General features: G+C 38.0%; 5 protein-coding genes and 1 long non-coding RNA gene across 6 annotated transcripts in view; all 6 read right to left on the reverse strand.

Moving 5' to 3' along the window:
• Nucleotides 1-565: 565 nt before the first annotated feature.
• Nucleotides 566-91,114, reverse strand: LOC137039719 (carcinoembryonic antigen-related cell adhesion molecule 1-like). Its single transcript, XM_067414994.1, has 4 exons — nucleotides 91,016-91,114; nucleotides 86,770-87,096; nucleotides 802-1,152; nucleotides 566-720 (listed from the first exon to the last, which is right to left on the reverse strand). Exons 1-4 carry the CDS (start codon nucleotides 91,059-91,061, stop codon nucleotides 566-568), a joined length of 879 nt encoding a protein of 292 aa, XP_067271095.1. The 5' UTR covers nucleotides 91,062-91,114.
• Nucleotides 70,444-72,968, reverse strand: LOC137040729 (SLAM family member 5-like). The gene is made up of 6 exons (XM_067416502.1): nucleotides 72,921-72,968; nucleotides 72,371-72,688; nucleotides 71,994-72,281; nucleotides 71,769-71,891; nucleotides 71,069-71,139; nucleotides 70,444-70,494 (listed from the first exon to the last, which is right to left on the reverse strand). Exons 1-6 carry the CDS (start codon nucleotides 72,958-72,960, stop codon nucleotides 70,444-70,446), a joined length of 891 nt encoding a protein of 296 aa, XP_067272603.1. The 5' UTR covers nucleotides 72,961-72,968.
• LOC137040730 (carcinoembryonic antigen-related cell adhesion molecule 1-like) lies at nucleotides 77,623-86,313 on the reverse strand. The gene is made up of 8 exons (XM_067416503.1): nucleotides 86,308-86,313; nucleotides 86,145-86,151; nucleotides 86,007-86,013; nucleotides 85,938-85,944; nucleotides 85,869-85,875; nucleotides 79,641-79,991; nucleotides 79,375-79,499; nucleotides 77,623-77,640 (listed from the first exon to the last, which is right to left on the reverse strand). Exons 1-8 carry the CDS (start codon nucleotides 86,311-86,313, stop codon nucleotides 77,623-77,625), a joined length of 528 nt encoding a protein of 175 aa, XP_067272604.1.
• Nucleotides 91,115-111,896: 20,782 nt separating the features above from the next.
• Nucleotides 111,897-120,165, reverse strand: LOC137040078 (uncharacterized). Its single transcript, XM_067415493.1, has 5 exons — nucleotides 120,066-120,165; nucleotides 114,347-114,673; nucleotides 113,553-113,903; nucleotides 113,341-113,474; nucleotides 111,897-112,607 (listed from the first exon to the last, which is right to left on the reverse strand). Exons 1-5 carry the CDS (start codon nucleotides 120,109-120,111, stop codon nucleotides 112,590-112,592), a joined length of 876 nt encoding a protein of 291 aa, XP_067271594.1. The 5' UTR covers nucleotides 120,112-120,165; the 3' UTR covers nucleotides 111,897-112,589.
• Nucleotides 120,166-127,119: 6,954 nt separating this feature from the next.
• On the reverse strand, nucleotides 127,120-130,810 carry LOC137039720 (SLAM family member 9-like). Its single transcript, XM_067414995.1, has 5 exons — nucleotides 130,513-130,810; nucleotides 130,130-130,423; nucleotides 129,905-130,027; nucleotides 128,753-128,823; nucleotides 127,120-127,170 (listed from the first exon to the last, which is right to left on the reverse strand). Exons 1-5 carry the CDS (start codon nucleotides 130,808-130,810, stop codon nucleotides 127,120-127,122), a joined length of 837 nt encoding a protein of 278 aa, XP_067271096.1.
• A 12,642-nt stretch (nucleotides 130,811-143,452) lies between these two features.
• LOC137040086 (uncharacterized) overlaps nucleotides 143,453-144,179 on the reverse strand; it is a 3,256-nt gene continuing 2,529 nt past the window's right edge. Inside the window, exons 4-5 of the long non-coding RNA XR_010897833.1 lie at nucleotides 144,002-144,142; nucleotides 143,453-143,559 (exon numbers count right to left, since the gene is read on the reverse strand). This is a non-coding gene — a long non-coding RNA (uncharacterized lncRNA). The remainder of the gene's footprint in view (nucleotides 143,560-144,001; nucleotides 144,143-144,179) is intronic.

Consider the following 144,179-nt stretch of genomic DNA (forward strand, 5'->3'; position numbering starts at 1 on the left):
CAGTTACACAAACACAAAAATACATGCCACAGTGTTACATAATGATTTAAATATCACAAACTACTCAGTGAGAATTTTTTTTTGTTGTTGTTGTGAGAATTTTGTTTTAAAACGGCTGAAAAAAATAAAACTGCATCATGTCTTTTTTACACTGCTATTTACATTTTAAAACTTTGCAGCTGCATTCTCATCCTGTGAAATCTACATTCATTTTCCTTTAAAAGAAAACATGCACATGTAAAATGCTTTGCAAACCACACTAATAAACTTCCAAATAACATCAACTCTCAAATTAAAGCTGCACTTTTTTGTTTTTACATTGGATAGTTCACCCAAAAATGAAAATGCTTCTGAAATACGAAAATCTGAAAATACGATCTGACTCTGTGATAAAAACATTTGTTTAATGGACAAAAAAAAGTTTACATGTGTTACATTCCGATCCTAGAACTGGGTCATAAAACAATACATAAAATAAATAAAAATTAATTATATTTTACAAATTTATCCATACCACTGAACATTTAAAGATTCACTTTGCACAAATCTCATATTTCTTGTTAAATCAGCTGTATGTAATACTCACATCCTGTGGTACGGCTGTACGTCTCCTGTGGTGATGATAGTAAATCACAGCAGCAGTTAGAGCAGCAAACACCAGAAGAACACCAACAACTATTCCTGCTACAGCAGCTGAAGACAGACCTGAACCTGGAACAGCTGAAGACAGACAGACAATATATTAGATTTACAAATACACTGAATATGAATTGTTTTTTAAATTTTAGAAATTATACTCACCATCACCAGTTACAGTAACACTGAATCTCCTAATTCTCCTGATGCTGAGGCTGCGACGGATGCTGTGGCTGCTGATCTCTAGTTTATAATCTCCAGAGTCTGATGTTCTGGTGTGTGTGATGTTCAGAGATCCAGTCTGATGATCCAGCTTCAGTCTGTCTCTGAATCTCTCTTTACACTGATCATCTGCACAGATCTGACTCTGATCTTCAGTGATTTCAGTGATGAGAACGTCATTATGATACCACGCCATCACATCATTTGTGTTTTTCATTACAGCGGGATCTAAAGTGACAGATCCTCCCTCCTTCACTGACTTTCTCTTCACTTCATCTCGATCAGCAGAAACACCTGAAACACAAACCAACAGATGATGAAGATCTTTTTCATGAGAGAATTGTGAACATGAAAGTGACTGCACAAACCCTTTCTCTCAAACTTTAGGGTTTAAAAAGCAAATGTATATTATGTGTTGTGCTTCACATATTTCACAATTCACATACGTATTGTACATCAAATCCACATTTAAACAGATAAAAGGATGTGAAAAGAGGTCATCAGGTAATCTCTGAGCTGTTTATAAACTGAGATCATTCTACATATTCCACGTTCACAGCTAAATATATTATCTACATACTTTATGTGAATTAAAATGGAGGAACAGAGAAAAAAAAATCTTAACATCAGTGCACAAAAAACACAATAATAATGTGATTAAAACATAAATAATCTGCTTTTAACTGACTCACCATGGACAGTAATATTAAGGATCTTTTCTCTGATGCTGTTGCTGATGATCTGTAGTTTATAATCTCCAGAGTCTTCAGTCCTGATGTTCATGATGGTCAGAGATCCAGTCTGATGATCCAGCTTCAGTCTGTCTCTGAATCTCTCAGTTTCTTCATTACACTGAACATCTGTACACATCTTATTGAGATCTCCAATGATTTGAGCGATGCGGATGTTATTATAATACCATTTAATATCGTCTTGTTGGTTTGTTTTAGAATCAGTGTTTAGAGAGACTGAATCTCCCTCCATCACTGACACTGACACTTCATCTGCTCCAGACACACCTGGAGAAGAAATCAACAGATAACTATAAGACAAATTTATACAACAGGAAAGTGCAGCAAATGTTTTTTTTAATTAAATATCATAAAGATTGTAGGTTGAGAAATCTGTCAGGATTCATAATGTAACACGCAAACAAACAGCAGAAGATCACTGATTTACACACTCATCAGACAAACACATATGAGTCTTATGGAAGATCAACTTAATGAACATCATACGTTTTATAGACCCATAATAAAAATTACCCAGTATTAAAATTACATACAATTTTTGATTTTCACCACATTAAAACTAATGTAGCATCATGTTTTTCTTCAAAATATTGTTTTTATATGTAGTCCCTAAATATATTTGTATTATATTATATGATTGTTATCATATTTTTGTTATAAATATGATGTTACCTCTAAGATGGACACCCAACTTAAGATATGTCAACAAATGGAAGTCAGTCAGCTGTTTATTATCATGTTAAATATGCCTTTTATCCCAAATACCATACTTTTACATATTCTGTTATTTTAAAAAAAAACTGTTGCGTATGATTTACATAAATTATAAACAAGACCCTTGTCTCAAAATATATTCAATAATTTTAGTGATTCTACTTAAATCTCCAATTAAAAATAAAAGTAGAAAAGAGATCAAATTAGCCCAGAATCAACTTTTTGGAAAAATATTTAGAACAACATGAATTTGATTAGCACTAAAGCCAAACAATTGTATTTACAGTATGATTGTAAAACGTTTGTTATTCAGGGTATATGCAGGAATCCTGAAGAGTTTTTAAAGACCGTCTCAAAATATTTTAAGACCTCATCGCACTTCAAATTCTGACCGGCAACAAACCTTTAACTTAAACAGTTGTAGTAGAATGTAGAATTAAAATCTCTATCGTAGGCCAATTTTGTATTGTTTATATTGCATATCTATTTCGCGACGTTTGCGACACATTACCAAACTGCGCATTTCACAAAATGCGCGATGTCACCCGTAGACGGCGCGCGCCAGGGATGGAAATTAACTATTTTCAAAATCTACCACTCAATGTTTTTACCAGCCACTTTTTTGTTTTTAACCAACAATGTGTAACTGCATGTGAAAATTAATACTACAAGCTCTACAATACTTAAGCAGTTTATTTAATCTCAAGTCTCAATGAAATACTGACATTTTCGCTTTCTCTCTTATACACACACAAAACATGAACTGATATTACATTTCATTAAATAAGTAGGGCTCTGTGCGCTCTTTTTTACCTGGACGTGGCATTTGGATGCCTAGTGGTCTTTTATGGCTTCCAGTTTTATGGTTTTTAGTCCCAACAATGAAACTATTCGTTTTGGCATCTTCTGAAGCGTGTTGACAACACACCAGGAAGAACATTGTCATGGAATTGGAAGCACTGTGAAATCAAAATTGTTGGCCGAAACCAAAAAAGAAGAAACCAAGGCCGAAAACCGAAAACCAAAAGAAATTACGACAGTTCTAAGTACCATTGCATTTATGGATAATGCTATGACTGTGTAACTTTACTAAAAATCAAGGCTGATACTGTCATATTTTGTGCATAATTGTGTTCATTGTCTTTTGGAAATGTTGGAGGTGGAGATTGTGCACGTGTAATTGCACATGTTAAATAACTGGGTTTTCTTAAAGGGACAGTTCTCCCAAAAATAAGCCTGTGATGTTTATCTGCTTACCCCCAGTGCATCCAACCAGTGTGTTTGTTTCTTCAGTAGAACACAAATGAAGATTTTTAACACCAACCGTTGCTGTGTGTAAGTCATATAATTATGTGAATGGGTAACAATTCTATGAGAGCAAAAAAAAATAAAAAATTCTTAGACAACATGCACAAAGAGCCCTGTGGCTCATGACGACACATTGATATCTTAAGACACAAAATGATCAGTTTGTGTTAAAAATGGAGCCTTATTTATATATATTTTTTTTTACCTCGAATACAACGCTATATCCAACAGCGTTTAGGCGTTTCACTTCCGGTAAGGAAGGTCAATAATACACACTATGGTGTCATGTACGAGTGTCACTTCTGGCGTTGGCGTAAACTATGCCAGATCGTGTATACCAAAAAGTGATGTCTTTACACGTACACAACGCAAGATCATGTATATTGGCCTTACTGGAAGTGAAGCATGTTTCAGGCTATTGGATATAGCGTTGTATTTGAGGTTAAAAAAGGATATAAATACGGCTCAGTTTCTCACAGAAACTGATCATTTTGTGTCTCAAGATATCAGAGTGTCGTCATGAGCCTCAGGGCTCTTTGTGCATGTTGTCTAAGCATGTTTTTATTTTGCTCTCATAGAATTGTTACCTATTCACATATGACCTACACAAGGTTGAGTTAAAAATCTTCAATTGTGTTCTACTGAAGAAACAAACACACCTACATGTTTGATGTACTAGATAAAGTTTGTCAAAAACTACATGTTTGATGTACTAGATGATGTACTCTGATAGACAACTACTCTGTAAGTGTTTGTAACTTTTCTCATTTGATTGTTTGTTCATTTGTTGTTGGATAAGTGTGTCTGTGTAGTGCTGAGGTGTGTATTATTAGTTTTGGTATATTCTCTGGGTGTGTGTGGGAGTTAGCATTTGTTGAGTTAGCATTTGTTTGGTCATTGCCACGTTGGAAGCGAGTTTGTTGGGGGCGTGGCCAGCGAGGTATTAAAAGCCTTGTGTGTTTGAAACATTTTGGCTAGAGAGAAGCAATTCAATTGACTGATAGACAACTACTCTGTAAGTGTTTGTAACTTTTCTCATTTGATTGTTTGTTCATTTGTTGTTGGATAAGTGTGTCTGTGTAGTGCTGAGGTGTGTATTATTAGTTTTGGTATATTCTCTGGGTGTGTGTGGGAGTTAGCATTTGTTGAGTTAGCATTTGTTTGGTCATTGCCACGTTGGAAGCGAGTTTGTTGGGGGCGTGGCCAGCGAGGTATTAAAAGCCTTGTGTGTTTGAAACATTTTGGCTAGAGAGAAGCAATTCAATTGACTGATAGACAACTACTCTGTAAGTGTTTGTAACTTTTCTCATTTGATTGTTTGTTCATTTGTTGTTGGATAAGTGTGTCTGTGTAGTGCTGAGGTGTGTATTATTAGTTTTGGTATATTCTCTGGGTGTGTGTGGGAGTTAGCATTTGTTGAGTTAGCATTTGTTTGGTCATTGCCACATTGGAAGCGAGTTTGTTGGGGGCGTGGCCAGCGAGGTATTAAAAGCCTTGTGTGTTTGAAACATTTTGGCTAGAGAGAAGCAATTCAATTGACTGATAGACAACTACTCTGTAAGTGTTTGTAACTTTTCTCATTTGATTGTTTGTTCATTTGTTGTTGGATAAGTGTGTCTGTGTAGTGCTGAGGTGTGTATTATTAGTTTTGGTATATTCTCTGGGTGTGTGTGGGAGTTAGCATTTGTTGAGTTAGCATTTGTTTGGTCATTGCCACGTTGGAAGCGAGTTTGTTGGGGGCGTTCCCAGCTGCTTTCAATAACGATACTCAAGTGAGTATAAATAGCGTGATAGTCCGCGGCAGCGGAAGCGGCAGTGTGAAGCCCTCCTTGTGTGAAGACCGACGAGTGTAAAGACTTCAACTCTTCCCAGTGCAAGACCGACGAGTGTAAAGACTTCAACTCTTCCCAGTGCAAGACCGACGAGTGTAAAGACTTCAACTCTTCCCAGTGCAACTCCTCCCGAGCAAGGACCCCGGCAAGGCACTTGAGTATCATCTTCCTTTTCATTATTTGTGTTCGGCTCTAATTCCTATCTGGCCTTTTCACCATGTGCTTTCAAATCTCAACTATAACTAATAGCACTCGTAAATCACGCTCCGTACGCACGAGACGCCGTAATCCTAATAATTTGTGCTATATCCTAACATCCTCTGCTACTTTACTCTTTATTCCAATTGGTCTCTGGAATTGCCAGTCGGCTGTAAACAAAGCAGACTTTATTTCATCTATTGGGACTCATTCTCAGCTTAGCCTCATGGCCCTAACTGAGACCTGGATCAAACCAGAGGACACTGCCACTCCTGCAGCACTCTCAAGCAATTATACTTTTTCACACACTCCTCTGCCTATTGGGAGGGGTGGGGGTACTGGTTTGCTTATCTCAAATGATTGGAAATTTGATCCATTACCGTCTCTACCGGCCAATTCATTTGAATCGCACTCAATCACTATTACTCACCCTGTTAAAATCCATGTGGTAGTGGTCTATCGTCCTCCAGGTCACCTCGGTAACTTTGTGGAGGAGTTGGATGTGTTACTTTCTAGCTTCCCTGAGGATGGCACTCCACTGATTCTGCTTGGCGACTTCAACATCCATCTTGATAAACACCTAGCTGCAGACTTCAGCACTCTACTGACTTCATTTGACCTTAAGTTAGTATCTACTACGGCTACTCACAGATCAGGTAACCAATTAGACCTGGTCTACACACGCAACTGCTCCACAGACAACACTTTAGTTACTCCATTACACACCTCAGACCACTTTCTCATCACTCTTAACCTCATACTGACTCCTGATACAAAACATACTCCTACACAGATTACCTTTCGGCGTAATCTACGCTCACTCTCTCCCTCTCGCCTATCCACTATGGTTTCATCTTCACTCCCTCCACCTGCTCAGTTCTCAGCACTGGACACTAACAGTGCTACTGACACTCTTTGCTCCACTCTAACATCCTCCTTAGACAGTTTTTGCCCCCTTTCATCCAGACCAGCCCGCCCCACCCCATCTGCCCCCTGGCTGTCTGAAGTTCTCCGTGAACATCGCTCTGGACTCAGGGCGGCAGAGAGGAAATGGCATAAATCTAAAAACAATACTGACCTTGCCTTTTATCAGTCTCTTCTCTCTTCTTTCTCTACAAATGTCTCCACTGCTAAAACAACATACTACCACAACAAAATCAACAATTGCTCTGACTCTCGCCAACTCTTTAAAACATTCTCCTCTCTCCTTTGTCCACCTCCTCCCCCTCCTTCATCAACTCTTACAGCTGATGACTTTGCATCATTTTTCACCAACAAAACAGCTCTCATTAGCAAACAGTTCTCCTCATCACTAACTGACACGCACATCTCAACAACTAACACGAACACGCTTCCATCCTTCTCTCCACTCTCCGAGGCAGATATTTCTAAACTCATCCTTTCCAATCACCCTACTACCTGTCCACTTGATCCTATTCCCACTCACCTCCTTCAGGCTATTTCTTCTTCAATCACTCCTGCACTCACTCACATTGTCAACACTTCTCTTCACACGGGAACCTTTCCCACAGCATTTAAGCAGGCTCGGGTAACCCCACTGCTTAAGAAACCCTCTCTGAATCCAGCACTTTTAGAAAACTACCGACCGGTATCCCTTCTGCCTTTCATTGCAAAGACCCTTGAGCGAGTTGTGTTCAATCAACTCTCTATGTTTCTTGAACAGGACAACCTCCTAGACAACAACCAATCCGGCTTCAAAAGCGGCCATTCGACTGAGACGGCCTTGCTCTCGGTAACTGAGGCACTGAGACTGGCAAAAGCAGCTTCCAAATCCTCAGTGCTCATTCTGCTGGATCTGTCTGCTGCTTTTGACACAGTTAACCACCAGATCCTCCTGTCAACACTTAAGAGGACGGGGATCTCAGGATCTGCTCTCCAGTGGTTCAGGTCTTACCTCTCTGGTAGGTCCTACAGGGTGTCATGGAGAGGTGAAGTGTCTAAGTCTTATAATCTAGCTACTGGGGTTCCCCAGGGCTCAGTCCTTGGACCACTTCTCTTCTCCATCTACATGTCATCATTAGGTTCTGTCATTCAGAAACACGGCTTCTCCTATCACTGCTATGCGGATGACACTCAACTCTACTTCTCATTTCAACCAGATGATCCTACAGTCAGTGTTCGTATCGCTGCCTGTCTGACAGACATTTCTGACTGGATGAAAGAGCATCATCTTAAACTCAATCTTGCAAAGACAGAATTACTTGTTTTCTCAACCAACCCAGCACTTCATCAAAATTTCTCCATTCAGCTTGGTTCATCGACCATAACTCCATCAAGGACAGCAAGAAACCTTGGAGTTGTGATTGATGACCAGTTAAACTTCGCTGACCACATTACTGCAACAGCCCGGTCCTGCAGATTTGCTTTATACAACATTAGAAAGATTAGACCCTTCCTATCAGAACAGGCTGCACAACTCCTGGTTCAAGCTCTTGTTCTCTCCAGACTGGATTATTGTAATGCTCTTCTGGCTGGGCTTCCAGCATGCACTATCAAACCCTTGCAGCTGATCCAGAATGCAGCGGCGAGAGTGGTCTTTAATGAGCCGAAGAGAGCGCATGTTACGCCTCTCTTCATCAAACTGCACTGGTTGCCAATGGCTGCTCGCATCAAATTCAAGGCACTAGTTATCGCCTACAAAACAACCTCTGGCTCGGCACCAATATACCTAAATTCACTTGCTCAGACTTACACACCCTCCAGAAGCTTGCGTTCTGCGAACGAGCGGCGCCTCGTGGTTCCATCCCAAAGAGGCATGAAATCGCTCTCACGGACATTTTCCTGGACCGTTCCTACCTGGTGGAATGACCTGCCGATCTCAATTCGTGCTGCCGAGTCTGTAGCCATTCTTAAAAAACATCTTAAGACACATCTTTTCCATTTGCACTTGACCAATACAGAATAGCACTTACTGATCACCACAGCAACGACCAAAAGCGTACACTCCGGGATCATATCTACGTCTCTCATTCGGATTTGCGCCTTCAGGCGGGTATGTTACATAGTAATCATAACTATCAGAATCCAGTGTTCTGTATATTGCGTACGTGAGTTTTTGTTGTAGATGGCTATTGCTGCGCGTTTAGCTAGAATACAAAACCAACCCATTGGGCCACTGAATCTGCATTAACGACAACAGCTGGGGCAACAGCCTTAGTCCTAATGGGTTGTAGCTATCTTAGCTATCAGAATACAGTGTTCGGCACTGTGCGGACGTGAGTTTTTGTTGTAGATGTCTGTCTTTTTAAAAAAAAAAAAAAAAAAAAAATGGTGTATTGTGCTAATTAATTGAGATTTCTTACAGCTCTTACAGGTTTTTGGCCTTGTCTGTTCCGTTGCTTCTATTACTCTCCCCTTTTTTGTAAGTCGCTTTGGATAAAAGCGTCTGCTAAATGATTAAATGTAAATGTAAATGTAGATAAACATCACATTTTAAACATCACAGTGCTCGAAGGGGGTCTCGGGTCAGGGTATATTCTAGCAAACCACTTGCCAATCACGTCTAGCAATAGGCAAAGCAAACAGTTGTACACCCCGTGAACGAACACGTGATGGATAACTCGGCAAGCAAATAACTTGTTTACTTTTTCTCAGCGTGATTATTGATAAAGGAAGTAAGTATAAAAGAATGAAGCAGCAAGAGGCGGGGTCAACAGTTAACAATTTCAAAGTTAAAGTTCGGAACTCAGCACTATATCATCATTCCACCTGAGCATGTGCAGCTGTAGCAAAGTATTATTGAAATTATTAATTAAAATAAATAAATAATAATGAAGAACTATTCTGTTTTATTCATACTCCATTTATGACCATTTTTAAATGCCCATACTTTAATTGAAGGCATGTAATAACAGCAACGCTATAAATTCAAACTGAATTATTTTACTCAAGTAACCTAGAGGTTTTGATGAATATGCCCTTACGAAAGGAAAATATATTTACCAATATATTTTCTTGAAATATATTTTAATATATGGAATAATATATTGATGGTATTATAAAATATTATATGTTCATGCAATATATTGCAAAATATACAAATGATTGCCGCTTTCAATATATTGCAATATATTGGAAAATATAAATATTAAATCGCATATATGTGAATATATTGCATGATGTATATGCCGAAATGTCTGAATGAAGAACAAGGACTCTCTGAGAAAATAAGGAAATTAACATCTGAACTGTCCCTCACACACCACTGGAGACGCAAGTCTCACCTCACTATCAGCTAATCTACATCTTTCCCTTTTGACCCACTCTCCCCCAATTCATTCCCTCTCTCATGCTGAGATCACTGAAAATACACACAGAATCTCTACATTACAATGTCAATCCACACGATACAGTATTATATGTGTTTGATATCGTTTGAAATGTCTCATTGTGACTGGTACAAAGATCTCATTCTCACAGAAGTTAACCAAAAGATAATCAATGTTTTAAGAGTTTAGAGATATCTTGTCTTAGTTTGGTGGGTGTGGCTTTCAGCCATTTGGCCTTTACATCAATACAAGTCTTGATCAATGCAAATTCCCATTGTGAACTCGTGTTTACATTTGAAAGAGTTTCTACATTTGTTTCTGGGTATTTAGGGGAATGTTACAAAGAGCTCAGGGCTTGACACTTTAAACCGGTCAGCCCGTAATGTTGGATGTCTCAAGATAGCCAGCATTATGTAATTTTCAGAAGTCAGGTATACATTTCATTCTTTACTTCAGAGTATTTGATGTTATATATGGATTACTTTTGAATTGATTATGTAATTGGCTTTATACATTTACCTGACTGTTAAATAAATTGTTACACTTTGATTGATTCTGACTTGCTCTGGAATTATTCAGGTTGGGTATAATTTCAACAAAGGGTTAAACGGAATAATTAAATGTGTACTTAAACTATTAAAAATGAATGACCAAATAACCCAATGGCATTCTAACCTAAATTCTAAATTATAATTAAATGGAGTCAGATAACGAGGAATTGGAATAAAATCCCCTTTGCCCCGCTGAAAAGACGAACGCGCAGCGAACTTCTCCCGCCGATCGTTAGCCTCCATTGGGACGATTTGGTCAAGGGCCTTACAATATATTGCAATATATTTTTGTTTCGTTAGGGTGTAACTATCTATCTATAAAAATACGATATTTGTTATGTACTACTTTCTTATTTAATTATTGAAATATAACCCCATGAACTACAACAGAGTGCAACAGTTTGTTCCGGAAGTAAAAACTATTTTTCTCCATAGGGAAATATATTTTTAATAATATCTTTTAAGCCTTTAAACACAGGTCTGTTTTTGTATTTGCTCCTGCCGAAGCAATCAGCTTACATTACAACAGAGAGGTGAAGCATTGATTGACTGATAGACAACTACTCTGTAAGTGTTTGTAACTTTTCTCATTTGATTGTTTGTTCATTTGTTGTTGGATAAGTGTGTCTGTGTAGTGCAGTGGTGTGTATTATTAGTTTTGGTGTATTCTCGCGGTGTGTGTGTGGAGGAGTTAGCATTTGTTTAGTCATTGCCACGTTGTGAGTGAGCGTTTGTTGGGGGCGTCCCCAGCTGCTTTCAATAACGATACTCAGGTGAGTATAAATAGCGTGATAATCCGCGGCAGCGGAAGTGGCAGTGTGAAGCCCTCCTTGTATGAAGACCAACGAGTGTAAAGACTTCAACTCTTCCCTGTGCAAGACCGACGAGTGTAAAGACTTCAACTCTTCCCTGTGCAAGACCGACGAGTGTAAAGACTTCAACTCTTCCCTGTGTAAGACCGACGAGTGTAAAGACTTCAACTCTTCCCTGTGCAAGACCGACGAGTGTAAAGACTTCAACTCTTCCCTGTGCAAGACCGACGAGTGTAAAGACTTCAACTCTTCCCTGTGCAACTCCTCGCAAGCAAGGACCCCTGCAAGGCACTTGAGTATTATTTTCCTTTTCATTATTTGTGTTCGGTTTTCTATCTGGGCTTTTCTCTGATCTGTATTCACCATGTGCTTTCAAATCTCAACTATTACTACTAGCACTCGTAAATCACGCTCTGTACGCACGAGATGCCGCAATCCTAATAATTTGCGCTATATCCTAACATCCTCTGCTGCTTTACTCTCTATTCCAATTGGTCTCTGGAATTGCCAGTCTGCTGTAAACAAAGCAGACTTTATTTCATCTATTGGGACTCATTCTCAGCTCAGCCTCATGGCCCCAACTGAGACCTGGATCAAATCAGAGGACACTGCCACTCCTGCAGCACTCTCAACCAATTTAACTTTTCCACACACCTCTCGGCCTATTGGGAGGGGTGGGGGTACTGGTTTGCTTATCTCAAATGATTGGAAATTTGATCTCTTACCATCTCTATCAGCCAGTTCATTTGAATCACACTCAATCACTATTACTCACCCTGTTAAAATCCATGTGGTAGTGGTCTATCGTCCTCCAGGTCACCTCGGTAACTTTGTGGAGGAGTTGGATGTGTTACTTTCTAGCTTCCCTGAGGATGGCACTCCACTGATTCTGCTTGGTGACTTCAACATCCATCTTGATAAACACCTAGCCGCAGACTTCAGCACTCTACTGACTTCATTTGACCTTAAGTTAGTATCTACTATGGCTACTCACAGATCAGGTAACCAATTAGACCTCGTCTACACACGCAACTGCTCCACGGACAACACTTTAGTTACTCCATTACACACCTCAGACCACTTTCTCATCACTCTTAACCTCATACTGACTCCTGATACAACACGTACTCCTACACAGATTACCCTTCGGCGTAATCTACGCTCACTCTCTCCCTCTCGCCTATCCACTATGGTTTAATCTTCACTCCCTCAACCTGCTCAGTTCTCAGCATTGGACACTAACAGTGCTACTGACACTCTTTGCTCCACTCTAACATCCTCCTTAGACAGTTTTTGCCCCCTTTCATCCAGACCAGCTCGCCCCTGCCCATCTGCCCCCTGGCTGTCTGATGTTCTCCGTGAACATCGCTGTGGACTCAGGGCGGCAGAGAGGAAATGGCGGAAATCTAAAAACTATACTGACCTTACCTTGTATCATTCTCTTCTCTCTTCTTTCTCTACAAATGTCTCCACTGCTAAAACAACATACTACCACAACAAAATCAACAATTGCTCTGACTCTCACACACTCTTTAAAACATTCTACTCTCTCCTTTGTCCTCCTCCTCCCCCTCCTTCATCAACTCTTACAGCTGATGACTTTGCATCATTTTTCACAAACAAAACATCTCTCATCTGCAACCAGTTCTCCTCACCACAAACTGACCCGCACATCTCAACAACAAACACGAACACGCTTCCATCCTTCTCTCCGCTCTCCGAGGCAGATATTTCTAAACTCATCCTTTCCAATCACCCTACTACCTGTCCACTTGATCCTATACCCACTCACCTCCTTCAGGCTATTTCTTCTTCAATCACTCCTGCACTCACTCACATTGTCAACACTTCTCTTCACACGGGAACCTTTCCCACAGCATTTAAGCAGGCTCGGGTAACCCCACTGCTTAAGAAACCCTCTCTGAATCCACCACTTTTAGAAAACTACCGACCAGTATCCCTTCTGCCTTTCATTGCAAAGACCCTTGAGCGAGTTGTGTTCAATCAACTCTCTATGTTTCTTGAACGGGACAACCTCCTAGACAACAACCAATCCGGCTTCAACGTGTTCACTAGCGCTACCCAATGGGCAGCGCGGCGCGAACCATAAATGCACTCAAATATAGGCTACAATAAAGAAACCCCTCATTCCTTACAAACATTGGTTCTCTGCTGAAGTTTAATTGTTTTTCCCTACAGTAGACAAATGAAATCGGGGATGAAATGCATTTTCTTTTGTTTATTATCTTGAAAAGTCAAGTCAGCAGTGTTTTGTGTCGATACTGAACTGCACGCTATACGGAAATATCTGTAAAGCAGAAACGTTAATGATTTGCAATATCATATTCCTCTTGAGAAGCGCCAACCTCCTGGTAATTATATCATAGTTTATATGTTCAGGTAATTAATCTTATTAGCCTATTGTATGAAGTTTTGCATTCAGCTATTATTTGTAGACTGTAATACTTAAGCTTTTTATATCTGAATTCCATAATTATACAGGGAGTGCAGAATTATTAGGCAGATGAGTATTTTGACCACATCATCCTCGTTATGCATGTTGTCTTACTCCAAGCTGTATAGGCTGGAAAGCCTACTACCAATTAAGCATATTAGGTGATGTGCATCTCTGTAATGAGAAGGGGTGTGGTCTAATGACATCAACACCCTATATCAGGTGTGCATAATTATTAGGCAACTTCCTTTCCTTTGGCAAAATGGGTCAAAAGAAGGACTTGACAGGCTCAGAAAAGTCAAAAATAGTGAGATATATTGCAGAGGGATGCAGCAGTCTTAAAATAGCCAAGCTTCTGAAGCGTGATCATCGAACAATCAAGCGTTTCATTCAAAATAGTCAACAGGGTCGCAAGAAGCGCGTGGAAAAACCAAGGCGCAAAATAACTGCCCGTGAACTGAGAAAAGTCAAGCGTGCAGCTGCCAAGATGCCACTTGCCACCAGTTTGGCCATATTTCAGAGCTGCAACATCACTGGAGTGCCCAACAGCACAAGGTGTGCAATACTCAGAGACGTGGCCAAGGTAAGAAAGGCAGAAAGTCGACCACCACTGCACAAGACACACAAGCTGAAACGTCAAGACTGGGCCAAGAAATATCTCAAGACTGATTTTTCTAAGGTTTTATGGACTGATGAAATGAGAGTGAGTCTTGATGGGCCACATGGATGGGCACGTGGCTGGATTGGTAAAGGGCAGAGAGCTCCAGTCCGACTCAGACGCCAGCAAGGTGGAGGTGGAGTACTGGTTTGGGCTGGTATCATCAAAGATGAGCTTGTGGGGCCTTTTCGGGTTGAGGATGGAGTCAAGCTCAACTCCCTGTCCTACTGCCAGTTTCTGGAAGACACCTTCTTCAAGCAGTGGTACAGGAAGAAATTTGCATCCTTCAAGAAAAACATGATTTTCATGCAGGACAATGCTCCATCACACGCGTCCAAGTACTCCACAGCGTGGCTGGCAAGAAAGGGTATAAAAGAAGAAAATCTAATGATATGGCCTCCTTGTTCACCTGATCTGAACCCCATTGAGAACCTGTGGTCCATCATCAAATGTGCGATTTACAAGGATGGAAAACAGTACACCTCTCTGAACAGTGTCTGGGAGGCTGTGGTTGCTGCTGCACGCAATGTTGATGGTGAACAGATCAAAACACTGACAGAATCCATGGATGGCAGGCTTTTGAGTGTCCTTTCAAAGAAAGGTGGCTAAATTGGTCACTGATTTGTTTTTGTTTGGTTTTTTAATGTCAGAAATGTATATTTGTGAATGTTGAGATGTTATATTGGTTTCACTGGTAAAAATAAATAATTGAAATGGGTATAAATTTGTTTTTTGTTAAGCTGCCTAATAATTATGCACAGTAATAGTCACCTGCACACACAGATATCCCCCTAAAATAGCTAAAACTAAAAACTAAAACTTCCAAAAATATTCAGCTTTGATATTAATGAGTTTTTTGTGTTCATTGAGAACATGGTTGTTGTTCAATAATAAAATTAATCCTCAAAAATACAACTTGCCTAATAATTCTGCACTCCCTGTAGACAGACAGACAGACAGACAGACAGACAGATAGACAGACAGATAGACAGACAGATAGATAGATAGATAGATAGATAGATAGATAGATAGATAGATAGATAGATAGATAGATAGATAGATAGATAGATAGATAGATAGATAGATAGATAGATAGATAGATAGATAGATAGATAGATAGATAGATAGATAGATACATACATACATACATATTAGGCTAGGCTATATCAATATATTGATAACAAAGTCATTGAAGTTTCTGCTTTGTACAGCTCTTTCCTTGCCTCTATACAAGTTCAGTAGACTATATGCACAACACGTTTGACTTGTAACACTAAAATATAATTTAATTTGTATTCAAGGGAAAAACGCCTAAACTTTTGAATTAATGACTCTGTCACCTAAAGCCTCATCAATTTTGTTTAAAATGTCCGTAGTTAAAATAGTTTCTACAATGTGCCTATAGCCATGCTACCTCACCCATTTACATTAAATAGCTGAGGTTTATGCAGTAGCCGTATTAACATTAAGTGACATGGCATCTGACGCACAGGAGCCAATGGCACATGTCGCGACACACGCAGTGGCACTTCCGGTTCTCATTGGCATATGTCAGTGGATAGTGACATGTGTCGCGACACACGCAGTGGCACTTCCGGTTCTCATTGGCATATGTCAGTGGATAGTGACATGTGTCGCGACACACGCAGTGGCACTTCCGGTTCTCATTGGCATATGTCAGTGGATAGTGACATGTGTCACTGACACTGTCACGAAACGCTGACACTGGCAGTGACACTGAGTCACGGAACATGTCGCTGTATGTGACACTCACTGGCAGATGAGCTAAACAACTATACTCACGTAATTGTGGCACAAAAGCCAAAATAAATATCCTATTTTCGTGACTTTTTTTCCCCTCTTAAATAAATGTTAATCTAACTTGTTAAATTTAGTAATATGTGTTAGTTTGTGACAAACAGTATCTGATCGGCATGTGCCACTGAATGATTTGCAATGCCAATATAATTAGTTGTGAAATATTAAAGCCATGACTGAGTAGGCCTAACGCCGCATTCACACGGGGCGTAGGCGTTAACGCTTCCCATTTACTTTGAATGGGTGACATCATCCGTTGCCGAACTGAATTGTGGGTTCCGTCACGGCGCTTCACTCGCGTTGCAAGCGGCAGAAGTTGAAGAATTCTCAACTTTTCAAGCGCCAGCGCAGGCGTCATCCAATCAGATCGCCGTATGCAAATATCCTACAGCAGACGCTAGCCAATTGCGTTCATTACTGCTCCGTGAACCATTCAGACCATAGACCGTTAAAAATCCAGACGCAGCTCCTGGACCACTACGTGATTTTCTTCCCGCTGTCGGCGCTTTTTCAGGATTTAATGTACTTAACAGCTTCGTGCATCTGTGCAGTGTGCTGACAACAACTACACGGGCAATCGCACTCGCACATACAACCAAAAAAGGCGCTTTTTTGTGTTGTGTTTTGGTCCAAGCGGCAAGTTAATGTAATTGGCTGTTGTCACTATGACGATCGCGTCAGCACCCAGCTTCAGCCACGCCTTCCGTCAAGCGTTAACGCCTACGCCCCATGTAAATGCGGCGTAAGTATGCAAAAAATAAATTTGATAAAGTATTTACAAATTTGTCTTAACATATCAGACTCTGATACTATCAGATACTGTTTTTGCTACCTTCAAACTTGCAAACAAAATGTCAAATACACCACCCGTTGATGTCAAGGGGGTAATCTAGCGCTCGGAAAGCGTTCCACCCCTAGGGGCTGCCATTGCTAACCAAGCCATCACCTGCTGTTAGCATCCCATTGACTCCCATTTATTTTTGAGTCACTTTGACAGTGAATAACTTTACATCTGAGACGTTTAAAGACTCCATTTGTCCATTGTTTATTTCTAAAGAAACACGACAATGCATAACAGGCTCCGTTACCTTGTATCTTACACTATCGCCCCGCAGAAGCTGTTTTTGTAAAAATAGGCTAACGATTGCGTCATAACCAACGCGACTCTGTCGCACAGTTGAGAAATTACCGTATAGACCTGAGGAGACGCTTGCAGGCAATCTTTTACTGTCTATGAGACAGTCGGGGGGACGTGGAGACATAAAGTCTGATAAAGTCAAGGGGGAAGAATGGGGAGAAGCCCATAGTGAGCCAAAAGCAACGGGAGAAAATATTTAAACAACGTGATTCAGCTTTCACTTTCCACATCTACTAGAAGACCTACAGCTGTCCGACAGGAGGCTCACGTCACATCTACGTCGTCAAGCTCAGTCTGAGCCTGCGCAGTTCGCTCAGCCATCAGGAAGTGAGTGCCCCTAGGTTGACTTCATTATTTCGCCGTAGACGTCAATGGGATCACTCTGTCCATTTCTTTTACTGTCTATGGTTGATGTTCCTCAACTGTCTTAAGTTATGGTGTATCTTTACGCTGGTTATACTGACACCTAGAGGAGAGCGTGCAGCATGATGCAAAATTAAAGCTTTACTACAGTGACGGATGCGACTGTTAATGCGATATTTGTAGTGACTTATGATGGTTTGTACGTGTTTTCTAGGACTTGCAGTTTGCGTGATCAACAACATTGGCACCAATATTGGCATTGCATAAATCATTCAGTGGCACATGCCACTCAGATACTGCTTGTCACAAACTAACACATATTACTAAATTTAACAAGTTAGATTAACATTTATTTAAGAGGGGGAAAAAGTCACGAAAATAGGATATTTATTTTGGCTTTTGTGCCACAATTACGTGAGTATAGTTGTTCAGCTCATCTGCCAGTGAGTGTCACATACAGCGACATGTTCCGTGACTCAGTGTCACTGCCAGTGTCAGCGTTTCGTGACAGTGTCAGTGACACATGTCACTATCCACTGACATATGCCAATGAGAACCGGAAGTGCCACTGCGTGCGTCGCGACCAGTGTTGTGCAAGTTACTTCCAAACTGTAATATATTATAGATTACTTATTACTGCTATTTAAAAGTAATTCATTACATTACAATATTACTGTCTCAGAATTGTAATGCGTTACATTACTCCTGTATTACTTTTGAGTTACTTTCACCAAAATAACTAAAGAAGTAGCTCTTAACATTCTAAAATGTAGCCAGAGAGCATTTTACATCCAGTAGAAGGCGATATGATGAAGAATAATGACATGGGCCATCCAGGCTAACAATAGAGAACTGGCAAAAAAGTGAATGCTCAAGACAATGCAAGAAATCATGACGATCCAACTCTGTTATAAGTATTATTTTAGAGGTAAAGTGATTATCTGGCAATATCTGGGAATAGCTTCTGTTCATAGACACAACAGAAATGTGTAAACTCTAAGTTATGACAATATGCGCTTTTGTTCTTTCCTTATTGTTGCGACATAGTTGCGAGATAGTTATTTCGGTTTTAGAAAAAAGGTTGTATTTGACTGCATTTGCATTTGACTAGCCTACGTTCTTGTCCTTATCTCTGATAAACTAAGCAATGCGCATCCATCTCGCGAATGTACAGTAGGGATGAGACGGTGGGGACATTTTCCCACCAGTTAATCAAAGTGTGATGACATCACCGGTATCTGGGCTTTTAAATCACTATTCTATTTAACCGAAAGGAACATGCGCACTGCCGCTTGGGCATTAATAACGGGAGCGGATGCAAAGCGAGTGCTTTCAATAAATTCCTATAAAAGTTAAGCTTCCATATGAACTGAAAATGCGCCAGTGTGCGCACACAGTGAATGACAGCTCGTTATAAATGCGCGCTCTGTGCGGCCAAGCAGATTTTTAGTTTCGGCTTAAAATTTGCCTATTATTCTTAATGAAATACACAACACAATGACAAACCCCCTTTAATAAGCGCTTTTACATTTTACTTTGAAACCAAATCTTCCGCGATCACCTGTCAGCTTCGGATCATGCAGCAGACACCTTTCGTTTTTATTTGAATGGCCCGTTCTCTAACTGAACTAAATTACTTTATTATTATAAAAAATCTAAACGACGGTGTCACGGTGTGCAGTAGTCTTATTCTGTCATCTTCACCCAAGTGTTGTTTATAGGCATTAGGCCTATAGAAATTGGCTCTGCAGCGCGCGCCTTGTCTCTCGTCCGTCCTTCGACGCACTTATCGTTGTGCTATTCTTTGAAACGACAGAGCCTTTAAACCTTCTTTAGCCACTTTTCCACTGGCCAGCGCGAGCACAGAGACTGAAATCATGGCTGAGGCACTTTCTGTAAAATCCGCAATAAACACGTACGCTATGATTTTGTAGATGGGCCGTTTTGAGAATAGTAGGCTACTTCTCTGTAGCGCCACTTTTGACGACGTCCACTCGCTTTTTTAAAAAACTTTTTTTAATGTTTATTACAAGCTCGTGGAGACAACAGCATAAGAAACACTCGTCCACTCGCTTTAGCCTCCTCACCCACAGGTTTTGCTGGATATATTTACTTTTTTCTGAAGGAAATCGATACAATCCTACACCTTTTGCTGTATATCTGACGGCGCAACCCCTGACACAACTTAAGTTTTCATCATAGTTTCAACTTTAATCAACATGTTCTTAACTATGTAACCGTTAACAGTTCTGGATCTCTTCAGTTTGTCAATCGAAGCCGCTCGGGTTCTGCCACCCGGAAATATCCTGCTCATTTTTTACAAACATTCTGAAATGGTCTAAGATGATACTCAACCCCCTTATAGTGCCCCTGTTTTTTATTTGGTTTGGGCCACTGCCCCACAAAATGTCTGTGTACGACCCTGAGAGAGACTGTAAAATAAAATTGTCTTACCATTCACACGTAAACACAAAAACAATGAGTAAAAAATTAAGAGAAGCTTCATTTAAAAAAAAAAATGCAGATTGTGATGTAAAAGTGCTGCTCTTCCTCAGGGTTACGGCGTCTAAACATGAGAGTGAAAGTAATAGTAGACACCTATGGTAGAAACCATAGACAGTAAAAGAAATGGACACAGCGACCCCATTGACGTCTACGGCGAAATAATGAAGTCAACCTAGGGGCACTCACTTCCTGATGGCTGAGCGAACTGCGCAGGCTCAGACTGAGCTTGACGACGTAGATGTGACGTGAGCCTTCTGTCTGACAGCTGTGAGTCTTCTAGTAGATGTGGAAAGCGAAATCTGAATCACGTTGTTTAAATATTTTCTCCCGCTGCTTTTGGCTCACTATGGGCTTCTCCCCATTCTTCTCCCTTGACTTTATCAGACTAGTCTCCAGGACATGTCTCCACGTCCCCCCGACTGCCTCATAGACAGTAAAAGATTGCCTGCGAGCGTCTCCTCCGGTCTATACGGTAATTTCTCAACTGTGCGACAGAGTCGCGTTGGTTATGACGCAATCGTTAGCCTATTTTTACAAAAACAGCTTCTGCGGGGCGATAGTGTAAGATACAAGGTAATGGAGCCTTTTATACATTGTCGTGTTTCTTTAGAAATAAACAATGGACAAATGGAGTCTTTAAACGTCTCAGATGTAAAGTTATTCACTGTCAAAGTGACTCAAAAATGAATGGGAGTCAATGGGATGCTAACAGCAGGTGATGGCTTGGTTAGCAATGGCAGCCCCTAGGGATGGAACGCTTTCCGAGCGCTAGATTACCCCCTTGGTAGAAACCTGCGCCAGACACTCTGATTGGCCAACCCGGGTCCCACCCCCAATGATTCATTCCTATTGGCAGTTTGACTCTGATTGACATCTCATTCCACCATTCAATTTGCCGCATTTTCGCAGAACGTCACTCACAACAGGACAGAAGAATATATGGTGCTATTATACAATATATTAAAGAAATAGGAATAGACGGGAGAATTTAGTAAAAAAAAAAAAAATTTTGTTGTTGTTGTTCCCTGATTATTAGTGCTTCACACTCCAGTCCAGTTGGTGGCGGTAATGCACCGAAAGTTGGTTTGCCAACCGCCATAAAACGGCAACAGAAAAAGAAGAAGAAGAAGATAGACCAAATATATACAGAAATGGCAAAAGGGGCATTTATTAGGTCAAGGGCTAAGTGGTTGGAAGAGGGTGAAAAGAACACCAATTATTTTTTTGCTTTAGAAAAAAGGAATGCTAAAAGAAATTCTATAACTGAGCTCTACATTGATGGCACCCTTTCTAAGGATCTAACTTTCATTTCTAAATTTGTTAGCTCGTTTTATGGTAATTTATATCAATCTAATTTTAACAGAGAAGAAAGTGTAAGTTTTTTAGAAAAAATTCAGTACAATATCCCTATTATTAGTGAAGATTATAAAGCATCTTGTGACGCTGCACTCTTAAAAATGATGTGTTAAAAATGAACACAGAATTTGTGTTAAAGGATTTGTAACACATTTTGTGTTACTACAGACACATGATGTGTAAATATAGTGTTCAACTGTTTACACAATTACTGTGTAAAACCCATTTAGTAGTATGTTTACATTAAAGGCATCTTTTCTGTTGCAAATAGTCAATGGGTGGTGGCAACTTTAACTATTGGATTTATTTATCACGTTGCAAATGTGAATATCGCATTTTAACAAGTCTGGGGGAAAACAACTAGGACTGCCGGTGTTACGGATCAACTGGGGATCATGTTATCTGGGGACGGGCGCGTGCACGCAGCTAGTTTTACCTGGATTTCCAGCAGATGTTACTCGGCGGCAGATTCGTCCAATGCCATATTTCACGAATCACCGATTAAAAACACCAGTTGTACATACACTGGAATGCATAATAAAGCACTTTGTTTTGCAGTGTCTATTCATGTGTATTTGACGCAATTCCAAAGAAGCTTAACATACTTTAGTGTCAAGCTTAGAAACCCAAGGCAGTAAAAGGTGTTACTAGATCAGTGGGCGAGGCCATAAACAGAAGGCGTTTTTCACTGCGGTACCTGATTTGACTACGTCACAGTGTGGGTAGGGTTTAGGGTTGGGTCGGGTTCATTTTCTTTGCATAGTTCATAAACACCCACAAATTTAGAAACGCCCACTTTTGTTGTGCAGAGATCTCACACCACGTCCATGTTAACATGGGGCATTCGGTTAATGGATCATCAGACTTTTGAACTTCAGAAGACGTGTACGAATTTTCTTCTCAACATTACCATATTGTGTCTTCAGTGTGTTGTCGTGTTTAAACACATAACAACAGATGCAGATCAAGTTATAGTAGCAGTAAGCTAGGCTACTTGAAGGAAAAATAATTTGCATAGTCTTTAAATTTTTTAACAGGTTGTATTTGGTTTGCATATATAATTGTATGATGGATCTATTATATTTATATAAAAACATGTCGACTTATTTTACTCTACTGTTTTTATTATTTTACATCTCTTGTTTGTGCAACCATACCTGACACCTTTGAATCCTTTTCCCAAACATAAAGAAGCTATGCTTATTGGGCCATGAAGGTAATTATCTCATGAACTTGTCACATTTTCAACAGATTTATATATTTAAAAAAAAAAATTATAAGAAGAAGAAAATAAATACATAAATACATTTGACTCTGCTTTGTATAACTGCCCCCCTCCCCCCTCCCCTCTTGTTTTTGTTCCAGTTGAATGAAGCTAAGTCTTGATAAAATAAAACCTTGAAGAGTGAGTATTGTGGTTGCATGGTTTGTATGGAATTATACAAGGTGTATGACTGTGTATGAACTCCATGCATGAATGTTCCTGAAGAACTATCCTGATTTTTTGACTGATCTAAAATTAACATTTTGTATTGGCTGAAAAAAGATCACAGTTTCAAATTATGTTTTATTTGTACCAAATGATAAAAATAGCAAAAGATAACTGTTTAGAACAACTCTGTATCATATTCTTAGAATCAGGATCATTTAAATGAAGTGAATTTTATATTTGCTTAATATTTTCTTATTGTAATTATGCTCAGTTTAACTTGAATGTAGTGAATTTAATGTCTTGCATTGTAGAGAACACTTTGTATTCAGTAAATTCTCTGAGTTCACAACTCTTGCTTTTCATTTTATGTACTACACACGGATCTCTCGCCATACCACTTGTCTTACTGGTAGCAGAAACATGATGAGCTGTGCAGGATTCAAAGCCAAACTCTTTATGATGAACACAGAAAAAGCATTTTTCCACAACTCATATGAATTATATGTCACATTTATGGCATGATTTCTAATTCCAGATGAAATAAAGTGTTAAACACGTGTTTAACAAATACAAATAAACAATGCTGTTCCTTACTGGCTTCTGTCTTTTTTTCTTTTTCTTTTTTATTTTACAGCTTCCACTGTCTTTTGTATTAAAGTCCTATGGAGAAATTCTTAAGTGGCAACCACAAATTTCATTACAGAAATAACCAGAACATATGATATAGGGATGATAAATTATTATATAAATATGTGAGATATTCTAGATGGCTAATATTTACATACATCACCAACCTCTAATCTTTTGTCACCTCACATATAACATGCCCCTTTTTAAAACAACAATTACAATAGAAAATAATTTGTTTACTTTTTGCTGACCTCTTTAACAAATAAATATGACACAATGGTCTGTCAGTTTATGAAGCAAATGTAATGGGTTGGCCTTAATTGTGGGCCTCTTTTTATGTTATATAATTTGGAATTATGCCCGTTCTTTTCATTAGGCTGCCACTAATTCTATTAGCATATTATCTATCCTAATTCAGCAAATCACGTGCTTTCAGTTGCCCATGTCTGCTAACAATTAGGAACAGATGAAAAGGTCTATAAATTAAGTGTTATTGTTGTAACTGGTGTCTTTGGTGTTAGGCCATACTGTGACTGCAAATGGATCCGAATAAAGTGAAAGAAATAAAACACTTTTTACAGGATAACAAATATCCTGATAGCTGCAAAAGAAAGGAGCGCTATTATATAAAGAGAAGATGTGAAAATTTCACAATGAAAGGTAATGGTGTGTTAAGTTAGTGTCACTTTAAAAAAGTAATACAATAGTGTCCTGTATTTACTAATATAACATGATTACATTAGATGGAGAGCTTCATTACATCTGCAGGAGAAAAAAAGACAAGAGTCAGCATTTGGCTAAGGTTGTCCTTTCACCTGAGGAGGCGCACAATGTATTTATAGAATTTCATGCAGGCCCGCTTGGTGGACATTGTGGAGTGGAGAAAACACACAATGCCATAATTCTTAGGTTTTACTGGCCTGGCATGGAACAGGACATCCGCAAGTGGGTAAGTTAATTGATAATTTTTTTTAATTTATATATATATATATATATATATATATATATATATATATATATATATATATATATATATATTTAATATATAAGTTTTTACTACACTAACTCAATTAAAATGGTCATGGCCCACCTCTCTTTTTAGATAGCTCAATGTCCTCAGTGTCAGGCAAGGAAAAAAACAATAAAGGAGAAGGCAGCATACAGTCCTATAGTTGTATGTATAAAATTACAAATATTAGAAACGTTTTAATATGTAATAGACTTCAGTCCTGAATGTTTAAAACATTGATTCTCATTTCAGGTCACAGAACCACTGGAGTTAATTGGAATGGATCTAATTGGAAAGTTAACTCCAACTGAAAATGGCCACCAATATATATGTGTAATGGTGGACTATTTTACAAAGTGGTCTGAGGCCTATCCTCTAAAAACAAAAAGAGCCGAAGAGGTCATAGGGTGCATCCTAGATTTTTTTTTACAAATTTGGAGCACCAAAGCGGCTTTTAACAGATCAAGGAAGAGAATTTGTCAACAAGGTTGGTTCAACACAAATTAAGTCAAAATTAAAAGGATATGACCATAAGAAATATCTGAAAATGCATCCCCCCATAGGTCAATTTTAGCTTGTGTGAGACACTAGGCATCACCAGGAGTCTGTGTTCTCCCTATCATCACCAGACAAATGGCCTTGTTGAAAGAATGAATGGCACAATTCAAAGGTAACTTACATAGAGCATTTTTTTTCTTTTTTTAAACATTGCATGATTTTCTTTATTTATGATTTTCATGATTTATTTTAATTGTTCATGTTCAGAAGCCTGACAAAAATGATTGGGGAAAATCCATCAAAGTGGCACCTGCATCTAAATGCAACAATGTTTGCACTAAGAACTAAAAAACAACTCAACACAAAGTTTTCCCCATATTATTTAATGTTTGGGAGAGAGGCACGGTATCCATGTCAGGTACCAAAGGATTATGAGGTTAGTGATTTTGGTACTTTCTTTTTCTAATGACACTTGATCTTGAAAGATATGAATACTTATTGTGAATTTCTTAGATCTGTCATGGAAAGGTGGAAGCCATGGTTGCAGGTGAGCAGCTCTCTGAGGGGTTGAGCAATAGGAGAGAGACCATGGATGCCGTAAAAAAGAACATGGCAACTAGTCAGGAGAAAGTGCGAAAGCTGGAAAGAGGGCAGGAGGACAACTTCATGGCTGGGGATAAAGTGTTGGTGAGGAATGTGAGACAGGAGAACAGAAAAGGTGGAAAAATGGACCCTGACATGCTTGGTCCATTTATTATCCTTAACATTGAAGAAAATGACATTCAACGTGGATCATTTAATAAAATATGTGGAGCCAGAGCCTCACATTCCAAAAAAATGGATCCCATCAACCCCTCTCAGTCCTCCTGCTCCTCCAGCCAGTCCTCCTTCTCCCGTAATCCTGCCATCTCCTGCTACAAAGGGCCTGCCAGCCACAATAAACCCCACTAGTCCGTGTCTGGTTCTTTCCTCACCTCAGTCCACTTCTAGCCATGTAATTCAGAATACAATGGCACAAATTAACCCAGCACCAACTCCTCACGTTTGCTCTGCAGACACCCTCCCTGAGCCAACATATTCAGAAGAACAAGGTAAATATTAATTGGTTGGGCTATATTTCACTGTGTCATATCACAGGATTTTACTCTGTATAACCACTGTGCTTCTTTAAGTGATACGTGATATATGGGAGGGAAAGAAACAAGAAGTGCTGTGGAGCAAAATGGGCCCCTACAAATTATACACAAAAAACCTAATGGGTCTGGCACCAGGCAAATGGTTAGAAAGTGAGGTAGGGTTAAGGATGCATTTGGATTTTTGTAGGTTTACCTTTTTTGTGTTTTGGTTTCTTGTTTTAGCAATCCAATATCCCTTACTTTGATTATTTTTGTAAACAGGTTATAAATGCCTATCTTTTAAATCTTCAAAATCGATTAAATATGTCAGGAATCAAAAAGACATATTTAACCGATTCCTACCAAATGAAAGACATTTGGAAAGGAAGCCGAAAGGGCTTGAAAAAGGTATTTGCATTTAAACACAAACTCAAAAGTACTTTTGTATTGTGACAGCACTTTAAAATGCTATTGTATTGTTTGTAGCTTGATCCATCCAGTTATGATGTACTTTTCGGGGCTGTTTGTATCAACGACAACCATTGGACATTTGTAGTAAGTAACATTCTAAACTGACATAGCAGATGCATGAATACATGGTAATGTGACTTAAGAGTAATGACCTAATTGACAGGTCATTGTTTTTTGTTTGTTTTAGGCAATGTTCCCAAAATTGGCTAAATCAATTTATATTGACCCTTTTGGTGCCAGTGAATCGGCAATTTCAAAATGCAAGGAAGTTACAAGGCAAGTACTGTATGCAAAGCTTCTTAAAACGGTGATGCATCTGCTATTATAATGTATTATTGTGTCTTAATGATCAATGCATTTACACAAACTTCTATTTCACAGATCTTTCCTTAGGACAAAAGGTCTGGACATTTCTAGGTGGGGGTGCCACTCAGTTGTGCATCCTACCCAACAGGATTCCTCATCCTGTGGTCCACTTGTTTGTAAAGTAATGTATATGTATTTATGCATTTTACAGTGTCTTTTGATAAAACAATTAATGTATGGCATAACTGCTTGCAGAGGTTCTTCTTATGGAGGAAGAAATTAAATTTTCTTCAAATGAGGAAGGCATTGTTTTAATCTGCACAGAAATTGCAAAAAGGCTTTTAAGAGAAACTGGTGAGAGAATTCTTGCATTTTGATAACCTATAGAGTACCTTTTTTATTTATAATGTTTTTCTGGCCATGATATGACTCCCTCTACATATTATAGATGACCTTTCACAGCTCTGTCATTCATGTGGAGAAAAACATACAAAAGAAGGCCAAACTGACCAATGGGTAAGAACATTGTGTAAGTATACATTGCAAAACACACACTTCATCAACATGTAACTTATTCTATTGTTTGTTCTTCCTCCTTTAGATTGAATGTACTGAATGTGGAAGGTGGTACCATTGTGACTGTGTGGGCAGACCTTCCACAGGTGGCAAATACAGCTGTCCTGCATGCATTTTGTAGTGCGTAGTGCATTTTGTCCCATCTTTCTCTTTTCTTTTGTTATCAAATTGTTTACCCTTTAGCTAATGTATGTTTCAACCTTCCCCCAAATAAATGTTGTGGATTCAATAAATTCACTAGATCCTACTTGTATGTAACGAATTGTAAAATTATATTTGCATAGCGATGGCTTATCACTTTTCATCACTCGTTAGGAACATTTATGGAGTGTCCTTTATGCTTTAACTTTAAAAAAAAATGGGCTAATGCTTGACATGTCCTTTAACCAAAGCAATATTGGTGCTCAATTTAAATAAGGCCACAAGCTATGCTTAAGGAAAAAATTGCAAATACACTGCACTCACTGCAAAGACACAATGTAATTTATGACTGTAAGTCATTGGATCCGAATTTTATCTAAACGAACGTAACAAATGTGGGCGTGGTCTGTGTCTCGAAATGAAACCACATTAAAACTTCTCATAAACTGCGTCTGAAACCTAGAGCAGATCAGCGACAGAGGACAAAACAGAGCCTTAATGATGCAAACATTTACCAATAACGTATAACGCGTTCTACATCTGTTCACTGGAAAAATTCGCTGTGATGAATCTGTCGCCGTGTAACATCTGCTGGAAATCCAGGTAAAACTAGCTGCGTGCACGCGCCCGTCCCCAGGTAACATGATCCCCAGTTGATCCGGAATGACATTGCTGCGCTGCCTGCGCGTGCGCAGTGGCTTCCGTTTCCAACAAAGAATCGAAGCTGGCCAGCCGTCTTGTCAGTCTGCCTCAGGTGAGTGAATTTAATTTAACACATAACATGAGAAAGATTTGTGTTAATTGTCTAGGAAATATAATTTGTTTGTTTTAAATGTTATTATGCCGTTTCCATGTCCCCACACACCGAATGTTTGTGTGTTAACGTTAGGCCAGCGGGCTCTCACGTTTTGCAAAGGTGTTTATAGGTATTGTTATTAAAAAGACTTAAAGGTTAATGCATGGTTCCTTAAGTTTAAACTTGTAATAGTTCCTTTTGGCTTTTACCAAATACTATGCGTTAGTTTAAACGACGTTGTGGCAACGTGTGTTGTGTAATGTTATATTTTTTAAAGTCTATGGTTGTGTTAGTTTAAAAAACGCGCCACTTTGTGCCAGCGGCTTGTCACTGACTAAATTATTTAAAGTTGTATGGATTACGGGATGAAAACATTTAACATTTACGTTTTTTCATTGGTTTAAATTATGACTCGTATGATTACAGCATTATAATATGGTGTTGTTTTTATTATTATAGTTTAACTAGGTAATGGAAGACCAGGATCCAGTCACATCATATTAACTTATGTTACACTTGGTAAGTTAATACATGTTTAACAAAGCTGCTGAGCACTTTACACAAAGGTTGTTTTATAATTTGTTAATATTAATATTTCATTGTTTCTGGTTTTCTGTTTTATTCACTGCATGTGGACATTGAATTTTCCAAGATGACCGGTGGGAAAAAAGAGACAGACTGGAGAAAGCTGATAATCAGCAGGATGGTAAGGATTTATTTTATTTCTGTGGCATGTGCACACATTTCTAAATGTGGTAATGTGACAATGACATGTAACACTCAATTCATAAATTAAAAGTAATCATTTCAAATAGACACTGTTAATCCTCATTCATCATCATCTACCCACGGCATCTTGGAGTAGCCGCACTGTCAGTAAAAGCTGTTAATTTTGCTCACATATTCTATTGGAACTGGTGCCAGTATGCATTATGTTAGCTTTTAACCTGTTAAGCTGACTTCTAAATTTTGAAAAAATCCTAAGAAATGTATACTCAGACTAAAACAAATACAGTTTGTGAATCCTTTGCACTAAAAGCATAATTATGGTCTCATTTTAAAGCAGACACCTGGCAGTTTACTGTAAAGTCAAAATGATATTTTTTATAATAAAAAAAGCTATAATAAGCTTCAAAGTTTTGTAAAGTTATTAGAAATTTATTTGTATGAAATATCTTTATGAAAATAAAATTGAAGTGGGCCTTGGAGAAATCTAGAAATGCACTACAGCTAAAGCCACAAGTCTGACCATGTTATATTTCAGATCTGAAGATGATCAGTCTAAAACTCTGAATTTTATTAAACGTTTTACAAGATCGTTTCATGTGATTTTATTTTGAGATATCTCTAAAATATCAACTGATGTTTATTGCCATGTCTTCTCAGCTTTCATTCTCTATTTTGCCTCTATTGTTTAGAGGTGCAAACTGCCCCATTCAGTTTGTCTCCCCGGCACACATTCACACTTCTGCGGACTGGTTATGGCTCTAATTATTATTCTTTTGTCTGCATTATAATTACTAACGATTCTCTATTCAAACTGTTCTATTCAAACCTCATTTCTAAATCAAACCTCTCACTTTACCCTCACTGAGACTCTATTGAATGCATTTCGTCCAAATAAGCATTTCAGTAGTTTTACATTTAGAAAATGTTCATAAAAATAAAGTATTTACTCAGTGGCAGGTGCATCTAGGGCAAGCTAGCATGTTAGCTTAGCACACCAGCAAAACAACAATTTATACGATTAAAATCATGTTTTATTCAAAACTTGCTTCATATCACTTTATAATTTATAAGTCGAGTGTTTTATATAACAATATGTGATCTCATATAGCTTCGGGTCAAAAAGTCTGACAGAAAATATACAATGCTAAAAGCTATGTGGAATAGCATTGCATTATAAATATCATCTATTATGAAACCACCCAACATGGCATAAAGAACACAGACCAACCATATATTGCCGCGATTGTGTGTTTATTGTCTTAAAACGTGTCTATCTGCATAAAATAGTGATCTAACGATCGCTAGAAATCAGTTTTGGAAATGTCAGATACTTCCTGAATGTCACATGGTGTGTCTGTTCTTCGTGAGCTAAATATGGGGTGAATTTTCAGTAGTACAGCTTTCCAGCGCCCTCCGGCTGCCAGAATGAATTGAAAACACAGCATATCACAGTATACTGCTCTCATAATCACACATCCGCGGATTTTGGATAAAGATTGAATAAATAATACTTCTCTGTATAGAAATTTGACTCAAACATGTGAGAATCTATCAATATTTCTCCACATCTGCACACTTTTGAAGTAAAAGCCCTGAGGGAAGTTGTTTTGTCGAGTGTCTTCATGACGACCAAGGAGGAGTATTTTATGAATGGGAGCAAATGACGCGCATATTACAATCAAAAGGTAGCGACGCCCATGATCATATTCATAACTCCTGGCACATATTAACACATTACGGTCATTATAAGACTTTGAGAATAAAACAGAGGTAACAAAATTAAACTTTAGTCTTAGATCTTTTTAATGATGTATAGTTTGTCAAGGTAATTACTTACAACTGATAGTAATTTTGAGCTAATTTAAGCAAAGAGAGTTTCAGCACGTCCTCGTCCTCGTGACGGTTATCAGGTTAATAAAGTTTCAATATCGCATGAAACAACATTTTCTGATGCTTTTCATTGTTTCATTGTTGTAGGCTGGTACCAGTGTGACGTCTCTGCTTACAGAAGGCATAAAAGGATCGCCAATGTCAACTCAGCCGCAGCTGGTTTCCATCGGCTCTACAGGACATTAAAGGGTTCGTTCACCCAAAAATGAAAATTGTCATTAATGACTCGCTCTAATGTCGTTTCAGACCCGTAAGACCTGCGTTCATTTTCGGAGCACGGTTTAAGATATTTTATATTTAGTCTGAGCGCTTTCTGTATCTCTATTGTACACGTATGGTATACTGTTCCTTTCCAGAAGGACCAGAAAGGTAATAAAAACATCATCAAAGTAGTCCATGTGTGACATCTGTGGGTTCGTTAGAATCTCTTGAAGCATCCAAAATAAATGTTGGTCCAAAAAATACACTACGAAAACTACTAATCAGCATTGTCTTCTTTTCCGTGTTTGTTTTAAATCAACCGAATATATCCCTTCGCAGTGACGCTGCTGATGTGTTATCGGGTGCGCACAAGCTTCGTTTATAGTCTGAGGGAGTCTGCGCAGTCGCGAACGCGGATTAAAAACAAACACGGAAGAGATGCCAATGCTTAATAAAGTCGTAGCTTTTGTTATTTTGGGACCAAAATCTATTTTCGATGCTTCAAAAATTCTAACTAACCCACAGATGTCACACATGGACTACTTTGATGATGTTTTTTTTCCCTTTCTGGAAAGGAAAAGTATACTGTGCATATGTTTTCAATGGAGAGACAGAATCTCTCTGATTAAATATAAAATATCTTAAACTGTGTGTGAAGATGAACAAAGGTCTTACGGGTGTGGAACGACATAGTTTTCATTTTTGGGTGAACTAACCCTTTAAGACGGTATGTTATTGTGGCAAATAATTATTATTTTGCTCTTCCACTTGATGTCAAAAGCCTCACTTGTGCTCTAGACAAACTTTTCGAATTCTATTGGCTGTGTACTCTTCAATATCCATGCCAACTGTCTTCAGTTTATAATGTATATGACCTGCCTTACCAGTCCACTTGCAAACGATCAAATGCTATAGAATTAATTGCCAAATTGTAGCGTTGTGCCTAATTTAAACCGACGATGTATAACTGTCAAAAGTGCTTGGAAAATATTTTTGTCAATTCAAAATTTGATTTGGCATTTAAAGGGTTAGTTCACCGCTTTTTCATATTAAACTGTTATTTCCTTAACTAAGACGAGTTGACACACACCTCTCTCGTCTCAGTGCGTGCTCTTAATCGCTCTGACGCGCGGTGATGATCTGATAGCATTTAGCTTAGCCCACTAAGCCCAGTTTATTCACTATGGTACCAAACAGAGATCAAATTAGAAGCGACAAATTTTCCCCTATTTAAATACAGTTACACCAATAGTTGAACGATCAAGTATGGAGACACAAAATAAAACGTGGCGCTTTTCTAAGCGGATAAAAAAGGAGAACTATAATGTATGGTGGAATAGCTCTTCTGAGAGAACTTCGACTCGGCGCAGTAAAAAGTCCCAGCTGAAAAACTCACTCTCTCATTTCTGTCAATAGGGGGGAGGGGGAGATGTGAGGGAGGATTTTTCAGCCGGGACTTTTTACTGCACAGAGTTGAAGTTCTCTCAGAAGAGCTATTCCACCATACATTATAGTTCTCCTTTTTTATCCGCTTAGAAATGCGCCACGTTTTATTTTGTGTCTCCATACTTGATCGTTCAGCTATTCGTGTAACTGTATTTAAATAGGGGAAACGTGGAGGTGTTTGGTCGCTTCTAACTTGATCTCTGTTTGGTACCATAGTGAATGAACTGGGCTTAGTGGGATAAGATAAATGCTATCAGATCGTCACCACGCGTCAGAGAGATTAAGTGCACGCACTGAAACGAGAGAGGGATGTGTCAACTCGTCTTAGTTGAGGGACTAACATAGTTTAATATGAAAAAGCGGTGAAGTAGCCCTTTAAGGAAAGAACATGCACTCTTTAGGTAAATATGAATTATGTGTGTGTGGTGTAGAGCTGCAACTAACGATTATTTTTTCTGTCGACTAATCTAACGATTATTTTTTCGATTAGTCGACTAATCTAACGATTAATTTTTTTACCCTTTGAAATTTTTCTAAATTCTGTGGCACCCCCTCGCATAAGTTACGCTAGAGGTGTAACAGTACAGACTGCTCACAGTTCACTTTGTATCACGGTTTTAGGTTCACGTTTCAGTACAGTTCGGTATTTGCTATGTTCAGGGGAAAAAGGACTACTGTCAAATGAAAATAAAGAAAATAAGAACAGATAACTTAAATAGAAGCAGCAGCACAAATAAATACTATTGAGCAAAGATGAGAATAAAATAAACAATGCTTTTCAGGATTTTCAGGTAGGTCTAACATTAGTTTTTAGGTAGAGAAATGGAATTAAGTAATCAAAAGTAAAATAACCACACATTTAACTGTTTAAAATTAAAAAATAATCCTTATTAAACTTACAAAAGCTATTCAGTCAGGAGCAGTGAGTGATGTCTTTATCTTTTGTTTGACATTAAACAGACAGCAGTGAATGCTACTGCCCCTTTAAGACCCACGGATAATCGTCGTATTTTCTGTATAAAGTTCACTTAAGGCATAGAGTAGGCTATGACATTTTGACATACTTTTTGTGAGTTTGTCCGTTTAAGCACAGGATTTGAAAGATAACTCAATATTTGCGCGCTTTGGGACGAGTGCACAAAGACAGATCATCTCATTCGAGTCTCCTGGCTACACGGGGGTGATGATGGTGAAAATGACTGCTCATATTCGGACGTACAGCAGCAATCGCATGCGTTTTATAAAGTTTACAAAGAGAGACCGTTTTGCCCACGTTTTACTTTTATTATCGCTGTTGTTGTAGTGTACCTGAGGAGTCAGCACGTGTATCCATCGACAGAAACATACATACAGCATTATTTTCAAGTTACAACCCATAATAAAGATGCGTCATCAGATGCGAGATGAACCGAAGTGTAAGTGCGTCCCCGCAACTTTTGCTCGGGATCCCGGTTGGGAAACACTGGTCTGTATTGATTGACACCGCGCTGGTTTGTTTAGAATTATGAGCGCCGTGACCGCGCGCTGCCGCGTGATGAAGGCTTGTCGCAACTCTGTTATTCAACTGCTCTGGTTTTAAAAGCTATGTCATACTAAATGCGCCAAAATGCAATAAAACTTGTTTTACGGTCGAATGCAACGCGTGTGTGTGAGTGAGTAAGAGACGCGCAAAAGGGCGGAGAGAGAATTTAAGGAAATGCAGCTAAACGAATATGCGTGCGTCTTTTAAATAGCGTAAAAATGAATGAATGACGAATGTGGCGGCCGTTATTGATTATGTGGCAGTCCGCCACAAATTAGTCTATGTGTGGGAAACACTGTTTGGCCTCTGTTTAAAGTATTCCCATACTTTTGATATTCGCGGTCTAGGTTTTTGTGTAGATTTTGTAAATCTATAACACACAGTTGTGTTGGATGTATACAAAAAGTACACATTAATGTGCTTACTAAAGTAACACATTTGTGTATATTTTCACAACACACATTCTGTGTTGTATTTAACACGTGTTGTCCCTGAGCACACTCAGAACATGTGTTGGAAACAACACAAGTTGTGTTGTTTTTAACACATTTGTTTTAAGAGTGTGATATCTCTTTAAATGAGGTTAAAAATGCTTTGTTTGCTATGAAGAAAGGGAAATCTCCAGGGATAGATGGGCTAGGTGCGGAGTTTTATATCCATTTCTGGGAGCTTATTCAACTCCCTTTAATGCACATGTTTAGGGAGTGTATTGATCAAGGGGAAATGACCACAACAATGAAGCAAGGCATCATCTCCTTGATCCTGATACCTGGTAAAGACCCTCACTTAATTGATAATTGGCGTCCAATCACATTATTAACTATAGATTATAAAATTCTGGCCTCTGTATATGCAAATAGATTAAAATCTGATTTAAATTCAATAATTGCAGAAACTCAAACAGGTTTCTCCCTTTTTATTTATCTTAGTAACCGAACTACTAGCTATACACTTAGTTAAGGAAGCTCATTTTGAAGGAATAAAGATTGTTGGAAAAGAAATAAAGATCTCACAGCTGGCGGACGACACCACGATTTTTCTGAACAACAAGGACCAGTTGAGCATTGTCTTTGAACTGGTGGAGAAATTCTCTTATGCGTCTGGTTTAAAGCTTAATCGATCCAAGTGTGAGCTGTTGCCACTTCATTGTTGTAGTGATTCTACTATTGGTAACATTCCAGTTAAACAGAATATAAAATATTTAGGTATACATGTATGTAAAAATATTATAGTTAGACAGAGCTTAAATTTTTCAAATAGATTTGGATACAGAAAACCAAATTAATTTTCAATTGCTGGTTACACAACGCATTACAAAAAGCTGGTTACAAACGCGTCTAATACAGTCGATCAGTTTGAGGATTCCGCATCAACTGCGAGTAGCGCTGGATTGAATATTCAAAAAGATGCCGAGTCACAATGGTTTGACACATGTCCGTCTTTCGACAATGAGGTTGTTATTGCATCGCTCCCGGATGCGATATTTTTTTTCCCAGGATGGTAGGGGATACCGCCTTTTTCGTCTATGATTGGCTAGAAGGGCTCTCCTCTGATTGGTTATACATCTCATGGCAGGCTGTAAGCTAGTCTTTTTTGATCGTCTTTAAAACAGAAGTAAACGAAGTCAATCACAGCCTACACACACACGTTTGTTTTTGTGACATAACCGTATTTTCTATCCCCTTACACTGCCCCTGTCCCTAACCCTACCCATCACAGGAAACATTCTGCATTTTTACTTTCTCAAAAAAAAAAAAAAAAATCATCCTATATATGATTTATAAGCATTTAGAAAGTGGGGACATGGCCATTGTCCTCATATTTCACCCTTGTAAAACCTGTCCATACACATTTGTGTCCTCATATGTCACAAAACATGCCCACACACACACACACACACACAATTACTATGTTTAACATGCACTAAATTGTCTATTACTAGCAAGTTTATGCAATTTTAGGTTCACAATAAATAAAATCTGTCATATTTGTATCATACTGTGGTGTCTCTTCTATGAAATTGCTAATGAAATTGTGGACTTGAAATATAAATCTGAAGACACGGATATGTGCTTTTCTTAGTATGTTGGATTGACTTCGATCGTTTCTGTTGTAAAGACGATCAAAACAGACTAGCTGACAGCCTACCATGAACGTGAGATATATAACCAATCGAAGGAGAGCCCTAGCCAATCATAGACGGAACCTTCCCCTACCATCCTGGGAAAAAAAGAATCGCCTCCCGGATACTCCTCAGAAACCAGCCGCAAAAAAAACTAAACGCGTGGAGTCTAGTGTCAATGGGAGTGAAGATGTCTTGAAGGCTATTCGTGAGCTCGCTTCAAAACACGATAATAGTTTCCAACTAACATACCAGAAGATTTCAGTGATTGAAACTACCACCGAGGCAACTTCCAAACAAATAAAAAATCTGACAGCGACGGTACAACAGCTTATTTTAGATGTCGGTGTACACAAGGAGGCTCTCAATCATCTGGAAGCTGAGGTACGTGTTCTGAAAGAGGAAAATAAAGTCCTGAAAGCAAGTGTACAGGAGTCCAGGCGTTACAGTTGGCGATGGTTTCTAAAGTTACACGGTGCTGTGGAAAAAGAAAACGAGGATGTCCGAAGTGTGGTCCTCAACATCTTAGGGAAGATTGCTCCTGGAGTCGGAGATGTGCTCCAGGACAGTGTCGACGTCGTTCATCGTCTGGGCCCGAAGCGGGCAGATGGAAAGGCCAGATCGATCATAATTCTCTTCTCACAGCGGCGTATTCGTGACATCATTTGGGGTGCTGCTAAAGGGTGCCGGTTTCTAATTGACAATAAACTGCTACTCTCAGAGCCTTTGTCTCCGGAGGACAGAGCAGCGCGGGACAAACTGTGGCCTCTCGTTAAGAAAGCAAGAGAGGATGGCAAGAAAGCAACTTTCCGTAATTCATTTGCTTTGATTGACGGGAAGCAAATTTTCTATTCGGATATCATAAGATAAACAGCCGTTTGCACTTAAAGTTCCTCCCACGCAAAAATCAAAAGATGACGATTGATTGACAATCTGTACAAAAAATGCAAGCACAAATATAACTAAGTTACTATATTTGTTCTGTAATTGTTGTCACCTTTCTATTAATCTCCTTATGTAGTTATCACCTCAATAACTAAGTTCTTTATGGGTTATTTCCCACCTCTCCCTTCAGATTTAGGGTAAATCAAGGAAACTTTTTTGTTATAATTGTTCAATTTGTGTTGTGAGTTCTTGTTATGGAGTATATGTTTAAATCCTTGTCGGTTGTAACTTTAAATGTTAGAGGTTTGCGGGACAGTCTAAAAAGAAAAGCAATTTTTTTATTTTGTAAAAAGTGCTGCTGATCTTATTTTTCTTAAAGAAATGCATTCAGGGGAAACGGATGTTAGGTTTTGGAGGACGCAATGGGGAAACTCAATTTTCTTTAGCCATGGAAGTAGCCACTCAGCTGGGACTGCTATTATGTTACACCGGTTTAAAGGAACTGTATTGGAAACTTTGTGCTCTGAGGAAGGCAGATGGGTTTGTGCCGTTATAAAACAAGATAATGCCACTTTTATAGCTTGCTGTGTATATGGGCACAACTTGCGTGCATCCAACAGAGTAATGTTCTCTCATTTAGTGGATGAACTTCAAAAGTTACACAAAAAATACAATAACGCTTATTTTATTTTAGGAGGAGATTTAAATGAATGTATGGATGATCACCTGGATAGACACCCCCCTAGACTTGATAGCAGGATGAATAATGATCTCATTTTTTCCCTTTGCGCTGAACTCTCCCTCACTGATGTATGGCGTTTCTTTAATCCTTCTACCAAAGATTTTACTTGGTCCAATAGGAATTTATCTCTTAGATCTAGGATTGACTTTTTTTAAATCTCATCTTCTCTCCTTAACTATGTAAAATATACTTCTCACATCACTGCCCCCTTATCAGATCATAAATTAGTTGAAATAAAATTGAGTGACATCAATGATAACCCGAGACTGAGAGGCTACTGGAAGCTTAATAATGCCTTATTAAAAGACAAAAAATTTAACGACAGTATCATTAATCTTACCCGTGAATTATTTACCGGATTAAATGGAGATTATAAAAAAAATTGGGAGTTCTTTAAATACAAAGCCAGATACATAGCAGTTAAAAGAAGTAAGGAACTTAAAAATATTAAACATAAAAATGACTCAGACTTGACTAATAGACTTAATGTTTTACTAGCTAAAGATAAGATTACAGATGAAGAGCACTTGGAAATAAAAAAATTAAATATGGCCTTTGATAGAGCTTATTTAGAGTTGGCTAAAGGTGCATATATAAGGTCTCGGGCCAAATGGCTCGAGGAGGGTGAGAGAAATTCTAGTTATTTTTTTGCCCTGGAAAAAAGAAATGACCAGAGAAAAGCTCTTTCAGCACTTAACATTGATGGAGTTATCTCTAAAGACCCCCCCAAAATATCAGAATTTGTTACCAAATTTTATAGCAATCTTTATACCTCTAAATTTGACACTAACATCTGTGAAAAATGTATTGATATAATTAAACATCGTATTACACTTATTGATCGTAATTATAGTCAAATTTGTGATGCTGATTTGTCATTAGATGAAATTAAGAAAGCTTTGCAAGCTATGAAAAAAGGTAAATCCCCCGGTATTGACGGGCTTTCAGTAGAATTTTATCTCCACTTCTGGGAGATTATTAAACTGCCTTTATTATGTACAAGGAATGTATCAGTCAGGGAGATATGACTGCTACTATGAAACAGGGCGTTATCTCCCTTATACCCAAGCCAAGTAAGGACCCTTTATTAATCGACAATTGGCGACCTATTACTTTATTAACATTAGATTATAAAATATTAACTTCTGTTTATGCTAAAAGATTAAGTACTGGGTTAGATCACATTATCTCAGAATCTCAGTCGGGATTCATGAAAGGCCGTCACATATCTAATAATATTAGATTAGTATTAGATATGCTAGACTATTCTGATTTTATTCATTCAGATGGTCTCATACTCTTTCTTGACTTTCACAAAGCTTTCGACTCCATAGAACACAAATTTATTTTTCGTACTTTAGAGTTATTCGGATTTGGTAAGTCATTTATAGATATTGTATCAATGTTTTATAGAGGTATTAACAGCTCCGTGATCGTTAACTTTGAGACATCCAAAAGGTTCGATATCCATCGTGGAGTCAGACAGGGCTGTCCGATTTCGCCTTTCTTATTTCTTTTAGCCACAGAACTGCTTTGTCTAAAGATTAACCAAAATGAAAAGTTGAAAGGAATTTCTATATTTGATAGGGAATTTAAAATTGCACAGCTAGCCGATGACACCACATTATTCTTAGAAGATAAAAAACAGTTACTTAATGCTCTGAATTTGATTGAACAATTTTCATGTGCCTCAGGTCTAAAACTTAATATTCTAAAATGTGAAATTATTGCAATTCATGATATGGTTGAGACATCATTGGAAGGTATCCCAGTTAAAAGTACTGTAAAATATCTAGGCATTTATATTACTAAAAACCCAGTTAACAGACATCAATTAAATTTTTCTGATAAAATGATAAAAACCAAAAGCATCTTTAACATTTGGCTTCAGAGAGATCTTTCTTTATACGGTAGAGTCCTTTTATCGAAGGTGGAAGGGCTCTCCCGCTTTGTATACCCTGCTCTCTCGCTGTTTATCAATGATAAAACTATAAAAGAAATTAACAAAATATTTTTGGATTTCGTTTGGAAAAATAAGCCTCACAAATTAAAAAGAGAAGTACTCTCCAACTCCAGGAGTGAAGGTGGCCTTGACTTTTTGGACTTCGCAGATACTAAATTGGCTGAAAAGATGCCTTAAGAACCCAATGTCATTATGGTTTTTCATTACAAAAGCCCCGTTTCCACCACAGGAACTTTACCCAGGAACTAGGAACTTTGGGTGGTACTTCGTGTGTTTAGACCGCAGGAACCAGGGTAAAATTGAAGTTCCGGGTAAATATTTCCCCCTCCAAACGGCCCTGCTCGCGAGGTAGTACTTTTTCAAAGTTCAGGAACTTTCGAGGGCGGGACTTGGGCGCTGAACATGCTGATTGGTTGAGCTCACGCAGTTCAACCGGCATTTTTAAAAGTCTTTTGCGAGGTTCGTTCTGCGTTCAGTAAATATCAGTCTTTGCTCTCTGTCTGGTGGCGCGCGGTCGTCTCAGCCATCTCACGTTCGATGTCCGTAATAGCTGATAATAATATACATTGTCATTTTAAATCTAGCTTTACAAGCTTTCTGAATATGCTGCAGCTGCATGCTGCTGAATCTGCATATTAGTGCTCTTTTCTGTCATTGTTAATTACCTCTTTAGTAAACCTATACATAACCAGCAAAAGCAGCAAATAAGCTTGAATCTCTTCCATACTCGTTATTAATTTTTTTTCACCATGTAAACGACCTGACCGATTACTTTTAAGTGTGTGTCCTTACATGACGTGACGGCGCGCGCCGCGCTCATGTTGACAAGAGAGGAAAGTACATTTTTCTGAGGGGTAAACTTTTTATTTCGTAAGTTATGAAGATAATGTTGGAGTAATGACACAGCGTATATTGCCCCAGGCAGTTTTTACTTTAACTGCGCCTGACAGAAGATTTTTTTTTCTGAGATGATTATTACACTTTACAACAAATAGCTATAAATAATACAGTATTAGTCCTGGTGGCCGTTAAGAGTTGCTATGGCTACAGTAAACACACTCCAGCTGCTGGAGAAAACAGCGTTGACATTTTTGGTGCGGCAGACAAACTGCATGTGACAAAATGATTGCGATTGAAAGTCATCACATGTAAACACCAGATCGGTTTAGATAACGTCTCATGTAAACAGATCACTAAATCTTTCAATCGGTACACACACAAATGATTACTGTCCTTCACTGATTTGGAGGAACAGTCGCGCGCAGTCCTACATCACCGGACTAATTTGCCTAATGTTCTCGGAACTTTATCGCGGTCGAAACGCAGACAGCTGCAGGTCTGGGGGGGAGAAAAGTTCCTGTAAAAAAGTTCCTGGTACAAATAGTTCCGGGTAATTTTGGTGGAAACGGGGCTAAATAAGATCTTTAACAATCTTGGTGGTCTATCTTTCCTATTAAAATGTAACTTTTTACAGGCAAATTACCCATTTCCTTATCTAACTTTCATCAACAATGTCTTCTCTCATGGAAATTGTGTTTTGTCCATAGCTTTTTCCCGCATAAAGTTATCCTCTGGAACAACGCTGATATAACGGTTAAAAATAAGTCACTTTTTTCCATAGATGGTTTAATAATAACTTTAATTGCATTCTATCCATTCTTGATGACTTTGGTAATATTTTGGATTATAAGCAATTTTTGATCCTCCGTAATTTCCCAGTTCCGCCAAAGGAATACAACACCTTGATAAAAGCAATCCCAATGGGTTTAATCCAATTAATTAAAAATCACCTTAAGTTTAGCAAAGGTAACAGCGTTTATCCGGCTTTATCTTTAGATGGTATTGACATTTCAGATCGGAAGTGCAACAACAAACATATACGCAAAACCTTTCAAATGAAGAGAAAGATTACTCCAAGGGGTAAATTCTATTGGAGTTCTCTTGTAACAGATATAAATTGGAGAAAAGCCTGGCTTTTACCAAGTAAATTTTGCATATCTAACAAAGTCAAGGAAATTCGTTATAAAATCCTTCATAAGACTTATCCTGTTAACTCTTTTATTTCTAAATATTCTGGTATTGATGAAACATGTTCTTTCTGTGGTTTTGTTGAAGAAACAATAACCCATTTATTTTGTAATTGTAATATAACCAATCTTTTTTGGACTGAATTAAGCTCTCCTTTTTACCCCCAAAAATATAACTCACAATTTTCGTACACAAAGAGATTATCTTTTATTATGAAATCTCAAAATTGCTGTCCCTTGAATATATTGTTAATTTCTGTATCTTGTATGCCAAATTCTTCATCCACAAGCAAAGATGGCTTAAATCTTCTTTAAGCTTTCCCCTCTTACTTACTGAATTTAACTCTATTATTTCATCCCTTAAACTCATAAATAACAAAAAAGCTAATCTTTTTTGATGCATTATGAAGAATTATTCAAAGATATGTCTTAACCTTATCATTATGCTTTTCTTTCTCTGTCTATTGATGTATGCAAATCCAGAACATTATTATCTTTTTTTTTGTTGTTTTTTGTCGCTTGTTATTATTCATTGTAACAGTTACAACCTCACTTCATTTCACTGATCTTGTATATACAAGTTCTGCAATAAAACAAAAAAAAAAACAATAATAATAAAAAACAACTCCCTCTCAGTCGTGTGTCTTAATTTGATTATTTTGGCGTTATTTCAACCAGGGGCGTGGGACTGGGGGGATAAAGGGTACTGAGTAACCAGGGCCCGAGGCAGGGGGGGGCCTTAGAAGTCAGTTTTCTATACATACACATACATGGTACGGGGGCCCAGCAAGATGGTTTGTACCCAGGGCCCAAAATTTGGTGCTACGCCCCTGATTTCAACTATGGTAAACCGTTGCTGCATTTTGGGGTGTAACATCGCAACACATAATCACCATGGGAACCCTAACGAAACAAAAATATATTGCAGTATATTGGAAAATATCATGTAATACATTAGACAATATATTCACATATATGGGATTTAATATTTATATTCTCCAATATATTGCAATATATGAAAGCGGCAATCATTTGTATATTTTGCAATATATTACAGGAATATATAATATATAAAACCATCATTATATTATTCCATGTATTTACAATATATTATAATATATTTCAAGTAATATATTGGTAGATATATTTTCCTTTCGTAAGGGAAATGTCGAAAATGGATTAACTTTCCACCGCTTTCATGCTTGGAGGCGCAACCACGGACAAGAAGTAATAACAGTACAATATGCAAAAAGCAAGAATTGTCACGCAATCAGATGTTTTTTAGTGTTTATTTGCAAGTAGTGCAACCTGAGAACACAGAAATGTGGAATGCTTCAAGGTAAAAGGTTACAAATAAAAAATGAACAACGAAAACGGAGTGCAAGTTGTTGCATTTTATATTTACATTTACATTTAATCATTTAGCAGACGCTTTTATCCAAAGCGACTTACAAAAAAGGGTAGAGCAATAGAAGCAACGAAACAAACAAGGCCAACAACCTGTAAGAGCTGTAAGAAATCTCAATTAATTAGCACAGTACACAAGTTTTTTTTTTTTTTTTTTTTAAATATATAGCCAGCTACAACAAATACTCACGTACGGAAAATACAGAACACTGGATTTTGATAGCTATGATAACAACCCATTAGGACTAAGGCTGTTGCCCCAGCTGTTGTCGTTAATGCGGATTCAGTGGCCCAATGGGTTGGTTTTGTATTCTAGCTAAACGCGCAGCAATAGCCATCTACAACAAAAACTCACATACGCAAAATACAGAACAATGGGTTTTGGTAGCTATGATAACTATGTAACATACCCGCCTGAAGGCACAAATCCGGATGAGAGACGTAGATATGATCAGTAAGTGCTATTCTATATTGGTCAAGTGCAATTGGAAAAGATGTGTCTTAAGATGTTTTTTAAGAATGGCTACAGACTCGGCAGCACGAATTGAGATCGGCAGGTCATTCCACCAGGTGGGAACGGTCCAGGAAAATGTCCGTGAGAGCGATGTTAGAAAGATGTTATATGTTATTATATAACGGAGTGCACTTTATATAACAATAATAAATACACTTTTAATTTTAACGAAAATTAATTCTTTCAATACTATATAAGCAAACAAATAGGTATCTATCTATAAAATAACAACAAAAGACACAGAAAATGGAGGAAGTGCAAATTATAAATATAGTAAACAATAACATTGCAATAACAAATAAAAACGGAGGCAGTGCAATTTCTTATATAATAATAATAATAATATATACGTTTCGGTTAGACTTTATTTCGATAGTCCACTTTAAACATTCTACTAACTACACTCTAAAAAATGCTGGGTTAAAAACAACCCAGGTTGGGTTGAAAATGCACCAACCCAACAATTGGGTTGTTTTAACCCAATGGTTGAGTTGTTTTAACCCAGTGGTTGGATTAAATGTTGCTTAAGACAACCCAATTGCTGGGTAAGAACAACTCAACCATTGGGTTAAAACAACCCAATTGTTGGGTTGGTGCATTTTCAACCCAACTTGGGTTGTTTTTAACCCAGCATTTTTTAGAGTGTATGTACGTTTTCAACAGCATGTCAACTAACACTAATTAGAGTATTAACTGTACTGTTAGTAGACAGGTTATGGTTATATGTGTTGGGGTTCGGGTTAGTAGAATAAGTTGAATTGTAGTTGCAAAGTTACTTATAGTCAGTAGAATGTCTGTTGGGGACCAACAAAATAAAGTTTTCGTCGTCGTCGGTGCTCCGCTCTTTCCTTGGAAATTCATGTGGATCCAAAACTTTAATAGTTCCGATTTTGTCTCTATAGCGGCCCCTGCCTTTCCTATTTAACGTATCCCGGTAAATTCCACATCCCTTTCATGATTTTAACATGTTTTTTCTTTCTCCCAACTCTGCTTCTCCTCATTCGACTTGCTGTATGTTTACATTCGCGAGGCCATCAACATGGCCGCAACGTCCCAGAATGCAACGCGGCACCCAAGCCCTATACTTTTCTGAGCTGAGTTCCTCAAAATCTGGACGGCCCAATCACATCGTGTATAGAGTCGGCGGGCGGGGCCATAATGACGACTTGCGTTTGCGTGCTTCTAGTAAACACAGAAACTGGCGAACGGCGGCGGTCTTTCGAATCAGCTTTGACTGCGATTCTGGAAGACTTGGAGTAGGGCTGCACGATTTGGGGAAAATATATAATTGCGATTATTCTGGGTAAAATTGCGATTGCGATTTAAAATGCGATTATTGTTATAATTTTTTTACAAATGAAAAGTGTTTAATATTTTGTGTTTTTATATTAATGTGACTAATAATAATAATTATGACTATTACTATTGCAAAAAATATTTTTAAAAATAAGAAATATTACCATTACAATAACATTTTCATAATTACAAATACAAAAGAGTAGGTCAGAACAAATATAACTATATAATACTAATACTAATTATTATTATTATTTTTGTAATATTTTACAGAAAACATTTTACACACACAAAAAAAAAAAAAAAAAAAAAACTGCTGGGTTACCTATTAATATGCAGACAGCCTATGACTAAAAAACATTAGAAAGGTCTAAGCCTAAGGAGTTATTCTTAAAGTCTGTCTTTAATATGAAATATGAACCTCTTGTGCATCCACTGTGGGGGAAAAACTCCTGTACATTGAAGAAAAACATGGATTGTCCAACACATTTATAATTTTTTAAGTTTATTAAGTTTTAAAATGAATTATTCTTATTATTGATTACCCAAACATTTTTAATTCATACTGAAAGCCAGAGGGCGCCCTTGAGCGGAAAACGCCACATTTGCCTCAGAGAAGTAACAGACTTTAATTTTTTTTAGGAAATACATGATGTGAAGCTAACGCGGTGTAAACAGAAGATAGAGATGCTTTGATTAAACATGAAGACAATAAACACGACTGCAGCAAAATATGGTGTATTTGAGTTCTTCAAGCCATCAAGGGTATTTTCATAATAATAAAGTGTATAATAATGCAGTGCTGATTGACATAGAATACTAAAAAAGAACGCATCGTCTGCCTTACACTGATGAGAAGCCACATCAGCTCACACACACTCGACTGACGATATGAAGTGAGGTAAAACGTTATTAAACGTTGCCTTTTGTTGAACAGGTTTATGAACGCTTCACTAGTTTGTGAAGATGGTTGACTCGTGTTGCTTTTTCAAACGCAGGTTATAAGGGACTCAAACTCGCAGTCTTTCAGACGGAGCAGCGTTTATCACAGAGCCGCTCTTCTCCAACACACTGGGCATTAATTTATTTAATTAAAATCGCAGCCTTTGAGCTTTCATAATCGCTATGAAAGGCGCTATATAAATAAAACGTATTATTATTATAATCGCACACAAGCCAAATCGCGATTGCGGTTCGATTTCGATTAATCGTGCAGCCCTAACTTGGAGTTAAAAGAACAAAGAACGGCACTGAAGTCATTCTTAATACGGGAAGATATGTTCGGAGTTTAGCCGACCGGATACGGTGAATGTTTAATCTATCAGCGAGCTCTGTTTCACCTTCGTTGCTCTGGTTGGTTGTAGTGCGATCCTATCGCGTGCAGAGGGAGTTTGAAAGACAACCGTTTATCCCGCCCCTCAGATTGAGCTGTCAATGGGGAGTTTCCAGACCAAACATCTTGATGTGGGTCTGGCTTGTCAGGCTAAGTCTGATGCACACCCCTTCAAGTAAAGTGTTACTGCTTGTTTTAATGTCTATAGTCTCAGATATACTCCAGCAGTATCAGCAGCAACAACAACAGCAAGGGGAGCAACCCACTAAAGGATTTATTTAGGAATTTAACATTAAAAGATTTTACCAGAAAAGGTTTTAGAAGTTAATGTTAAAAATCTTGTATAATATATATATATATATTTTTTTACTTGGTTTTTATTTGTATTGCATAAATGTAACTTGTGTATTTGTAATTCAGTTTTTGCCATGAAAATAGCCACAGATCCTGACATGACGTTAAATAAAACTATTCTGTACTGTATGTAACAGGCCACATTGATTTTGAATAATGATCATGTCCTACCTACAGTTTACTAGGGGTGTGCATTGGCACTGCCTTCACGATTCGATTACGATTCACCAGGTAACGATTCAATTCAATTCGATTCTATGATGCATTGTGATGCATCAAAATTCTACTGCACACAAAGCAAATTTTTCATCAGTCATGAGGCAATACAAGCAGATATTAAACAACAGATTGTATTGGCTGCTATGTGTCTCCTGTATCTTTGACATAAAAGTTATTAAATAAAATAAAATGTAATTAAATAAAATTAAATAAAATGCAATTAACCCTTAAATGTATGACTGTTTCACCAAACATTCTTACATATTCAGGTCGTTAGCGACCCAGATCTATATTTAACATGGATAGACCTCTACCTGTCGTGATAATATATAAAACTCCTGATTTTAGAGTAACAGCTACAGAAGAATAAAATAAAACCTATTTCGATCTTTTGGAGCTTGGAAGGATTCAGTTTGAGCAGATGTTTAATACCATCATCATCTGTCCTCGTCAGAGCTCGTTTACCAGTATATTCAGCATCTGCCTCATATTCGCGATCTCCAGCATATTCTCCAAACTCATTTTCAATGTCTTCAAAATCAATATTTTGATCACTGACAGCTTCCTGACCACATCCATCATCAAGAGACAGTGACACTAACATATGATTGTGTTTAGTACTTGCTCTCTGAAGTAAATCACTGAGCCATTTCAAGTTTTGCAGATTATAATTATTGTTTCGTTTTCTGTCAGAGGTAACTATGAGTGAAACGTCACTTCATCATTGGGTATCAGACATTGCCACCTTGTGGAATAAAAGGGGAATTGCACATAATCGATTATGGCACTTTGCCGCATCGATGCTGAATCGTTCATGCCCCGCATCGCGATGCATCGCCGAATCGATTATTGTTGACACCCCTACAGTTTACTATAACAGCTGTTCTTTACTATTCTGTATAACATAATCATAAGTATAACAGTTTCTAATCCCAGAGTTATTAATTGGTGGAAAGATCTTTGGACCTTTTAAAGGTTTCTTTTCAAAACTGCATCACAGCATTTGCTGCCATATCAATACAGAAACATCCGTATTGAAACACTGTAATGTGTCACAATATATTGCTGTATTGATATTTTGAGCACAGCCCGATTAAAAGCCTTGTTCCATGTGCCCCTTTTATACTTTGAGCACCTGCCCCTCCAACGGTCTCTGCACGGCCCTGGCTACAATAGCAAACGACCCAGTGTCACCTTGTAGTGTAGCAGCAATTCCCTCAGGTCACAAATCATCTACAGTGCATCATTCTCCTGTAATAAAACACAGATTCACACAAAAGACATGAACAGGACTGATGATTCAGTTACACAAACACAAAAATGCATGCCATAGTGTTACATAATGATTTAAATATTGTTCTGCCTCCTTAAGAGGCTGTGTAGTTTTTAATGGACATTTGCAGTCATAAATATTTAGTTTTTATGGTTTGTTTTGATATTCTGTTAAGTTTAGGTTTTGCCTGCCGTGATTGTATAGGTTTTATGAGAGGACTTTTATTATGAAGTGTGTTTACGTAGCCTGGATGCCAGCCGAACTTAGCCCCGCCCACAACATTTTTAGGTCGGGCGGTTCGATCTGGCCTAGCTCCATAGAGGAGTAATTAGGCTTGTTTGAGATGAGCAAAATCTGCGCAGAACCGATCACCGGTGATCAGCGCGAGATGCATGCCGGTTAGAAATGTGTCCGAGGGCAGTCCGCCTTGCTCTGGTGTCATGCTGACGTATGGCAAAAATCTCTCGCGATGGCGAGGCGGATGTGTCGGATTCTGCAGTCGAGCGCAGTTGCTCTCCACCGACTGCGCTGACCAAAAGCATGATGGGAAACGACTTGCTGAAGACACAGCTTAATGCTTATTGGTTTAAACAACCGTGATGTATGGTTCTTTTTTTTAAATATTTGATTTTAAAACTCTGATATCATGTTTTTATGTGTATAAATTATGTGTGAATATTCCCAGAATAACTCTCGGAGAATGCGATCTCTCTGTTGATTATGTGATTGTTATCATATTAATAAAAATATATAAAAACATGTAATTAAAGTAAAAATCGCACGAGTGTGAAACCCGCGATATCCGCAACTGATCTCGCAGGTGTCTGACCCACTACGAGAAGAGAGAACTGTCCGGCTTGCCTGAACTTTTTTCACTCCTCCCCTCACTGCAGCCGCCTAGTCTCGCCTTTTTTTCAGGCGAGGCAAGGCGCATCTCAAACAAGCCTATTATCTCTGAACAGAAACTGTTCGGACCAATGAAATCATCAGGGCGGGCTTTAGACGATGACGGACAGATGATCAACAGTAAAGTAACGTAACGTAATCATGCACGTCATCAAAGGGGCTTGGATTATATTTGTTCAAATCTTAACCGGAGAGCTTGTTTGTATCTGCATTCACCTTCACACTTTCTCTCAGAAATGATGATCATGTTGGGTAAGTACTCTGTGTATCATTAAATTCTTTTATTTTTTTACAACACCGGCAAAGATCACGTATTCCAGCCTGATTCCAGCGCGCGTGCAGACAGGGTTGCCAAGGTTTTACAACAAAACCCGCCAACTACTAACTCTAAACAATAGCTTCTCAGGGGGTTCTCCGGGGGAAAAATGGTGTTTGGGGGGTAAAATGGGTTATTTTGGCAAGGTTGCCTGCTAAAATTCGCACTCATGGGTCTATATATCACATAATAGTCGCTTCAACCCGCGGACATAGAAAACAACCTGCGGGGAAAAAAACGCTGACTTGGCAACACAGTGCAGTTGAGCTCTGTTGACATTGACAATGCGTCGCTTCGTTGCTCTGATTGGTTGTTGGTCTATCCAATTGAGGTCTTTCCTGGTTCGGTTGAAATGCTCCATAATCACAGCCCAATGGAGCAGTTTCAGACTCATATTCTGACTAGAATTGAGACCACGTCAGGCTAGTGTTCACGGGCAATCCACGGTGGAAATAACAAGCTCATGGCGCAGTGACCCAGCAAACAATTTTAGGTTATAAGAACGTTTCCCTAACATTCCCATTAAGTTCTAAAAACGTTTTTGAATGTTTTAGGAACGTTGAAATGTCCAGTTTGTGGAACGTTGTATTAACGTTCTCATTAGGTTATAAGAACGTTATTTAATAGGGTGTGGAGTATGATCAAATAAAATATTCCTGTTTTCTCCTTTAATGTACTTGCTTTTGTTTATTGACATCTTATTCTTCCTTAAAAAAAGCTAAAACCACTTTTATAATTGACTTTTATATTTATATTACATTTATATTTAATACATAATTAGTTTACTAGATTTTTCTTCTGATTGTAAAAAAATTAATATATACTCGAAAATAGCATTTAAGTGTCATTAAGTTGTCTCTGGATATACAAATTATGTATCTGAAGTTTGAGAAAAAAGCTGTATGACTAATTTGTAATGACTAATACTTTTTTTAATGTAGTAATGTTTTTAAAACGTTCCACTAACAATGTAAGAATAACGTTTTATAGCTAATGTTTTTAGAACGTTTCTCAATAGCAAATAACGTTCTAATAACGTTACTGCAAGAACGTTTTTTGATAACTTTGAGATAATTTTCAGAGAACGTTAGCCAACGTTCTGAGAACGTTCCCTGTTAGCTGGGGAACGCCCAACACACGTTTATGATTCAGCTGATTCATTCCTCCTTCTAAACACTGTGGAAATCATTGGCTCTAAGTTTATCTAAATAATTTTGATTATTAATAAGTTTTCTGTATTTCTTTTTTCATTCAGTTTTACTCGGTTCAATGGCTAACGTTTGCCCATGTAAACTACACTAAATGTTGAAATCATTAAAGGAGCAAGACGCTCAAATCCTGGCTCTTGAACAGAGTTTGGCTTGCTGTTTATCTATGTTTGCTTCCTTGCGTGAACAAAGATAAACAGCAAGCCAAACTCTGTTCAAGAGCCAGGATTTGAGCGTCTTGCTCCTTTAATGATGATTTCTTATCTTTGTCATCCATTTTAAAACTAAATTCTTACAAAAGACAACAGTTTCGTTTTAAAATGGCTGACAAAAATAAAACTGCATCATGTCTTTTTTACTCTGCTATTTACATTTTAAAACACACAAAAAAAAATTTTTTTGCAGCTGCATTCTCATCCTGTGAAATCTAGTCATTTACCTTTAAAAGAAAACATGCACATTTAAAATGCTTTGCAAACCACACAAATGTATACTAATAAACAAAAACATCTACTCTCTAAATAAAGCTGTACTATTTTGATTTTATATTGGATAGTTCACCCAAAAATGAAAATGCTGTCAGAGTTGACAGAGTTTTCATTATTATTTTTGCGCTGCCTTACCTGAAAATCTGATGGGGTGATAAAAACATTTTTTAAATGGTAAAAAAAAGTTTACATTTGTTACAACCTGATCCTAGAACTGGGTCATAAAACCACACATTAAATAAATTATTTTAATTATATTTTACAAATTTATCCATACCACAGGACATTTAAAGATTCACTTTTCACGCTAAATCAGCTGTATGTAATACTCACATTCTGTGGTACGGCTGTATGTCTCCTGTGGTGATGATAGTAAATCACAGCAGCAGTTAGAGCAGCAAACACCAGAAGAACACCAACAACTATTCCTGCTACAGCAGCTGAAGACAGACCTGAACCTGGAACAGATGAAGACAGACCTGAACCTGGAACAGATGAAGACACACCTGAACCTGGAACAGCTGAAGACAGACCTGAACCTGGAACAGATGAAGACAGACCTGAACCTGGAACAGATGAAGACAGACCTGAACCTGGAACAGATGAAGACAGACAGACAATATATTAGAATCACAAATACACTGAATATGAATTGTTTTTTAATTTCCTCTTCACTTCATCTCGATCAGCCGAAACACCTGAAACACAAACCAACACATGATGAAGATCTTTTTGGGGAACAATCTACACATCATGAGAGAACTGTGAACATCAAAGTGACTGCACAAACCCTTTCTTTCAAACTTTAGGGTTTAAAAAGCAAAAGTATTTATGTTTTGTGCTTAAGAACATAATTCACATCCTTATTTTACATCAATTCCACATTAAACATAAAAGGGTGTGATAAGAGATGGTATGACTAGAAACGATCATCTACAGGTCATCTCTGAACTGTTTATAAACTGAGATCGTTCTACATATTCCACGTTCACAGCAAACAAGATTATCTACATACAGCATGTGAATTAAAATGGAGGAACAGAGAAAAAACACATCTGAACGTCAATGCAAAAAAAGAAAAAACTAACACAATAATAATGTGATTATAACATAAATAATCTGCTTATGACTTTTGACTCACCATGGACAGTAATATTAAAGATATTTTCTCTGATGCTGTTGCTGATGATCTGTAGTTTATAGAGACCAGAGTGTTCAGTTGTGGTGTGTGTGATGGTCAGAGATCCAGTCTGATGATCCAGCTTCAGTCTGTCTCTGAATCTCTCAGTTTCTTCATTACACTGAACATCTGTGCAGGTCTTATTGAGATCTCCAATGATTTGAGCGATGCGGATGTTATTGTAATACCATCTAATATCTTCTTGTTGGTTTGTTTTAGAATCAGTGTTTAGAGAGACTGAATCTCCCTCCATCACTGACACTGACACTTCATCTGCTCCAGACACACCTGGAGAAGAAATCAACAGATAACTATAAGACAAATTCATACAACAGGAAAGTGCAGTGCAAATGTTTTTTATACAGATCATAAAGATTGTAGGTTGAGAAATCTGTCAGGATTCATAATGTAACGCACGCAAACAAACAGCAGAAGTTCATTGATTTACACACTCATCAGACAAACACACACAAGTCTCATGGATCAACTTAACGAACATCACACACATTATGATTCACATTTTGATCCCTTTCCCGATGCATATTTGTTCATTCATTCAAAGTTTTATAGACTGGGCAGGGTTGCCAACTCTCACGCATTTGGTGTGAGACGCTTTCAGGCTCTGTGTCACGCTCTCACGCTGCCCAACTTAATCTCACGCCAAATTGTCAAACCTGCTTTTGATATTAAACAAAGCTAGGCCTATATATTATTATTATTAAGTTTTAATGCGAAATACCAACCTGGTACATTTTCTTTAAGTAGTCAAAAAAACGTAAATGTCACGTTTGTCTACTACTAAAAAGAAACTAGGCCAAACTACAACCTTTGGTAGACGTTTTATTCAGGTGTTAAAATAACGTAATCTGCACGTTGGAATAAAATGACAATACCATATGCCAATTAAACCTCCAACGAGTTGTTCTGTTTGTGTAAAATATCAGCAAAATAACAGTAACATTTAAACACGGAAGTGATTCAGTGACTGAGTAACAGACAAGACTGATGTATGAGAGCATTCGATATTAATGTGAATAGCCTATAGGCTACTTTCAGTGGTATCTGTTCATTTAACTGATAGCCTAGCTATATTAGCTATAATATAATATTATATTATATTATATTATATTATATTATATTATATTATATTATATTATATTATACAAGCTTTCATTATCATTCCATTTACAGTTGAATGTAGGCATCGGCTGCACTATCCACTATAGCCTACGTTATAAACTTTCGGGACATTATACTTGATCAGAATGTAACGTTAATGTTTTAATTCTAGATGTATGTATTTATGTAAACGCTGCGCAATTGACACATGACGTGTTTATGTGCGTGCGCGTTAAACAGTCCAGTTGCTTTTTAAACTGGAGCGGAAGGAGTTACCATAGAAACGGGGTGGCGGCTACCGGCTAGATGTCTGACAACAAGCAGCAAAACTCTGTCTGTCACTGTGATTGTCACTAATTTCAGGTAAATTGTGTCCCTAAAATTACACATATAATGCACACAAATGTTCCTGACACTTTATTACACTCTTCTGTTAAATATTTACTTTAAAGAAATGGTTTAGTGTCTTTGGAAAAAATCCGTTAGCATTTAAACCGTTAGGCTAACTATAAGAGGTAACGTACTTGGGGCTAACTATAGCCTTGAGCTCTTATTTATGGAAGTTTGTGCTTTTAATCAATTATTGTGATTTGTTGTTTTGCTGGCAATTTGTCAATGGATGAATGGAAGGAACTTTACATTTATTATTTTACCAAAAAGTTTGGACTGTACGGTTAATCGGTGTCACTCATATGAGCTATTTCAAACATGTTTGATCTTTCATAGTAAACAAGTAACTTTATTGACCACCTATATCACCATGCATCTCTGTTTTTCAGCCACTGGCCAAAACGTGATTGGTTGGAGCGAGAACGTGCTACGATTGGCTGTTATCTGATTGGCTTAAGTAGACGGTGGGTGGAGTCTACGTATTTGTGGATTTTTTGAGTCTAGAATAGATCATAGACAGTAAAAGAAATGGACGGAGCGATCCCATTGACGTCAACGGCGAAATAATGAAGTCAACCTAGGGGCACTCACTTCCTGATGGCTAAGCGAACGACTTGACAACGTAGATGTGACGTGAGCCTCCTGTCTGACAGCTGTAGGTCTTCTAGTAGTTGTGGAAAGGGAAAGCTGAATCACGTTGTTTAAATATTTTCTCCCGCTGCTTTTGGCTCACTATGGGCTTCTCCCCATTCTTCTCCCTTGACTTTATCAGACTTTATGTCTCCACGTCCCCCCGACTGTCTCATAGACAGTAAAAGATTGCCTGCGAGCGTCTCCTCAGGTCTATACGGTAATTTCTCAACTGTGCGACAGAGTCGTGTTGGTTATGACGCAATCGTTAGCCTATTTTTACAAAAACAGCTTCTGCGGGGCGATAGTGTAAGATACAAGGTAACGGAGCCTTTTATACGTTGTCGTGTTTCTTTAGAAATAAACAATGGACAAATGGAGTCTTTAAACGTCTCAGATGTAAAGTTATTCAATGTCAAAGTGACTCAAAAATGAATGGGAGGACTTCCGGTTGACGGCTGATCAGTATGGCGGATTAGTCTTTGAGCTCCTCAAAGTTGGGTTGTACTTTCCCCTGAAATTCAAAGTAATTGCTTTTGAAATAGACAAATTTTGTCTGAAAATATGCCAGGGGGAGGCAAGAGAGGGCCTAGGAAAATGCAAGGAGATAAAGAACAGCTAAATTTTGAACAAGGCGAAGCACATGTGAACGCCGAAATAGAAGATGACGACGGCGAGGCATCAACGCAGACCCTACACGAAACAATGCTAAGTATTAGCAAACAGATAAGTGGCCTAAGGACTGAGCTGAAATCGGATCTTGATGCATTCAAAGCAGACATAAAACAAGAGATGAATACTCTTAAACATGACATCAATCATCAACTAACAGTGACAAAGCTAGCGGTGCAGGAACAGAGTGAAAAACTCGAAGAAGCTCAGAATCGCATAGGAGGAATTGAGACTTGGTCAACGGCAGCTAACGACGCGGTCAAACAATTACTTAAGGAGCAAAAGAAGATGCTGGACAAGATTAACGACCTGGAATCAAGGGGGAGAAGGAATAATTTGAGAATTTATGGGGTCCGCGAAGGAGAAGAGGGCAGTTCCACAATGACCTTCGTTGAAAACCTACTTCGAAGTGAAAAGTTGATCAGCGAGGGTACTGACCCGCAAATACAACGAGCTCATCGCTCCCTTGGCCCCAACCCTCCCGCGGATGCTCCCCCGCGATCCATCATCGTGAACTTTCTTGAATTTAAGATCAAGGAGACCGTACTAAAAAACGCGTGGCAAAAAAAGATACTCATACGAGATAAGCCCGTAACGTTTGACCATGACTATACCACGGCAGTGGTGCAACAGCGCCGAGCTTATAAACATATTAAGAGCGCGCTGAAGGCTAAAGGCATCCGATTTCAATCACCTTTCACCAACCTTCGAATCCATTGGGACACGGGCCCACGGTTGTACCACACCCCGGCGGAGGCTTTACGTGAGATGAGAAATCAGGGAATCGAGGTGGAAGAACCCAAGGATCGCGGAGGTCTCGATTCGGCTGTCCTGCTGGATCAGCTGGAGAGCGCATCACCATGGCAACCCGCCCCTCGCCACAGAGACAAGGGAGTTATCAAACGCGTACGCGATCGACTACAGGAGTTTCAACGTTCCCCGCACTAGCTAAATGTCGGCATGTCCTACAGGTGCTTCTCGCTTGTTTATTTTGGGACCATTAACCCACACATAAAACATGTGCTGATTAAATCTACGGTTGTAGTCTACGAAGTTGATGCTACTTTAGGCGTTAGGAATATATTTACCCTACTTTGAGGATGACAAACCTGACCTGGAATGAGTGAAACTCATTTTGCGTTATCACTAGTTCTGGGAGGGGGCCCTCGCTTCGTGCGAGGCTTTTCCCCCTCACTTAATGTTGGGATTACAACCCAGAGTGTACTTTTAGTACCTCATTTTGGAAGTCATTGTGTTCATTCTAAATATACTTCTGTATGTTCATTAGTTCTTTTTCATTGCTTTTTATTTGGGAGGCTTTGGGAGGAGGAAGAGCTACATTTTATTTTATTATCGGATGATACAAAAACTTGAAATAATGTCACTGAATGTAAACGGTCTTGGGAATGCAATCAAAAGAGCAAGGGTAATGACAAAAATAAAGAAAGAAAATAAACACGTTATCTTTCTACAGGAAACCCATTTGTCACAACAAGAGCATGAGAAATTAAAAAAATTTGGATACGAGAAAATATACCACAGTTCTCATGTTCATAGTCACAAAAGAGGTGTAGCCATCCTCATATCGAAGTCGTTGAAATTTGATACTTATAAAGAAATAAAAGACAAAGAGGGGCGCTACGTTATAGTGAAAGGCAAAGTTGAAAGCAGCAAATTGACTTTAGTTTGTATATATGCACCTCCAAAAAGTGATAGACACTTTTTTAAAGACTTATTTGATATGATCTCTCTAGAATCTGAGGGAATTTGTATTTGTGGTGGGGATCTCAATGTAATACTGAATTATAATCTGGACACAACTAGCCAAATCAGAAGTAAAAAAGCAATTGGAAAATTTGTAAACACTACACTCAAAGAAACTGGACTTGTAGATGTATGGAGGCTATTACACCCCACACAAAGAGACTATACCCATTATTCTGTCCCGCACTCTGTACATACACGGATTGATTATTTTCTAATGCAAAAGGAAACATGCTACAGAGTGTTGGACTGTAGAATTGGAGTCGCTGATGTTTCTGATCATAATGCAATTTTTTTAACTATCCAAATAGACTCCACACCCAAAAACTCTGTGTGGCGGCTCAATGTGGGTATTCTCAACAATGAGAAAATTGTGAATGATATTAAGCAGGAAATTGATACATTTCTTAGAGAAAATGATAATGGGGAAGTTGACCCTTCAATCCTTTGGGATGCGTTGAAGGCTGTGCTGCGGGGAAAACTAATAGCTATAACTGCACAACTTAAGAGAGCTAGAAAACAGAAGTACGAAAAATTGATGATTACTTTGAAAGAGCTAGAAAATAAATTCAAGCATAAAAGAGAATTAAATATACAAAAACAGATAAAGGAAGTAAAAATACAAATAGAAGAATTACTTAATCAAGAAGTAGAGAAAAAGGCAAGATACGTCAAGCAAAGTTATTATGAACTTGGTCCCAAGTCAGCAAAGCTACTTGCTCGTAGACTGCGGAAACAATATGCGGATACTGCAATTCACAAAATTAAAAACCCAATATCACAGAAAATTGAAACTAAACCTGAGGAGATTGAAAAGATTCTCAGGGAATATTATCAAAAACTGTATTCACAAGATGAGACCGTGAACAAGTGGTACATAAGAAATTTCCTTGATTCATTAGATTTACCTAGCATTGGGATGATACAGAACAAAACAATCACCAAAGAGATTTCACTAGAAGAACTAAATAAAGCGCTGGGAAAAATGAAGACTAATAAAACCCCAGGTGGTGATGGGTTTCCTGCGGAGTGGTACAGAAAATTTCGTGACAATCTGAACCCAATTTTATTAAGATCTTTTAACTGGACGATAAAGGAAGGCTGCATTCCACCATCTTGGAAAGAGGCCATTGTGTCGTTGATTCCCAAGGAGGGGAAAGATAGAGAGGATTGTGTTAATTACAGACCCATCTCCATTTTGAATGTGGACTATAAATTGTATACTTCAATTATTGCTAAAAGACTGGAATCATTTGTTACAGAATTGATTGATGAGGATCAATGTGGGTTTATTCCAGCTAGACAAACACAGGATAATATTAGAAGAACTTTACACATACTCGGAAAAATCAACAGAGATAAATCAAGTACAGCTCTTATAAGTTTGGACGCTGAAAAGGCGTTTGACAGGGTGGGGTGGGAATTCCTGTACCAGACGCTTGAAAGATTCGGATTCAATCTAGACTCAATAAAAATTATTAGGGCAATTTATCAGCAGCCTACTGCCAGAATCAAGGTGAATGGGTCTCTAACAGATCGGTTTTTTTTGAGTAGAGGGACGAGGCAAGGCTGCTGTTTGAGCCCCATCCTCTTTGCTCTGTACATTGAACCATTGGCACAGGCTATCAGACAAGAGGAGGGAATAAAGGGTATCACTATGGGACAAATGGAGCACAAAATAGGATTATACGCTGACGATATTATGCTATACTTACAGGAGTTGGACACCTCTCTCCCTAAACTTTTGGAGATAATTGAACAGTTTCATGTTTGCTCCGGTTATAAACTAAATATCACAAAAACTCAAATGATTCACTTTAATTACTGTCCAGGAGAAGAAATTAAAAATAAATTAAATATAAATTGGAAAACAAAAACACTGAAATATTTAGGCGTAATAATAACAAAAAACCCTGAGCTGCTATACAAAGCAAACTATAAGCCAATAAATAATAACATAAAAAAAGATTTGGAGAGATGGTCGACCTACCCGTTAGATTTTAGTAGCAGAATAACTGTAATAAAAATGAATATTCTGCCAAGGCTCCTGTATTTGTTCCAGTCACTTCCAGTGGAAATACCACTTCAACAATTTGCACAATGGGACAAAATGGTGTCAAGGTTCATATGGGGGGGGAAACGTCCCAGAATACGTCTCTCTACTTTACATCTGCCAAAAGAGAAAGGTGGAATGGCTTTGCCAAATTTAAAACTGTACTTTCAAGCTGCACAACTACGACCTTTGTGCCTTTGGTGTGATAACTCTTATATTGCACGATGGAAAGATATTGAGACTTCTGTACCAGGTCATAATGTTCAAACCCTGTTGGGGGAGGAAGGCCTAGATGACACTTTAAGGAAGGGTCTGAATCCTATAGTTAAATTCTCTCTTGAGATATGGTTCTCTTTGATTAAAAAATTTAAACTTAAAAATGATCAAAGAATACTAAAATGGATCGCACTGGACAATAGTTTTAAGCCGGGCATTTATGACAGGACTTTTAAGGATTGGATGAATAGGGGTCTGACAGCTTTCTGTATAGCTACTAAAAATAACAAGATGAAGAATTTTCAGGAGCTAAAGGATAGTTTCGATCTAAATAACCATGACCTTTTCAGATATTTACAATTGAGAGATTACTACTGCAAAGAAATTAAGGGGACTTCTGCTGACGTGGTAAACCCTCTTATTGAAATAATGTGTGGCGCTTATCAACAAAAGACTAATAAGATTGTATCTAAACTCTATCGGAGTCTGATGGAGAACTTGAAAAACACTACACTTTACGTAAAAACAAAATGGGAGTCTGAATTAAAGATTGTGCTCACAGAGGAGGAATGGTACCAAACATGCCGTCTACTCCAGACCTCCACCAACTCCCAACAGTGGAGAGAATTTAATTGGAAGTGTCTTATAAGGTTTTTCATCACCCCTTATTTGAAGAGTAAACAACTTGGGATACCTCAAGACTGTTGGAGGGACTGTGGTAGTAGGGATGCAAACCATGCTCACATCTTCTGGACATGTCCTAAAATTCAACCATTTTGGACTATTGTTAACAATACGTTACAGAAGGTACTGGGATACAGGACCCCAAAGGACTGTAAAGTTTTGCTTCTTGGAAACATTGCAGAAAGTGTGCGAAAGGAGGATCTTTATTTATCCAAGATTTTGTTATCTGCTGCCCGAAAGGCTATTACTAGACTTTGGCTCAAATCGAACATCCCAGATCAACAGCAATGGACAAATATAATTCAAAACATTTTCATAATGGAAAAATTAACCTACACTATAAGGTTAAGAGAATCATCATTTAAGGAAAAATGGAGAAAATGGACCCACTTTCTTGCCCTAGAGTCTGCATAACTTTTCCTCATTATATAACTATACATTGTGTGTTGAATCTGTGAGACTCTACCGATTGGGTTCTGGTAATTTTGCACAAGAGATGAAAGAAGTTATGCATATGTACGGTTTATTATTCAGTGTTTCCGAAGATCATATTTTGACTTATTGTTTGTTTGTTTCAATTGTACTAGATACCTCCTCCTAGGCCTCAGTTGATTTGGTTCGATGTTGGATATGTATGTGTGTATGTATGTATGCATGCATGTGTGTATGTATGTATATGTATGTATGTGTGTATATATATGTGTATGTATATATATATGTATATATATATATTTTTTTTTTTTCTCCTTTCTTTTTGTAATTACTTTTTGTTGTTATTATAAAACTCCAATAAAGATGCAAGTTTAAAAAAAAAAAAAATGAATGGGAGTCAATGGGATGCTAACAGCAGGTGATGGCGATGTTAGCAATGGACGCCCCTAGGGGTGGAACGCTTTCCGAGCGCTAGATTACCCCCTTGGAATAGATGCTAGAAATGTTTCAAAATCCACGTGCTGTGCTGCTGCGATTCACAAATGCGCAAGAAGCCATCAACAAATGCACAGGAAGCGTTTCACAAATGAATGCAACTTATGCGAAGCAGAGTTGTGTGTTTGTGACATCAAAATGTATGTGTGGATTTTTTTGTTATTCACTAATGTCATTGATTTGTGAAATTATTTATTTTTTTGTGAATCGCTTTACATTTATTTGTGGATAACAATATATTTGTTTTGGAATAAAGCTACAATATTACCCCCATATGAAACCGACAGCTAAAACACATGACTGTATATTTTAAAATATTATTTATTGAACAATAGCCATTATAAACTTTACTTACATTTCTTGATTTTTTCTATAAAAACAATTCTGTAAATGTTCTTATATTTGAATTTTACAATGCATTGCATGATTTGCATGGGCAATTTTTTTTTATTGCTGCATTTTTATTTATCGGTTTAGATTTTTTAAAATCATTATTAATGAGAGCTCGAATTGTAGTCTCTGAAAAAAATATCAAGGTCCCTTGAAGTTCTGAAATTTCAATTTACATTATCTCTACGAACAGCGAAAAAGCTTTTTTTGTTGTTGTTGTTCCAAACTTGTATGACTACGTTAGACATTCAAGTTAATGTTTCTTATTCATCATTCACTTTCTTTTGTTCAAAAAAAGTTAATGGTGTATAAGGAACATTATGCTTAATATTTCCTGACTTAAGGTTAACATTAACACCTCCCTTTGTGTTTAACAGAGGAAAGAAAGATACAGATTTAGATTGGAACACTGCAAGGATGAATAAATGACAGAATTATCTTTTTGTGTGAACTGCCTATATTATATTGCTTTTTATATTGTATGAATAAATACAATGAGTGACAATTTGTGTGTAGTATAAATTACTTGTTTAATATAATCGGCAACAGCCAGAGGTTAATAAGCTGAATATTCACTTACAGAAATATAACCTGTGACTATATGACAAATTATATAGAGATCTAAAAAGAACACTTCATCTATTTTTCTAGTTGTTTTTCTAATTGTTATAATATTGTTTTTATATTAAACACATTTTTCAAAGATAACAGTAAATCTCTATTAAATACGTAGGATAAAAACGTTATCACGACCTTTTCACAACGTGAAAAAAAAGTTTTTACAACGTTGATGTGTTTGCTGGGATATCGTTAACAAATAGAGAGACTGTAACATAAAAGTGTCTTACCATTCACACGTAAAAACAATGAGATTAAAATAAAGAGAAGCTTCATTTTAAAAACAAAAATGCAGATCATAATATATAAAAGTGAAGAGGAAGTGAAAGTATAGTAATAGTAGAAAAGACGCGCCAAACACTCGGTTCCACCATAGACTGTAAAAAAAAGTTCCACCCCCAGTTTGACTGATTGACAGCTCATTCCACCAATCAATTGGCCGCATCTTTCAAATCGACTACGGTCTGTGACTGACTGATCACATCAGTGGCTGTGACACGTGTTGTGAGAACAGTGGATGAAGCGGGTAAACCGCTGCACGTTTTATATGATTGTACGCACACACTCGCATAGTTTCCCACTATATATCACAGGTTAATAGACTCAAAAATGTTGTTAATGTACTCACCGACTTCTAGGCTGAAATAGGGCATTGTTCAGTAATTTCAGTGCATTCATTCAGTTTGTGCGTGTGGTGTAGTTTATAGGTTGATATAATTCATATTCATAATATGTGTATATGGGCAACTTAAACCTTTTTTTTCAACTTAAACCTTATCAAAGTGTCACACTCAGACTTAAATGCTGACCAGAGCTGAAGCTAAACTCAAACAGGTCAGTTTATTTGCAGATACGGCCAACAGGTAAGTGATGATATTAGAGATCATTAAGATTAGATCTGTGCTGTTGACTATATTGCTGATTTTGATTCTGTCTTACAGGATATTTGGAACACAAACACACACACACACACAAACACACACACACACACACACACACACACACACACACACACACACACACACACACACACACACACACACACACACACACTAACGCACACAACATTGGGAATTCAAATCAAGGCAGACACAGTCAAAACAAAGGTGAAGGCTCATTTTAAAATGATTGCAATTTACTAAAAGTTTACCTGTATTAATAATGACCTTGATTAGTAAGTCTAGAACTGACTTCTGTTCTGTTCGGTTTACTAATGACAATAAGATAAATAACCCACAAGGTGGCAGTGTTGTGTTATAGCAGGAGATCAGCGACAGTGATATTCTTCCGGTGAATATGGCACATGTTGCTCCAGATATGAGACATACAAATCAAGATGCAACACGTTAATTCAATTCTGTAAATCCTTACTGATTATTATTTTTTGTTTGGGAATTAAAGCTAATACAATTTAGCATGCAAATATCAACACTTTATGTATAGAAGGAGGTGGGGTGACAACTGTAGCTAAAGACAACGACTGGCAAACACTGGGCGCGTCTCAATCAGCTCCCTAGTTCAGTAGTCAGGGCACTGATCAGAGAGTCAGCCCACTGACTTATTAGTCAGGGGGCCAATTCTGAAAAGGGCTTCCTTTAAGACTTTTGCAGGCATGTTTTGGTACAAGCTGTCACCCTATTTTTTTTGTTAGAAGACATCCATAGGTAAGATATTAGGGGGGTTGTCAAGTTGAATTTTTTTTTTGTGTGTGTGTGTGTGTGTGTGTGTGTGACTTGTACAAGCAATTTAAGGCAATTTTTTTGGTTTCCTGCTCAGCTCGACATACCAATGATAAATGTTGAATATCTTCACAACCACAAGGACCATACATAAAAATGGTATCAAATGAAAGCTAACACTCATGGGATGTCTGCTGAAGTGAAAAGATTAACATTTATTGTACAGTATAAGAGAAAACAGAACTAGAACATGAAAAAAACAATCTCCGCCTAAAGAGAACCAGTTTTCAAAGTGAATATCAGCTTGGAAACATAACATAGTATCCCAAAACCTCTATCAATCAGTAATAAAGTGGAAATATAGAAGTGTAGATAGTGATCTATGTTGCTATTTGACTTCATTAATGTACAATGGTGTAAAACAAATTATATTTAATTGACATATCACTGTAGTTATTAATTCCATCCTAAAAAAAACCTGCTCTCTCACTTCTTTGGGGTTAGGGGTTAGAAACTAGTTAGTAGTAATAACTATGAAATAGTCAGGAGGCCAAAACTGACCCCCCCCCCCCCCCCCCCCCCCCCCCAAGTGCTTCCATTTTCTATGTTACCTACTGTAATTTTGGGAACATGTGCAATATAATCCAATTTATGTGCAAGCATGATAATAATCAATAAAAAAATCAATAAATACCACAAGAGTATCACACCATAAAGGGGACTGTTGTGTCAGCACAGCTGTGATTTGACATGAAGCAGCAGATCCTGCTGGAAGGCTAAAGAAAACAAACCAACATTTACCTTCTGGCGACAATATGTATCTTGTGTCTATTCTTTTGGCATTCACACGGGCACTGAGATGTGGTGACTGGAAGCTTTACATGTCAACCTTCAAGAGTATGATGCCCTGAGTTGCTGCATATGATCAAACAAAATTGGGTGCTGTATTCATAGCAGACATGGTACATCTAGCACAGACGGCACCACGGGTCTTCCAGGGATTCCTAGGTGGTGATTTTGTAGCCAAAGAGGCCAAAACAGCTTCAACCAGGTGCCATTTGATGTTGGTTTGTCTTCATTAGCCTTCCAGCAGATCCATTAGCCTAGGGATCTGCTGCTTCATGCCAAATGAAGCAGCACTGACACAACAGTCCCCTTTGTGGTGTGATACTCTTGTGGTATTTATTGATTTTTTTTATTATCATGCTTGCACATAAATTGGATTATATTGCACATTTTCCCAAAATTACAGTAGGTAACTTAGCAAATGGAAGCACTTTGGGGGAAAAATCCGCTTTTACCCCTTTTAAGATTATAGTGTTAAAATGGACAAAAAATTTTTTCTAAGATGACAACCTGGCTAAAACACATGTTGGGGGGGTAAATATTAATACTGGATAGGTTGTATGCTTGTACCAAAAAGTGTCCGACAAAGTTTTAATATCAGTTTTGGCCTATGTCCTGAACAGTGCCCTGACTACTGAACTAGGGAGCTGATTGAGACAAAGGCACTGACTGAAACATGGGGATAGACACTGATGCCTCATTAACGGCTGTTTCTTTGGGCTGCTATACGTCACCTGTCCACCATATTGAAATGGTCAAAGCCAGTCCAATGGCATCGCATTAAAGAGTTAGTTCACCCAAACACCCCATGTCATTCCAAACCCTGTAAGACTTTCATTCAACTTCAGAACACAAGTGAAGATATTTTTGATGAGATCTGAGCGCTTTCTTTCCCTCCATTGACAGTCTATGCAACCGCCACTTTGACGCTTCAAAAAGTTCATAAAGAGATCGTAAAACTAATCCATCTGAATTGAACAGGTCTGAAGAGACGTGACCACTTATGATGAACAGATTATTTACGTATAAACATTTATTCATCTTGAGCCAAAGGTTCCAGTGATATAAGAGTCCGTGACAGACGGTTTTGTAGTTAGTTTACCTGGATCATCATTGAGATTCCTTTCTCTGTTGTGATGTTTGCTGCTGTACGGCAGTGTCCCATTGTTGTTTCCAATTTTTCTATATTTCTTCATGGATACTGAAAGATCTATTATTGCCACACCCTACTGGTCAAAGGTAGACTGTTCTGCTAAAGTCTTATTTGGATGCCTTTGGACGGACATTATGCAGAAAATTCACATAGTTAAGGAGACGTTCACAGACAGCATAATATCTGGACTTCAATCGAGGCGTCAGTGTTTTCTGTTAGATAGAATAAATCACTTTGTGGGTTACTATATGAGCTTTGTAACTTATACCTTACTGAGCTTACTAGGGATGCACCGAATGTTCGGCAACCGAAATTATTCGGCCGAAAATAGCCAAAAAAAGCATTTTCGGCATTCGGCCGAATAAGTAAAAAGGCCGAATAATTTTTGCCGAACAATGACGTTTTTAATGACGCGATCAAACAGTAACCCACATAGAGTAAGAGGCGGGCGCTTTATGCAGCAAACATGTCAGCAGTGTGGAAGCACTGTTTAGTGCTGCATCTCATGGCATCGATGAGAAGAGGAACCGACTTTCATGTGAGAAAGCAGAGAAGCTACTTTTCATAAAGAAGAACTGGCCACTTTTCCTGAAGAAGTAGGCTAAGTAGGCTTATGTCTAGGACAGTTATTTATTTGCTGTGGGTTCATCCACATTTTTTGCACTATTCAATGCACATTTGTAGTTGTAGACATACAGAGTTACATTCTTTCAGCAGTCAGTTATAGGCCTAACATAGGCTATTCAAGAAGGGGGGCTTCAAAGATGGCCAAATAAAAATATATTTTTTATTTGACTAATTATTTATTTTAAGTTATGGTTTGCTTAGCTTGTATAATATCTGCTGGAATGTTAAAAAAATGTTCAATGTTAAATAAATATTTTGAAATTGTATTTTAGTTATTTGATTTATTTCTCTGAAAAGCAACACAAAATAGTAAAAAGCAAATTTTGACTATTTAATTATTGTAATGGTAAAAAAATTGCCAAATAAATGGAAAAAATACGAAACACCGCGTTCGGTATTCGGCCTTCGGCCTTCGGCCAAGCATTTGATTATTATTCGGCTTCGGCCAAGAATTTCATTTCGGTGCATCCCTAGAGCTTACACATAGACCTACATTACAGAGTCAATGAAAACATTAAAATGCCCATATTATGTTATTTTAAAGTCTCCTAATGTTGTTTTGAAGGTCTCCTACAACAGGTTTATATGGTTGGATGAAAATCCCTCTAAATCCCTCATTTCCACGAGCCTACTCTGCTCTGATTGGCCAGATAGCCAAGTCTGTTGTGATTGGTCTACTGCTTACAGCACATGTCAGAAACAACCGCTCACAGTCTCTCTTGAAACCAACACTGAAGTGAGGACTGGAGACAGGTCCAGAAGGGAGTCAAATCTGAATCTCCCCCAGGTTAAAATGCCCAACTTTAGAGCAGAAAATAATGTTTACAGCCTGGTACAAAAACTGGTTTTGGTCTGTACGGCTAATTTTACCCTTCATGACAACTCGGGTGAACTCGTATGTTTATATTAAGCCTTAAAGTTCTGCATATTTAGGGCATGGCCACTTGAAAGTGAAAGTGCCCTTTTTAATCATATGGCGGTTCCCCAAATAACACACTTACAGACATGAAACCATAATACAGTTGACCATAACATCCTCCTTCACCGTTTACATTCCACCATTGGTCTCTCTGACTCGGTCCACAACTGGTTTTCTTCTTATCTCACTGGGAGAACTGAATATGTTGCGTTAGGACAAGCTACATCCCTGTCACCCAATGTCACCTGCGGTGTCCCTCAAGGTTCTGTGCTCAGACCCACCCTGTTCATACTTTACATGCTCCCCCTTGGCCGTCTCATTAGCAGGCATGGGGTTTCTTTTCACTGCTATGCTGATGACACTCAACTTTACTTTAGGACAAGTTCATCTCCCTCTGCTGACCTCACACCATCCACTTTGATCACTTGCCTGGATGAGATAAAGGCTGGATGAAGCAAAACTTTCTGCAGCTAAACAGCTCCAAGACTGAAGCTATCCTAGTCGGCACTCCACTTCAGGTCCAGAAGTCCGTTATCACCAGCATTGCTTTCTCTGATCAGGTCATTCCACTTTCCACTTCAGTCACCAATCTGGGGGTCAGAATGGAATCGCAGCTTACTTTTGAAGCACACATCAAACACCTGTGTAAGACCTCCTTCTTCCACCTCAGAAACATTGCCAAACTTCGTCCCATTCTATCACTGGCTGATGCGGAGAAGCTTGTCCACGCCTTTATCTCCTCCAGGCTGGACTACTGCAATGGGCTCCTTATGGCATCCCTAGCAAAAATCTCCAGAAGTTGCAGTGTATTCAGAACAGCGCTGCTAGGATCCTCATGAGGGTGCGCAAATACGACCATATCACCCCCATTCTAAAATCACTCCACTGGCTTCCTGTGTCGTTCAGGATCGAGCACAAGATCTCTCTCCTTACCCACCAGTGCATCCATGGTGATGCTCCCTCCTATCTTAAGGAACTACTCACCACACAAACAGCCACTCGTAACCTCCGCTCTGTTTCGCTGTATTGCCTCAAAACTCCCACAGCCAATCTCTGTACTATGGGGGATCGGGCCTTCTGCTCTGCAGCCCCCAGTCTGTGGAATACTCTCCCTGACCACCTGCGGACTCCACAGACTATAGATACTTTTAAGTGTGGTCTTAAAACCCACCTTTTTAGCAGAGCTTTTAATTGACTTGCTACTTTTTCAGTTTAATTTATTTTATTTTATTAATTTACTTATTTATTTATTGTTGTTGATTGTTTTTTAATTCTGTAGCACTTTGAGATTTTGTTTAATATAAAGTGCATTATAAATAAAATGTATTATTATTATTATCATTATTATTACAATACAACTGTAAACCATACATGTATTATTAAATCAATCTCAGACACTGACAGACAAAAATATGATATATTTATAAAAAGAGTAAGTCAAGAATAGCTCTTAGAAATAACTTCTGCTAACTTTTGATAGAAATACTGTAACTACTGAAACTAAGAGCTTCTCTACAGGGTCACAGCATGAATATAAAAGGTGATGGGTATACATACAGTCCGATGCATACATCTCAATATTTCACATAATATATAGTATATATTATATGATGTTCACTGTTTGATTTGAGAGAATCTTTTATCTATCATTGAGGGTTTCAGTACTTTTTCTCACAGTGAAGCTGCTTTAGTGTGAAGCAGAGGTTAAACCGTTAGAGCAGAAATGGAAAAAAAGCCCTTCAACCGCATGCTATTCACATAAACACACACCGCAGACATGCATACACAAACAGACATGAAACATTCACACACACATGCTCATGCAGAAACTGTCCAGCCAACAGATCAAATCACGTCTCTACAGATATAAATAAATGAAAAAATGAGACCACAGCAGGGTTCACGTTGACTCCTTTCGATGAGTATTTTGCATCTACGTTTTGCACTTGGAGATATACACAAAGTGTGTGTGTGTATATATATATATATATATATATATATATATATATATATATATATATATATATATATATATATATATATATATGTATATATAATACATTAAACATAACAAACAGTTTCAGCCAATCTCATGTTAATATTGAGTAGTAATATTGCTTCCTTCATATCACCATACCTCTTAGATTTATCAAATTTATAAAACACAGATACACTGCAGCGATCCTATCTGAAAACAGCTGAACTCATGGAGGCGTGTGCGGTGGGTGGAGCTTAAGAATCTCCAACACACTCACACACACACACACTACATCATGGCATTATTCCGGGATAACTTTCGATTCTCTGTACGTGTCACAGGGTGTTATGGTGTTGGTTCATGTTTCATGTTTTAAGTTTATCATGTTCACTGTCATGTTTTGTCATGCACTTCCTGGTTTCGACATGTGGTCCATTGTCATGTGATTTCATGCCCTCATGTGTTCCTGCCTCCTGTTCTTGTCTCATGTTGTCATTGGTTTATGGGTTGATCATTATTCACAGGTGGCCCTTGTCTTGTCATTAGCCCTTGTGTATTTAAGCCCTCATGTTTGCCATAGTCTTGGTCAGTTATTGTATGTTTAAACTGCTATTGGTGAGTTTCTGTTCTGTTCTGCCGTTTAGTGTAGTCTTTTGTTTTGCATGCCAAGTCTGTTTCATGTTTTGAGTTAAGTTAAATAAACTGCACTTGGGTTCTCAACCTCGCCTCCAGTGGGCCTTTGTTACAATACGTTGGTGTTGTTGACATTATATGCACCTATTGCTAACAAAAGATATCTGATGTAGTTGCAGTCACCGCCTGCGGTTTTGATTTGTGACCAGGAACAAACACTTTCAGAACTCTGATGCTCAAAGTTGGTCAAGGTTGCGGTGATTGGTCAAAATTGCGAGTCCCACTGAATTCACGGGGATTTGTTGAAGTTTCGTTAATAGTTGCAATTGCAACATCGTGAAATAATGGAGGGACTGGTTAAACGAGAGCAAAACTGAAAAATATCCTGCTGAAAATATAAATATTATGTTTTTTGTTCTGGATAGAATTTGTGCTAATTCATTGGTAATTCATTGGTAACTCAAGCAGGACTCAGACTCTGAGGTTGGCTCAGGAGGTTCCTTGTGAAATGATTTTCTTCTGAAGAAGAAGACTGAAGTTTGATCATCTCATGGAGATATTGACATAATCCACATAATCCTCCTCTTTGACTTTCTGTAAAAATGCAGAAAAGATAAAATATTTTAATACTCAAAACAAGGTAAATTCATTTCTGAAGACTGATTGAGGTTCAATGTGAAGTCATGTTTTTGTGTAATAACTGATCATCTGTTATTTGAACATAAAGCATCTTGAGGAAACGCCATCAAACATCTTCATTTACTGTCTATCAGTGGTTCTGCTTCCATTGCCCATCATGTGGTGAACCAACATAGTGGGAACATTGTTAATCTTCAAAAAGAAACACATTTCTCTGAAATTAAAAATAACAGACCTGTGTGACCCACTTTTTTGTGGGTTTTGCAAAAGATCTCACGACTTTGTGCAAGTTTTGTGGTCATCATTATGTGGTATCGGTTTCTGCTAAATGTGTTGGCAGCTTGTAGCTCCAGAATTACTCAATTTACATAAGCAAGTTGATTCTCCCTATAAGGGCACTTGCGCCATGCGCTTAGATCATTAAAATAATGCCCTAAATGTGGAAATGAAATGTTATTTCATGAGTTTTTATTAGTGTTTAAATCTTGCTGAAATGAGACAGACACATTTAGAGAATAAATGATCTTACCGATTTCTGTGTGTTGATTTTGTAGAACACTGCCTCAGTGTAAGTGACATCTGCACGAGTCTCAGCGGTTTCTACAATAAAAACAGATGCATTAAAACAATAAATTAAAATTGACCTATTATTTTTCTTCACAAAATATGTATTATTTTTATCAAGGCTGAAATATAAACATTAACACACACACTTATATGTGCATTGTGCAGTATTTATGAGGCTCTACCGACAGAAATGCATTATCATATACATAACTATGTTTTAAATAGTGTATAAAAAGTTACCAAACACAATAACTACACAAGTCAGTTTGGTAAAGGAACCAGAGGCTGTTATCAGTATCATTTCAGAACCGGTTTTAAGGTTTGTGTTCTCTAGTCGCCGGGCGGATGAGCTGCCGGACCGCATTGAGAGTTTTCTATTTTAGTTGAAAATGGTGTTGTGTAAGTGACCCCAAAGTTAATAACCAATGATTTTTTCCAACGGAAATCAAAAACAATCTCTCTTCCATCAATTCCCTATTATCACTGTAAAGCTGCTTTGAAACAATCTGTATTGTAAAAATAAAAAAGCACTTTAAATGAAGGTGATTTGACTACAAAAATTACAAAAATAACTGACTACTCAATAAATCAATCAATTAAATATTTAATATAATTGAGTATATTTTGTATTATACTTCAGTATTTCAGTAGATAACTCTTGCCTTCATGATCTTTTTTTCTGTGTTTCCTGCAGATCCAGAAGATCCCAAATCCAGCAACAGTCATCAGAGGTCCAGCAGAGATCAGCACTATCAGAGAGACTGACACTGAGGGGTTTGAAGGCTCTATGGTGTTGTAAAGACAAAGAGAAACAGACATTAATGTAAGTGAACGTATCAATCTGATCACAAGACAGAGATCAGCTCAGTAAATGATCACTGCCGTACCTGCACATGTGTGACAGAGTTGAGTGATGTTGGGATGTCTGGTCTGGTTGCTGATGGGATTGTTCAGCACACAGCTGTAGGTGTTTTTATCCTGATATTCCACCTCCAGAGGTAGAGAGAGACTGATGCTGAGATCAGACACACTGATGCTGGACAATAAACTGTTTCCTTTGAACCAGGAGAGAGTCACATGACTCACATTCAACACTGATGATGAACACACCAGTGAACATGAGGATGAGGATGATGAAGAACAGTCTCTGCTGATGACAGGAACAGGCAGACGAGCTGGAGAACATGAGTGTTTACTGTGTCATTTCAATATTTAAATATAAAATAAGAGTATATGAAGGCCAGAACAAATGATCTCTACTCACCATAGACAGAAACTCTGAATGTTTTTGATGACGATTCCTTTACACTTATCTCTAGTTGATAATCTCCAGCGTGTTCAGTTGAGATGTTTGTGATGGTCAGAGATCCAGTTTGATCGTCCAGCTTCAGTCTGTCTCTGTATCTCCCATCAGGACCATCAGATGTGGGGAAGATTCGTTTCACTCTTTTGATTCTAGCTATCAGAGACTTTTCAGCTCCAAATCTCCACATTATGTCATCGTCTTCATTTATTTCAGTAACATTAGTCTGTAGAAGAACAGAATCTCCCTCCATCACTGACACTGACTCACCAAACACACCTGAAGAACATGAAGAGGAACAGATTAAGATCTCTGTTGGCTTACAAAGCCTGAAATCAGATTTTAAGTTTCTGATCACAAACAGAGAATCCTGAATCCAAAGTTAGTTAATGTCACAATAATGATTCATCTGATAACAGCAGGAGAAAATATCCTGATTCTGACAGTAGCAGAAGCTTTATTATCCTGAAAAGGAATGAAATCATGTTGTAAAAATGTTTTTATAACTTACCCATCAGACTCCACCAGCACACACAGAGCAGAACGTGCATGTGAAACATTGCCTTCAAAAGTCTGACCTACAATTCACTGAAACATGTTCATCTGATGTGTGAATCCTCCCCCAACAGAATCTCACCACCTTCCACACACACACACACCCACACACACATACACACACACACACACACACACACACACACACACACACACACGTCTGGTGCGCTCTCTTTCTGGGGACTCACCATAGACGAATGGTTTTTATGCTGTCCAAACCATATATTCTGTCCCCCTACACTGCCCCTGTCCCAAAACCTACCCATCACAGGAAACTTTCTGCATTTTTACATTTTCAAAATAACTCATTATGTATGATTTATAAGCTTTTGTACCCATGGAGACCTCAATTTAGGTGCCCACAGTGACACGAGTCCCCATGAGTCTGTGTGCATTCATTTTGAAGTTCCCACCAGGCTAGAAAAACATGTTTCATATATTTAGATTCATTGCACACCAACTGAAATATTTCAGGTCTTTTATTGTTTTAATACTGATGATTTTGGCATACAGCTCATGAAAACCCAAAATTCCCATCTCAAAAAATTAGCATATTTCATCCAACCAATAAAAGAAAAGTGTTTTTAATACAAAAAAGGTCAACCTTCAAATAATTATGTTCAGTTATGCACTCAATACTTGGTCGGGAATCCTTTTGCAGAAATGACTGCTTCAATGCGGCGTGTCATGGAGGCGATCAGCCTGTGGCCCTGCTGAGGTGTTATGGAGGCCCAGGATGCTTCGATAGCGGCCTTAAGCTCATCCAGAGTGTTGGGTCTTGAGTCTCTCAACTTTCTCTTCACAATATCCCACAGATTCTCTATGGGGTTCAGGTCAGGAGAGTTGGCAGGCCAATTGAGCACAGTAATACCATGGTCAGTAAACCATTTACCAGTGGTTTTGGCACTGTGAGCAGGTGCCAGGTCGTGCTGAAAAACCAGATCTTCATCTCCATAAAGCTTTTCAGCAGATGGAAGCATGAAGTGCTCCAAAATCTCCTGATAGCTAGCTCCATTGACCCTGCCCTTGATAAAACACAGTGGACCAACACCAGCAGCTGACATGGCACTCCAGACCATCACTGACTGTGGGGACTTGACACTGGACTTCAGGCATTTTGGCATTTCCTTCTCCCCAGTCTTCCTCCAGACTCTGGCACCTTGATTTCCGAATGACATACAAAATTTGCTTTCATCCGAAAAACGTTCTTTGGACCACTGATCAACAGTCCAGTGCTGCTTCTCTGTAGCCCAAAAGTGTCTTGACCTGGGGAATGCGGCACCTGTAGCCCATTTCCTGCACACGCCTGTGCACGGTGGCTCTGGATGTTTCTACTCCAGACTCAGTCCACTGCTTCCGCAGGTCCCCCAAGGTCTGGAATCGGTCCTTCTCCACAATCTTCCTCAGGGTCCGGTCACCTCTTCTCGTTGTGCAGCGTTTTTTGCCTCACTTTTTCCTTCCCATAGACTTCCCACTGAGGTGCCTTGATACAGCACTCTGGGAACAGCCTATTTGTTCAGAAATTTCTTTCTGTGTCTTACCCTCTCACTTGAGGGTGTCAATGATGGCCTTCTGGACAGCAGTCAGGTCGGCAGTCTTACCCATGATTGCGGTTTTGAGTAATGAACCAGGCTGGGAGTTTTTAAAAGCCCCAGGAATCTTTTGCAGGTGTTTAGAGTTAATTAGTTGATTCAGATGATAAGGTTAATAGCTCGTTAAGAGAACCTTTTCATGCTAATTTTTTGAGATGGGATTTTTGGGTTTTCATGAGCTGTATGCCAAAATCATCAGTATTAAAACAATAGAAGACCTGAAATATTTCAGTTGGTGTGCAATGAATCTAAAACATATGAAAGTTTATTTTTTTATCATTACATTATGGAAAATAATGAACTTTATCACAATATGCTAATTTTTTTTTAGAAGGACCTGTATACACAAATCCGGCGAAACACGGAAGTAAAGCATCGCCGCCATTACTGCGTGCCTCGCTGCTAAGGACTTAGAGCAGTGCGTACACAAAAACACTTCTCAAATGAGGTTAATAGCTTAACAATGACTGATTCTCCCCTCATGTCATGTTATAATAGCCTACCTTTTTTCCCTTATAAATTATTTTTATTTTTGTTACGAATGCATACTATTATTATTTTCCCCCCTGTTTGTATTCAGGATATTAAGAGCTGCTCCCTCAGGCTATATCTTTTCTGTATCCTATTTCGAATTCGAAGAAGTTGATTTTATGCAGCGATATTTGTTTGTAAATCTTGATACTTTCAATAATAATACAATTAATTGATTAATATATAAATAAATAGCAGCGCGCGGCAGTAACGTTAATGCACGGCACGCTGTGATGAACGTAAAGAAAACCACTTAAAGACAGAGAATAATTAAAGCATACGTGTCCATTACAAACGGACCTAGTCACAATTAACGTTAGACATATATGAAATGATCAGTTACAAAAAATATGGCCTTATTAAATCAGCACGTAAACTTGCGTGACCTACCGATGTGCTCATGCATATGTTCACAAGCTGCAATAAATAGCCACGACCAGTTGTAGCAATAGAATACATCTTCCTACAGGTATAAGATTATTTTATTAATCATCTGGCATGCGATGAGCGTCAGAACCTAAACTACAGGGCATGAGTTCGGGATGGATTGGCCAGATACTGCATCCTACATCACAGATCAGCCGCTGCGTATGAATCACAGTGTCGTGAGGTTTTCAGGCAGTGGACTCGTACCATAATATGTCAGTAACAATAGAGAAAACTACGAAGTTACATTTGTGTAATTGTGACTTAAAGTCCCTTTGTAACAGGCACGTATGTTTTATTTATTTTCTGTTATCATTTACAGCGCGTCGTGCATTACTGCCGCGCGCTGCTCTAAGTGCAGCATAAGTCCTCATAACTGTTCGTTATTTCATGTTCTCAAAACGTGTTTGTGTAAAACAATTCCATGATCACGGAAAGCAGGGCCCTAATATTAGCAACACAGCTCACAATGACATTGTTCAGTTTTATTGCTGTCTTAATTACATTACATTTGGCAGACGCATTTATACATTAATACATCCTGTTGTCAATAAATTACCTTTCTGTAAGTTTTGGCCAATGCCTGACATCATCTACCCAATGTTCCCTTTCACCAGACATTTTATTTAATGTGCAGGATCCGCTTTCATTGAAATGTCATTAGAGGACACCGGCAAGTGTCACACCGTCACGCACTTCGCAGGCACGCAGTAATGGCGGCAGGCAAGATGGCGGCGCCCATAAAGTTCGCGGCGGATTTGTGTATAGTTACATCCAGATGCTCTTCAGGAACTTATTAAAGCTTTAACTGTTCTTTAAATGTAGTGAGCACTTTTTATTTTTACCATTTAACATTTATAGTTTTTGAAAGGTAGTTGACTGTATTAAATATGTAAAAGTAGAAGTATTGTGAGTATTGTGTGAATATTAGATACATTCACAAGTATTTCATAAAAAAAATAAGCCTAAGTAAGTAACACTACAGAGATTTTACAATAGTTGTATATATTATATTTATTCAGTGTTTGTGTATGGAAAATCCAAAGTACAAAGTAAAAAGCAAAAAAAATGAACATTTTCACATTCAAAAGGTTGTGGATCACAGTGAGAAGCTTTTTTTCTTTTACACTTTATTTTGCATTAATAATATATGATTGCTGATTAAAATGGTCATTCACTTAACCTGAATGAGTTCTTCAGTGTGGAAAAGTGTGGTGCAAACATACATTAATACATGTTCATTGGTAGAAAAAAAAGCCATACACTGTACATCTAGGATGGCATGAAGGTGTGTAAATGAGAAGAGATTGTTCTCTTTTGGGTGGAGTTTTTCTTGCTACACATTTCGGATGTCTCCCACATCTAACACCCGATTCAACTCATTATGCAGCTCATTAGTAGAGACCAGATCTGAATTAAGTGTCACCAATGAGAGACATCCAAAATACAATACATTAAGATAAAGTGCAGTTGGTCCGAGAGGCACAACTAGAGCTAATCCAGTTACAATTATTTAAATAATTTACAATAAAAACAAGATACAGAAAGAATAAGATAAAGTGCAATCGGTCAGACAGTGTCACAGACCTGATCCAGTAAAACAATAATAAAAAGATTTACAATAAAGAGACGATACATTCAGATAAAGTGCAATCGGTCAGTCAGTGGCACAGACCTCATTCAGTAAATGCTGCTAAAGTGTTTTGAGTCTGGTTTTGAAAGTAGTTACTCTTGAAACACTTCATTGTAATTAATTAGCATATCTGAAATGATTTGAGGTCCTAGGCCATTGAGTGGTTTATAAAGAAGGAACAATACTTAAATTCATTCTGAATTACTATAGAGTGTCCTCACGCCATCTGTGCGCGGGTCCTAATAACTGAAAACCATTTATAATATAATTTATTATCTTCACCAGCTGAGAGAACTGTATTTTTTGCATAAATAAGACAACACAAAAAACAAAGAGGAAATGGTCCTCGCTGCCGTGCCATGACAACAACACCGATGTAAATTTAGCAATTTATACAGCAAAGAGTCATAAGATGAAGAAAAAGAGTCAGCTTGTAGTGTAGAAGCAATTCACAGTTCCCTGAGGTCACGAATCATCTACAGTGCATCATTCTCCTGTAATAAAACACAGATTCACACAAAAGACATGAACAGGACTGATGATTCAGTTACACAAACACAAAAATACTAGACACTTTGAATGTATTTCCAGATATTTGAGGACATGCAACTTTTAATTTTGCAGCTGTATTCTCGTCCTGTGTGAAATCTACATGAATCTTTTCTTAAATAATCAGCAAAATGCTCTAATAAACGTCCAAAACACCGCCTCTCTCAATAAAGCTGCACTTTTTGTATTTATATTTATTTTGTATTTATTATTTAGTTTATGTTGGAGTTAAAGGGATAGTTCTCATGAAAATTTAAATCAGCACTAGGTAACTTTTCAACCTTCATAATATATTTTTTAAGACTCTTGTGATGATACATTGACTTACAATAGGTTGAATGACACGTCTGCCATAGCTTGATGGGGTCTTTATCGTTTTTAATCTTACTTTTAAACTTCGGGTTTCGGGTAGTAACCCGAGAACAAAAAGTACTACAAAATTCGACTGCTTTACGGCATATACGTCACTTCCACCAACACACACACTTCCTTACATTCGGACGTGCGAGCCCAACTTTGTTCATCGGATAATATAGTCATGTCCGAAGCAGCAGAGACAAATAAGAGAGAAAAGGTTTTGTTGGAGGAAAGCAATAAGAAGAAATGAAAAAATGATGGGATTAAAGGCAGGACAAGGATCAACATTAGACCAGCGTTTGCTCGTTGGCGTGAGCTGAAGGAGGCGTGCCCGACCGATGCTGTCCAGCTTGTTATGGTGATTACCTACCACTCAAACATTGAACTGAAGTATCATATAGAGTCTGTAAAACGCTAACCAATAGACTACTATAATGACGCTGGCTTGTAAACGTGAGCATCGTGATTATTTGGCGTTTGAAAAAAATAAAACCCATGAAATTATATTCATATGACATGCTGAAACATGCCGCTGACTGTCCCTGATGAAGACATTTCACACGCGACACCAGAAGAACACCTGCATGTGAACTCCTCCTGCAGTGTTCAGGGGAACTGTTAGTGCTGCACCAACCCACAGGGCCGCTTTTATGAAGTTATTTGGCCCGCCCCGCACCACTGAATATATTTTTCAACCCGCGCTGCACCCGCGACCATTAAATAGACATACGGGGTCCGCGGGTTATGAGACGACCCACGCATCACTAGTTCAGGGCTATCAGGGTTGTCATGTCAACAAATGCACGCGCGATGGCATCCCCTGTTGTAGGATTACAGAGCTTACGACAGTAGTTGAGGACATTATTTTTTCCCAACTGTAGGGGGACCCCGAGAAAAAAAGTTACCCAGTGCTGATTTAAATTCTGTCCTCATTCACCCACCCTCAACTTTTTACAACCTGTATACATTTCATTTTTCAGCTGAACACAAAAGATGATATTTTGTCGGTAATCAAACAGTTGATGGACCATTGACTTCTGTATATTTTTTCTGACTATGGAAGTCAATGGCTGCCGTCAACTGTTTGGTTACCAACATTCAGGATTTTAATTTTTGGGTGAATTATCCCTTTAATTTTTCATTATAATTTTTTTTTTTAAAGGGCCAAAAAAAGTTTACATTTGTTGCAACCTGATCTTCTCGTGAAACCACACATTAATCATTTTAATTATATTTTACAAATGTATCTATACCACTGTACATTTAAAGATTCACTTTTCACAATAAATCTCATATTTAAATCAGCTGAATGTAATACTCACATTCTGTGGTACGGCTGTACGTCTCCTGTGGTGATGATAGTAAATCACAGCAGCAGTTAGAGCAGCAAACACCAGAAGAACACCAACAACTATTCCTGCTACAGCAGCTGAAGACAGACCTGAACCTGGAACAGATGAAGACAGACCTGAACCTGGAACAGATGAAGACAGACCTGAACCTGGAACAGATGAAGACAGACACAATATATTAGATTTACAAATATACTGAATATGAACAGTTTTTTTTATTTAGAAATTATACTCACCATCACCAGTTACAGTAACACTGAATCTCCTAATTCTCCTGATGCTGCTGCGACGGATGCTGCAGCTGCTGATCTCTAGTTTATAATCTCCAGAGTCTGAGGTTCTAGTGTGTGTGATGTTCAGAGATCCAGTCTGATGATCCAGCTTCAGTCTGTCCCTGAATCTCTCTTTACACTGATCATCTGCACAGATCTGACTCTGATCTCCAGTGATTTCAGCGATGAGAGTCTCATTAAAATACCACGCCATCACATCATTTGTGTTTTTCATTACAGCGGGATCTAAAGTGACAGATTCTCCCTCCATCACTGACTTTCTCTTCACTTCATCTCGATCAGCAGCAGAAACGCCTGAAACACAAACCAACAGATGATGGAGGATCTTTTTGGAAACAATCTACACATCATGAGAGAACTGTGAACATGAAAGTGACTGCACAAACCCTTTCTTTCAAACTTTAGGGTTTAAAAAGCAAATGTATCTACGTTTTGTGCTTATGAACACAATTCACACATCAATTCCACATTAAACATAAAAGGATGTGATGAGAGATGGTATGACTAGAAACGATCATCTACAGGTCATCTCTGAACTGTTTATAAACTGAGATCATTCTACATATTCCACGTTCACAACAAAAGAGATTATCTACATACAGCATGAGAATTAAAATGGAGGAACAGAGAAAAAAAACATATTTGAACGTCAATGCAAAAAAAAAAAAGGTAATGGTTTAGGTAAAAAAAAAAAAGATTACGGCCCATGAAAGTACTGCATAATTAAAGTGAATTTACAGCATAACTTTCTGTAATTATAGTGTAACTATAAAGTAAGTATATGGGAACAATATGTAATATTGGGGGAATAAAGGGGTAACTATCAGGAAAATTTACAAATTATTTATACTGTAAGATTTTTTAATTAAGGGGTAATTGTTCTCTTGTTTCATGTAGTTACAGGGTAAGTATGAATAGCCCCGTTTCCACCACAGGAACTTTACCCAGGAACCAGGAACTTTGGGTGGTACTCGGTGTGTTTAGACCGCAGGAACCAGGGTCTAAGGGCGTTTTCACACCTGAAAGTCCGCACCAAGGTCCGAACCAAAGTTTGTGTTTGGACATTTGGTTCTTTTTGGTTTGCTTTCACATTGCAGTTATGTTAGCGCACCAAAGAACTTTACATGACGCACTGGCGTCCTGTCGTCATCATCTATGTGGGCTGCATCTTAACATTGATTGGTTTAATAGCGGACGGGCGTCTGATGTCAGTGTGTTGTCAATTCAGCGGCTAACTTTGACAAGAATGAATGAACAGACACATATCGTTGGCAATACTGTTAATATTATGGCACTACTATCTGCAGCACCAACTATACTCGAGGCAAATTCACCAAATGAACGTCCTCGTTGTGCAAACATTTTATCGGCGCCGACAGGAAAGGAGGAGCTCCTAGAAGATAGGCTTTTTAGCCAAACAATGTGTTTTATTTTATAGTTATGTTTAAATATTATAATGTTATTTTTAAATTTCATCTAGGCTATATTGATTATGAAACGTGCACAGATGTGCAATATATGTCAAAGACATCGAGTCAGAAATAATTTTGACCACTTAAAATTTGTTTTGTAGAAAGCTTTATTTTGTATCTTAATTTTAATAAATGTTTCATCGTTTGCCTGAATTTAATAAATAAGCTTAAATAAATAATATAGCAGACATCCCGTGACGGAGTGATCATTTGCGTTGCACATGAACTGGAGCGGTCTCATAAATAAACCGAAACTCATATAGTCAAGCAGAGCACGCTGTTCACGCGAGCTGACATGAGTACACAAGCGGTTCTGGTTAAAATGCTGCACGATCACTGCTGCTCACGTGTGCTGTGAGTTTAATCTGTGTTTTTTTCACTAATCCTACAACAGAACTTCCTGTAAATGGTCTGAAAGTCCGAACGATACAGAAAATGCTTTCACACAAGAAACGAACCGAACCTTTGTTCTGTTTGGTCCGGACCGAGACTACCTCTTTTCGTCGGACCAAATTTTGTCTGTTTGGTCCGGACCATGGTCCGGGGGAGGTTTCACACCTGTAATTTTGGTTCGTACCAACCTGAAAAGTCTGAAAATCCGGACCAAACAAAGTAGGTGTGAAAGCACCCTAAATGAAGTTCCGGGTAAATATTTCCCCCTCCAAACGGCCTGCTCGCGGGGTAGTACTTTTTCAAAGTTCAGGAACTTTCGAGGGCGGGACTTGGGCACTGAACATGCTGATTGGTTTAGCTCACGCAGCCTTGTCTTTTGCGAGGTTCGGTCTACGTTCAGTAATAATCAGTCTTGCTCTCTCTGTCTGATGGCGCGCGTTCGTCTCAGCCATCTCACGGTCAATGCCCGTAATAGCTGATAATAATATACATTGTCATTTTAAATCTAGCTTTACAAGCTTTCTGAATATGCTGCATGCTGCTGAATCTGCATATTAGTGCTCTTTTCTGTCGTTGTTAATTACCTTAGTAAACCTATACATATAGCAAAAGCAGCACAGCTTGAATCTCTTCCATACTCGTTATTCATTTTTTTTCACCATGTAAACGACCTGACCGATTACTTTTAAGTGTGCGTCCTTACATGACGTGACAGCGCGCGCCGTGCTCATGTTGACAAGAGAGGAAAGCTCATTTTTCTGAGGGGTAAACTTTTTATTTCGTAAGTTATGAAGATAATGTTGGAGTAATGACACAGCGTATATTGCCCCAGGCAGTTTTTACTTTAACTGCGCCTGACAGAAGAATTTTTTTTTCTGAGATGATTATTACACTTTACAACAAATAAATAGCTTATATAATGCCGTTAAGAGTTGCTATGGCCACAGTTAACACATTCCAGCTGGTGGAGAAAACAGCGTTGACATTTTTGATGCGGCAGACAAACTGCATGTGACAAAATGATTGGGATTGAAAGTCATCACATGTAAACACCAGATCGGTTTTGATAACGTCTCAGTCGCGCAGTCGCGTGCAGTCCTACATCACCGGACTAATTTGCCTAATCTTCTCGGAACTTTAGATCGCGGTCGAAACGCAGACAGCTGCAGGTCTGGGGGGGAGAAAAGTTCCTGTAAAAAAGTTCCTGGTACAAATTGTTCCGGGTAATTTTGGTGGAAACGGGGCTAATGTGTGGGCTGTGAATTAAAGTGGCTCTTGTTCTCCTCTTGTTTCGTGTAGTTACGGGGTAAGTATGGATGTGTGGGCTGTAAATTAAAGTGGCTCTTGTTCTCCTCTTGTTTCGTGTAGTTACGGGGTAAGTATGGATGTGTGGGCTGTGAATTAAAGTGGCTCTTGTTCTCCTCTTGTTTCGTGTAGTTATGGGGTAAGTATGGATGTGCGGGCTGTAAATTAAAGTGGCTCTTGTTCTCCTCTTGTTTCGTGTAGTTACGGGGTAAGTATGGATGTGTGGGCTGTGAATTAAAGTGGCTCTTGTTCTCCTCTTGTTTCGTGTAGTTACGGGGTAAGTATGGATGTGCAGGCTGTAAATTAAAGTGGCTCTTGTTCTCCTCTTGTTTCGTGTAGTTACGGGGTAAGTATGGATGTGCGGGCTGTAAATTAAAGTGGCTCTTGTTCTCCTCTTGTTTCGTGTAGTTACGGGGTAAGTATGGATGTGTGGGCTGTGAATTAAAGTGGCTCTTGTTCTCCTCTTGTTTCGTGTAGTTACGGGGTAAGTATGGATGTGCAGGCTGTAAATTAAAGTGGCTCTTGTTCTCCTCTTGTTTCGTGTAGTTACGGGGTAAGTATGGATGTGTGGGCTGTGAATTAAAGTGGCTCTTGTTCTCCTCTTGTTTCGTGTAGTTACGGGGTAAGTATGGATGTGCGGGCTGTGAATTAAAGTGGCTCTTGTTCTCCTCTTGTTTCGTGTAGTTACGGGGTAAGTATGGATGTGCGGGCTGTAAATTAAAGTGGCTCTTGTTCTCCTCTTGTTTCGTGTAGTTACGGGGTAAGTATGGATGTGCAGGCTGTAAATTAAAGTGCCTCTTGTTCTCCTCTTGTTTCATGTAGTTACGGGGTTAGTATGGATGTGCGGGCTGTAAATTAAAGTGGCTCTTGTTCTCCTCTTGTTTCGTGTAGTTATGGGGTAAGTATGGATGTGCGGGCTGTGAATTAAAGTGGCTCTTGTTCTCCTCTTGTTTCATGTAGTTACGGGGTAAGTACAATAAAAACACAAATACAATCTGATATCACTCGGAAACCTTTATTTAAAAAATGAAAAATAAAAACTTAAAAAAAAAACAGATTTAGAACACATTCATTTGCTTCATCCTCCTCATGTTCCTCTTCTTTTTCTTCCTTGCCACAGATGAATCTTAAGAAGGATCCCACATGTCTCTAGCTAGGATTCTGTAACTGTTACACTGAAAATACAGTGCGCGCAGAAATATCCTCACCGTTTACTCGTCTTTTACCCTCATGCAATCCGAGATGTATAGCCTACGACTATTTCCTCAGATGAACACAGATAAATAATCTCTGCTAATTAAAACTAATTTGGGTTTCTAAGAGTTAAGGCATCAAACAGCACATACAGCAATAACTACAGTAATCCATACTATCCCAATGGATAAGTTTTTGTAAGAAAAATAACAATATATCGCATCCGACCAGCAGTTATCTGCGTGTGCATGCGAGGGTTGATTTCACGCTTGACGTAACTTGAAGGGTCAAGCGTGACGTGCGCACGCCGAAAAACTCCGGTCATGTGCATGTCTGATGCTGTCGTTTTTTATACTCACAACAGTATACAAACAATAACATAATATATGATAATAGCAATTAGAAACAAACAAGAATATATACAAGATATGTTCGTTCTCGCGTGTGTTTCATATGAAACGTGCATGAGAATGTCATGAAAGTTTAAAGCGTCAGATGATGTTTGTTTCTAATTGCTTTTATCATATATTATGTTATTGTTTGTATACTGTTGAACTTGTGAGCATAAAAAAACGACATCATCAGACATCCACATGACCAGTTTTATGGCGCACGCCAAGCCTGCAGTCTCCCTCTCATTTACTGAAGCTTTCGCGCCTCGATCGCCCCCCGGTGACCGGTCCCAGTATAGCCGCCCCTCTGTGTTTTCAACTCCGGTCCCGAAATCGCTACTGCGCAGACTCGGTCCCAAGATGTCAGCGCCGTGCACCCCCGCCTGAAAGCTTCAAATATGGCAAGCGGAAACGGATGATGTCAAGTCGTCTATATTTTTTACCGTCTATGGCGCGCGCACGTCACGCTTGACCCTTCAAGTTACGTCAAGCGTGAAATCAACCCTCGCATGCACACGCAGATAACTGCTGGTCGGATGCGATATATTGTTATTTTTCTTACAAACACTTATCCATTGGGATAGTATGGATTACTGTAGTTATTGCTGTATGTGCTGTTTGATGCCTTAACTCTTAGAAACCCAAATGAGTTTTAATTAGCAGAGATTATTTATCTGTGTTCATCTGAGGAAATAAAGTCGTAGGCTATACATCTCGGATTGCATGAGGGTAAAAGACGAGTAAACGGTGAGGATATTTCTGCGCGCACTGTATTTTCAGTGTAACAGTTACAGAATACTAGCTAGAGACATGTGGGATCCTTCTTAAGATTCATCTGTGGCAAGGAAGAAAAAGAAGAGGAACATGAGGAGGATGAATCCAAGCAAGAGAAATTAATGTGTTCTAAATCTGTTTTTTAAAAAAAAGTTTTTATTTTTCATTTTTTTAAATAAAGGTTTCTGAGTGATATCAGATTGTATTTGTGTGTTTATTGTACTTACCCTGTAACTACATGAAACAAGAGGGGAACAAGAGCCACTTTAATTCACAGCCCGCACATCCATACTTACCCCGTAACTACATGAAACAAGAGGAGAACAAGAGCCACTTTAATTTACAGCCCGCACATCCATACTTACCCCGTAACTACACGAAACAAGAGGAGAACAAGAGCCACTTTAATTTACAGCCCGCACATCCATACTTACCCCGTAACTACATGAAACAAGAGGAGAACAAGAGCCACTTTAATTTACAGCCCGCACATCCATACTTACCCTGTAACTACACGAAACAAGAGGAGAACAAGTGCCACTTTAATTTACAGCCCGCACATCCATACTTACCCTGTAACTACATGAAACAAGAGGAGAACAAGAGCCACTTTAATTTACAGCCCGCACATCCATACTTACCCTGTAACTACACGAAACAAGAGGAGAACAAGAGCCCCTTTAATTCACAGCCCGCACATCCATACTTACCCTGTAACTACACGAAACAAGAGGAGAACAAGAGCCCCTTTAATTCACAGCCCGCACATCCATACTTACCCTGTAACTACATGAAACAAGAGGAGAACAAGAGCCACTTTAATTCACAGCCCGCACATTCATACTTACCCTGTAACTACACGAAACAAGAGGAGAACAAGAGCCACTTTAATTCACAGCCCGCACATCCATACTTACCCCGTAACTACACGAAACAAGAGGAGAACAAGAGCCACTTTAATTCACAGCCCACACATCCATACTTACCATGTAACTACATGGATAATTACCCCTTAATTAAAAAATCTTACAGTATAAATAATTTGTAAATTACCCTGTACCCTTAATTCACAGCCCGCACATCCATACTTACCCTGTAACTACACGAAACAAGAGGAGAACAAGAGCCACTTTAATTCACAGCCCGCACATTCATACTTACCCTGTAACTACACGAAACAAGAGGAGAACAAGAGCCACTTTAATTCACAGCCCGCACATCCATACTTACCCTGTAACTACATGAAACAAGAGGAGAACAAGAGCCAATTTAATTCACATGGATAATTACCCCTTAATTAAAAAATCTTACAGTATAAATAATTTGTAAATTTTCCTGATAGTTACCCCTTTATTCCCCCAATATTACATATTGTTCCCATATACTTACTTTATAGTTACACTATAATTACCGAAAGTTATGCTGTAAATTCACTTTAATTATGCAGTACTTTCCGGGCCGTAATCTAAAGCGTTACTAAAAAAAAACTAACACAATAATAATGTGATTATAACATAAATATCCTGCTTTTAACTGACTCACCATGGACAGTAATATTAAAGATCTTTTCTCTGATGCTGTTGCTGAGGATCTGTAGTTTATAATCTCCAGAGTGTTCAGTCCTGATGTTTGTGATGGTCAGAGATCCAGTCTGATTATCCAGCTTCAGTCTGTCTCTGAATCTCTCAGTTTCTTCATTACACTGAACATCTGTGCAGGTCTTATTGAGATCTCCAATGATTTGAGCGATGCGGATGTTATTGTAATACCATTTAATATCTACTTGTTGGCTTGTTTTAGAATCAGTGTTTAGAGAGACTGAATCTCCCTCCATCACTGACACTGACACTTCATCTGCTCCAGACACACCTGGAGAAGAAATCAACAGATAGCTATAAGCCAAATTTATACAACAGGAAAGTGCAGTGCAAATGTTTTTTATACAGATCCTAAGGATTGTAGGTTGAGAAATCTGTCAGGATTCATAATGTAACGCACGCAAACAAACAGCAGAAGATCATTTACACACACTCATTAGACAAACACACACAAGTCTCATGGATCAACTTAACTAACACCCCACACATTATGATTCACATTTTGATCCCTTTCCCGATGCATATTTGTTTTATAGACCGGGCAGGGTTGCCAACTTTCACGCATTTGGTGTGAGACGCTTTCAGGCTCTGTGTCACGCTCTCACGCTGCCCAACTTAATCTCACGCCCAATTGCCAAACCTGCTTTTGATATTAAACAAAGCTCGGCCTATATATTTTTATTATTATTATTAAATTTTAATGCAAAATACCAACCTGGTACATTTTCTTTAAGTAGTCAAAAAAACGTAAATGTCACGTTTGTCTACTACTAAAAAGAAACTAGGCCAAACTACAACCTTTGGTAGACGTTTTATTCAGGTGTTAAAATAACGTAATCTGCACGTTGGATAAAATGACAGTACCATATGCCAATTAAACCTCCAACGAGTTGTTCTGTTTGTGTAAAATATCAGCAAAATAACAGTAACATTTAAAAACTGAAGTGATTCAGTGACTGAGTAACAGACGAGACTGATGTATGAGAGCATTCAATATTAATGTGAATATAGGCTACTTTCAGTGGTCTCTGTTCATTTAACTGATAGCCTAGCTATATTAGCCATTATATTATATTATATTATATTATATTATATTATATTATATTATATTATATTATATTATATTATATTATATTATACAAGCTTTTATTCTCAGTCCATTTACAGTTTAATGTAGGCATCGGCTGCACTATCCACTTATACTGTAGCCTACGTTATCAACTTTCGGGACATTATACTTGATCAGAATGTAACATTAATATTTTAATTCTAGATGTATGTATTTATGTAAACGCTGCGCAATTGACACATGACGTGTTTAATGTGCGTGCGCGTTAAACAGTTCAGTTGCTTTCAAACTGGAGCGGAAGGAGTTACCATAGAAACGGGGTGGCGGCTAGTTGTCCGACAACAAGCAGCAAAACTCTGTCTGTCACTGTGGTTGTCACTAATTTCAGGTAAACTGTCCCTAAAATTACACATATAATACACACAAATGTTCCTGACACTTTATTACACTCTTCTGTTAAATATTTACTTTAAAGAAATGGTACGTGTTTTTGGAAAATATCCGTTAGCATCTAAACCGTTAGGCTAACTATAAGAGGTAACGTACTTGGGCTAACTATAGCCTTGAGCTCTTATTCATGAAAGTTTGGGCTTTTAATCACTTATTATGTATTTTGTAAATGTTTTGCTGGCAATTTGTCAATGGATGAATGGAAGGAACTTTACTTTTATTATTTAACCAAAAAGTTTGGACTGTACGGTTAATCGGTGACATCACTCATATGAGCTATTTCAAACATGTTTTATCTTTTATAGTAAACAAGCAACTTTATTGACCACCTATATCACCATGCATCTGTTTTTCAGCAACACTGGCCAAAACGTGATTGGTTGGAGCGAGAACGTGCTACGATTGGTCAGCACCATAGACAGTAAAAGAAATGGACGGAGCGTTCCCATTGACGTCAACGGCGAAAGAATGAAGTCAACCTAGGGGCACTCACTTCCTGATGGCTGAGCGAACTGCGCAGGCTCAGACTGAGCTTGACGACGTAGATGTGACGTGAGCCTCCTGTCTGACAGCTGTAGGTCTTCTAGTAGTTGTGGAAAGTGAAAGCTGAATCACGTTGTTTAAATATTTTCTCCTGTTGTTTTTGGCTCACTATGGGCTTCTCCCCATTCTTCCCCCTTGACTTTATCAGACTAGTCTCCAGGACATGTCTCCACGTCCCCCCGACTGTCTCATAGACAGTAAAAGATTGCCTGCGAGCGTCTCCTCAGGTCTATACGGTAATTTCTCAACTGTGCGACGGGGTCGCGTTGGTTATGACGCAATCGTTAGCCTATTTTTACAAAAACAGCTTCTGCGGGGCGATAGTGTAAGATACAAGGTAACGGAGCCTTTTATGCATTGTCGTGTTTCTTTAGAAATAAACAATGGACAAATGGAGTCTTTAAACGTCTCAGATGTAAAGTTATTCACTGTCAAAGTGACTCAAAAATGAATGGGAGTCAATGGGACGCTAACAGCAGGTGATGGCTTGGTTAGCAATGGACGCCCCTAGGGGTGGAACGCTTTCCGAGCGCTAGATTACCCCCTTGATATGGCCATTATCTGATTGGCTTAAGTAGACGGTGGGTGGAGTCTATGTATTTGTGGATTTTTTTGAGTCTAGAATAGATGCTAGAAATGTTTCAAAATCCACGTGCTGTTCTGCGATTCACAAATGCACAAGAAGAGATCCACAAATGCAAAGGAAGCGTTTCACAAATGAATGCAACTTATGCGAAGCAGAGTTGTGTGTTTGTGACATCAAAATATATGTGTGGATTTTTTTGTTATTCACTAATGTCATTGTATTTATTTGTGAATCTAAATAATTTTAATGAAACTCCTGCATATATTTGTGGATCTCATTCTATTGATTTGTGAAATTATTTATTTTTTTGTGAATCGCTTTACAATTATTTGTGGATAACAATATATTTGTTTGGAATAAAGCTACAATATTACCCCCACATGAAACCGACAGCTAAAACACATGACTGTATATTTTAAAATATTATTTATTTAACAATAGCCATTATAAACTTTACATATATTTCTTGATTTTTTTCTATAAAAACAATTCTGTAAATGTTCTTATATTTAAATTTTACAATGCATTGCATGATTTGCATGGGCAATTTTTTTTATTGCTGCATTTGTATTTATCGGTTTAGATTTTTTTTATCATTATTAATGAGAGCTCTAATTGTAGTCTCTGAAAAAAATATCAAGGTTCTTTGAAGTTCTGAAATTTCAATTTACATTATCTCTACGAACAGCGAAAAAGCTTTTTTTGTTGTTGTTGTTCCAAACTTGTATGACTACGTTAGACATTCAAGTTAATGTTTCTTATTCATCATTCACTTTCTTTTGTTCAAAAAAAGTTAATGGTGTATTAGGAACATTATGCTTAATATTTCCTGACTTAAGGTTAACATTAACACCTCCCTTTGTGTTTAACAGAGGAAAGAAAGTCATACAGGTTTAGATTGGAACACTGCAAGGATGAATAAATGACAGAATTATCTTTTTGTGTGAACTGCCTCTATCATATTGCTTTTTATATTGTATGAATAAATACAATGAGGGACCATTTGTGTGTAGTATAAATTATTAGTTCTACATATGTTAATGTTGTTTAATATAATCGGCAACAGCCAGAGGTAAGGCCTACAGGTGAAAAGTAGAAAGTGTTAGTATAAGCTGAATATTCACTTACAGAAATATAACCTGTGACTATATGACAAATTATAAAGAGATCTAAAAAGAACACTTCGTCTATTTTTCTTTCTGTAGTTATAATATTGTTTTTATATTAAATACATTTTTCAAAGATAACAGTAAAAAAATCAACAGTTTGGTGATAGCATGTGTAAAGTGAAGAACCAGTTTAAGTAACGTTTGTTGGAAGGAGCTAGGAGGTGGTAAGGTGATATAGACGTTATAAATACGTTTCTGCAACGCTGTGACAAAACATATTTATAACGTGAAAAAAACATGTATTCACAGAGGTAAACGCAAAGCATTTTCGGAATCCGCAGCACAAACTTCTTATTTGCATGGAGGAAGAACACAATGTGTTTGCTGGGATATCCTTAACAAATAGAGAGACTGTAACATAAAAGTGTCTTACCATTCACACGTAAAAACAATGAGATTAAAATAAAGAGAAGCTTCATTTTAAAAACAAAAATGCAGAAAAAAAAGTATTCTTGTTCCTCCTCCGCGTTGCGTGGACCGCATTTCATTCTTTCTAGAGGTGAAGGAAGTGAAAGTAATAGTAATAGTAGAAAAGACGCGGCACACACTCTGATTGGCCAATCCGGGTCCACCCCCAACAATTCATTCCTACTGGCAGTTTGACTCTGATTGACAGCTCATTCCACCAATCAATTGGCCGCATCTTTCAAATCGACTAGAAGGCGAAACAACATAACGTGCGTTTTACGGTCTGTGACTGACCGCTGATCAGTGGATGCGACACGTGTTGTGAGAACAGTATTCAGTGGATGAAGCGGGTGAACCGCTACACGTTTTATATGATTTTACGCACACACTCACATAGTTTCACACTATATATCACAGGTTAGACTACAAAATGTTGTTAATGTACTCACCGACTTCTAGGCTTAAATATGGTTCAGTAATTTCAGTGCATTCATTCAGTTTGTGCGTGTGGTGTAGCTTATAGGTCGATATAATTCATTTTCATAATATGTGTATATGGGCAACTTAAACCTTTTTTTTTTCAACTTAAACCTTATCAAAGTGTCACACTCAGACTTAAATGCTGACCAGAGCTGAAGCTAAACTCAAACAGGTAAGTTTATTTGCAGATACGGCCAACAGGTAAGTGATGATATTAGAGATCATTAAGATTAGATCTGTGCTTTTGACTATATTGCTGACTTTGAGTCTGTCTTACAGGATATTTGGAACACACACACACAGACACACACACGAGGGAACAACATTGTCAATTCAAATCAAGGCAGACAGAGGTAAAGGATGATTTTAAAATGATTGCAATTTACTAAAAGTTTACCTGTATTAATAATGACCTTGATTAGTAAGTCTAGAACTGACTTCTGTTCTGTTCGGTTTACTAATGACAATAAGGTAAATAACCCACAAGGTGGCAGTGTTGTGTTATAGCAGGAGATCAGCGACAGTGATATTCTTCTGGTGAATATGGCACATCATGTTGCTCCAGATATGAGACATACAAATCAACATGCAACACGTTAATTCAATTCTGTAAATCCTTACTGGTTATTATTTTTTGTTTGGGAATTAGAGCTAATACAATTTAGCATGCAAATATCAACACTTTATGTATAGAAGGAGGTGGGGTGACAACTGTAGCTAAAGACAACGACTGGCAAACACTGGGCGCGTCTCAATCAGCTCCCTAGTTCAGTAGTCAGGGCACTGATCAGAGAGTCAGCCCACTGACTTATCAGTCAGGGGGCCAATTCTGAAAAGGGCTTCCGTTAAGACTTTTGCAGGCATGTTTTGGTACAAGCTGTCACCCTATTTTTTTTGTTAGAAGACATCCATAGGTAAGATATTAGGGGGGTTGTCAAGCTGAATTTTTTTTGTGACTTGTACAAGCAATTTAAGGAAATTTTTTTGGTTTCCTGCTCAGCTCGACATACCAATGATAAATGTTGAATATCTTCACAACCACAAGGACCATATACATAAAAATGGTATCAAATGAAAGCTAACACTCATGGGATGTCTGCTGAAGTGAAAAGATTAACATTTATTGTACAGTATAAGAGAAAACAGAACTAGAACATGAAAAAAACAATCTCCGCCTAAAGAGAACCAGTTTTCAAAGTGAATATCAGCTTGGAAACATAACATAGTATCCCAAAACCTCTATCAATCAGTACCCCTGTCTATGGGAGTGAGTCAAGCCAAGTTTAAAGCTTGTACGAAGAGACAGTGCAATGTTGCACAAGTTTTAATACTTTAATGTCTAAGCGGAAATGTAGAAGTGTAGATAGTGATATATGGTGCTATTTGACTTCATTAATGTACAATGGTGTAAAACAAATTATATTTAATTGACATATAACTGTAGTTATTAATTCCATCCTAAAAACTGCTCTCTCACTTCTTTGGGGTTAGGGGTTAGAAACTAGTTAGTAGAGGCCAAAACTGATATTAAAACTTTGCCAGACACTTTTTGGTACAAGCATACAACCTATCCAGTATTAATATTTAACCCCCCAACATGTGTTTTAGCCAGGTTGTCATCTTAGATTTTTTTTTTGTACATTTTAACAATATAGCCCTTCATGCCTTCATTTAACAATTTGCCCTTCATGACAACTGTAAATGGGGTGAATTTTTTGATAACTCGTATGGTTAAATATATTAAGCCTTAAAGTTCTGCATATTTAGGGCGTGGCTACTTGAAAGTGTAAGTGCCCTTTTTAATCATATGGCGGTTCCCCAAAGAACACACTTTCAGACATAAAACCATAATAATACAACTATAAACCATACATGTATTATTAAATCAATCTCAGACACTGACAGACAAAAATATGATATATTTATAAAAAGAGTAAGTCAAGAATAGCTCTCAGAAATAACTTATGCTAACTTTTGATAGAAATACTGTAACTACTGAAACTAATAGAGCTTCTCTACAGGGTCACAGCATGAGTATAAAAGCTGATACAGTCCGATGCATACATCTCAATATTTCACATAATATATAGTATACATCAGGGCTATTCAAATCTGACCCTGGAGGGCCAATGTGGTGCAGAGTTTAGCTCCAACCCTAATCAAGCACACCTGAACATGCTAAACACTGTCTTCAGGATCATTAGAAAATCACAGGTGGATGTGTTTGATCAGGGTTGGAGCTAAACTCTGCAGCGCATTGGTTCTCCAGGGTAAGATTTTAATAGCCCTGGTATACATAGTATATGATATTTTCACTATTTGATTTAAAAGAATCTATTATCTTTCATTGAGGGTATCAGTACTTTTTCTCACAGTGAAGCTGCTTTAGTGTGAAGCAGAGGTTAAACCGTTAGAGCAGAAATGGAAAAAAAGCCCTTCAACCGCATGCTATTCACATAAACACACACCGCAGACATGCATACACAAACAGACATGAAACATTCACACACATGCTCATGCAGAAACTGTCCAGCCAACAGATCATACCACATTTTGCACTTGGAGATGTACACAAAGTCTCAATTTGTTGAGGCTTTAAAGGGATAGTTCACCCTAAGATGAAGTCTTCATTTACTCTCCCTGGTGTTATTCTAATGCTGTATGCCCTTCTGTCATAAACAACAAAAGGAGCATTTGAAAAAAAAAAACAGTCATGCTCACGCTTGTACATATAATTGGTTGTGAATATAGGGCACGTTTAAGCTTTAAAAAAAAGACGTGAGACGCTATTAGCACCTCAGTTCATTTCCGTCTCCCTCAGAAGAAACACAAGTTGTGAGAGATCAAGATGAACAAAAACGTGACATTAAATACAACACCTAGAAATACCAAAAAAGTACCTTTGCACTTTCGTCACTGAGTGAAAAATCACCGGACCAGAACTTTTGTCAGAAGACAGTCAGAATGACAGTTGAAAGATGTGAACATGACAACTTCTCATTACAACAGAGAGATATACTCATTTCAGATGTCACATTTTGTTCATCGGCATGGACATTGGACATTGTAGTCTCACGAACATGCAGACGTGTAGAGAGGTCAAGAGTTTCATTATATAATACATTAAAGGGGGGGTGAAACACTCAGTTTAAGTCAGTGTCATGTCAATCTTGAGTACCTATAGAGTAGCATTGCATCCTGCATATCTCCGAAAAGTCTTTATTTTTTTTATAATTATATAAGAAAGATGCGCTGTTCCGAGTCTTTCCGAAAAAAGCCGAGCGGGTGGGGGCGTGTCGTGTGAGTGGAGCTAAATAATGACGTGTGCAGCAGCGCGCTGCAGTGAGGAAAGTGAGTCGCTCTGTGAGGAAAGTGATTCGCTCTGTGAGGAAAGTGATTCGCTCAGTGAGGAAAGTGATTCGCCCGCCGCGTGAGGAAAGTGATTCGCTCTGTGAGGAAAGTGATTCGCTCAGTGAGGAAAGTGATTCGCCCGCCGCGTGAGGAAAGTGAGTCGCTCTGTGAGGAAAGTGATTCGCTCTGTGAGGAAAGTGATTCGCTCTGTGAGGAAAGTGATTCGCTCTGTGAGGAAAGTGATTCGCTCTGTGAGGAAAGTGATTCGCCCGCCGCGTGAGGAAAGTGATTCGCTCTGTGAGGAAAGTGATTCGCTCTGTGAGGAAAGTGATTCGCTCAGTGAGGAAAGTGATTCGCCCGCCGCGTGAGGAAAGTGAGTCGCTCTGTGAGGAAAGTGATTCGCTCTGTGAGGAAAGTGATTCGCTCTGTGAGGAAAGTGATTCGCTCTGTGAGGAAAGTGATTCGCTCTGTGAGGAAAGTGATTCGCCCGCCGCGTGAGGAAAGTGATTCGCTCTGTGAGGAAAGTGATTCGCTCTGTGAGGAAAGTGATTCGCTCAGTGAGGAAAGTGATTCGCCCGCCGCGTGAGGAAAGTGAGTCGCTCGGTGAGGAAAGTGATTCGCTCAGTGAGGAAAGTGATTCGCCTGCCGCGTGAGGAAAGTGAGTCGCTCTGTGAGGAAAGTGATTCGCCCGTCGCGTGAGGAAAGTGCTAATACAGATCGACCGCCGGCCTATCAGTGGGTAAGTCAGTAGCTACTGGTTATATCACCTGTTTAGCAGCCTACAAGCCAGCGCTTTGATGGGCGTAGCCTGTTGCTTTCGCTCTCTCCCTCGCTCTCTCTCACGCGCTTCCGGTAGAATTGTCCATAAGGCCCATACAAGGAAATTCCGCCCCCACTAACGTCAATGGGAACGCATGATCTCAAAAAACTTGCCGAAACTTATGACTAACCGGAAGTAGTATTTTTGACAAAGAAATACTCCCATCAAACGTCCACCTTAACTTTTGAAACTTTGTCTATGTTTAGTATGGGATTCCAAGTCTTTAACAGTGTAAAAAGATCAGTATGCATGAAACAGCATTTCACCCCCCCTTTAAACATAACACACAGTTTCAGCCAATCTCATGTTAATATTGAGTAGAATTGCTTCCTTCATATCACCATACCTCTTAGATTTATCAAATTTATAAAAGTCAGATACACTGTACCGATCCTTTCTGAAAACAGCTGAACTCGTGGAGGCGTGCGGTGGGTGGAGCTAAAGAATCTCCAACACACACTGATAAAAACAACTTGTAAGATTTACTTGATAAAATCTTTGTAACAATTTGCACTCAGTTTTTCTAAGTAAAATTTACTGCTGCGATATCAAGTACAACTTACTTGCCAATATCAAGTAAAATGTACTTAACTATAAATGTAACATTTGCAAAGACATTAAGTAAATGTTACTTAATTATATTTAACTTAGCATGTTGTATTTATTAAAAGTAATCAAGTAAATTTAATTTTAAAAGGAGCATAACTATTGTGAAAATTTTATAAATCTGTATTTACTCTTATGAAGTAATTAAGTAGATTTTATAATGTTTGTCCATTTGACATTTTGAATTACTTAGTTGAATTAATTTATATTACTCACTATTATTATGTAAATGTTGCTATTTTAAACCAAATAAATGTAATAATGTTCTCTGCATCAAATACATTTATCACAAATCACACATAAATACAATAAAGTTGAACAGTTTATTATGTCAAAATTTACAATTAACCATTAAATCAGTAATGTTCACATCAACTGATTAAGTAGTTAAGGTACATTCATTATAATTTACAATAACTGTAGAATTAACCATGTATGGTTCAACTAAACATCAGCAGCCAACAGTGGCATAACTAACATTAAAGGGTTAGTTCTTGCCAAATATGAAATGTATCACATTTGAGTCCAAAAATAACAAAAACTATGACTTTATTCAGCATTGTCTTCTCTTCCGTGTTTGTGTTCAATCCTCAAATAAAGATTCAAATGGTGAAAAGAAGCCAATGCTGAATAAAGTCGTAGTTTTTGTTATTTTTGGACCCAAATGTATTTTGGATGCTTCAAGAGACTCTAATTAACCCACTGATGTCTCATATGGACTACTGTGATGATGTTTTTATTCCCTTTCTGGACATGGACAGTATAGTGTGCATACACTTGCATACGCTCTCGGACTAAATATAAAATATCTTAAACTGTGTGTGAAGATGAACGGAGGTCTTACGGGTGTGGAGCGACATTAGGGAGAGGAGTTAATGACAGACATTTCATTTTTGACTGAACTGAACTAACTTAACCCTTTAATGATGAGCACATGCATAGTCCAGCTGAAACAGAATGGTCACTTTTCCTTAATGCTCATTCATCGACTGGATCCTCTCAATCAGCTCCATGGACGACCATCTCAAGGATATGTTCAGCGGCAACACTGCGACTGTCCTCCTGCATGCAGTTTGTAAGAAAGAAAGAACATAATTCCATTTAAGAAATAGAATTACATTTATAACATTACATTTTATTTTCATTAAAAAGGTGACCGGACCTTCATGTCGTTAGCTCACTAAAATAGAATTGCTGACATTCATGCACTTGTTGCTAACGTTATACATCAATGCTTATTTGGTATCAGAGTTCACCTGCCATCCAAACTTTCCTTCTTTAGTGCAGAGTGCAGACTAACTTATGCTTTGATATAATAATTGCTGTGAAATTTTCAGTGGATATAAAAACAACTAACTGAGACACTTTAAAAAAAAAAGCTAACATTAGCTAGAGGACACACACACAGGCAGCCAGCACTTAATCACGGCCAGCTAACATTAAATTATTTTGAAGTTAACCAGACAGGGTGACTTTTTCGACAAGAACGTGGCTAACTACATTTAATCCCCTCTATCTTTGACTAAACACCACTCTCAACTTTATAGAAGTGGATAATGCTTTAGCTTTAGCTACCGTTATTGTGATTAAAACTCACTTTTAGTCAATTTTAAACCGTAACGTCTATGCAATAATCAAACCATCAAAACGAAGAACATCGTTATCACAAATCTAAAATAGAAAAGTCAGAACTTACCGAGAATAAGTCAGCCATGTAAAAGCGACATCCCAAACCGACCGTCTCTGCCACAGAACCGGGATCTTTTTGAGCAACAACAAAAACGGACGGGCAGATTCACTTTGCTTTTCAGATTAAAATTTACTTAGTATTTTTAGGTGAATGTGCTGTGACTATAAAACATTAAATACTATTTGTAAATATATAGTAAAATGTACTCTTTCTTCTCAGTTAATTTATTACATTAATAAATTGTGTAAATTTTACATAAGATATATAGTTCCAACTTAATCTTGATTTTACAATGTATAAATTACATGAATTAATGTAATAGATTTTACAATACCACAAAGTCATTTTTTTCAGTGCACACACACAATACATCATGGCATTATTCCGGGATAACTTTCGATTCTCTATACATGTCACAGGGTGTTTTGGTGTTGGTTCATGTTTTTAAGTTTATCATGTTCACTGTCATGTTTTGTCATGTACTTCCTGGTTTCGACATGTGAATCCATGAATCCATTGTCATGTGATTCCATGCCCTCATGTGTTCCTGCCTCGTGTTCCTGTCTCATGTTGTCATTGGTTTATGGTAAATAGAGTCATTAGCCCTTGTGTATTTAAGCCCTCATGTTTGCCATAGTCTTGGTCAGTTATTGTATGTTTAAACTGCTGTTGGTGAGTTTCTGTTCTGCCGTTTAGTGTAGTCTTTTGGTTTGCCTTGCCAAGTCTAATGTTTTAAGTTAAGTTAAATAAACTCCACTTGGGTTCTCAACCTCGCCTCCAGTGGGCCTTTGTTACAATACGTTGGTGTTGTTGACATTATGCACTTATTACTAACAAAAGATATCTGATGTAGTTGCAGTCACCGCCTGCGGTTTTGATTCGTGACCAGGAACAAACACTTTCAGAACTCTGCTCAAAGTTGGTCAAGGTTGCGGTGATTGGTCAAAATTGCGAGTCCCACTGAATTCACTGGGATTTGTTGAAGTTGCGTTAATAGTTGCAATCGCAACATCGTGAAATCATGGAGGGACTGATTAAACGAGAGCAAAACTGAAAAATATCCTGCTGAAACTATAAATATTATGTTTTTTGTTCTGGATAGAATTTGTGCTACATTCATTGGATAATTCGTAGGGATTCTCACCAATAGAGTCTGGGATCGTGACGTAAGCAATGCAATGCATTTTGGGACTTTAGGTCACGGAGGCCGCTGTCGGTACTGTGTTGTATAGGAAATTGACGCTTTTAGTTCTAAAAGTAGAACTAATTCAGCTAAAAACAGTTATAATGGTGAACGCGTGTTGTGTCATTAACTGTCATAATCGCACTCACGACCGGAGTGGAAACCTAATCGCAAATGGAGTGTGATTGTTTAGCTTTCCCTCCTGGAAACAGCACATTGGATCTCATTCGTGGACTTTAGGACACAGACACTACATAGCGAATGTGTAGTAGTGAAGGTAGATGTAAAAACTTGTGTTAGATAGTTAAAAACACATTCTAATGGTGTACGCTTGCTGTGTTTTGGACTGCTATAGCCGCTCTCGTGAACTGCGTGGGGTTAAAAACCCTCAAATGACGTGCAATTTGTCAGTTTACCAGCTCAGAAACAACAGGTGAAGGTGAAAGTAAACCTCAATGAAAATAAACAGCTTATCCAAAATGTGTCTTTATAATTTTTGTTTATTTATTTAGTATTCACAACCGATATATTACAGATTTATGATTTCTGAACCGCATATGCGTAACGTTATGCCATAAATAATGTAAATACATCTGGAAATTCTTCATTGCTTCTCTCAGTAGAAAGACTTGTACTTGCACCTTTTAAGTCCAGTAAAACTGTTTAGTACTGTAACTTAGGCTAAAGTTGCGTTCACAATTCAAATCATTTCAAAGCTGCATTATAGGCCATACTCTCATGTTATCCAGTATGATTACGTTACGCTATGGAATTGCGATATGATATATGTTGATCAAACAAATGACCCACAGGCTGAGATCAAGCAATATTATTTTAAATATCAGATACAGACCTTTTCGTTAGGCTATATTAAAAAAAACTGCGAAAGAGAAATCAATGTGTAGTCCTGTGTGTGGTGCGATAGACGGCCGTATGATTTCTGATTGTATGAAATGAGATGAATATGTGCAATGTCCTGGCATTACGACTGAGTGCTCATGTACGCAAGAGATTCAAATATTAGTACATTCATTCCAAGTGTAGCGACTCAGGCGAATCAAACACACAATCGCCAGTAACATTTAACAAATATGTTTTGAATGCTTTGTGCTTAGTATCAGACCTTCCCCCAACACAACAGAGAAAGATTCTCCGTTACCCTGGAAACCATCTGATAAGATTTGTTATGGCCCAAAAGAATTTGGCCACAGAAAAGTGTCTTAGACACAAAGACTTTAAGACACGAGGCTTGTAAAACACACGCGTTTGCCTCAAATTATAGACAACCATCTATAAATGAACATGCACCCCAGGACATTGTATGTAAACACATAACTGTTTTGTAAAATGTTTATTCTGTATGGTATTTTGCATCTTTTTATCTTTGTCTTAACAAATTACTAGTTCAGATAACCTCATATATGTCATGTCTCCTTTCAAATTAATGCTCACTTCACGACTTACACTTCCATGTATATCACTTATTCAGAAAATGCTTTGTGTGTTTGTTGCATTAATTAGAATATGAATGGTCAGAGACCCACTGATTCAAGTTTTGGAACAAAGAGCCATAAAATCTGCTGAGGAATTTCCCGCCTGGAAATCCCAACAATCTCATTGGTTAAGTCTAACCCTGGAGGGTGGGACTACGCCCAGACCATAAAAGGAGGCGCTCGGATGCCCTCCTTCTCTCTCTCTCTTCTGAAAATCTCTTCCTCTTCCGAAATGCTCTTGTCTTCTCTCCCTGGCTGAACCACCACGTCCCCCCCCAAGCAGGGAGGGGCTCCAGACACAGAGCCATGTGCTGTGTGGGACCAGAAACCGAGGCCCACCACACTATGGGGCCAACAGGCCTCAGCTCTTCTAAAAACCTTCTCTTCTACAATCCGATCTTCAACAATCCTTTTCTCCTCGCTTCATCAACTTACTAGCCCCAAGGGCATTCTTCAGAAGGAGGACACGGAGCGTCTCTAGAAAGCAACCAGCCGCTCCCTCTCGACCTCGGAAAGAACCACCGGACACGCAGGGCATTTGAACTCGGAACACACACACACACACACGCGAGAAGCCACAACTAGAGCAAGTATTATCTTCCAAATTCAAACTGCTGTTAAGAGGGTGTGTTATTTTCCCGTTGGGACAAGTTAACTCCGTGAAGGTTGTATTTGATGAACTGAAGGAAAGCTGCTTCTTATCCCTAATTCTTTGTCCCATCTCTCTCATCTCTCTCTCTCTCTTTTATCTCTCTCTAATTTCAGTCTATTCATTATTCTCTTTTATGTATTCTTTCGTTAATATCTATATTTCTACTCTCTTGATGCATATTTAGTATGTACTTTCTGTGTGAATTGTAGTGTTATTTTTAGTCTTTGTTTATTAAACCTCCAAAAGACATTTAATGAGTTGAATCTGTTATTCTGCCACATACACAAAGTCAATGAAACTTGCGATCTAACGTTACCTAACTGCTTATGCTACTATGTTATTAAAGTAAACTTGTACGACCATTTGAAATATTGAACTTGTCCTGATCAGTAAAGTTAATGTTTCTTATGCGCTCGTAAAGCAGTAATCCCTTATTGAGAATTGATTTGAAAAGTCTATAACTAATTTGCAGGACAAACTTAGTAGGATAATTTCAAGCAATTCCGTAAAGGGTTACTTGTATTTAATTAAACAATTTTCCCTATCGGAAAATTTTAATACGTAATGAACGACTAGCAAATTATATTCATAAATTCATGAATATTGAATATTAAATCCCTTTTGAGTTAATTATTTCCCCGAGACATTGAACTCATAAGTCATTGTCGTTACACAAGTGAGTGCAAGCAGTTCTTAAATAACGCGTATACAGTCGTTTTTTTTTTTCTAGTGATTCGTATTTGTTATCATTGTACGCTCCTGAGCGTGACCTAAAACATGGCGGCGACTGCCCAGAATGCAACGCGCAGTGACGTTGATGATCATACTATCCATCCTAAATAGTATTCGAAAATAGAATTAGTATGTCCCAAATCGTAGTATGTTGAAAAGAGTATTCCAAAGATTCCCGGATGGTTTACTATTTCCGGTCCGAATTCGTAGTATGGATCGATGGGCACTCTAACGGCTGATATTGCCCACAACCCATTGCGAGTTGGACGAGGATTCGATTAGAACTACAAACGCGGATAAAAAGCGTTAAAAAACTACAAACATGACGGATGTGCGAGTTCGGTTAAGTAGAGAAGTTTAGATAAAGGGGTTTGAGTGACCAACTATCAATATTTAACCTGACAAAAATATATTTATTCAGTGTTGTCCACATTATATTTCACCTGCAGCATTGTGAACTTTTTAAATGACACGTTTGGCCATTAACTTTTAAATGCATCATTATATTTAAACAGCAAACACATGAGGAGAGTCTCTGCATTAAAGACCCACACATGCAGCGGTGGTAAAAGTACTCAAAAGTTATACTAGAGTGAAAGTATATATACCTAAATAAAAAAATACTCCAGTAAAAGAAGAAAGTCCTCCATTCAAACATCACTTGAGTAAAAGTACAAAAGTATCAGATTTAAAACGTACTCAAGTACCGAATGTAAATATTCAAATTAACTGTAAATATCAATAATTAAGCAGATAACATCTTTTGGGACTGATATGCAATGCTTTAATTGAACAAATGATAAGATTAGATACTGCAGTTAAGAATTTGTTAGATTTGCAATTAATAGGAGACAATGAAGCACCTTAACCCAGTATAGGGGTTAAACTTTAAATAGACATGTTCCATAACATTAGCTCCGTAAAACAGATGAGGAGCAAGATACTATTAAAGGGTTACTTCAGCGATTAGCATATGGCTTTGTATCAGTAGAAACCCTGGAGAATATTCAAATTATTGTGCTTTCCCCCCTCATATCTCCCTGAGACGAGAGATTTATGCATTTTATTTCTGGAAAAATTCCTCCTATGATGCAAAATGACGATTTTTGCATCATAGGAGGAATGTTTGCCCAGAGGCTAAAGACTACAGCCAGCAGAGGGAGCTATTTCCGCATGTTTTGAATCCGGCATTGGGGGATTGGAGATTACACTCAGCTTGCAGGGAGAGCTCAGCTTGCAGACAGGATCATTTAAACGGAGCTATGGTGAGCAATGTAAGTCTTTTAACTTCTCAAATTCATTTCTATGAAAGTTAAGCTTGCAAAGGCATGAACTGAAACGCGGCAGACTGAACTCGCGTTGTGAATGTATGCCGCGAATGTAGTCGTGATTACCTCAGCTCTCATCACTCGTGCAGTTAGTGCTCAGGGCTGTGATACTCGCGCGGGGACTCATTATATTGAACAGACACATTCAGGTTTTAATTGTAGTGTCTTCTCTAACTCAGTCACAGTAATGAAGTTGGTAGCGTTGGGAATGGCCTCACGGGGCAGCGAAGCATTCTGGGAATTGTAGTCTTTCATCCCCATGGGACAAAAATACATTTTCTGTCTTTTCTCAGTCTAGAAGACACCAAATTCAAAAATAATTTCACATTTCTACTGCATTGATGACCCAGTTTAAATACAGATTCATCTTCCCAGCGCTGAAGTACCCCTTTAACTCATTCAAAATTAATTCAAAAGCCATTACCACAATGACAGATTACGTAACAATTAGTTAATAGTCATGTGTCTCAACAAGTAAAGTCATACTATAATTCTGCCAATTGTTATGATTAATGATGAATTAAACACAACTGAGAGTCGGAATGCATGGCTTTGAATACATGAATTTACATTATTAGTTAATGTAATATGTTATTAGGGAATTAATGATGTCATATTTAATTAATAGCAATTCATATATTACTTAATCTATTAATCATAGAGAATGTTCATTAGTTGCTGATGCAGTAATCATTAATAAATGGTTTAGTTCTTCATTAGTAATACATTAACTCATGATTATCTGTGCATTAGTTAGGCATGAATTATAATAGTGCACCTGTATTGTAAAATGTTACCGATGTTTTCATAGTAAATATTGTGCCGCAAAATAAAAAAGTTGGGGAAACACTGAGCTAACGTTAGTGTGGCAAACCTGATTTGTCAGCTTTTCCAAGTTTATACCCGACTGGATCATCCATGACCGACCAGACCGGTTTGGAAATCAAGTGTAATAAATACTTAATACTTGGAGCGGGCATGGGGAAATGTATTGGAGTAAAAAGTAAACTTTGCCTTTAATATTTTAGTGGAGTAAGAGTTAAAAGTAGATGCAAATAAAATATACTCAAGTAAAGCGTAATTAACACGTAACTAAGCGACGGAGTCCGTTAAAGATGGCGAAGTAGTATGTCCCGAAGCTTGCATACTTTTCTGCTACACACTCAAAAGTATATACTTTTTCTTCACAAAAAGAATACATACTTTTAGGACGTAGTATAAGTAGGCGAATTGGGACGCAGGATCAGACTCTGAGGTTGGCTCAGGAGGTTCCTTGTTAAATGATCTTCTGAAGAAGAAGACTGAAGTTTGATCATCTCATGGAGATAGTGGTATAATCCACATAATCCTCCTCTTTGACTTTCTGTAAAAATGCAGATAAGATCAAATATTTTAATACTCAAAACAAGGTAAATTATTTTTGAAGACTGATTGAGGTTCAATGTGAAGTCATGTTTTTGTCTAATAACTGATCATCTGTTATTTGAACATGAAGCATCTTGAGGAAACGCCATCAAACATCTTCATTTACTGTCTATCAGTGGTTCTGCTTCCATTGCCCATTATGTGGTGAACCAACATAGTGGGAACATTGTTAATCTTCAAAAGGAAACACATTTCTCTGAAATTAAAAATAACAGACCAGTGTGACCCACTTTTTTGTGGGTTTTGCAAAAGATCTCACGACTTTGTGCAAGTTTTGTGGTCATCATTATGTGGTATCGGTTTCTGCAAAATGTGTTGGCAGCTTGTAGCTCCAGAATTACTCAATTTACATAAGCAAAAGTTGATTCTGCCTAAGGGCACTTGCGCCATGCGCTTAGATCATTAAAATAATGCCCTAAATGTGGAAATAAAATGTTATTTCATGAGTTTTTATTAGTGTTTAAATTTAGAGATTTAGAGAATAAATGATCTTACCGATTTCCATGTGTTTCTTTTGTAGAAAGCTGCCTCAGTGTAAGTGACATCTGCACGAGTCTCAGCGGTTTCTACAATAAAAACAGATGCATTAAAACTATAAATTAAAATTGACCTATTATTTTTCTTCACAAAATATGTATTATTTTTATCAAGGCTGAAATATAAACATTAACACACACACTTATATGTGCATTGTGCAGTATTTATGAGGCTCTACCGACAGAAATGCATTATCATATACATAACTATGTTTTAAATGGTGTATAAAAAATTGCCAAACAAAATAATAACTACACAAATCAGTTTGGTAAAGGAACCAGAGGCTGTTATCAGTATCATTTCAGAACCCGTTTCAAGGTTTGCGTTCTCTAGTCGCCGGGCGGATGAGCTGCCGGACCGCATTGAGAGTTTTCTATTTTAGTTGAAAATGGTGTTGTGTAAGTGACCCCAAAGTTAATAATCAATGATTTTTTACAACTTAAAAAACAATCTCTCTTCCATTAATTCCCTATTATCACTGTAAAGCTGCTTTGAAACAATCTGTATTGTAAAAATAAAAAAAGCAAAATAAATGAAGGTGACTTGACTACAAAAATTACAAGAATAACTGATTACTCAATAAATCAATCAATTAAATATTTAATATATTTAAATATTTAGAGTATATTTTGTATAATACTTTAGTATTTGAGTAGATAACTCTTGCCTTCTTGATCTTTTTTTCTGTGTTTCCTGCAGATCCAGAAGATCCCAAATCCAGCAACAGTCATCAGAGGTCCAGCAGAGATCAGCACTATCAGAGAGACTGACACTGAGGGGTTTGAAGGCTCTATGGTGTTGTAAAGACAAAGAGAAACAGACATTAATGTAAGTGAACGTATCAATCTGATCACAAGACAGAGATCAGCTCAGTAAATGATCACTGCCGTACCTGCACATGTGTGGCAGAGCTGAGTGATGTCGGGATGTCTGGTCTGGTTGCTGATGGGATTGTTCAGCACACAGCTGTAGGTGTTTTTATCCTGATATTCCACCTCCAGAGGTAGAGAGAGACTGATGCTGAGATCAGACACACTGATGCTGGACAATAAACTGTTTCCTTTGAACCAGGAGAGAGTCACATGACTCACATTCAACACTGATGAACACACCAGTGAACATGAGGATGATGAAGAACATTGTGAAGAGTTACTGCTGATGACAGGAACAGGCAGACGTGCTGGAGAACATGAGTGTTTATTGTGTCATTTCAATATTTATATATAAAATAAGAGTATGTGAAGGACAGAACAAATGATCTCTACTCACCATAGACAGAAACTCTGAATGTTTTTGATGACTGTTTCACTCCACTTATATCTAGTTGATAATCTCCAGCGTGTTCAGTTGAGATGTTTGTGATGGTCAGAGATCCAGTTTGATCGTCCAGCTTCAGTCTGTCTCTGAATCTCCCATCAGGAACATCAGATGTGGGGAAGATTTGTTTCACTCTTTTGATTCTAGCTATCAGAGACTTTTCAGCTCCAAATCTCCACAGTATGTCATCGTCTTCAGGTATTTCAGTAGCATTAGTCTGTAGAAGAACAGAATCTCCCTCCATCACTGACACTGACTCACCAAACACACCTGAAGAACACGAAGAGGAACAGATTAAGACCTCTGTTGGCTTATAAAGCCAGAAATCAGATTTTAAGTTTCTGATCACAAACAGAGAATCCTGAATCCAAAGTTAGTTAATGTCACAATAATGATTCATCTGATAACAGCAGGAGAAAATATCCTGATTCTGACAGTAGCAGAAGCTTTATTACCCTGAAACGGAAAGAATCATGTTGTAAAAATGTTTTTATAACTTACCCATCAGACTCCACCAGCACACACAGAGCAGAACGTGCATGTGAAACATTGCCTTCAAAAGTCTGACCTACAATTCACTGAAACATGTTCATCTGATGTGTGAATCCTCCTCCCCCAACAGAATCTCACCACCTTCCACACACACACACACACACACACACACACACATGTTGGTCTATGTGGTTTACAGGGACTCTCCATAGGCGTAATGGTTTTTATACCGTACAAACCGTATTTTCTATCCCCTACACTGCCCCTGCCCCTAAACCTACCCATCACAGGAAACATTCTGCATTTTTACTTTCACAAAAAAACATCATTAAGTATGTTTTTAAGGCTATTTGAATTATGAGGACATTTGATATGTCCTCATAAACCACATTTATAGTGTAATACCAGTGTTTAGTTTGTTTAGTTTAGTTTGAAGAATTTATTTCACACACATCATCATTTTAAAGACAAAATTAACAATAGTTACAGAAAGGTTATTGTGTGTAAAAAGGGGAAACCCCAAGGAAGCTACTGAAAGCTTTTAGGAGGGGGCCCAATAACACCATACAACATATAACATACAAGAACAGAAGCTCAATCCATAAACACAAATAAAAATAAATACAACAAAACAAACACTACAACAAACAGACGATCCCAGCACAAATGTAACACTTTCAAAATAATCAAAAAGTATATGTTAAAAGCAGTTTTTCCTTAAGGTTTTTCTTGAAAACGGAGAAAGAATGCAACAATTTAAGGTTTTCCTCAAGCTCGTTCCAAATCTGTGGACCTCTACAGACAGCACTCAGGCTCGTACATTTCAATCGTCGTATTTTACCAGTAATTAAATGTTTTTCCCTTGTGTGATATGTATGCTGGGGTCGGCTAATTGGGACAAGTTCACACAACCTGTAATTTAACTTATGAACAACCTGGAATATCATACAGGCATTATGAAAAGTATTATATTCCGTAAGTCTTAATAGACCAAGGCGATAAAACAATGGACGCGAAGGGGTATTTTGCTCAGACCATGTTAATACCCGTATTAATTTTTTTCTGTAAAGACTGTATTTTTTTCAAGTAACTAGTAAAAGTGTTACACCATATGACGTTGCAATAGTTTATATGGGACTCAAACAAGGTTTTATATAAGATGACAAGTGCTGACTGTGGGAGAAAATTTCTTATTTTAAAAAATAATCCAACGTATTTTGATAATTTTTTTATTAACTGATCAATATGACATTTAAATTGTAGACTTTCATCAATAAAGATTCCGAGAAATTTAGTGGTATTTACTCTTTCAATAATTTGTTCATTTATTTTAAGAGAGTAATGCTTATTTGCCAATTTATTTTGTTTGGAATGAAATACGATGTAGTTTGTCTTGTTTATGTTAAGAGATAATTTACTGCACCGAAACCAGATAGCAACATTTCTTAGCTCTCTATTTATTATTTCTTCCATTTCATCTGGACTCTTATGTGACATAAATAAGTTTGTGTCATCAGCAAATAAAACCTTGTGTAAAGCTATTGTGGAATTTTCAAAATCATTTAAAAATAAAATAAAAAAAAGAAGAGGGCCCAAAATGGATCCCTGAGGAACTCCACATTTAATGGGTTTACTTACTGAAATTTGTTCATTGATACTTACATACTGCTGTCTACCAAACAAATAACTTCTGAACCAGCTAAGGGCTAATCCTCTAACTCCATTATGGTGTAATTTATTCAATAAGATGTCAAAATCAATAGTATCAAATGCCTTAGATAAATCTAAGAAAATACCAATACCGCTATCGCCTTTATCAAAGGCATCATTGATCTTTTCGATCAGATTGAGTACCGCCATGCATGTAGTTCTTTTCCTTCTAAAACCATATTGAGAAGAAGCAATAATATTTAATTTATCCAGATAGCCATATAGCCTACTGTACACTACTCTCTCTAAAACTAGGGATGCACCGAAATGAAATTCTTGGCCGAAGCCGAAACCGAATAATAATGAAATGCTTGGCCGAAGACCGAAGGCCGAATACCGAACGCGGTGTTTCGCATTTTTTCCATTTATTTGGCAATTTTTTTTTACCATTATAATAATTAAATAGTAAAAATTTGCTTTTTACTATTTTGTGTTGCTTTTCAGAGAAATAAATCAAATTACCAAAAACAATTTCAAAATATTTATTTAACACTGAATTTTTTTTAACATTCCAGCAGATATTATACAAACTAAGCACAACATAACTTAAAATAAATAATTAGTAAAATAAAAAATATATTTTTATTTGGCCATCTTAGAAGCCCCCCTTCTTGAATAGCCTATGTTAGGCCTATAACTGACTGCTGAAAGAATGTAACTCTGTATGTCTACAACAACTAATGTGCATTGAATAGTGCAAAAAATGTGGATTAACCCACAACAAATAAATAACTGTCTTAGACATAAGCCTACTTAGCCTACTTCTTCAGGAAAAGTGGCAGGTTCTTCTTTATGAAAAGTAGCTTCTCTGCTTTCTCACATGAAAGTCGGTTCCTCTTCTCATCGATGACATGAGCACTAAATTTCAGCACTAAACAGTGCTTCCACACTGCTGACATGTTTGCTGCATAAAGCACGCATCTCTTACTCTACGTGGGTTACTTTTAGATCGCGTCATTAAAAACGTCATTGTTCGGCCAAAATTATTCGGCCTTTTTACTTATTCGGCCGAATGCCGAAAGTGCTTTTTTTGGCTATTTTCGGCCGAATAATTTCGGTTGCCGAATATTCGGTGCATCCCTATCTAAAACCTTAGAAATTGTGGGCAAGATTGATATAGGACGATAATTGCACATATCATTTTTATCCCCAGATTTGAACACTGGTATCATTCTGGCAATTTTTGTCCTTTTTGGTACAATTCCAACTAGCAGAGAGAGATTAATACAGTAAGTCAATGGCTCCATGATATCAAATGCTATGGCTTTCAGAATTTTACTACAAATTCCATCCTCACCAGTAGTGTACGAACTTCGTAAATTTGTAATTATTTTATAGACTTCATCACAATTAGTTGGTTTCATAAAAAAAGAATGTGCATAAGAGCCCCGTAAATAATGGTCGAAAGTGATACCCTGGGGTTGAACTATTTTGTTAGAGAGTTTTTCCCCAATAGAGTTAAAGTAATTATTAAAATTATTTGCTAAATTAATGTCATGTGTAAATTTATTATCCAAATTTGAGGGTAAGCCCCCAGCATTAGGAAGCACAATGTTGTTTTTGCTCTTGTTAAGGACTTCATTTAGCACTTTCCAGGACTTCTTGGAGTCACCCTGTGATGCTTTTATGAGATATGTATAGTGACTATTTTTACTTTTCCTTATTATATTAGTGAGTTTATTCCTGTAACTAGTATATATATCCTTGTTCATAACACTTGGGCATTTTAAGAAACGTTTATAAAGCTTATTTTTATGGGTAATAGATTTTAAAATACCCTTTGTGAGCCAATGGTTAAGACCAGTCGCGCGATGTCCGGCGTTCTTTTCAGGGATAGTAGAACAAATAGAGTTTGTAATTTCGTTTATCAAGTTGTCATAAGCAGTATCAGGATTGTTGCAGTCATAGACTGCTTTCCATGTTTTAGCCTGTAAATTTTCACCCAGTAGCTTCAGGGTTCTCTCATTTAGTACTTTAATTTTTGTTTTTCACCATGGTAATTCAGTGTAATACCCATGTAGTTATACAAATTTGTGTCCTCATAAACCACATAAACAGGCTCACACACACACACACACACACACACACACACACACACACACACACGCGCGTTGGTCTATGTGGTTTACAGGGACTCTCCATAGGCGTAATAATTTTTAAACTGTACAAACTGTTTTTTCTATCCCCTGCCCCTGCACCCACCCATCACAGGAAACATTCTGTATTTTTACATTTTCAACAAAAAAAAATCATCATTTAGTATGTTTTTAAAGCTATTTGAAATACGAGGACATTTGAAATGTCCTCATAAACCACGATTATGTTGTAATACCAGTGTAATACCCATGTAGTTATACAAATTTGTGTCCTCATAAATCACATAAACAGGCACACACACACGCTGTGTTTTTGTTAATTGTGGGGACTTTCTTTAGGCATAATGGATTTTACTGTACATTATATCGCCCTACACCACACTTGCCCCTAAACCTACCCATCACAGGAAACATTCAGCATTTTTACATTTTCAAAAAAACATCATTTAGTATGATTATAAATCCATTTACATTGTGAGGACCGCTGGCTGGTCACCACAATATAGGTGATCTCAGGTTTATATAACATTGTGAGGACATTTGGTTGCATTTTTTGTACAGTATGTGTGTAGGGACATGACAGCTTGTAGAGAAAAGGTGTGTGTTTAGCTATAGGTGAAGGGCTTCTTCTCACTTTTGTGAAGAACTTATCTAATCAGAAGTTCAAACAAGATGTGAAACTTTGTTCGACACAGAGAAAAACACAAATGACGTTCATGTTTAACCACCATTCAAATGTTTATTTTCTAAAAGTCATCTCTCTTTGTTTTGTTTTGTAAAATGAATTAAAACTTCAATATCAAGGTAAAAAAAAACATGAACATTGTCACATTCAAAAGGTTGTGGATCACAGTGAGAAGCTTTTTTTATTTCTTTTACACTTTATTTTGCATTAATGATATATGATTGCTTATTAAAATGGTCATTCGAATTAAGTGTCACCAATGAGAGACATCCAAAATACAATACATTAATATAAAGTGCAGTTGGTCCGAGAGGCACAACTAGAGCTAATCCAGTTACAGTTATGTATTTCAATAATTACAATAAAGACACAATACAGAAAGAATAAGATAAAGTGCAATCGGTCAGTCAGTGTCACAGATCTCATCCAGTAAAACAATAATAAAAAGATTTACAATAAAGAGACGATACATTCAGATAAAGTGCAATCGGTCAGTCAGTGACACAGACCTCATTCAGTAAATGCCGCTAAAGTGTTTTGAGTCTGGATTAGAAAGTGGTTACTCTTGAAACTCTTCATTGTAATTAATTAGCATATCTGAAATGGTTTGAGGTCCTAGGCCATTGAGTGGTTTATAAAGAAGGAACAATAGTTTAAATTCATTCTGAATTACTATAGAGTCCTCACGCCATCGGTGCGCGGGTCCTAATAACTGAAAACCATTTATAATATAATTTATTATCTTCACCAGCTGAGAGAACTGTCTTTTTTGCATAAATAAGACAACACAAAAAACAAAGAGGAAATGGCCCTCGCTGCCGTGCCATGACACCAACACCGATGTAAATTTAGCAATTTATACAGCAAACAGTCATAAGATGAAGAAAAAGTGTCAGCTTGTAGTGTAGAAGCAATTCACAGTTCCCTGAGTTCACGAATCATCTACAGTACATCATTCTCCTGTAATAAAACACAGATTCACACAAAAGACATGAACAGGACTGATGATTCAGTTACACAAACACAAAAATACTGACACTTTGAATGTATTTCCAGATATTTGAGGACATGCCACTTTTAATTTTGCAGCTGTATTCTCGTCCTGTGTGAAATCTACATGAATCTTTCCTTAAATAATCAGCAAAATGCTCTAATAAACGTCCAAAACACCTGCTCTCTCAATAAAACTGCACTTTTTGTATTTATATTTATTTTGTTATTATTATTAGTTTATCTTGGAGTTAAAGGGATAATTCTCATGAAAATTTAAATTCTGTCCTCATTCACCCACCCTCAACTTTTTCCAACCTGTATGAATTTCATTTTTCAGCTGAACACAAAAGATGATATTTTGTCAGTAATCAAACAGTTGATGGACCATTGACTATTTTTTCTGACTATGGAAGTCAATGGCTGCCGTCAACTGTTTGGTTACCAACATTCAGGATTTTCATTTTTGGGTGAATTATCCCTTTAATTTGTCATTATGAATTTTTTTTTTTGTAATTTTTTTTTAAATTTTAAAGGGCCAAAAAAAGTTTACATTTGTTGGAACCTGATCTTGGTCGTAAAACCACACATTAATCATTTTAATTATAGTTTACAAATGTATCTATACCACTGTACATTTAAAGATTCACTTTTCACAATAAATCTCATATTTCTTGTTAAATCAGCTGTATGTAATACTCACATTCTGTGGTACGGCTGTACGTCTCCTGTGGCGATGATAGTAAATCACAGCAGCAGCTAGAGCAGCAGACACCAGAAGAACACCAACAACTATTCCTACTACAGCAGCTGAAGACAGACCTGAACCTGGAACAGCTGAAGACAGATACAATATATTAGATTTACAAATACACTGAATATGAACTGTTTTTTTTATTTAGAAATTATACTCACCATCACCAGTTACAGTAACACTGAATCTCCTAATTCTCCTGATGCTGCTGCGACGGATGCTGCGGCTGCTGATCTCTAGTTTATATTCTCCAGAGTCTGAGGTTTTAGTGTGTGTGATGGTCAGAGATCCAGTCTGATGATCCAGCTTCAGTCTGTCTCTGAATCTCTCTTTACACTGATCATCTGCACAGATCTGACTCTGATCTCCAGTGATTTCAGTGATGAGAGTCTCATTAAAATACCACGCCATCACATCATTTGTGTTTTTCATTACAGCGGGATCTAAAGTGACAGATTCTCCCTCCATCACTGACTTTCTCTTCACTTCATCTCGATCAGCAGCAGAAACGCCTGAAACACAAACCAACAGATGCTGGAGGATCTTTTTGGAAACAATCTACACATGAGAGAACTGTGAACATAAAAGTGACTGCACAAGCCCTTTCTTTCAAACTTTAGGGTTTAAAAAGCAAAAGTATCTATGTTTTGTGCTTAAGAACATAATTCACATCCTTATTTTACATCAAATCCACATTTAAACAGATAAAGGATGTGATAAGAGATGGTACGACTAGAAACGATCATCTACAGGTCATCTCTGAACTGTTTATAAACTGAGATCATTCTACATATTCCACGTTCACAGCAAAAGAGATTATCTACATACAGCATGTGAATTAAAATGGAGGAACAGAGAAAAAAACACATCTGAACGTCAGCGCCAAAAAAGAAAAAACTATCACAATAATAATGTGATTAGAACATAAATAATCTGCTTATGACTTATGACTCACCATGGACAGTAATATTAAAGATCTTTTCTTTGATGCTGTTGCTGATGATCTGTAGTGTATAGAGACCAGAGTCTTCAGTTGTGGTGTGTGTGATGGTCAGAGATCCAGTCTGATGATCCAGCTTCAGTCTGTCTCTGAATCTCTCAGTACCTTCATTACACTGAACATCTGTGCAGGTCTTATTGATATCTCCAATGATTTGAGCGATGCGGATTTTATTGTAATACCATTTAATATCTACTTGTTGGCTTGTTTTAGAATCGGTGTTTAGAGAGACTGAATCTCCCTCCATCACTGACACTGACTCTTCATCTGCTCCAGACACACCTGGAGAAGAAATCAACAGATAACTATAAGCCAAATTTATACAACAGGAAAGATCATAAGGATTGTAGGTTGAGAAATCTGTCAGGATTCATAATGTAGGCCTAACGCATGCAAACAAACAGCAGAAGATCATTGATTTACACACACTCATCAGACAAACACACACAAGTCTCATGGATCAACTTAACGAACACCACACACATTTTGATCCCTTTCCCGATGCATATTTGCTCATTCATTCAAAGTTTTATAGACCGGGCAGGGTTGCCAACACTCACGCATTTGGTGTGAGACGCTTTCAGGCTCTGTGTCACGCTCTCACGCTGCCCAACTTAATCTCACGCCAAATTGCCAAACCTGCTTTTGATATTAAACAAAGCTAAGCCTTTATTATTATTATTATTATTATTATTATTATTATTATTATTATTAAGTTTTAATGCGAAATACCAACCTTGTACATTTTCTTTAAGTAGTCAAAAAAACTTAAATGTCACGTTTGTCTACTACTAAAAAGAAACTAGGCCAAACTACAACCTTTGGTAGACGTTTTATTCAGGTGTTAAAATAACGTAATCTGCACGTTGGATAAAATTACAATACCATATGCCAATTAAACCTCCAACGAGTTGTTCTGTTTGTGTAAAATATCAGCAAAATAACAGTAACATTTAAACACTGAAGTGATTCAGTGACTGAGTAACAGACGAGACTGATATGAGAGCATTCGATATTAATGTGAATAGCCTATAGGCTACTTTCAGTGGTATCTGTTCATTTAACTGATAGCCTAGCCTAGCTATATTAGCTATTATATTATATAAGCTTTCATTCTCATTCCATTTACAGTTGAATGTAGGCATCGGCTGCACTATCCACTATAGCCTACGTTATCAACTTTCGGACATTATATTGATCAGAATGTAACATTAATATTTTAATTCTAGATGTATGTATTTATGTAAACGACGCGCAATTGACACATGACGTGTTTAATGTGCGTGCGCGTTAAACATTCGAGTTGCTTTCAAACTGGAGCGGAAGGAGTTACCATAGAAACGGGGGTGGCGGCTAGATGTCCGACAACAAGCAGCAAAACTCTGTCTGTCACTGTGATTGTCACTAATTTCAGGTAAACTGTCCCTAAAATTACACATATAATACATACAAATGTTCCTGACACTTTATTACACTCTTCTGTTAAATATTTACTTTAAAGAAATGGTTTAGTATTTTTGGAAAAAATCCGTTAGCATTTAAACCGATAGGCTAACTATAAGAGGTAACGTACTTGGGCTAACTATAGCCTTGAGCTCTTATTTATGGAAGTTTGGGCTTTTAATCACTTATTATGTGTAGATACGAGGTTTTGTAAAAGTTTTGTAAATGAATGGAAGGAACTTTACATTTATTATTTAACCAAAAAGTTTGGACTGTACAGTTAATCGGTGACGTCACTCATATGAGCTATTTCAAACATTTTTGATCTTTCATAGTAAACAAGTAACTTTATTGACCACATATACCATGCATCTCTGTTTTTCAGACACTGGCCAAAACGTGATTGGTTGGAGCGAGAACGTGCTACGATTGGTCAGCACGATATGACTGTAAGCATAATCTTACGCCAACATATACATTCAACATATACATACAAATGAGGGCCAATGAGTGAAATGTGTGTAGTATAAATTATTAGTTCTACATACAGTGCCCTCCACAATTATTGGCACCCCTGTTTAAGATGTGGTCGTGGACTTCTAAAAATTCTCCCTTTTTTTAAAACAACATAGAACCCAAATGCAAAAAAAGAGAAAAATTCAACTTTTCATTTAAGCACATTACTTTGGTGGTAAAAAAAAAAAAAAAAAAAAGGAAATTTGAGAAAAAAAAAAACTTGAAATCATGTGTCCCACAATTATCGGCACCCCTAACAATTCCTCTGAAAAATTTAATTTATTTTTTTCTAAATATATTTTTCTGTAGTTGCTAAAGTTGGTCAGGGTATCTAGGAACTTTTAATTAGTAATTCATGAGTTCCTGCTTCCCTGGGGTATAAATATGATGTGACACGAAGTCCTAATTCTCTTACCCATTTGTCAACATGGCAAAGACAAGAAAAAACACACCATTCAAGAAAGGCAGATGTGTGTCGACCTTCATAAGTCAGGCAATGGCTACAAGAAAATAGCCACTCGCCTTAACTTCCCCGTATATAGTCAGAAGAATCATTAAAGGGGGGGTGAAACACTCAGTTTCAGTCAGTGTCATGTCAATCTTGAGTACCTATAGAGTAGCATTGCATCCTGCATATCTCCGAAAAGTCTTTATTTTTTTTATAATTATATAAGAAAGATGCGCTGTTCCGAGTCTTTCCGAAAAAAGCCGAGCGGGTGGGGGCGTGTCGTGTGAGTGGAGCTAAATAATGACGTGTGCAGCAGCGCGCTGCAGTGAGGAAAGTGATTCGCTCTGTGAGGAAAGTGATTCGCTCTGTGAGGAAAGTGATTCGCTCAGTGAGGAAAGTGATTCGCCCGCCGCGTGAGGAAAGTGAGTCGCTCTGTGAGGAAAGTGATTCGCTCTGTGAGGAAAGTGATTCGCTCAGTGAGGAAAGTGATTCGCCCGCCGCGTGAGGAAAGTGAGTCGCTCGGTGAGGAAAGTGATTCGCTCAGTGAGGAAAGTGATTCGCCTGCCGCGTGAGGAAAGTGATTCGCTCAGTGAGGAAAGTGATTCGCCCGCCGCGTGAGGAAAGTGAGTCGCTCGGTGAGGAAAGTGATTCGCTCAGTGAGGAAAGTGATTCGCCTGCCGCGTGAGGAAAGTGAGTCGCTCTGTGAGGAAAGTGATTCGCCCGTCGCGTGAGGAAAGTGCTAATACAGATCGACCGCCGGCCTATCAGTGGGTAAGTCAGTAGCTACTGGTTATATCACCTGTTTAGCATCCTACAAGCCAGCGCTTTGATGGGCGTAGCCTGTTGCTTTCGCTCTCTCCCTCGCTCTCTCTCACGCGCTTCCGATAGAATTGTCCGTAAGGCCCATACAAGGAAATTCCGCCCCCACTAACGTCAATGGGAACGCATGATCTCAAAAAACTTGCCGAAACTTATGACTAACCGGAAGTAGTATTTTTGACAAAGAAATACTCCCATCAAACGTCCACCTTAACTTTTGAAACTTTGTCTATGTTTAGTATGGGATTCCAAGTCTTTAACAGTGTAAAAAGATCAGTATGCATGAAACAGCATTTCACCCCCCCTTTAAGAAGTTTAAAACAACTAAACAGTGACAAACAAGGCTGGAAGAGGTCCCAAGTTTATCTTGCCACAACGCATAGTGAGGAAGATGGTAAGTAAAGTAAAAAAAATATCTGGAGTTTGATAAGCGGTAATGGGACTTCAACTGGGATCGTGTGCTTTGGTCAGATGAGACTAAGATTGAGCTTTTGGCAACAGACACTCTAAGCGTGTCTGACATAAAACAAAAGATTAGTATGCCGAAAAGCACCTCATGCCTACCGTGAAGTATGGTGGAGGATCTGTGATGCTGTGGGCTTGTTTCTCTTCCAAAGGCCCTGGGAACCTTGTTAGGTTGCATGGCATTATGAATGCTTTGAACTACCAGGACATTTTAAATAAAAACCTGATGGCCTCTACCAGAAAGCTGAAGATGGGTCGTCATCACCAGGATAATGATCCAAAACATGTGGCAAAATCTACACAAAAATGGTTCAGCAGTCACAAACTCAAGGCCCTCCCATGGCCATCCCATTACCCAGACCTCAACCCAATCGAAAACCTGTGGGGCGAGCTAAAGAAGAGACTGCATAAGAGACGACCCAGGACACTGTGATCTAGAAAGATTGTGCAAAGAAGAATAGTCAAAGATCCCTCTCTCTGTGTTCTCCAATCTTGTGACAAAAGGGGGTGGAACAAAGTATTAACATCAGGGGTGCCAATAATTGTGGGACACATGATTTCAAGGTTTTTTTTTTTTCTTTCCAAATCTGTGATTTTTTTTTATCACCAAAGTAATGTACTTAACCGAAAGGTAGGATTTTTCTCTCTTTTTTTTTGCATTTTAGTTCTATGTTGTTTTAAAAAAAGGGAGAATTTTTAGAAGTCCGCGACCACATCTTAAACAGGGGTGCCAATAATTGTGGAGGGCACTGCATGTTAATGTGTTTTAATATAATCGGCAACAGCCAGAGGTAAGGCCTACAGGTGAAAAGTAGAAAGTGTTAGTATAAGCTGAATATTCACTTACAGAAATATAACCTGTGACTATATGACAAATTATAAAGAGATCTAAAAAGACCACTTAATCTATTTTTCTTTCTGTAGTTATAATATAGTTTTTATATTAAATACAGTTTTCAAAGATAACAGTAAAAAAACAACAGTTTGGTAATAGCATGTGTAAAGTGAAGCACCAGTTTGGACGTGATAACGTTTGTTGGAAGAAGGATAGGATTAGGTGGTAAGGTGATATAGACTTTATAAATACGTTTCTGCAACGCTGTGAAAAAACATATTTATAACGTGAAAAAAACTATGTGTCACAATGATGTAGGCTATTCATAGAGGTAAACGCAAAGCATTTTGGGCACAAACGGCAAACGGGCGCCAAACGGCACAAACGGGCGCCAAACTTCTTATTTGCATGGAGGAAGAACAGTGTTCAAGATGCCGTTTCCCTGCTGTGTTATAAACTGCAATAGTCATTCTCGCAATAGAAGTGGCATATAAAGCTTAAGAACGGGATATCATTTTATCGTTTTCCAGCGTGGAAAAATAATAGTAAAACTAAGCCATGTTTCCGAGGTGACAAAGGCGATGAATGGCATATAGCAGCATTAAGGAGGCCCAAGATTACCTTCGTAATAAAGTAATATAACCAATAAAACAATTGATTTTCTTTTTTTCCCCCATCTGAGTGTAAAATCACATTTTCACACAAAAAGTGCCTAAAATGCACGCAGGAAGCACGTGTGGAGTATTTGAACAATAACGAGTATGTCAGAAAAGAAAATGAAGAATAAAAAAATATCTGTGGAAGATTTTAGCAATTTAAACTTGTTTTGATTATTCAGTTTGGGTGAAAGTATGGTTATGATTATAAAAAATAAAGTAAACTAGCCAGAAAATAGAACAAATTTTCGTTTAGTGTTTAATACTCAGACAGGTAAAGGCTCGGTCTGCAGCTGCTGTCACGGTGTAAAGCGAAAGCACACTTTTGATGGACAAAATAAATATAATACATTTATTTATTATCTATTAAATACGTAGGATAAAAACGTTATCACGACCTTTTCTAACGTGATAAAAAAGTTTTAAAAACGTTGATGTGTTTGCTGAGATATCGTTAACAAATAGAGAGACTGTAACATAAAAGTGTCTTACCATTCACACGTAAAAACAATGAGATCAAAATAAAGAGAAACTTCATTTTAAAAACAAAAATGCAGGGGAAAAAAAGTTCTTGTTCCTCCTCAGCGTTACGACCGCATTTCATTCATTCTAGAGGTGAAGAGGAAGTGAAAGTATAGTAATAGTAGAAAAGGCGCGCCAAACACTGATTGGCCAATCCGGTTCCACCCCCAACAATTCATTCGCTACAATTGGTCGCATCTTTCAAACCGACTAGAAGGCGGAACAACATCTAACGTGCGTTTTACGGACTGACCGCTGATCAATGGATGCGACACTTGTTGTGAGAACAGTTGCCTATTGTATTGCACAGTGGATGAAGCAGGTGAACCACTGCACGTTTTATATGATTGTACGCACAAACTCACATAGTTTCCCACTATATTACAGGTCAATCAAATATGTTGTTAATGTACTCACTGACTTCTAGGCTGAAATAGTGCATTGTTCAGTAATTTCAGTGCATTCATTCAGTTTGTGGGTGTGTGTGTGTGTGGTGTAGCTTATAGGTCGATATAATTCGTTTTCATAATATGTGTTTATGGGCAACTTAAACTTTTTTTTTTTTTTCAACTTAAACCTTATCAAAGTGTCACACTCAGACTTAAATGCTGACCAGAGCTGAAGCTAAACTCAAACAGGTAAGTTTATTTGCAGATACGGCCAACAGGTAAGTGATGATATTAGAGATCATTAAGATTAGATCTGTGCTTTTGACTATATTGCTGACTTTGAGGATATCACAGAATATTTGGAACACACACACACACACACACACAAGAATGTCTGGTTCTCTATTTTTATGGGGACTCTCCATAGACGTAATGGTTTTTATACCGTACAAACCGTATTTTCTATCCCCCTACACTGCCCCTAAACCTACCCATCACAGGAAACATTCTGCATTTTTACTTTCTCAAAAAATCCTGTATGATTTATAAGCCTTTTGAAAAGTGGAGACCGCTGGCTGGTCTCCACAATGTAGGTGATCTCAGGGAGATCCTCCTTTTACTATCCTTATGGAGACATTTTGTCCCAATATAATATAAACAAGGGCACACACACACACACACACACACACACACACACACACACACACACACGAGGGAACAACATTGTCAATTCAAATCAAGGCAGACACAGTCAAAAAAAGGTGAAGGCTCATTTTAAATTGATTGCAATTTATTAAAAGTTTACCTTAATAATGACCTTGATTAGTAAGTCTAGAACTGACTTCTGTTCTGTTCGGTTTACTAATGACAATAAGGTAAATAACCCACAAGGTGGCAGTGTTGTGTTATAGCAGGAGATCAGCGACAGTGATATTCTTCTGGTGAATATATGGCACATGTTGCTCCAGATATGAGACATGCAAATCAAGATGCAACACGTTAATTTAATTCTGTAAATCCTTACTGATTATTATTTTTTGTTTGGGAATTAAAGCTAATACAATTTAGCATGCAAATATCAACACTTTATTTATAGAAGGAGGTGGAGTGACAACTCTATACAACCATAGCTAAAGACAATGACTGGCAGACACTGACTGAAACATGCGGATAGACACAGATGCCTCATTAACGGCTGTTTCTTCGGTCTGCTATACGTCACCTGTCCGCTATTTTGGAATGGTCAAAGCCAGTCCGTAAAAATTCGAGAGCAAGTTGACGAATGTCTGCACATGTGTAGTTTTGTTCTGAATAGCATTGCATTAAAAAGTTAGTTCACCCAAATATAAAAATTCTGATATCATTTACTCACCCTCATGTCATTCCAAACCCTGTAAAACTTTCGTTCAACTTCAGAACACAAGTGAAGATATTTTTGATGAGATCTGAGCGCTTTCTTTCCCTCCATTGACAGTCTATGCAACCGCCACTTTGACGCCATAAAAAAGTTCATAAAGAGATCATAAAACTAATCCATCTGAATTGAGCAGTTTAGTCAAAATGGTCTGAAGAGACGTGACCACTTATGATGAACAGATTGAATTTAGGTTTTTATTTACGTATAAACATTTATTCATCTTGAGCCAAAGGTTCCAGTGATATAAGAGTCAGTGACAGACGGTTTTGTAGTTTTTTACCTGGATCATCATTGAGATTCCTTTCTCTGTTGTGATGTTTGCTGCACGGAGATGTCCCATTGTGGATACTGAAATATCTATTATTGCCACACCCTACAAGTCAAAGCTGATACTGTTATAAGTCTTATTTTGGAAACTATGTCTTTGGATGGACATTATGCTGAAATTTCACAAAGTTAAGCAGACGTTCACACACAGCATAATATATGGACTTCAATTGAGGCGTTTCAGGGAGGTCTGGATCAGTGTTAGGTCTAGGTCAAGGATAGGTCTTTCAAGGTTGCCTGGAGAGGAGAGATATCCAAAGCACATCAACTGACCACCGGGGTTCTTCAGGGCTCAGTGCTTGGACCTCTCCTCTTCACCATTTACACAACATCATTAGGACCCATCATTCAGGCACATGGCCTCTCATATCATTGTTATGCTGATGACACACAGCTCTACCTCTCATTTCAACCAGATGATCCAACAGTAGCTGCACGAATCTAAAGCTGTCTGTCAAACATCACCTGCAGCTCAATCTAGCAAAGACTGAGCTGCTTGTCTTCCCTGCTAATCCAACCATACAACACGATTTTACCATCCAGCTGGGTTCATCTTTGATTACTCCTTCAGGGTCGGTCAGAAATCTTGGAGTAATCTTTGATGACCAGCTGTCTTTCAAAGACCACATCTCAAAGACAGCTCGGTCATGCAGGTTTGCGTTGCACAACATCAGGAAAATCAGACCGTTCCTTACGGAGCAGGCAACACAGCTTCTTGTCCAAGCCCTGGTCATTTCTAGACTTGACTATTGCAATGCGGTTCTGGCTGGACTTCCATCTTGTGCAATCAAACAGCTGCAAATGATCCAGAACGCTGCGGCACGGCTTGTCTTCAATGAACCCAAAATGGCTCATGTCACACCTCTTTTCATCTCTCTGCATTGGCTACCACTCGCTGCCCGGATCAAATTCAAAGCTCTGACTCTTGCTTATGGATCTTCCACAAGCTCAGCATCCGCATACTTCGACTCACTCCTACAAGTCTACACCCCCATCAGAAGCCTTCGCTCAGCTAATGAGCGAAGGCTTGTGGTACCATCACAGAGAGGCATGAAATCCCTCTCCAGAACCTTTTCTTTCATTGTTCCTGATTGGTGGAACAATCTTCTGTCCTCCATACGCACGACAGAATCACTCGCTTAATTCAAAAGACAGGTAAAAACTCATCTCTTCCATGAGCACTTAATCTTATCATAAAAAAAATCTAAATCTTCCTCTTCTACTTTTTATTTTTTCCCTCCCTTTTCTGATTTTTGCTACTCTGAAAAAATATCAAAATCTTTGTATTTAGGGTTTTTTTGTCTCTTCATGACAGAATGCTTCTGTACTCCTCAGTTGTATGTCACTTTGGATAAAAGTGTCTGCTAAATGCATACATGTAAAATGTAAACTTTGTTCTCTTTTAGATAGAATGAATCACTTTTGTGGGTGATTATATGAGCTTTGTAACTTATTTCTTACAGATCTTACACATAGATACATTACGTATACATTACAGAGTCCCATATTATGCTATTTTAAAGACTCCTAATGTTGTTTTGAAGGTGGCCTACTCTGCTCTGATTGGCCAGACAACAAGTCTGTGGTGATTGGTCTACCTTATACTGCCCCTGCCCCCATGGAGGTCTGCACACTGTATTGTAGTTCCCCAAAGAACACACTTTCAGACATGAAACCATAATACAACTGTAAACCATACATGTATTCTTAGGCAAGTTTATTTTGTCAATCTCAGACACTGACAGACAAAAAAAGGGTATATATATATATATATATAAAAAGGGTGAGGTCAAAAATAGTTGAATAGTTCAGGGTCACAGAATGAGTATAAAAGGTGATGGATATACATACAGTCTGCTGCATACATCTTATTATTTCACATAGTATACATAGTATATGATATTTTCACTGTTTGATTTGAGAGAATCTTTTATCTATCATTGAGGGTTTCAGTATTTTTCTCACAGTGAAGCTGCTTTAGTGTGAAGCAGAGGTTAAACCGTTAGAGCAGAAATGGAAAAAAGCCCTTCAACCGCATGCTATTCACATAAACACACACCGCAGACATGCATACACAAACAGACATGAAACATTCACACACATGCTCATGCAGAAACTGTTTGTCCAGCCAACAGATCAAACCACGTCTCTGTACAGATATAAATAAATGAAAAAATGAGACCACAGCAGGGTTCACGTTGACTCCTTTCGATGAGTATTTTGCATCTACGTTTTGCACTTGGAGATGTACACAAAGTCTCAATTTGTTGAGGCTTTAAAGGGGTAGTTCAGCCCTTCTGTCAAGAACCACAAAAGGAGCATTTAAAAAAAAAAGAAGTCATGCTCACACTTGTACATATAATTGGTTGTGAATATAGGGCACGTTTAAGCTTTAAAAAAAGGCGTGAGACGCTATTAGCACCTCAGTTCAAGTTGTGAGAGATCAAGAAAGATGAACAAAAACATGACATTAAATACAACACCTAGAAATACCACAAAAGTACCTTTGCACTTTCTTCACTGAGTGAAAAATCACCAAACCAGAACTTTTGTCGGAAGACAGTCAGAACGATGTGAACATGACAACTTCTCATTACAACAAACACATCAGATATACTCATCTCAGAGAATGTTGCATTTTATTCATCTAGCTACATATCTCACGGCTTGTGTGCTTTTTCTGTGCGAGGCGGCATGGACATTGTAGTCTCACGAACATGCACACCGTGCAGCCTTGTAGAGAGGTCAAGAGTTACATTATATAATACATTAAAGGGGTGGTTGCATGCCATTTCACCTTTTTAACTGTAGTTAGTGTGTAATGTTGCTGCTTGAGCATAAACAGTACCTGCAAAGTTACAGCGTTGAAAGTTCAATGCAAACTGAGATATTGTCTTTTAAAGTTATGGAAATTTATTGCCTACAAAAATGGCTGGTTTGGACTACAACAAGCTTCCCAGGTTGGTGATATCATAAACCCTTGCTAGTCACCTCAGATGTGACGTCTGCCCATAATGAGGGCGGCAGTGGCTCAGTGGTTCATGTAGGTTGTCTACAAACCAGAAGGTTGGTGGTTCAATCCCCGGTTCCACCTGACCAAGTGTCGAAGTGTCCATGAGCAAGACACCTAACCCCAGCTGCTCTCGACGAGCTGGATGGCGCCTTACATGGCTGACATCGCCGTCGGTGTATGAATGGGTGAATGTGAGGCAAAAATGTAAAGCGCTTTGGATAAAAGCGCTATATAAATGCAGTCCAGTCCATCCATTTAATGGTAAGGGGCGGGATATTTCTGGACAACCTGTGCTTGGCACTTCAGCCAATAAAAATACATGAAACTACATTTGGCCATCTAACCCAAACTCGGTCCTGGAGGGCCCCTGTCCTGCAGAGTTTAGCTCCAACCCCAATCAAACACACCTGAAACAGCTAATCAATGCCTTTATAGGACTTAGTAAGACATTGATTAGCGTGTTCAGGTGTGTTTGACTGGGGTAGGAGCTAAACTCTGCAGGACAGCAACCCTCCAGGACTGAGTCTGGATACCCCACGTATCACAAGGTATCATTCTGGACTCCTTTTAGGGTTCACAAAAGAAAGAAGGGCATACGGCATTTGAACAACATCAGGGTGAGTAGCCTAAATGATGACTTACTTTTCATTTTAGGGTGAACTGTCCCTTTAACAGTCAGACATGAAGATGCTCCATGCAATGAGCCATAATATTTAGAGTCCTTCTTGGGCCCTATTTTAACGATCTGAAACGCAAGTGTCAAAGCGCGAAGCGCAAGTAACTTTGTGGGCGGGTCTCGGCGCTGTTGCTATTTTCCCGGCACAAATCTAAAATGGGTTGGTCTGAAGTAACTTCATTATTCATAGGTGTGGTTTGGGCGTAACGTGAATAAACCAATCGGAGCGTTATCCAACATTCCCTTTAAAAGCAGGTGCGCAAGTTCCATTATGGATTGCTATTATTATGGCGAATTTACCAGGCGCACGCCAGGAGCGGTTCACAGCCGAGGAGACTGATGTTCTTGTAAGAGCAGTGAAAGACAGAGAAGTTGTGTTGTATGGGGATGGGAGAAACCCACCCGAAATAGCGTCGGTTAAACAGGCGTCGGTTAAACAGTTTTTCCTGGTTCTTGACGGACAAACCAATTTGTCAGATGTCCTTATATACATACATGTCTTGCCACTATTGGACAAACAGGTCTGATCCTTAATTACTACAATTAGCCTGAATAATTTGTAAGCTAGATTTATGCCTATTTTTTCACATCTTCGTGGCACACCACAATGATTTCCGTCATCTCATGTGTTAATATTTTTTTAGTGTAACAATTTATGATTTGCAAAAATAACTGTTGCATCTGTGTAGATGAGCAAAGTGTATGCGCGTTGTGCACGCTATACATTATGGTCAAGCATGCGCCCTTAAAATAGCATAATGAACAACGCGCAACGCGCCACTGACTTTAGAGTAGGTTTTTTCTGGTCAGTGGCGCAATTGTTTAATGGAACAGCAAAATAGCACCAGGGATTGTTTGCGCCGGAACATGTCTCCTTTTTTTGCGCTGAAGCGCCCAGGGAGCGCAAGTTCATTCACTTTAGTTTAATTCTTTAAGAGGCTCAGTATACCTCTCAGAATGATCCTGCTGTATGTCTGCTGGGATTTCTTGATCATACTCAGAGTTAAACGAGAGCAAAACTGAAAAATATCCTGCTGAAAATTGAAATATTACGCTTTTGTTCTGGCCAGAATTTGTGCTACATTCATTGGATAATTCGTAGGGATTCTCACCAATCCCAGAACTCAAGCAGAGACTCAGACTCTGAGGTTGGCTCAGGAGGTTCCTTGTGAAATGATCTTCTGAAGTAGACTGAAGTTTGATCATCTCATGGAGATAGCGACATAATCCACATAATCCTCCTCTTTGACTTTCTGTAAAAATGCAGATAAGATTAAATATTTAAAACAAGGTAAATACATTTTTAAAAGTCATGGTCTTTGTGTAATAACTGATCATCTGTTATTTGAACATGAAGCATCTTGAGGAAACGCCATCAAACATCTTCATTTACTGTCTATCAGTGGTTCTGCTTCCATTGCCCATCATGTGGTGAACCAACATAGTGGGAACATTGTTAATCTTCAAAAGGAAACACATTTCTCTGAAATTAAAAATAACAGACCTGTGTGACCCACTTTTTTGTGGGTTTTGCAAAAGATCTCACGACTTTGTGCAAGTTTTGTGGTCATCATTATGTGGTATCGTTTTCTGCTAAACGTGTTGGCATCTTGTGCTCCAGAATTACTCAATTTAAATAAGCAAAAGTTGATTCTGCCTAAGGGCACTTGCGCCATGCGCTTAGATCATTAAAATAATGCCCTAAATGTGAAAATGAAATACTACTTCATAAGTGTTTATTAGTGTTTAATGCTCTGTTAGAATCAGTTTGTTAAAAAAGTGTGTGGTTATCATTGTGCTGGCGAGTGCTTTGGTTGTGGACAGCTATGATGTCTATGGTGTGTGTTACTTTAATTAATGAGTTTCTTCCTCATAATGAATGTAATTATCGTGTATATATGGCATGTCACTGTGCTGTTGCTAGCTAAAAGTTAACTGAAGCATCAATTTAGACAGTGTGGAAATGTTTTCCTCAGTTTATTTAAGTTCATTGTACAAATCATTGTTTAGTGTATGTCATGTTTACCAAGTGTTACAGTTCTCTATAGTGTTAATACACTCACTGGACACTTCATTAGGAACTGTACATCTGTTCGACTGCTTGTTAACACAAATAGGTGACGGAGAAAGGGGTCAACCTGGTGCTAGCGAGGTGTACCTAATAAAGTGGCCGGTGAATTTAAGGAGAATTTTAGAGTTCACCTTGCACTTTCAGTGTTTCTCAGTTGCTTTAACAGAAACTAATAAAGTTATTTATGTAGAACATTAAAATAATTGTAGTAAATTGTATTGTTTATGTCCCAGTTGTATTTTTGATATGATGATTATGCCTTTTATAAATATGATATGGTGCTACTGGTGTGTTTGTAAGTGTGTGATTAGAGACGCATCTAAATCTTGCTGAAATGAGAGACACTCAGAGAATAACACTGTAAAAAATTATTTAGAAAAAAAGTTACCTGGTTGCCTTAAAATTTTGAGTTCATTGAAATTAAAATTTTGAGTTAATACAATGAACATTTTTTGAGATTCGACAACCTTTATTAAAAGATTATTAAAAGATTTTGTAAGCATATTGGGTAATTATGTGTGTGTTATTTCTGCTGATGCAGTGAAACATGCCAAATAGTGCTATTTTCATGATTTATCAATTTTTTATGTGGTTCAGATACAAAAATATTTTGAGTTTCTATTTATTAAACTAATTTCCTTCATTGTATCAACTCAAATTTTTAATTTCAATAAACTCAACATTTTAAGGCAACCAGGTTACTTACTTTTTTAAGTTAAACCAACAAAAACCACCACAAATTTTTTACAGTGAAATGATCTTACCGATTTCCGTGTGTTTCTTTTGTAGAACACTGGTTCTGCGTAAGTGACATCTGCACGAGTCTCAGCGGTTTCTACAATAAAAACAGATGCAGTAAAACAACAAAACTCAAAATTGACCTTTTCTTTTTCATCACAAAATATGTTTTATTTTGATCAAGGCTCAAATATAAGCATTTACACACACTTATAGGTGCAGTGTGCAGTATTTATGAGGCTCTACTGACAGAAATGCAATATAATATACATAACTATGTTTTCAGTGGTGTATAAAGACTTACATAGGCCTAATGTACCGTTAAGTTTTTCATTACCTAAGAGCGAGTCATTTCTATCTCCATACACCGCGGGACCCTTTCAGTAAACTCGCCATTTTGTGCCGTCATGTTTCTACAGTAGCCTTAATGTCTTTACAGAGCAGTATTCACTCTCTGCTTTCTCCGACGATGACATTTTTGGCCCCTGTAGCTTCTCTATGTGCTTCGAAAGGGAGGGTATGTTGGCCGGTTGCAAATCACATCATTATTCATAGAGATATTCATTATTCAGTTTGCATCTTGTGATTATGTTCATAAATTAGAGAAAGTTGTTTTATTACTGAATTAAGGCAGATTTGCATCTCTGGATTTGTATTACAGTGGGTTCTATTTCACTCTTGCTTTTGTGCGACAAGCAAAGAGCATGAATCAGTGTCCTTATGTGCGTATTTATTCTAATATGAGTATAATCTACAGAAGTTGCCAAACACAATAACTACACAAGTCAGTTTGGTAAAGGAACCAGAGGCTGTTAACAGTATCATTTCAGAACCTGTTTCAAGGTTTGCGTTCTCTAGACGCCGGGCGGATGAGCTGCCAGACCGCATTGAGAGTTTTCTATTTTAATTGAAAATGGTGTTGTGTAAGTGACCCCAAAGTTAATAACCAATGATTTTTTACAACGGAAATGAATCAAAAACAATCTCTCTTCCATCAATTCCCTATTATCACTGTAAAGCTGCTTTGAAACAATCTGTATTGTGAAAAGCTGTATATAAATGAAGCTGACTTTACAAAATTACAAGAATAACTGATTACTCAATCAATTAATCAATATATTTAAATATTTAGAGTATATTTTGTATAATACTTCAGTATTTCGGTAGATAACTCTTGCCTTCTTGATCTTTTTTTCTGTGTTTCCTGCAGATCCAGAAGATCCCAAATCCAGCAACAGTCATCAGAGGTCCAGCAGAGATCAGCACTATCAGAGAGACTGACACCGAGGGGTTTGAAGGCTCTATGGTGTTGTAAAGACAAAGAGAAACAGACATTAATGTAAGTGAACGTATCAATCTGATCACAAGACAGAGATCAGCTCAGTAAATGATCACTGCCGTACCTGCACATGTGTGACAGAGTTGAGTGATGTCGGGATGTCTGGTCTGGTTGCTGATGGGATTGTTCAGCACACAGCTGTAGGTGTTTTTATCCTGATATTCCACCTCCAGAGGTAGAGAGAGACTGATGCTGAGATCAGACACACTGATGCTGGACAATAAACTGTTTCCTTTGAACCAGGAGAGAGTCACATGACTCACATTCAACACTGATGAACACACCAGTGAACATGAGGATGAGGATGGTGATGAACAGTTTGAAGAGTTACTGCTGATGACAGGAACAGGCAGACGAGCTGGAGAACATGAGTGTTTACTGTGTCATTTCAATATTTAAATATAAAATAAGAGTATGTGAAGGACAGAACAAATTATCTCTACTCACCGTAGACAGAAACTCTGAATGTTTTTGATGACGATTCCTTTACACTTATCTCTAGTTGATAAACTCCAGCGTGTTCAGTTGAGATGTTTGTGATGGTCAGAGATCCAGTTTGATCGTCCAGCTTCAGTCTGTCTCTGAATCTCCCATCAGGAACATCAGATGTGGGGAAGATTTGTTTCATTCTTCTGATTCTAGCTATCAGAGACTTTTCAGCTCCAAATGTCCACAGTATATTGATGCCGTCGTCTTCAGGCATTTCAGTAACATCCGTCTGTAGAAGAACAGAATCTCCCTCCATCACTGACACTGACTCACCAAACACACCTGAAGAACATGAAGAGGAACAGATTACGACTCCTGTTGGCTTATAAAGCCTGAAATCAATTCTAGTTAGTAACATGTAAATGTGAACTGAAGACGATCTAGAACACCAGCAAAGATAGAAATTGCTAGGGAGGGTTTGTAATTGGAATTCTTGAAATTAACATATTTAAAAGAACAAAAGACTCCTGAGATTTGAAAATTACATTCAGTGTAGAAATCGCCATATTGTCCCATAACGTATATTTTTATGACTATTCCAAGCACAAACAGAGACCAGAATCCAAAGTTAGTTAATGTCACAATAATGATTCATCTGATAACAGCAGGAGAAAATATCCTGATTCTAACAGTAGCAGAAGCTTTATTACCCTGAAACGGAAAGAATCATGTTGTAAATTTTTTTTTATAACTTACCCATCAGACTCCACCAGCACACACAGAGCAGAACGTGCATGTGAAACATTGCCTTCAAAAGTCTGACCTACAATTCACTGAAACATGTTCATCTTATGTGTGAATCCTCCTCCCCCAACAGAATCTCACCACCTTTCTCACACACACACACACACACACACACACACACACACACACACACACACACACACACACACACACACACACACACACACACACACACACACACACACACACACACACACACACACACATGTTGGTCTATGTGGTTTACAGGGACTCTCCTCAGGCGTAATGAATTTTTAATGGAAAAAAACTTTTTTTTATCCCCTTACACTGCCCCTGCCCCTGCACCCACTCATCACAGGAAACATTCTGCATTTTTACATTTTCAAAAAAAACATAATTTAGTATTATTTTAAAGCTATTTGAAATGTCCTCATAAACCACGTTTATGTTGTAATACCAGTGTAATAGCCATGTAGTTATACAAATTTGTGTCCTCATAAATCACATAAACAGGCACACACACACACACACACACACACACACACACACACACACACACACACACACACGTTGTGTTTTTGTTAATTGTGGGGACTTTCTTTAGACGTAATGGATTTTACTGTACAAACTGTACATTCTATCACCCTACACCGCACTTGCCCCTAAACCTACCCATCACAGGAAAAATTCTGCATTTTTACAATTAAAAAAAATATATCATTTAGTATGTTTATAAATCCATTTACATTGTGAGGACCGCTGGCTGGTCACCACAATATAGGTGATCTCAGGTTTATATATAGTGAGGACATTTGGTTGCATTTTTTGTACAGTATATGTCAGGGGACATTACAACCCAGGTAGTTGCCAGACTGCATTAAATATGTAAAAGTAGAAGAGTATTGTGTGAATATTAGATGCATTCAGAAGTATTTCAAGCCTAAGAAAATTAAGCCTAAGTAACACTACAGAGATTTTACGATAGTTGTATATATTTATTCAGTTTTTGTGTATGGAAAATTCAAAGTACAAAGTAAAAAGCATCTGTTGTCTCACTGTACAAGTTACATTGAAGTTTAGCTTCTGAGTCAGACTGAAAGTCACTGCGGTCGGTTTTCTTCAGAGATGTTGTTTGATCTGTCGGGTGGACAGACAGCTTGTAGAGAAAAGGTGTATGTTTAGCTATAGGTGAAGGGCTTCTTCTCACTTTTGTGAAGAACTCTTATCTAAGCAGAAGTTCAAACAAGATGTGAAACCGTTCGACACAGAGAGAGAAAAACACAAACGACGTTCATATTTAACTAATTTTGAAAAAGTCCTCTGTTTTTGTTTTGTAAAATGATTTTAAACTTCAATATCAGGTAAAAAAAACATGAACATTTTCACATTCAAAAGGTTGTAGGTGGATCACAGTGAGAGGCTTTTTTTCTTTTACACTTTACTTTGCATTAATGATATATGATTGCTGATTAAGGCCCCGTCATACACGAAGCCAGAGCTTTCCCAATCCGATCTTTTTTTCCCCTCGTTTCAAGAAATATCTGCGTCCACACAACATTATCGAAACCGACTAAAACGATGTAGTTTGCATGCCAGGCCAGTGTGTGGCGCTGTAATTCTGCCACAGAAATACACTAAAAACGGAGAAGAAGAGTTGTGGCTAGAAGGGGTACAGCAGTGGTCGGAGGTGAGGCAAAATCTCACGATAAAATAACAATAAATACATTTGCTACTTAACAGATGTGTTTTATTAACGCCTACACCTACCCCAACCCAAAACATACCCTTACAGTAATGCAGATACGGTAATTAAATGACGCGATATTGATGTGCGCATACCCAGTGCCCGTAGTTGTATCCCTTAACTCTTCACCGTGCTGGACACAGTGTGATCACATCACCGTTTCAGAAAATATACGGATTCGCTGTACACACGAAAACGGAAGATGATCGTTTTCAGATTTATCCACTTTGGGACCCGGTTTCAGAAAATATCGGATTCATGCTTCTAAAACGGCGGATCTGCTCCTGGCCCCGTCCACACGGAGACGCGTTTAGCTGTATACGTATACATTTTGTACCGTATCAGTGTTTCATCCACACGGATCCGCCGTTTTAGAAGCATGAATCCGATATTTTTTGAAACCAGGTCCCAAAGTGGATATATCTAAAAACGACAATCGACCGTTTTCGTGTGTACAGCGAATCCGTATATTTTCTGAAACGGTGATGTCATCACACTACGTCCAGCACGGTGAAGAGTTAAGGGATACAACTACGGGCACTGGGCATGCGCACATCAATATCGCGTCATTTAATTACCGTATCTGCATTACTACATTCGCCGTTGACGTCAATGGGAACGCTCGGTCCATTTCTTTTACTGTCTATGGCTATACCCCTTCTAGCCACAACTCTTCTTCTCCGTTTTTAGTGTTTTTCTGTGGCAGAATTACAGCGCCACACACTGGCCTGGAATGCAAACCACATCGTTTTTAGTCGGTTTCGGTAATCTCGTGTGGACGCAGATATTTCTTGAAACGAGGAAAAAAAAAAGATCGAATTGGGAAAGCTCTGGCTTCGTGTGGACGGGGCCTAAAATGGTCATTCACTTAACCTGGAGTTCTTCAGTGTGGAAAAGTGTAGTGCAAACATACATTAATACATGTTCATTGGTAGAAAAAAAGTCATACACTGTACATCTAGGATGGCATGAAGGTGTGTAAAGGAGAAGAGAATGTTCTCTATTGGGTGGAGTATTTCTTGCGTCTCAAACCCGTCCTGGAGGCCCCAGCACTGCACATTTCAGATGTCTCCCACATCTAACACCCGATTCAATTCATTATGCAGCTCATTAGTAGAGACCAGATCTGAATTAAGTGTCACCAATGAGAGACATCCAAAATACGATACATTAATATAAAGTGCAAATGGTCCGAGAGGCACAACTAGAGCTAATCCAGTTACAATTATTTAAATAATTTACAATAAAGACACGATACAGAAAGAATAAGATAAAGTGCAATCGGTCAGTCAGTGACACAGATCTCATCCAGTAAAACAATAATAAAAAGATTTACAATAAAGAGACGATACATTCAGATAAAGTGCAATCGGTCAGTCAGTGACACAGACCTCATTCAGTAAATGCAGCTAAAGTGTTTTGAGTCTGGATTAGAAAGTGGCTACTCTTGAAACTCTTCATTGTAATTAATTAGCATATCTGAAATGAATTGAGGTCCTAGGCCATTGAGTGGTTTATAAAAAAACTAACAATACTTTTAAGGTGCCCTAGAATGAAACATTGAATTAACCTTGTGAAATAATAAGAGTTCAGTACATGGACATCACATACTGTGAGTCTCAAACATCATTGCCTCCTACTTCTCATGTAAATCTCGTAAATCAAAAACTCCACGGGAAAAAAAGTGCTTCTCAACATAAACTCAACAGTAACGCAAGCATCGGGGATCATTTATATGCACGCCCCCAACATTTGCATCTGTCCTAACATGTTCATTGTCAGGCGTAAGCCAGTTCATTAGATAAACAAGCTGCTCGCATGGACACACTTCATGTTCCAGGCTGTCCAGACCTAAGGACTTTTCTACCCTTCCCACAGATAAAAATTCCAACAGTCATGGTTGATGTTTATAATCGGATACCACAACAATTTGATTCAAGATCGATCGTTTGTTCGGCCCATTTCAAGCAAGCTTCACTCAGCTTCTTAAACTGAAGAAAGGGGCAACTGTATTCCTGCAAGCAGTAAGTAGCGATTTATCCACTTATTGGCTGTTTAACCAATTTCTGATTAAATTGAAAGTTTCTTAGAGAGACAGCATTGTCTAGATAACGCAAGATGCTAGTACAATAGGAAACACCAAGTACAATACAAAACTAAATAGTGTGTCTAATGACAAAGGGTAATATTATTTTGTATTACAAAATACAACCGTAGATACTTTTCTTAGATCGTTCACTCGATCCTTCTAGCAAACGTGACCTTTTCCACCATGTAAGTTAAAACGATAGTCATTTGACAAGGCTATTCATTTTGTAAAAATATAAGTTATATATTTATATTTTTGAGAACTGAAGTATGGTGTTTCCTATGATGTTTTTGCCCATTTGTATATATACAGGTTTCACAGAAAAGCTCTGTTTGGGGGATTTAATTATTGAAATCTGGCAACCGCACGAACGCGAGCTCTTTCTCGCGCGCTGATGATCTGAAAACACCAATAAACAAGTAAGCTGCATTTTATCAATCTCCGTTTGAGATGTTTTGCTTAAAGTGTCATTCAGTCGGTCTGTGTTGTCAGGACTTAAGTGAATGGACGAGCCGCTTTACTGAACTGCTGTGAGCTGCTGAAATAAGCCAATCAGAGCAGAGCTCAACATTAATATTCATGACTCTTCCAAATAAGACAAAAACAGAGCATTACATCCTAGGGACAATTTATAGGGTTGTAAATGGACCTGTAAAACTGTATCTGGACAATTTTTGCCCTTAAATAAGCCACATACCCTCTATGTAGATATCAGAGAACAATTTAACTTATTGTTTCAAATCATTCTAGGGCACCTTTAAAATTCATTCTGAATTACTATAGAGTCCTCACGCCATCGGTGCGCGGGTCCTAATAACGGGAAACCATTTATAATTTAATTTATCTTCACCAGCTGAGAGAACTGTCTTTTTTGCATAAATAAGACAAAACAAAAAACAAACAAAGAGGAAGTGGCCCTCACTGCCGTGCCATGACACCAACACCGATGTAAATTTCACAATTTAAACAGAAAAGAGTAATAAGATGAAGAAAAAGTGTCAGCTTGTAGTCCAGAAGCAATTCACAGTTCCCTGAGGTCACGAATCATCTACAGTACATCATTCTCCTGTAATAAAACACAGATTCACACAAAACATGAACAGGACTGATGATTCAGTTACACAAACACAAAAATACTACAGACTTTGAATGTATTTCCTGATATTTGAGGACATGCACTGAAAAAAATGACTTTGTGGTATGGTAAAATCTATTACATTAATTCATGTAATTATTACATTGTAAAATCAAGTTTAAGTTGGAACTATATATCTTAAGTATTTGATATTTGAGGACATGCCACTTTTAATTTTGCAGCTGCATTCTCGTCCTGTGTGAAATCTACATGAATCTTTCCTTAAATAATCAACAAAATGTTCTAATAAACGTCCAAAACACCTGCTCTCTCAATAAAGCTGCACTTTTTGTATTTATATTTATTTTGTATTTATTATTTAGTTTATCTTGGAGTTAAAGGGATAATTCTCATGAAAATTTAAATTCTGTCCTCATTCACCCACCCTCAACTTTTTCCAATCTGTATAAATTTCATTTTTCAGCTGAACACAAAAGATGATATTTTAAGAAAAAAAGTTTACATTTTTTGCAACCTGATCTTGGTCGTAAAACCCCACATTAAATAAATAATTTTAATTATATTTTACAAATGTATCCATACCACTGGACATTTAAAGATTCACTTTGCACAAACCTCATATTTCTTGTTAAATCAGCTGTATGTAATACTCACATTCTGTGGTGCGGCTGTATGTCTCCTGTGGTGATGATAGTAAATCACAGCAGCAGTTAGAGCAGCAAACACCAGAAGAACACCAACAACTATTCCTGCTACAGCAGCTGAAGACAGACCTGAACCTGGAACAGATGAAGACAGACCTGAACCTGGAACAGAAGAAGACAGACCTGAACCTGGAACAGATGAAGACAGACCTGAACCTGGAACAGCTGAAGACACACCTGAACCTGGAACAGATGAAGACAGACCTGAACCTGGAACAGATGAAGACAGACCTGAACCTGGAACAGCTGAAGAAGGACAGACAATATATTAGATTTACAAATACACTGAATATGAATTGTTTTTTTCTTTTTTGAAATTATACTCACCAGTTACAGTAACACAGTCTGATGATCCAGCTTCAGTCTGTCTCTGAATCTCTCAGTACCTTCATTACACTGGACATCTGTACAGATGAAACTGAGATCTCCAGTGATCTCAGCTATACGGGTGTCATTAAAATACCATCTAATATTGTTTTGATGGCTTGTTACAACATCAGTGTGTCGAGTGACTGAATCTCATTCCATCACTGACACTTGAACCAACACCAGACGAACCTAAAGAAGAAATCAACAGGGCTGGATTTCCCCAAACCTTCTTAATACGCCATTTTTAAGTTGTACATTAAGGTGTTCCTTAACCTTAATGTTTCCCGAAACGTTCTTAATATGTTTTCAGTAAGTCATTCGTTCATATGGTTGGTCTAGCCATATCTTATCACTACTGACAGTTCATTCCGATAGTGGCCACCACTGTTTCTTTACACCTCTGTCTATACCAATAAAATTCTGCTAACTGATGTGTCTTCATGCAAAGAATACAATGGTCATGACACTTATGGTTGTTATGTTTTTAATAATATTATCCAAAGATACATCAGCTTTGGATATTTAATTAGTGAAAACTTTAGTCCCCTGGCTGTCATGTCAGAAGCTCCAATTCGAAATAAATTTCAGCCACGGCAGCAAATTCAGCAGCTTTTAGACCTTGTACGGTACGACTTGTTAAGACAATCATTTCAAAATTATATAAAGTAGGCCATAAAATCTCTGATAAATGCAATTTCAGCTATTTCTGAAGTGATTATTTTATAAAGAACACAGCTTTCTCACGTAACACGGTTAAACAGCCTTTGCATGAAGTTAATAATACATCTTTGAGCCATCAGTATACCTTCGTGCGACGTTAGCAGGTGCTGTCTGTGGCGGTGGCACTGATCAACCCTTCGCTGAGCCACGCCGAAAGCCGTAAAGGGTTAATTCAGCACCACCGCCACAGACAGCACCTGAAATGTATACATCAGGAAAGTGCAGTGGAAATGTTTTTCTACTGATCATAAAGATTGTGAGTAGAGAAATACATCTGGATTGATGTAACAAGAGAAGAACATCACTGCTTTACACACTCACAGCAAACACCCTACAACCCATGATTCGTATTTTGATCCCTTTCGCTTTGCATATTTTCATTCAACAAAGTTTTATAGACTAACGAATATGACCCAGTTTGAATATTACATAGGCCTAGATAAAAACTGTGCTTTTCCACCACATATAAACTCAAAAAACGTCATGTTTTCAACAAAATATTGTTTTTATATTTAATCCTTTTTTTTTTTAGATGGCGTTAACAAGAGAGACTGTAACATAAAAGTGCCTTACCATTCACACGTAAACGCAAAAACAATGAGATTAAAATAAAGAGAAGATTAATTTTAAAAACAAAAAATGCAGATTATAATATGTAAAAGTGTCCTTGTTCCTCATCATTACGGCGACCGCATTTCATTCTAGAAATGAAGTGAAAGTAATAGTAGAAACACTCTGATTGGCCAATCCGGTTCCACCCCCAACAATTCATTCGCTGCTGGCAGTTTGACTCTGATTGACAGCTCATTCCACCAATCAATTGGCCGCATCTTTCAACTCGACTAGAAGGCGGAACAACATAACGTGCGTTTTACGGTCTGTGACTGACCGCTGATCAGTGGATGTGACACGTGTTGTGAGAACAGTATTCAGTGGATGAAGTGGGTGAACCGCTGCACGTTTTCTGAGTGTACGAACACACTCACATAGTTCCTCAAATATGTTGTTAAAGTACTCACCGACTTCTGGGCTAAAAGATTGGTGCATTGTTAAGTAATTTCAGTGCACTCATTCAGTGTGTGCGTGTGTGTGTGTGTGTGTGTGTGTGTGTGTGTGTGTGTGTGGTTTTGCTTTATAGATAAGCATATAGCGAGGAAACATCATTGTCAATTCAAATCAAGGCAGACAGTCAAAACAAAGGTAAAGGCTCATTTTCAAATGTTTGTAATTTATTAAAAGTTTACCTTAATAATGACCTTGATTAGTAAGTCTAGAACTGACTTCTGTTCTGTTCGGTTTACTAATGACAATAAGGTAAATAACCCACAAGATGGCAGTGTTGTGTTATAGCAGGAGATCAGCGACAGTGATATTCTTCTGGTGAATATGGCACATGTTGCTCCAGATATGAGACATACAAATCAAGATGCAACACGTTAAATAACTTCTGTAAATCCTTATTGATTATTATTTTTTGTTGGGGAATTAAAGCTAATAGGCTACAATTTATCATGCATATATCAACACTTTATGTATAGAAGGAGGTGGGGTGACAACTGTAGCTAAATACAATGACTAGCAGACACTGACTGAAACATGGGGAGACACAGATGCCTCAGTTTCTTCGGGCTGCTACACATCACCTGTCCGCCATATTGAAATGGTCAAAGCCAGTCCGTGAAAATTCGAGAGCAGGTTGACCGAATGTCTGCTGAATGGCATCACATTAAAGAGTTAGTTCACCCAAACATAAAAATTCTGATATCATTTACTCACCCTCATGTCATTCCACCTGTAAGACTTTTGTCAACTTCAGAACACAAGTGAAGATATTTTTGATGAGATCTGAGCGCTTTCTTTCCCTCCATTGACAGTCTATGCAACTGAAATAAAGGGATACTGAAAGATCTATTATTGCCACACCCTACTGGTCAAAGGTAGACTGTTCTGCTAAAGTCTTATTTGGATGCCTTTGGACAGACATTATGCAGAAAATTCACATAGTTAAGCAGACGTTCACACACAGCATAATATCTGGACTTCAGTCGAGGTGTTTCAAGGAGGTCTGGATCAGTGTTCTCTGTTAGATAGAATAAATCACTTTGTGGGTGACTTGACTATATGAGCTTTGTAACTTATATCTTACAGATATTACACATATATACATTACAGAGTCAATGAAAACATTAAAATGCCCATATTATGTTATTTTAAAGTCTCCTAATGTTGTTTTGAAGGTCTCCTACAACAGGTTTATATGGATGGATGAAAATCCCTCTAAATCCCTCGTTTCCACGAGCCTACTCTGCTCTGATTGGCCAGAGAGCCAAGTCTGTTGTGATTGGTCTACTGCTTACAGCACGTGTCAGAAACAACCGCCCACAGTCTCTCTTGAAACCAACACTGAAGTGAGGACTGGAGACAGGTCCAGAAGGTAGTCAAATATGAATCCCCCCAGGTTAAAATGCCCAACTTTAGAGCAGTTAATAATGTTTACAGCCTGGTACAAAAACTGGTTTTGGTCTATACGGCTAATTTTACCCTTCATGACAACTGGGTGAACTCGTATGTTTATATTAAGCCTTAAAGTTCTGCATATTTAGGGCGTGGCCACTTAAAAGTGTAAGCGCCCTTTTTAATCATATGGCGGTTCCCCAAAGAACACACTTACAGACATGAAACCATAATAATACAACTGTAAACCATACATGTATTATTAAATCAATCTCAGACACTGACAGACAAAAATATGATATATTTATAAAAAGGTCAAGAATAGCTCTCAGAAATAACTTATGCTAACTTTTGATAGAAATACTGTAACTACTGAAACTAGTAGAGCTTCTCTACAGGGTCACAGCGTGAATATAAAAGCTGATGGGTATACATACAGTCCGATGCATACATCTCAATATTTCACATAATATATATTATACATAGTATATGATGTTCACTGTCTGATCGGTACTTTTTCTCACAGTGAAGCTGCTTTAGTGTGAAGCAGAGGTTAAACCGTTAGCCTCATTTGAGCAGAAATGGAAAAAAAAGCCCTTCAACCGCATGCTATTCACATAAACACACACCGCAGACATGCATACACAAACAGACATGAAACATTCACACACACATGCTCATGCAGAAACTGTTTGTCCAGCCAACAGATCAAATCACGTCTCTACAGAAATAAATAAATGAGAAAATGAGACCACAGCAGGGTTCACGTTGACTCCATGAGGAGTATTTTGCATCTACGTTTTGCACTTGGAGATGTACACAAAGTCTCAATTTGTTGAGGCTTTAAAGGGATAGTTCACCCTAAGATGAAGTCTTCATTTACTTACCCTGGTGTTATTCTAATGCTGTATGCCCTTCTGTCATAAACTACAAAAGGAGCATTTAAAAAAAAAAAGTCATGCTCACGCTTGTACATATAATTGGTTGTGAATATAGGGCACGTTTAAGCTTTTAAAAAAGACGTGAGACGCTATTAGCACCTCAGTTCATTTCCGTCTCCCTCAGAAAAAACACAAGTTGTGAGAGATCAAGATGAACAAAAACGTGACATTAAATACAACACCTAGAAATACCACAAAAGTACCTTTGCACTTTCGTCACTGAGTGAAAAATCACCAAACCAGAACTTTTGTCGGAAGACAGTCAGAACGATGTGAACATGACAACTTCTCATTACAACAAACACATCAGATATACTCATCTCAAAGAATGTTGCATTTTATTCATCTAGCTACATATCTCACGACTTGTGTGCTTTTTCTGTGCGAAGCGGCATGGACATTGTAGTCTCACGAACATGCAGCCGTGTAGAGAGGTCAAGAGTTTCATTATATAATACATTAAACATAACACACAGTTTCAGCCAATCTCATGTTAATATTGAGTACCTAGTAGAATTGCTTCCTTCATATCACCATATCTCTTAGATTTATCAAATTTATAAAAGACAGATACACTGTACCGATCCTTTCTGAAAACAGCTGAACTCGTGGAGGCGTGCGGTGGGTGGAGCTAAAGAATCTCAAACACACACAATACATCATGGCATTATTCCGGGATAACTTTCGATCCTCTATACGTGTCACAGTGTGTTTTGGTGTTGGTTCATGTTTCATGTTTTAAGTTTATCATGTTCACTGTCATGTTTTGTCATGCACTTCCTGGTTTCGTCATGTGGTCCATTGTCATGTGATTTCATGCCCTCATGTGTTCCTGCCTCGTGTTCCTGTCTCATGTTGTCATTGGTTTATGGGTTTATCATTGTTCACAGGTGGCCCTTGTCTTGGCATTAGCCCTTGTATATTTAAGCCCTCATGTTTGCCATAGTCTTGGTCAGTTATTGTTTGTGTAAACCGCTGTCCTGTCCTGTCCTGTCCTGTCCTGTCCTGTCCTGTCCTGTCCTGTCCTGTTCTGTCCTGTCCTGTTCTGACGTTTAGTGTAGTCTTTTGTTTTGCCTTGCCAAGTCTGTTTCATGTTTTGAGTTAAGTTAAATAAACTGCACTTGGGTTCTCAACCTCGCCTCCAGTGGACCTTTGTTACAATACGTTGGTGTTGTTGACATTATGCACTTATTGCTAACAAAAGATATCTGATGTAGTTGCAGTCACCGCCTGCAGTTTTGATTCGTGACCAGGAACAAACGCTTTCAGAACTCTGATGCTCCAGAAAAACAAACTGCATCCACTGTTTCCTTAACGCTGGATTACTTGGGAAGCTGGACATGGTTATCTTTCCCTCACACCCACACTTCTTTACTGACATTGTTGATTTTGTGGTCACTTGTGGTCGGCTCCTGTAACACGAACTAAGCTCTATAGGCGTCTCTTGCTCTTGCTCTCATTGATGTGACATTCGCTCATGCGGGAGAAGTCATTACAGGGATGTCTGACCTTTATGACCTCATACAGGGCCATACTCAGAGAAAACTTTCTTAAACGTTTTTGAATCCTAAAGGAGTGTATTTGGCACAGAAATACTCCGTCATATGTCCAACTCGTTTTTTGAAATTTTGGCCATGTTTAGCATGAGAATTAAACTCTTTAACAAATGCACGAAACGGCATTAGACCCCACTAAATTTTGGTTTATTTTTACCAAACCCTATCGTTAACCTATCACGTGTCATAAGGGATAATTTTGGACTCTTTTGGGGTTCACAAAAGAAAGAAGGGCAAATTATAAAAATAAAAAAAATGTTGCCTGGTTGCCTTAATTTTGAGTTTATTGAAATTAAAAACTTTAATACATAATACATACAGTTTTTAACACAAAACTTTAATATAAAGTTAATACAATTCTACCAGAAACAACCAGACTCGGGAGAATAAATACTGTCACATTTATCCATTTATTAACAACCCACAAAGCTTTGGCATAGGCCCTGTCCGTAGCTCGCAATCTGAGGGTCCGGACTTTGCATATCCTGCCTGAAGATGAAGGCAGAGGCGCAGCCGACCCCCCCGTGAGGTATGGAAGGAACCATCCTGGTAGTGGTGGGGTGGATGTAGGGAAGGATTTGACTTGGTGGTGGTGGAGTGGATGCCGGTGAATTGGAGCGTCAGCATCTGCGAATCCAGACATGAGTAAGTCATGATCTTTTATACTCAAGAATTAGAATGTGATTGGATTTATAAAAAAAGTTGAAGTGACGTAACAATTAGGTCTTCCCGGCAGAACTCATGCTAATGCTTTCATTGAACATTTTTGAGAATTGACAACCTTTATTCAAATATTATTAAAATGTTTCGTAAGCATATTGGGTAATTGTGTTTTATTTGTGATGACGCAGTGAAACGCCAAATTGTGCTATTTTTATGATTTATCACTTTTTTATGTGGTTTAGATACAATAGTATTTTGAGTTTCTATTTATTAAACCAATTTCCTCATTTTATTATCAAATATTATTCAATTTTTAATTTTTAATGAATTCAAAAAAATAAATAAAAAATTTTGTTCTGGCCAGAATTTGTGCTACATTCATTGGATAATTCGTAGGGATTCTCACCAATCCCAGAACTCAAGCAGAGACTCAGACTCTGAGGTTGGCTCAGGAGGTTCCTTGTGAAATGATCTGCTGAAGAAGACTGAAGTTTGATCATCTCATGGAGATAGCGACATAATCCACATAATCCTCCTCTTTGATTTTCTGTAAAAATGCAGATAAAATATTAAAAATAGGTAAA

This window comes from Pseudorasbora parva, chromosome 14 (assembly GCF_024679245.1).
Source record: "Pseudorasbora parva isolate DD20220531a chromosome 14, ASM2467924v1, whole genome shotgun sequence".
NCBI classification, from domain to species: domain Eukaryota; kingdom Metazoa; phylum Chordata; class Actinopteri; order Cypriniformes; family Gobionidae; genus Pseudorasbora; species Pseudorasbora parva.

Coding starts and splice junctions, on each gene's coding strand:
- LOC137040729 (XM_067416502.1), bottom strand. CDS start 72,960: ATGCACGTTCTGCTCTGTGTGTGCTGGTGGAGTCTGATGG. Junction 71,892..71,993: donor ACTCTGTCACACATGTGCAG/GTACGGCAGTGA, acceptor ACAACACCATAG/AGCCTTCAAACCCCTCAGTG. Junction 71,140..71,768: donor CAGAAAAAAAGATCATGAAG/GCAAGAGTTATC, acceptor TTTTTATTGTAG/AAACCGCTGAGACTCGTGCA.
- LOC137040730 (XM_067416503.1), bottom strand. Junction 79,500..79,640: donor TGTTACTGTAACTGGTGATG/GTGAGTATAATT, acceptor CATCTGTTCCAG/GTTCAGGTCTGTCTTCAGCT.
- LOC137039719 (XM_067414994.1), bottom strand. CDS start 91,061: ATGAAGCTTCTCTTTATTTTAATCTCATTGTTTTTACGTGTGAATG. Junction 87,097..91,015: donor ATTGTTTTTACGTGTGAATG/GTAAGACACTTT, acceptor TTTCTTCTCCAG/GTGTGTCTGGAGCAGATGAA. Junction 1,153..86,769: donor CTTTAATATTACTGTCCATG/GTGAGTCAGTTA, acceptor TTTGTGTTTCAG/GTGTTTCTGCTGATCGAGAT.
- LOC137040078 (XM_067415493.1), bottom strand. CDS start 120,111: ATGAAGTTTCTCTTTATTTTGATCTCATTGTTTTTACGTGTGAATG. Junction 113,904..114,346: donor CTTTAATATTACTGTCCATG/GTGAGTCATAAG, acceptor TTTGTGTTTCAG/GCGTTTCTGCTGCTGATCGA. Junction 113,475..113,552: donor TGTTACTGTAACTGGTGATG/GTGAGTATAATT, acceptor ATCTGTCTTCAG/CTGTTCCAGGTTCAGGTCTG.
- LOC137039720 (XM_067414995.1), bottom strand. CDS start 130,810: ATGGAGGGAGATTCTGTTCTTCTACAGACGGATGTTACTGAAATGCCT. Junction 130,424..130,512: donor ATTCAGAGTTTCTGTCTACG/GTGAGTAGAGAT, acceptor CATGTTCTCCAG/CTCGTCTGCCTGTTCCTGTC. Junction 130,028..130,129: donor ACTCTGTCACACATGTGCAG/GTACGGCAGTGA, acceptor ACAACACCATAG/AGCCTTCAAACCCCTCGGTG.